General features: G+C 32.5%; 6 protein-coding genes across 7 annotated transcripts in view; 2 read left to right on the top strand and 4 right to left on the bottom strand.

Annotated features, from left to right (window-relative positions):
* Positions 1-23934: 23934 nt before the first annotated feature.
* On the bottom strand, positions 23935-35951 carry LOC139500911 (leucine-rich repeat and fibronectin type III domain-containing protein 1-like protein). The gene is made up of 2 exons (XM_071289812.1): positions 35784-35951; positions 23935-26368 (listed from the first exon to the last, which is right to left on the bottom strand). Exon 2 carries the CDS (start codon positions 26341-26343, stop codon positions 24421-24423), a length of 1923 nt encoding a protein of 640 aa, XP_071145913.1. The 5' UTR covers positions 26344-26368; positions 35784-35951; the 3' UTR covers positions 23935-24420.
* Positions 35697-54737, top strand: LOC139500266 (uncharacterized). The gene is made up of 11 exons (XM_071289008.1): positions 35697-35738; positions 41800-41869; positions 42671-42756; positions 45412-45483; positions 46713-46824; positions 47642-47736; positions 48677-48745; positions 50477-50591; positions 51837-52004; positions 52589-52606; positions 53524-54737. Exons 1-11 carry the CDS (start codon positions 35697-35699, stop codon positions 54735-54737), a joined length of 2061 nt encoding a protein of 686 aa, XP_071145109.1.
* Positions 54738-56592: 1855 nt separating this feature from the next.
* On the bottom strand, positions 56593-71734 carry LOC139500913 (type-1 angiotensin II receptor-associated protein-like). The gene is made up of 8 exons (XM_071289814.1): positions 71584-71734; positions 69935-69969; positions 69237-69348; positions 67951-68050; positions 67318-67351; positions 66279-66391; positions 64642-64709; positions 56593-56843 (listed from the first exon to the last, which is right to left on the bottom strand). Exons 1-8 carry the CDS (start codon positions 71635-71637, stop codon positions 56760-56762), a joined length of 600 nt encoding a protein of 199 aa, XP_071145915.1. The 5' UTR covers positions 71638-71734; the 3' UTR covers positions 56593-56759.
* Positions 71735-89045: 17311 nt separating this feature from the next.
* On the bottom strand, positions 89046-96594 carry LOC139500914 (type-1 angiotensin II receptor-associated protein-like). Its single transcript, XM_071289816.1, has 7 exons — positions 96179-96594; positions 94037-94071; positions 93388-93499; positions 92367-92466; positions 91376-91409; positions 90430-90542; positions 89046-89399 (listed from the first exon to the last, which is right to left on the bottom strand). The coding sequence occupies exons 1-7, from the start codon at positions 96203-96205 to the stop codon at positions 89287-89289; spliced, it is 534 nt and encodes a 177-aa protein (XP_071145917.1). The 5' UTR covers positions 96206-96594; the 3' UTR covers positions 89046-89286.
* A 2788-nt stretch (positions 96595-99382) lies between these two features.
* Positions 99383-116386, bottom strand: LOC139500909 (type-1 angiotensin II receptor-associated protein-like). Of its 2 annotated transcripts, XR_011658403.1 has the most exons (8): positions 116264-116386; positions 110112-110146; positions 108557-108671; positions 104634-104727; positions 104061-104100; positions 102959-103080; positions 99908-102017; positions 99383-99774 (listed from the first exon to the last, which is right to left on the bottom strand). XR_011658403.1 is itself a non-coding variant. In XM_071289811.1 (7 exons), exons 1-7 carry the CDS (start codon positions 116288-116290, stop codon positions 101905-101907), a joined length of 546 nt encoding a protein of 181 aa, XP_071145912.1. In that variant the 5' UTR covers positions 116291-116386; the 3' UTR covers positions 99383-101904. The 2 variants fall into 2 exon arrangements, 1 of the variants encoding a protein (XP_071145912.1); XM_071289811.1 differs by having other exon boundaries at positions 99383-102017.
* Positions 116387-120772: 4386 nt separating this feature from the next.
* LOC139501768 (vitellogenin-1-like) overlaps positions 120773-124252 on the top strand; it is a 28708-nt gene continuing 25228 nt past the window's right edge. Inside the window, exons 1-2 of the mRNA XM_071290911.1 lie at positions 120773-121504; positions 121970-122581. Of these exons, the coding sequence (XP_071147012.1) occupies positions 120994-121504; positions 121970-122581 (1123 nt within the window). The 5' untranslated portion in view covers positions 120773-120993. The remainder of the gene's footprint in view (positions 121505-121969; positions 122582-124252) is intronic.

Raw genomic sequence — 124252 nt, 5'->3', positions numbered from 1 at the left:
TACATACTTGAAAATAGTTATCAAAGGTACCAGAATTATAATTTAGTACGCCAGACGCGCGTATCGTCTACATAAGACTCATCAGTGACAAAATATCCCCAAGTAGGTTTGACTACATGGATACGGGCATGGTTGATTTAAGGTAGAAATACACTCAATATAAGCAGCAAACACACTACATGCACTATGACCTGTATTCACAGCTTCAGACACGAGTTTATCCATTTAATCATTAAAAAACCTAAACTGTCCGACTTTCAACCTTAACATTATAATAAAAATTATAGTTTTGATCGATGAGAGTAATATTTTCTTTGTTGATAGGCCAGATGATAAAGTGTTCATTTGATCGCCTTATGATTCTCATACGAATAAAAAATATATTGAGCTAGCTTTTTTAATTTTAAAAGAATTAATTAACTATTACAATTTAAAGTACATTTGTATTACTTCTATATGTAACCGTTTTCGTTAAGTGACATGTTTATGTGCACCAATTAACATCTTTGGATGATCGCTTATCTGGGTTTTTTTAATGATGATTAGTGTCATTTCTGCTGATTTAACTTTTAAAATATTTACTTTTCAATATCCTTCAATCGTAACAATTTGTAAGCTTGGCTTTTATCCGAAAGCAATTATTCTATTTGATATTTAGCTAATGTTGTCACTATAATGAAAGACGAACAAGTAAGTGAAAATTAACACCTTATTTTGCAATGTCCAACAAATTGATATCAAACCACAGTTATTTATTTTCAAGAACATCGCTTCTGATGGCTTTAAATTCTTCTTTTAGTACCAAAAGATAAAAGTCTTTTCACAGTAATCAAACGACAAATGTTGTAGCTCAAGTGTTTTGTTGTACTTTACAAGGCCGTACCTCATCACATTAAAGCTTAATTGGTATCTGACTACAATGAAGCATTATTGGACTAACACAATAACTAAAAATTGTCAAATGGGGAGAACAAAAAACATCTGTCTTATCAGAATGTAGTATGTTCCTCATATAAAACAATACCTTTTCTACAGAAAAACATGCAAAGGATACCAAAGGCACATTCAAACTCATATTTCGAAAATAAACTGACAACGTTAGACTAAAAAATAAAAAAATAAACGGACAAACAACAGAACACAAAATCAAACATATGCCACACAACACGAACTCCATCAAAATCTGGAGTGATCTAAGGTACTCCAGAAAGAAAACATTTCCTGCACCACATGTGGCACCTGTTGTGTTGCTCATAATTGTACAAGCTCGCTGATAAAAGAGGGACGAAAGATACCAAAGGGACAGTCAAACTCATAATTGTACCGAAACAAGGATTGAAATCATGATAATTTTAATCTGACACGTTTGATACTTTACAACAAGAAGTAGAATCATAGAACAGCTGCTCGGAGATTTTATTTATTTTTATTAATTTGTACACGCTTTGTTTTTATTTTCATTTTCATTGAGTGCCGTTGTTTCGCCGTTTATATAATGATTTGATTTTTTTTATACAGTATTTATACCAATTACCTCATAAAAAAACGAGAATAAATATTTTACTATTTTATAGGTGGTTGAGAATCATTTATGCATTTCACTTGACAAAGATAAAACGAAGTCGCCTTTAAAGCTAGTGTAGCAACTGGTATATTATTTTCACTTTATTTTAAGACAAGAAAGATGAACAAAAAATATATTCCAAGGTTAACAGTTGTATTTTTAAATAATCTTGTATTAAAAACATCGTTTATGACAATCTTAGAGCAAATTTAACTTCCGTAAAATTACTTATACATCGTTTTCATAATTACGGCTACATTGACGCGGGAAAAAATATTGACGGCGGGAAAGCGCAGTTCCACAGAGAGGCACAAGTTTTGCAACGTCACAGATGAGAAACGTCAAGATGCTTGTGGCGCGACAAAGCAGGAAAAAAACTCGGCAGCAAGAGGGTTAACATTTCCGCCATGTTTTCTTGCTGAATTCAGTAAATGATAGAATATTGCAATTAGAATTTACTAAAGTCAACATCTTCATTAGGAAACCAGAGGTAACCAAAGTCAACATATGTATACAAAAAGGTGACAAGAGTTAACCAATTCAACTTCTTAATTCGGAAACTACATGTGACCGAAATCAATGTCTTTCTGAGTAAGATGACCAGAGGTTACCAAAGTCAATAAATGTGCAAGTATTGCGACCAAAGGTCAACAAACTCAATAGCTGTGTACGATGACAAGAGATTACCAAAGTCAACATCTGTGAAAGTAAGGTGACCAGATGTCAACAAACTCAATAGTTGTGTATGAAAATCAGAGGTTACCAAAGTCAGAATCTGTGTAATTAAGATAACCAGAGGTAACAAAAGTCAATATCTGTGTAAAGATGAGCAGAGATTACCATAGTCAATATCAATGTAAGGTGTCAGTCATCTGTTTAAACAGAACAGATGGAACCTTAAGTTAATTGTTCTTTATTTTTTTGTATATTTACCTTTTGATACTGCCATGACAGTGGCCTTTGACCTTGTTTAATCGTGAACCTTAAAGAAAACTCATATTTATATATCATATTCTAGAAATAATCAACTGTTTATCCCGAAAGAAATTGTCGTAGCTAACTTTCACTTTCAACCCGAAATTATGTAATGTATTTTATCGTTGCGTTTAGCATTTTAGACATATTTTAACCTCTTCTGTTAGGGTAACACTGGGTCATTTTTCAAATTAACTATTATCCTTGTATCGGATACCTGTATGTTTCGGATACCTATATGTTTCGGATTAACATGTTTTATACACATAATTTGTGTCTATAATCTGATCTAAATTTCGAAATGCAGTTAATTTCTATGAAACTGCAGTTCTAGCCCAATCTTACTGGAGATGTAGATAATGTATATGAGCTTCATCGATCTACTATGACGTTTTTTAACAACATTAACGAAAGAGGTAAATTGTTTATAAGACAAAAATATTTTGTACATCTGTAATCTGAAGTTTGAAGGAATGTCCGAAAGTGCAATTTACAGATTTATTTCATGAACTGTATTCAACTTTTCCATTTTTGTTTTGGTATGGCATGTTTGTACTGTAGGAAATGGCAAACAGTAATAAAAGGGCAAGAAAGGTCACTCCATTTTTCGTTTTTTTTTATACGATGAATATTCTTTGTTATATAGCTACATTTTTTACTTTGCATGAAAAAAAAAAATAAGAACTACGTCATTAGAAACATTCAAGATTATGAATATAATAGCTTATGTAGTTTTACAGGATCCAGGACATACGTGTATTATGCATTCTGAATATTCTTTCGGGTATTCGATTATAACGGAAGTGGTTCTATGAAATATTTAAACAGGAATATTAATACAGATATTATCTGATGGAGTATAGAGAAAAAAACACATATATACTGAGTGCCAATGAAAACGCAACACTTTTGTTTTTCCAAAAAATCTTATAATTTTTATTTTATTTATATTAGAACTTTGTATAGTTGGTTGAAAATGACTTTTAAGACAATTTTCGACAACTTTACGGTTGAGTGATTTTTGGAACAAATGCGAAGTAAGGGTTATTTTGAACGAACAAAAACCGAGTTCAACGCTTTTCAAGATACGCACCATTTTCACGATTTTGTCATTTAAAGCTTGGCTAATGTCATGAATTTTCCCGCCGTGTTAGGAAACTGCAATAAACATCTGAGTAAATGCCAGTACTTTCCGACAACCAGCGACATGCAGTTTTGGGCATGATCCAACGAAGCCTTTCACAGTATACAATTACGAGAAGACTGAAGTTGTAGCCTCTACAATAACCCAAATCATCTACAAATTCAACCAAAATGGATCATTTAATGATAAGCCACATCCCGGGGTACAAAAAGCAAGAAACGCTCAGCAAGACCGATACATTTGGCCTTTCACACATCCGATATCGACTATGATGGCTGTCCAAAGGTCAAAGAGTTCAATGGTGGTCACGGTAGAACCTTTGGAGCAATTCAGTTGAAAGCACCATTTGCGCAGAAATTGTTTAAGAGCACCACAGTCTTTCCTTAGTGACATTTAAACGGCCGTCTGGCGTAAATATCGATTTCTGTAGACCAAAAACCATTCATTATGTACAAAAAACGTCAATGGTGGTTACATAGACATTTGGCACCCGCCATGGCTAAAGGTCATGCTTTTCGCCGGATTTTGGTCCCAACGACCAAATTTTGCATCAGATTGGACATGTTTTAGACGATGAAAACCACCTCCAATATCATAAAGTCAGCTTGAGTTTGCTTTGCGGGACAAGTGGAATAACATTCCTCGGGATCACATTAAACGTCCGGGATGATCAATTCTACGGCGCTGTCAAGATTGCGCTGCATCACGGGGTTGTAACATTTTTTGTTAGGACTGTTAGTTGATGATTCGACCTTGGATGTTTTGTTTACCTATTGCGCCCGAAAGATGACAATAAAACATTTTTGTTTGATATCGATCTATTGTTAAAATAGTTAATTTTCAAGAACAATTTATTTTGAGAGATTATCATTTCTTATATAAATTTCATTTTTGAAAAACCAAGTGTTGCGTTTTCATTGGCACTCAGTATATTAAGGGAAAAGTTGTAGATAATACAACGTAAATAACAATGATAGAATAACAAGTTTTTTGTTTAATGACGTAAACAGCGAATACAAATCCGGTTCGACTCTAAATCCCTCCCAACAGGCGAAAACACTTGGAATCAGAACTTTTTATAAGTTTTAAGTAATTCTTGAATTATTTTAAACGTGGAACTAAATAGATTATGCGTTGATTTAGACATATTACCACAAGGCCATAGATTATACCTCTTCAGTCTATTTTTTGTAAATCTAGGCTTAGTTGAGATAAGGTATCGAATTTGTATACATTCTGAGTAATGAAAATATTAGGTTCCTATTTTAAATGTATCCAGCTGGACTGATTGAAGGGATTTAGTGTCCAACAGTTTTTTTTCTTTCACTGTGACGTTGCTAAACAAAAACTTGTCTATTATGATTGTTATTTACTTTCTATTACTATCCAGCATGTTTTGTCTGAACCATTTATGTTAAGGATATCTGGTAGTCATGAGGCCTTCCGTGCTAGAAGATGTCATTTTGTACAGAGATACTTGTGGTAAGGTAAGATGACCAAACGCTACCGCAATTTTTTTCAAAAGTATTTATGTTATCGACAAAAGATGAGTATGACTGCGTTGATAGTGTTTTCCTTTTATATAATATAAAAAGGAAAACACTATCATTTCTGCTTTAGAATGATATAAAAAAATATTCTTTATCTATAAATCTGTATGCTTTTTATATAAAAGATTCCCCTTTAAAAAAAAATTCGACGAAAATAGGTAGCAGTAAAATCTACTTACTTGACCTGCCTACATCTTTATATTGGTTTATAAATTCGGAAAGTGATAACGACGCAATTTTTAATAAATGCTATTTGAAATAAGCACATACGTTTGATATTATTTCAATGCATCAAACACAGCGAGAAGATTGGGGAATATTTTGGAACATAACATGCTTATGGTATTCCATTTTTTTACAAAAAAAAAGTATAAGAAAAATCCGGTTGGATAACTGTGGACTTTCACACAATGAACATCCACAGAATGGGAACATTGCATATTCAAAAGTTAAAATTATACAAGGTTCGATACCTGACAATAATTACACGAGGACAACTATTGCAACATTTAATTCGAAAAATATTCATGTCCTCACATTTATTCACTGCTGTAATTTGTTAAAATCAACACATTCAATAATTACGTCAACGCATATCATATTTCGTTTAACATTTAAATCCACTCCTTAATTACTGATTGAACAACTGATAGTACGATGATCGCCATAAATAAAAGCAGGCTTATACTTAGATACCAAACTCTTAATCTGTTATTGTTGATTGACAACACTAACCAACATTATCAGATTTTACATTAGGTTAATTTCTAGACCGCTATAATAAATAACGTGTCGTGTCGATAAGCTTTAGACATTCATCGTGTTGCCTTAAAAATAGGCAAAAACCAAAACCAAAACTGGACAGCAATGCAAGCTATGAAATATTCCGATATGAAATATTAAACAATTTGAACGAGAAAACAACTGTAACATATCCCTTTCTGCCTATATATTTTAATGGTAAATTCCAAGGACATCTTTTTGTTCCCACCACATTATTGATATATCAAATAAGATAAGAAAACTTTAATTCCATTCATGATCAGAGTGTATATTTAGCTGTTATTGGAATACTACAAAACATATAACTTACGGCTCATCCGAACTATATTTTGAACTTAAACCAAAATCACAATTAGGATTGAGCAGCTAATATTAAGCATTAATATATAGTACTAGAATTAAAACATCCGAGGAAGGTAAACAAATATTCAATAAAATAAATTAATAAGTACATAACACTGATTGTGCAAATGCATTTAATTGTAAGGCAAAACAAATTTAGAAAATGAAATGTCAAGCATGAAAACCATCGCAGAACAACGACATCAAAAACTATCCCTTGACTGTAATCCTGGAAACGTTTGAAAAACATTCCACTGTGTAGTTTTTGTAACTTTTTTTGTTGAAAGTAAATCACTTTTATTGCACATTTTTTAAATTAACTCGGATTACAGCGTTAGCCTGAGTATCCCTGTTAACAGTTACTGAATTCTAGGGAAAAGTCTTAGTAAAAGGTAATCAATTATGATAAGTAATAACATCTATATTCTTTTTGATACATTATACACATATAAAAAATATAATTCAAGATATAAATCACGTGTTTACGTAACATCAAATTGCTTTCGATAATTGTGCTCATTATTCCATATGTATCTCAATCATTGACACAGTTATTATGTACTTGACTTTTTTTTATTATGAACCTGTTTACTAGTTCATTGTCCGAAAAATAGAGCAAAAACGCATATTTTTGTAGTCTACAAACTGTTGGATAAAATTAAACTAGTTTGGTAAGTAATATGATGTCACAGAAATAAATGTTTATAGAATTCAAGTTTTTAAATAAGATAAGCCTGTATTGTATCCATTTGAACTATTTAATGAGTATACATGTATTTCAACAAATAGACGACTCAATCTTCATTACTTGGAAACCTGACTTCGCTGCTAATCGAACTCTATCTCAAAGTTCAACTTGATCTGGTTCTCGATTTCAAAATTTTATATGATCTAAATAAACATCTTTAATTGGAATGATTACTCGAACTTATATTTGATTTATGACTCATAGCCATATATATATTTGTTTAAGGTCGGATTGTTTTTGTTTGTTCGTCTGAAGGTGTTTGAGAAGAAGGGGTGCGGTTTATGTTAATATTCAGGTAGCAAATTGGTTTTGAATTGTAAATTATGTATCGTTACTCGTACAATAGTGATAAAATCTGCCTAAATATTTCTTCCAGTACAAATTATTCACCGTGGACTGCAGATATTTAGAACATGTTTTTGTTTAAAATATATGTGTTATTCACTTAAAAAGCATTTTCGACCTTAACACGCCTAACATTGTTGTCCTATAAGGTGTTTACCTTTTATAGGCACTGTTTGTATGTAAATATTTGTTTTCTGTATTTTGAAATATTGATTAAAACAATTAAGAAGTTTTCCAATTACCTGAGGCATGCTATAAATTGCAGTGAAAATAATTTCTTCATTATTCAGTGATTTATAATAGTAATTTCAGTCATTTTGTTTTGATATTTAATGTGTAAATATCATTATTTTCTATTAAAACATACCATTTAAGTATAGTCATCATATTTTCACCCTTTGTGAGCGTATGGCAATCGTTGATTGTATGTAGAAAAAGACAACGTGGCATAGCGACGTTCTTTAAAATTTGGGTTTCAATTTGGTTTCGTTGTCTTGACCTCTAGAAGTAATTTTAGATTTTAAGGAACTTCATTGACTTGTTACAACAAAAAGATACTAAATCAGCTTAAAAGGCTCAAAATAATTAAAAAAAAAGAAGAGGACGTTATTTTAGTGACTTTTATTTTGGTTAACTAACCGCTGTCCCCTCGGCTTTTGCTTTGGTTAACAATCGATGTCTAATCTAAGTCTATTTGTGGTAACATTTGGATTTTTATTATCATAAATACTGTATTGATAAATTGTAAGTTACTTAACGTCCAGAGGCCAATATTACACGCATGTTTATGATGAATAAACACTGTAAGCATGTAACGAAGGATTAAAACATGATTAGTTTCAAATGTGTACTAATATGAACAGAAAATAAGGTTATTATCTAAAATTGACTGAAAACCACAGATGCCAATTTCAAAAAGTTCAGACGATTTTTTTGTCTTTTTTTTTTGTCGCGGTATTAAAGTGATATATATGTATATTTTAAGACGTAAAGTCCGCCGCATATGAGAGAAATAAATCGGGTTGTACTGATAATAAAAGAGGAAAAAACTATAAAAAAAAACAAACATGTATCTTATATAATCTCTTGCAATTATCTTTTTTTAAATTGAATTATGAGAATAAATAAGCAGAATTTTCTTCAGTATCATCAAATAAATAACTCCTTTTCATTTTCGTTAACCGTTTTTAAATATCAAAGATTTACCTTTTTTACCGTTTTAAAGTCTCGTTTATAATCAAAAGCATGTAGGCGCGTAAATGAGACATGTGGCTAACTGATCTCGTGCAATCGTCTTTTCGAACTCGAATAATTAGATAAAACCAACAGCTATGTATTCTGTATCTTAAAATAAATAATTCCTTTTAATCCTCGAAAATCGTTTTAAAATGACAAAGATTGCATGTGATTTCATATTCATTGATATTCATGAAATAATTTAATAAAAAACAGTGATTTTTTTCTTTTCATGTATGAAACAATACTACTTATAATGAACGATTTCTATATCTTTCTATTATACTATTGTTGCAAGTAGATGATATTGTAAATTATTAATGAGCACGTAATTGGACTAATATGTATACTGAGAAGATAAACAATGCCAAAAAAAAGTACAAAAAAAAAAAGAAAAACAATACCCGATTTTTATAAGGACTTTTTTATTTTAAATTAACCGGAAAAAAATACATTTTTTACAGCATCGGCTAGAAGTATAGGGGTATGATTGATATTTCAAAACATGTGTAACCCCGCCGCATTTGTGCGCCGTCCCACGTCAGGAGCATCTGGTCTTTGTAAGTCTTGTATTTTGTTTTTTAAATTTTGGTTCATATATCATTTTGGAGTTTAGTGTAACGTCCATTTTCGCTGAGCTAGTACACATTTTTTTTTCGGGGCCAGCTGAAGCCCACCTCTGGGTGAGGTATTTTCTAGCTGTGTTGAAGACCCATTAGTGGCTTAGACTGTCTACTGTTCTTTGGTCGGGTTGTGGTCTCTTTGACACATTTTCCGTTTCTATTCTCAATTTTATGTGTATTATGTTCAATATTTGAGTGTGTGTCACGGTACTTTTCTATCCCAAATTCATGTATTTGGTTTTGATGTTGTATTGGTTATTCTCATCGGATTTTGTCTAATGCTTAGTCCGTTGCTGTGTTTGTTACATTTTAATGTTGTGTCGTTGTTTTCCTCTAATATTTAATGCGTTTCCCTCAGTTTTAGTTTGTTACCCCGATTTTTTTTTTCCATAGATTTATGAGTTTTGAACAGCGGTATACTACTGTTGCCTTTATTTAAAAGTGATGCCCTCGGGGACGAAACGTCCATCAGCAGTGGCATCGACCCAGTGGGTTGAAACTTTGGAAAAAATGATACGACAGTACAGGAATCTCGTTAAACATTTTTAAATACTGCAATCAAGATCACAACAATTTTAAAAAATAAATGGTGAAATGCAATTTCATATTTTTCTGAGCCTGTTTAGACGTCTCTATATTACATCCACTGATTATGTTATGATGATACTTTAGTCTTGTATATGTGTTGGTTAGTAAATGTGGAGTGTTTCTCTTTCTCGTTTTTTATATAGACTAGACCGTTGGTTTTTCTGTTTGGATTGTTTTACACTAGTCATTTTGGGGCTCTTCATAGCTTGCTGGTCGGTGTGAGCCAGGCTCCGTGTTGAAGGCCGTACATTAACCTATAATTAATTATTGTTCACACATTGTGACTTGGATTGACAATTGGCACTCATACCACTACTTCTTATTTCTTTGTTCTGTTGCAGGTGTTATACCATAATTGTTTCCCCTATTAGTCTTTGTTAAATTTGCACTGTTAAAAAAATGTACAGAATTTATCTTGGTTTCAAATTAAAATAAATACTTGCCATGAGTAAATTTTATCTTGTCCAGTACAACAGACAAAATTTCATATAACATGTCATTGCATATAAGATAACAACCATCACTTGAAGTGAACCAATCAAATTGTCACACCTTTTTTTACCTGTCTTCAATCTTCAGTAACCATGTAACCTCAAATTTCCAAAATATTTTATAGAAATAACAAAAAATGGTGCTTTGGAACACCCAAGATCTATATTTGTGACTCCGATTTTTTTTACTGCAATGAAGTGTAGGATTTATTTCCTTCAACTGTCAGATTCAAATGAATATATGTTTTCGACCTTTTTGTGTGCAACCGGTTGTAACGTACTATGATTTGGTGGTACTACACCTTCATATTTTGTCATGTCGGGGCTCTTTCTAGCTGACTATACAGTATGGGTTATGGGCGTGGTTGGAGACCGTATATTGACCTACATATATAATTGCTTAAATTTAATGTCATTTAGACTATCTTGTATACATTTTTGTAGTTGTTTCATATCACATTTCCTTATGAAATCATCAGGACAAGTGTTTCAATCATTTTTATGTGCATTTTTGTCTCAATGCACGTACATCGTTTTCTTGAGTTATTGAAAGTGTTACGACCAGAAATTATCTTTAAATTGTAGCCAACAAAAGACACAAATCAATAATAAAATTTAACAAAATTTATTATACAAAAGTTTACAAGAAGTATTACACAAATATTACTGTCAACTTAACTGTCAAAATATGAGTCCAATCTTTTATCTTTATCTGTATCCGGATATCTTTCGGAATCCAATCTGAATATTACGGTCACAATCCAGTATGATGTTGTTTGTAGAATAAAAGTGTCAATCCAAATGCTATGAATATAAATGTCTATCGATGTCTAAGTCTAAATCCAAGAGTCAGTGTTTAACTTTAGTGTCTGTATATATATAGTTGTCATGGAAAATTCTAGAACACTCTATAATGGAACGTCCTAGAAAGTTACAACGGAAGTTTCTAATAAAATGTAGAAGTTTATATATCGCATCTTTTATTAGGATCATTCTGGAAAGTTCCAATCATTCTGTAATTGTTCCCGTGATTTCTTAACTGCATAATTCTAAGGTTATTCTGATTCTGTTAACAACTATCAGGCCACACAACACAAATCAGGCCAATATAAATAAATACAATAATTACAATACCATAACACCTCCCCCTTAAAAGATGTTTTTGTGTAACAAAAACTTATCATGAATAATATGAACAAATATACATAGTATATACAAAGTGTTTTAATAAGCTCTAGATAAAGCATCTGCTATTACATTATCTTTACCCTTGATATGTTTTACAATTACATTATATTCCTGTAACAATAAACTCCACCTAGTCAACCTCTGATTCTTGTTTTTCATTTTATGTATGAAGGTGAGAGGATTATGATCAGTACAAACAAGAATATGATATACAGTGGGATTCAAATATACATCAAAATGTCGAAGTGCTGACAACATTGCAAAACACTCTTTTTCAATAGTTGAATAATTTTTCTGATGTTTATCTAAATTTCTTGGAAAAATATAATATAGGTTTCTCAACATTATCATCTGTCTCTTGGTATAAAACAGCTCCAATTCCTACATCGCTTGCATCAACGGCAAGTTTAAATTGTTTTTCAAAGTCTGGAGTAATTAGAACTGGACAATTAATTAAAAGTGATTTGCTTTTTTCAAAAGCGTTTTGACAATTTTCACTCCAGATAAATTTTGAATCTTTTCGTAAAAGATGAGTCAATGGTTGAACCACAGTAGCAAAATTTGAACAAATTTTCTGTAAAATCCAATCATGCCTAAATATCTCATAAGTTGTTTTCTATTTGTAGGAGGAGGAAATTTGGAAATGGCTTCCACTTTAGCCATAATAGGTTTCACTTGACCTTGGCCAACTGTATGCCCTAAATAATCAACAGTGGCCTGACAAAATTCACTTTTACCAAGATTAATAGTCAAATTGATTGTGACAATCTATCAAAAGTATCATACAAATGTGTTAAATGCTGTTCCCAGCTATCACTACATACAATGAGATCATCAATATAAGCATAACAACAGTTTAAATCTTTTATAACATTATTGATCATTCTTTGAAGTGTAGCTGGTGCACTTTCCATGCCAAATGGCATTACAGTATATTTAAAATAAGCCATCTGGTGTACCACAAGCTGATATTTCACGAGCTCTCTGTGTCAATGGAACTTGCCAATAACCTTTCAACAAATCAAATTTGCTCACAAATTTTGCTTGACCAATGTTGTCAATACAATCGTCTATCCTTGGAATCGGATAGGAATCAGATTTTGAGACTGAATTTACTTTTCTAAAATCTGATTTTATTGCGCTTACTCCATGGGAAACTCAGGACAATTTTGTTATTGTCAATCACGGTGATATCAAATGGCTTTTTGGTCAAGTCTATATTCCGATCGTGAGTTCCATCTTCATTCAGAATTATCAATCGTTTATTACGAACATATGAGTCTACAAAAATCATCTGTTTGTTCGGAAAAATGACACAACTTAGTATGGTACTTCTAAAAAAAGATTCCTGTGGTATATTGATGTCTAACGCTTTGAATAGTTTTAATTGATGGTCAATGGGGCACTGTCCTCTATTTTTCTTACTATTAGAATATCCAGTATCTAGTGTGTTTACTCGAATATCTCCGAATGACTTTGTATCTGTGCACGTAACCAATATATCTTGATTAATGTCAATATTAATGTCGATGTTTCGGATTAACTCTAAAAACGATGTAAGTTTAACCTCTTTGTGGTGCAACGTTTCTTCGATAGCTTTTAAACCAATAAAAGTCTGGGTATCTGACGCATATTCCTTTAATACATCCATCTTTCTTCGCATTTCATCAAACTCATTCAGGTGATCGTTAAGTAACTTAATATTGTTGTCAATATCCAGGTTAGATTTTTTCGCATTTTTCTTTCAACTCTTCTGTTATTATGTTTTCTAACTGATCTATCTTATCGTTAATACTTTTTCTGTAATTTTTAACTGCATCTAAGATTTCATTTTTTTGTTTTTCAATTTTTACTCTATTGTTTTCTCTATCTCTTATAATGTGTCTCAATTTTTCTAAGGTGTCATCTGTATTTGCTTCTAATATTGAGACGAATGTCGAAGTTTTAGCGTTCTTAGTGACATCACTCAAATGGACAAGTGGTGGACATTTTTCATGAGAAGTATGTGTGCATGTCAGGCATATAATCTCGTCATGCAAGGTACAGAACAATTCCTTTTCCTGGTCATGAACTTCACAGTATTCATTGAGAGGTATTTGTAGTGATGCCAGCAATTGGTTTCCTTCTACTGATATCACATGATGGTTCCTTAAAAATCTGTGTGCATTGTGGTTTTCATAACAGGTAACACAAAGACGCTCTTTACATTCAATGCACCATTTTGTAGCTATCTCTATCTTGCTTTTGAATTCACATGGACTACAAACATGTCTTTTGTCAATAACATCCATATTTTAACTCTATAATAAAAATACAGAGGAAAAAAGAATTACTAGTAGATTTTTACTGTCAATATTAGATCTTCAGTTACTTATCGTTTGTGTATTTTTGGCAGATAAAGAAAAAAAACTGCGAAGCTTAAAAATTTATCTTACCTTAAACCTAGCTACAGACGAGCAAACAATATCATTACAATACACCCAATCCCATCCCACCCACCTTCCCTCCCCACTCCGAATTTCTATAATTAGTATGGCGATCAATACAATAACCATAGGTAAGATCGGATATCAATTCATTTCGGTGAATTTTTTTTATTAGAACTGATTTTGAAAATTACTTTTGCTTCAATGCACATGTAAACATATAATTTTCTATTTATCTGCTCATGTTTATCTATATATGAAAAACTTACAATTACTTATTAAAGACACATATTTTACTTTCTCGATAGTATCAATCCATGCTGGTAGACCGTTATCCGTAGTTTGTTCAGGTATCTTAAAAACATAAAACTTAAATACGTTTTGCGTAAATATCATATTGCGTGTCTTTTATCTACATGTTTTGTGTGTTAAATCTAAATTGAATTTAATTTAATTAGATGATAGGTTAAATCTAGTACGTAAGCCCTCGCATAATAAATTAAAAGATTTACATGCAAGATAGTTTTAGAATCTGTAAGGCTTCCTCGGAACACAGTGTCTCACCTAGTTTATGAATATAATACATGTTTTAAGAACTTGAACTGCAGACTGTGTGTAATGTTAACTGGACGAAAACTAAGTCCATACATAAGTAATATACGGAAAATCAGGAAATATATTTTTTACAAAATACCCTTCTAGATACTAGCTTTTGATCATAAACAAGCTTCTATCCAAGGTTGGTACATACCAAGGATAGTTTAAGAAAGTTATTAAAACTTCAAAAACTTTAACCATAGAGTGTTGGTAATGTTAACTGACTAAAAACGTCCATTTATAAGTAAAATACGGATAAACATATTTTTTTAGTTTACTTCTAAATACTAACTTATGATCATAAAGAAGGTTCTGTACAAGTTTGGTAGAAATCAAGGATAGTTTAAGAAAGTAATTAAGATTTCAAAAAGTTTACCACAGAGTGAATATTTGTAGACGCCGCCGCCGACGACGACGGAATATGAGATCGCTATGTCTCGCTTTTGCTACAACAATAAGATTAAATCCAAACAATAAAATTGTTACCAAATACACATCTGACAAACAGAAATTTTTAAATTTTTTTTAATGATGATGGTTCCTTAAAAGTCTATGTGCATTGTGGTTCTCATAACAGGTAACACAGAGACGCTCTTTAAATTCAATGCACCATTTTGTAGCTCTTTATATCTTGCTTTTGAATTCACATTGACTATAAAGATGTTTTTGTCAATAACATCCATATTTTAACTCTATAATAAAAAAAAAACAGAAGAAAAAAAGAATTACTAGTAGATTTACTGTCAATATTAGATCTTCAGTTACTTATCGTTTGTGTATTTTTGGCTGATGAAGAAAAAAAACACTGCGAAGCTTAAAAATATACATGTATCTTACCTTAAACCTAGTTACAGACGAGCAAACAATACCATTACAATACACCCAGCCCCGCCCCACCCACCTTCCCTCCCCATTTCGAATTTCTATAATTAGTATGGCGATCGATACAATAACCATAGGTAAGATCGGATATCAATTCATTTCGGTGAAATTTTTTACTAGAACTGAAATTTTACTTTTGCTTTAATGCACATGTAAACATATAATTTTCTATATATCTGCTCATATTTATCTATATATGAAATACTTACAATTACTTAAAGACATAAATATTTTACTTTCTCGATAATATCAATCCATGCTCAGCCTGGTAGACCGTTATCTGTAGTTTGTTCCGGTATTTTAAAAACATAAAACTTAAATACGATATGCGTAAATATCATATTGCGTGTCTTTTATCTACATGTTTTGTGTGTTAAATCCAATTTAATTAGATGACAAGTTAAATCTAGTACGTAAGCCCTCGCAAAATGAATTAAAAGATATACATGTAAGATAGTTTTAAAATTTGTAAGGGTTCCTCGGAACAAAGTGTCTCACCTAGTTTATGAATATAATACATGTTTTAGGGGCTTTAACTGCAGACTGTATGTAATGTTAACTGGACGAAAAACTAAATCCATATTTAAGTAATATCAGGAAATATATTTTTACAAAATACCCTTCTAGCTTTTGATCATAAACAAGCTTCTATCCAAGGTTGGTACATACCAAGGATAGTTTAAGAAAGTTATTAAAACTTCAAAAACTTTAACCACAGTGTGTTTGTAATGTTAATTGACAGAAAACGTCCATTTATAATTAAAATACGGATAAACAGGATTGTTATTTTCAAAATTTACTTTTGGATACTAACTTATGATCATGAACAAGGTTCTGTCCAAGTTTGGTAGAAATCGAGGATAGTTTAAGAAAGCAATTAAAATTTCAAAAAGTTTACCACAGAGGGAATATGTGTGGACGCCGCCGCAGACGACGACGGAATATGGGATCGCTATGTCTCGCTTTTGCCACAAAAATAGGATTAAATCCAAACAATAGAATTGTAACCAAATACACATCCAACATTAAAAAAAAACAGTTAAAAAAATTAATGTTAAGTGTTTGTGTTTTCTTCGTTTGAATACTAAATGTAGACAAAAGTGTCTCTTTACATTAGCAAATATTTTTTGCAAATATATGACAGGAATAACTAAATAAGTAATGCTGTGTTCCTCTCCAAAATTATCCTTTTCATAAATTAGATTTTTCAAAGAAAAACAGTATGCATATGAAACTACTCATATAATTTACACAGTTCATGCACATTTGTACATTTTGGTTCTGTCATAGTAAACTTAACTTATTGGTAAGCTCTCTACAATTATCATCAGTATGTCATATTCTTTACAAGAATGATTGAAATAATGTTTTCATTACTGTTTGAAATAAAGCTAGGAACAATATCAGAAAATGCATTCGACATTTTCATTCTATAGTTTGAAATTATAAAAAAATTATAAAGGCAAAGTTTACCTTCGATGGATTTGTCCGTAGTTAACCTATATTTTTCATAAAGCTCTTCAACTGTTTTGGTTCTTATATATCCTTGGCTTTCATATATTCGGCTTTGAGTGTTCCTGATGATGGTAAATCTTAAAAAGCACTCATGAAATTATTTTTATTAAGCGTTGCATACATAATTACAAAATGGAATGCACAACGGGTATTTTAGAGGAGTTGTGTTACATCTTCGGTGTTAGATACCTACATTGTAGTTTGTCATTACTAATACTTTTGTGACATAGTTTTTAATATAAAAAGTAAAAACACAAAAATACTGAACTCCGAGGAAAATTCAAAAAGGAAAATCAAAAATCAAAAGGCAAAATCAAAAGTCCAAGCACATCAAACGAATGGATAACAACTGTCATATTCCTGACTTGGTACAGGCATTTTCTAATGTAGAAAATGGTGGATTGAACCTGGTTTTATAGCTAGCTAAACCTCTCACTTGTATGACAGTCGCATATATGTTATCTCAATGTAATAACATGTTTGTAACCTTATTTTGCAATGTTAATCAAATTAATATAAAACAACAAAAAATTATTTTAAAAAAAAATCGTTACTAAAGGCTTTAAATTCTTCTTTTGGTACCCAAAAATAAAAGTCTTTTCTAGTTATCAATCGAAAAAAGTTGTGACTCAAGTATTTTAATCATTGTACTTTACAAGAGGTCGTACCTCACCAAATTAAAGCATAATTGGTATATCACTACAATAAAGCATAATTGGACTAACACAAGAACACATAATGCACTATTGGACATTCTTTCATGATTCAATTTACAGATAATGAAGATAGTTATGTCTTCCGAACAAGAGATTTCTTGTGTAAATATCGCTTACTACACAGTCATAACAGATTTGAAACTCACTGCAGTTCTTAAACACTACTTACTTAGATATGTTTAGTAATTGGCTTTGTCTATATGCATTTTCGTTTGTCTTTGTTCACATAATTTTATGTTTTGATAGTGATTAAGATTATAACTCAATGTTGACCTCTGTACCCCTATTGTTGACATGTAAACCTATTATTTCTCTGTCTTGTTAACACATATATTTCTATATCATGGTAATGTATGCGACCGTCATAAAATTTGAGTGGTTTAGCTAGCTATAAAACCAAGTTTAATAATATTTTTACATCAGATATTGCCTGTTCAAAATCAGGAATATGACAGTTGTTTTCCATTCGTTTGATGTGTTTGAGCTTTCGATTTTGCCATTTGTTTAGGGAATTTCCGTTTTGAATTTTCCTCGGAGTTCAGTATTTTTGTTATTTTACTTTTTAATGTTTACAACTCCGGTAAGACTGGGAAAATCATCAATTTAGTGGCAGCAAACCATTGATGGTTTGTAAGATTCATCTATAAAGTTCGGGCTGATAGAACTTGGCCTAATGAACGATTTTACCAGTCAGATTTGCTCTAAATGCATTTTACCCCTATTTCCTATTTCTGTCAGGTTGCAATTTTTTAATATAGATAAAACAGAAAATAAAACACAAACTTTATATTTATTCTAGATACCCGAAGGTTCATTCAGCTTGAGTGTGGTTGGAAATGGTTAATGTGGTTATGCAGTTTGAGGAGATGTTTGAAATAGTTTACTCCGGACGGACGACGACGACGGACGTCAAGTGATGGCAAAAGATCACATGTCCTTTGGAAAGATGAGCTACAAATAGGTCGAGAACTGGTCAAGTTAAGGGGGAGAATAGGTGCAAGACTGTTTCAGAATTAAAAAAATAATAGTTAAGAATTATGGCAATGGCAAAGATACGATACAAGTACAAAGCAAAACAGTCGAGTAAACTTAAGATAGAGGTCGACTAATATCAATTAAAATTCAGATCAGTATAGACTGGATTAGTAAAAATCAGAACAGTCAATTACAGATAAATACCGTTTCAGTATTTTACTGGTTTATAGAGACAAGATACCGAATGACACAAAATAATTAACAACTATAGGTAAGTGTAAGGTCATCAACAATGAGCATAGTCAGCGATAAAAGTCCCCAAAATGACAATGTAAAACAATGCAAACGACAAAACTAACAGCCTTAGGTATATACAAAATAATGAACGAAAACAAATATTTTACACAACAACAAACGACAACAACTGAATTACAGGTTCCTAGTACCTTTGATAACTATCCAGACTTACGACTGGCACATAAAGGATGTGACAGGGTTACACTTTGTTGGCGCCGAGCCCTTCCTCAACCATTAGACAGTAGTCCCAAGTACACGGATGCCCCATCCCCACTATCATTTTCTATGTTCAGTGTACCGTGAAAATGGGATAAAATCTCTAATTTGGCGTTAAATTTAGAAAGATCATATCATAGGGAACATGTTTACTAAGTTTCAAGTTGATTGGACTTCAGCTTCATCAAAAACTACCTCGACCAAAAACTTTAACCTGAAGCGGGACGAACGGACGGAAAAACCAACGAACGGACGAACGTATAGACGAACGAATGGAGTGGCTTAAAAATGACATTTAAATGTTCATTGTATCTGTCATATTTTCTTCAAACGCAAATAAATAAAATTAAAAGCATTTTACCCATATGTTCCATTTTAGCCGAAGTGTTTATGTTTCTTGACGTACAAGGAAATATAAATACAAAATGTATACTAGATTCATTTGAGAAGATTTGTGAAGTTTAAAAACATAAACAAATTGTGTAAAATTGTCCTTAAAGGGCAATAACTCCTTAAGGAGTCAATTGACAGTTTTTGTCATATATAACTTTTTGTAGATCTTACTTTGCCTAAAATATTTGCTGTTTACACTGTTTATCCTTACCATGTTTACCCTTAATAATATTCAAAATAAAACCAAAAACCGCAAAATTTTCTTAAAATAACAAATTAAGTGGCAGCAACCCAACAATGGGTAGTTCGATTCGTCTGAAAATTTCAGAGCTGATAGATCTTGACCAATTGAACATCTCTACCTCATGTCAGATTTTTTTCTAAAGCTTTAGATTTTGAGATATAAACCAAAAACTGCATTTGACCCCTTTGTTCTATTTTTAGCCATTGTAGCCATGTTTGTAAATGGATCAAAACTTCGGATACAATTTATAAACTAGATACCCTAAGGAACATTTAGTCAAAGTAAGAAGGTGTTTGGCCCAGTAGTTTCAGAGTAGAAGAATTTTGAAATAGTTAACGACGAAGACAGACATCGGACCCCAAATAATGGCATAAGCTCACAAGGGCCCCGGTGAACTAAACAAGTGAAACTGTGAGCTACTGCTCACTGATGATACCCCCACCGCAAGTGGATAATTGTAATAGTGTAAAAATATGCAAGTGTTCGGTAAACAGGAAGTTGTTGAGTGATGAATCTGAAAACGCATCACACGGTATAGCTGACTTGTATAAATCCTGAAACCAAATTTCAGAAATCCTTGTATTGTAGTTCCTGAGAAAAATGTGACGGAAATTTTCAACTTGGTTATCATGTGTAAAATAGTACAAGTGTTCGGTAAACAGGAAGTTGTTGAGTGATGAATCTGAAAACGCATCACACGGTATAGCATACTTATATAAACCTTGAAACAAAATTTCAGAAATCCTTGTATTGTAGTTCCTGAGAAAAATGTGACGGAAATTTTAAACTTGGTTATCATGTGTAAAATACAGGATGTTGTCGAGTGATGAATCTGAAAACGCATCACACCGTGTAGCAGACTTAAACCTGAAACCAAATTTCAGAAATCCTTATATTGTAGTTCCTGAGAAAAATGCGACGAAAAAATATTCATGGGACGGACAGACGGACAGACTGACGGACTGACAGAAGGACAGACAGAGGTAAAACAGTATACAACCCTTTTTTCAAAGCGGGGGTATAAAAAGAATGGCTTTATACGGATTGAAAAGGGTAGAATTAACCCTGAATTAAAAATGTCTTTCAGAGATAAAGTTAAAAATAAAATTTGAAGGTCAACCATTCAGTCAGTCAACCACACATGATATTGTTTTTGTAAAACGTACATGTACATAAAATAAAATCAAAGACATTTTGCATGAAAACTCTTTTTTTTTATTAAAGTATAATTTTAAACATATTAACAGCAAAAATACACTATTATTTTAATAAACAACTGATATGAATGCAATATATCCTATTTACATAACACAAAGTTCTGTTTAAACTAGATTCAAAGCTAACTGGAATTGAACAGAGCCAACATACTCTAAACTGTATACTAAGTAGTACATATAATCATTGTACAACCAGTGAACATACATAAGAAATGAAGGGAAATCTAGAACATAAAAGAGGTCAAAAGATACAAAAGGGACATTCAATATTAAGTCACAAAAACACTGACAACCATTTAGTAAAAAATAAAGACATACAACACTATTAAATTTCATGCAATGATGAATATTAATCATATCTCATCAGATCTAGAAAATATTTGAAGTAAAAGTCACTTTGTATTGGACTGGTTTAAAGTGAAATCTGGTATTGTTTTAAATTGAACATGTTGAAGAAGTAAATATTTGCAAACAAATATTGGTTAAATGATAATACTTCATACATTTGTAAATTGTAAACACAATAACACACAGCGTTAATAAAAATCCCCACAGATAGGACAAGATACTCTCTTCGACACAGAAACTAAGTGTTTACACTAAATAATAAAGTGTAAAAAGTTTAAAAAAAAAAAAAAGGGAATATAAAGAAAGGGGGACACAACAAAAAATCAACAGGTCATTCTGAAAATAGATGAGCTATTTTTCATTGGATGCTTAATGAATTATCATCAACATCATTGCTAATCATACAAATCATAAAAGCTGACGCTTTACATATGTCCAATTGAATGGTAGACCACAAAATAAAATTCCATTTTTCAGTTTATGACAATAATTTAATTTATCTAATATTGTTTTGGATAATTGATAACCCATCATGTATTTTTTTAAGTAATTTTGGAAGCTTTTAGTAATTGATAGTCTGTCTATATTGTCTGTTTGTGTGTTCAAAAATATATCCAGATACCATCTAGACTTTCTCTGGCTTGATTTGAATGAAACGTAGACAGATGGTAAGACAATGAAGAGGGGAAAGCCAACTGAAATAAGGTTCAATTTCTGTTTTCTTTTTGAGGGGTAAGCTTCCTGATGGTAACCTGAGTTTCCCTTGCTGAGTGTTGTATCAAATTCTTTACAGACGCCAGATACTGTGAATAAGAGGACCCCTGTTACCTACATGTTAATTTTATATTTGTGCAACCAAGCTAAAAATGAACAGCTGATATACTGATTCGGCAGCAAAGATAAATTGGGGTGTAAACAGTCCCTGTTCATAATATCTTAACTAGTTACTCAAACTAAATATAAGTACACTTTCCATCAACAGCAAGTATGTAAGTTCAGTATAAAGACTAACAGAATTTCCAAATATTCAGTATTCTATCTAAAAATCTAGCATCACTATTTTAGGTATGAGATGAAAAATAGTTTTGAATATTGTAGTATTGTTTTGTGATTGGTTAACATGTAAATTGTAACTTCTAATGATTGGTTTAAACTACTCAAGTGAAAGCACTCTTAATATGCCAGAAAATGATGTCTTTTCTATTCCATTTTAAATCAGTCTTTGAAATAATATCAGCAATGAAGACACTTTGTGAGTCATTCTTTTGTTATAATGTGTAGCAAACACTAAAACTGGTTAATACGTAATAGTTATGATATATATCCTTTACAAATGATGTATATGGCACATGTATGGTTTAAGCATATTTTTGCAATATTTGCATAACTTATTATAAATAGAATTCTGTTTTCCTCCTTTAACAGTAGTATCTATACATGTATAACATAATTTTCAACAATAGAAAACACAGGCTTTATATAAATGTACCCTTATATGTACATGATATATGTACATTCCTAGTATATACTAGTTTTCTTAGCCAACTTTTTAATGACAGGTTTTAGATAGTGACCATGTTGACTTGATAAAAGCTATCAAATAAAATGTCCCCTATGCTAAATGATGACTTTCTATGAAACTTTAATTGAAAGTGTTTAGAAAAAGCAATATTACATCAAGTTGTACAAGATTTAGTCATAAAACACAAAATGATATATGTCTTTCAAATACCTGGAATGGTTTTTTTTCTAATTTCACTGCAAGATTAAAATCCTCAAGTCACACATTCTGCAAGTTAAACATGTTAAAAGTGGTACTATATTACCCCAAAAAATGAAAAAAATCAGTAAAACTGAAATTGTAAAAATTTTATTTTGATGCTGGAGGGACAGGAATCTCCAAAATATATTTTTAGCTTTTTTCCACATGTTCCATACAAAAATTTTCTGACCCAAAACAAAACCTTAGACGGAAATATTAATGTCCTTATCAATCATGTGTCAATTAAATGACAATGTTAATAACAACGCAAGGGTATATCCATACCATCATACAACCAAAACGTCTAGTAGTACTTAATTTATAAATGAGATAAAAAAAAAAACACAGCAATGATTTTTTTAGGAATGTTGAAAGCACACAACACATCAGATCTTTTCAATAAAGTTGAGAATGGAAATGAGGAATGTGACAAAGAGACAACAACCTGACCATAGAACAGACAACAGCAGAAGGTCATCAATAGGTCTTCAATGCAGCGAGAAACTCCCAGACTCTGAGGCATCCTTCAGCTGGCTCCTAAACAAATATCTATACTAGTTCAGTGATAATACATCATACTAAATTCTGAATTATACAAAAGAAAAGCTTAGAAATGAAAATATCTATAACATGTATAAAAAAAATATATAATAATAATAATATTCTTGACTCTATCTTATTTACACAAGAGGTCCAACAAGAGACCTAACATCACATAACAGTTACAGAAACTAAAGGAAAATAAAAATGGCCACACACCTTAAACAGATTTTTTGTTTTAAAAAATTGAAGATTAATGTTATGCCATAATATGAGAATTGATCACTTAGTTGATGCTGCTAAACTAAAAATGAATTAAAATGTAATCAAGACATTTCTTGTCAATGTATATGTTTATACATATATAATGGCTGTACATTCATGACATTGTAATTTATTTACTTTTTTCATTTTTTTTTCAAATATATATTATATCATTTTTTTTATAATTTCATTGACAAAATTTCTAAATTGATTATATTAAAACTTTAAAAATATGAAAAAGGAGCAATACAGATATTTGCACCCTCTACAAGCTCTTTCAGCTACATGAAATTATATATAACTGTTATAAAATATTTTCACAATGTTACCATATATTTCACCTATTTCATATACATATTCTAATAGGAAATAAAACCTTTGCAAAAAAACAGGTACAAAAAAATATACATGTACCATGTGTTATCACATTGTTAAAAGAGGAATATATATTTTACAAAGTTGTGGATTCAATTTTAACATCTTCTGTCTGTGTTGCCATGTGGTTATCAGTCCCGAAAGAGAGAGCTGATATAGTTTGTGTTCCCATGTCACCAGTGCCACAGAACTCTTTAATAGACCGTACACCAAACTTAACACTCTCCACACCACTCGCTACTTTGATAGCAGCCGATCCTTTTATGTTGGATAAATATCCAGATCCGGTTTCTTTAAGTGTATTGTAGTGACCTCTGACCTTTTCCATCTTTTTCTCCAGCCTCACTTTAACTTCGTCAAGAGTGTCTTTGATGTTAGGCGACTTGTTCTTGTCACTTGAATCAACACTTGGCGTTGGACACTTACGAGGGGATTCCCTTGGTGTTTGTTCAGTAGGTGAATTAAATGGCGTGTCTGGTGGTTCTGGGCAAAAGTCAAATTCATTGGAAGCACACGAATCTAGAGTAGATCGTTTGCCATCTTCCAATACATCAATTTCTTCAATGGTATATTTAATATCTTTTTCCTCCGGTATAGATTCAGCACAATTGCAACATTTGCAGCATGCGCAGCAACAACTGCATTTCTGTACGCATAAAGATATTGACCCAATGATGATTCCAGTGACCAATATTACAAAAACACCGCCAGCGCCAATGAAATAACTTATGCCTTTAGTTTCAGCAATAGCATCATGAATACCAACTTCCATCGAGAAATTAGTAGACCCAATCCCATTCAAAGTGACGCATGTGAATTGGCCTGCAAAATAACCTCTCATCACATCAATATAAAGTGAGTCGCCATCTTTCATTTGTACAATGGATTCAAGTCCTAAACTGTATCCTATATAAGACGCAGAAGAGACAGTTGAGATATTGTAGGACTGCAGAATATTTCCAACATTTTCCTGGGCAAAATTGATACCCCATGGGGATTTCCAATAGTTGACTGGTTGAGGAACTCCGTAACTTTTGCATTGCAGTAAAACACTTTGACGGGCAAGTATACTGCTTGAATTTGTGATGAAATAAACCTCAGGTGGAGCACAAGGCATAGTTATATTTTCTAATTCAAGTAAATGGTATTTTCCATTACAAATCAAATCATCTGGATTTCCATATTTAGATGGATTGGCTTTAATTTTCTGGATCAATGGTTGCAGTTCACATGAACAATCAAAATTATTTTTGGAGATAATAAATTCGACAACATTGTCAGAAAATTGAGCAACTGCATTAGGAATGGTGGCCAAATCGTTATGAGAAATATTCAGTGTGTGGACTGTTTCCATGCCAACCAACATTGGCATTGTTAAATGGACCAAGTCGTTGGAAGTCAGATCTAAAATTCTCAGATTTTTTAATTCCTTAAAAGCGCCAAGTGGAAGATCAGTGATTGCATTCATGCTAAGGTTCAAATACTTCAGATTTTTTAAATCATCAAATAATCTTGAATCAAAAGTGTGCAAATTATTATGACTTAAATCCAAAGTCACTAATTCAGAAAGACTTGAAAAAGTTTCAAAATTCAAAATATCAATGTAGTTATTCATAAGCTTTAAAGTTTTCAGCTTCTTATTTCCTTTGAACGCATTCTTTGGCACTTCAGAAATAACATTGCTACTCAGATCCAAATTCTCTAGCTCTGTAAATTTTTCAAAGTTTATTTTCATCAACACTTCTTCAACTCTCTTAATAGAAAGTGTCTTCAATTGATACATGTGCTTTGTATCTTTCAGTATTGAAAGACTAAAACCATTCTGACAAACAGCTTGACTTAACTGAAAATTGCATGTGCATTCATACGGACATTTAATGTTGACTTCCATCATATCTGGATGCTTCGTTGACGGGATTGGAATGTAAGCACCGGAGCTTAGATGTACAAGTATAAGTAGTATAACATTTATACTCAGCAAGCTCTTCATACCAGCCATCTTTAGCACTAAAATCGGCTTCAACCTGCAATAAGAAAACAAATTATTCCAGTTTAGTTTTATCCTTGTATAATTTATTTTTAAACAAATTGAATTTTATACAGCATATTCATCCTACATGTCCTAAGAGATTGATATTCAGCACACAAAAAGTCATCTACTTTTACCTAAATAATACAATGGCAAAATGTTTGACCTAAAATTTATCCTGCAGAGATATAGAATAAAACAATAACTCTCTTTTCATCACTTAATATATGTTCAGGTATGTAGTTTATTGACCTTTAAAAAACGGATATTATGAATATCTCTGAGGCAAAAACAAGAGAACTGAAGAAAAAAACTTGTAAAATTTTCAATTGAAACATAAAATACATCAGAATTTATTTATGCAAGTATTGTGACTGCCAATGCCTTGTCCTAAATCTTTACCAGTTGCGCAGGGTGTCTTCCATTTGGGTTTAACGGATAATTTTGTACTGAAGACATGGCCATAGCCATTTTAAGGCAGTCAGGTAAAAAATTGTAAGGGTTCTCCAGAACCCAGTGTCTCACCTACTTTTGCTGTTAATCACAGGCTCAACAAAAATGAGGGGAAAAAAATATTCCTCTTGATACTATCTTTTGATTGTAGTTGTAAGAAGCTTCTGTCCAAGTTTGATAAAAATCCAGCATAGTTTATAAATCTCATAAATGTTTTAAAAACTGCAGACTGTGTGTTATGATAACTGGAAGAAAAACTAAGTCCATTTATAAGTAAAATCCAGAAAACAGGTGAAAAAAAATAACAAAATTTCCTTCATGATACCAGCTTATCATCATAAACAAGCTTCTGTGCAAGTTTGGTACAAATCCAGGATAGTCTAAGAAAGTTATTAAAAATTTTAAAAATTTAACCACAGAGCATTTTGCAGAGTGAATGCAATGTTTCTTGGAGGAAAAACTAAGTCCATTTATAAGTAAAATTCAGAAAAAAATGATTTTATTTTACTAAATTTACTTCTGGATACTATCTTATGATCATAAACAAGCTTCTGTCCAAGTTTGTTAGAAATCCAGAATAGTTTAAGAAAGATATTAAAACTTTAAAAACTTAAACCACAGAGTGAATATTTATGGACACCAACAAAGACAGAATGTAGGATCGCTATGTCTCGCTTTTTCAACAAAAGTCGAAGGCTAGACAAAAATAAAGCTTGACTTTGGACAACTTGTGAATTGCTATGGTTTCAACCTATCATTTATCTGTATTACAGAAATGGGTTCAATTTTTGAAAGCAATTAATTACATTCAATTACAATTACAAAATCTTTAATTAAATTACACATAAGTCATGATTACATTTGACGTTTTTTACCAATGTCAATGAATGTAACTAATTACTTTCCAATTACCATGATTACTTGACAAATGTAATTAATTACTTCAATTACTTTTGAAAGGATAATTTAGATAAAATATTGAAGACATGCATTTCTCCTATGAAACATGTATGTACATTATTATCATTCATTGCTTTATTAGTTATAACAAATAATATCTCAAGTGACTATTTTCAAATTCAGTCAGTATCAAAGATGAGCAAAACTTAGGTATCTTGTTTGGTTAAATGCTCAAAATGACAAAAAGCATCATTCAATATTTAGAAAACATTAATATTTTGTTGTTATAATTACCTGTTGAAATTTTATATTTTAATTTATTTAATTGAAAATGATACAAAAAGAGAGCCTTTATTTTTACATTTTGAAAAGATTTTTTATTTTGATCACAACTTATTACAATATTTTTTTCTAAAGAAATATTTGATTTACATATCATGATTGAGAAAGCCTGACCTTTTTAAATATACCTACATTAACATGCTTAAGTTTTAATCACAATTCATTATTGATTTTAAAAAAATCATGTACCTAGGGAATATTTATATCTCTCTAATTGTCTTTAACACCTGCTTAAAATGCAAACATAACTGTTGTAAAACAATAATTTTATAGTTTATAATAAAACAAATAGCCAGTCGTTATATCTAATGATTATCTATCTAAATATACATGTAGGTAACAAGCTAATTAAGGTATATATATATATATATATATATAAGGCAGTGACTTACTAATCATCTAATGGTTTATTTTATACCCAAATTATGGCATGTTTTTATAATATTTATTTTTTCTTTGTCTTTATTTTTTTGTAAATTCAAAACAAACTAAAGAATCCTCCATGCTTGCGTAATTACATCATGTACATAGAGACTAAATAAGCAGGTTTCGTCAGCTAAGAACATTTACTAAAGTCATGGCTTTTCATAATTTTTTGAGAACATTCACATTTCAATCTTTCTGATCCAAAATTTGAATATAATTAACACAATGATTAAGATGTAATTGAAATGTAATTGTCAATTACCCAAAATTTTGACTGTGTACATTTGTAATTAATTACTTTCAATTACTTGTCATTGAAAAAATGCCAAATTACACATTACATTCAATTACTTGAGAAATTGTAATTAATTACTGTCAACATGGTCAATTACAATTACATATATTTCAATTACCCCATGTCTGCTGCATTAAGTCATAAAATATTTAACTCTGTAAAATTTAATGGACCTGTGAATTTCCGGAACGTTTGATTTACATTATCAGGAAATTGGGTCTGTCAAATTTTACCGAGTTAAATACTTTATACTCTTTGGAACTGATGTATTTTTGTGAATCTGAGATATCATTTTGAAAGCAAAATAAGTATTTGTCCACCTAAAATGGAATTGTATCTTATTTTATCATTACTTTTGGATATTTCTGGAAATATTTTGCATCAATAAGCGCAAAAAAGGTAGGACTTTGTAACTACATAAACATTTCTATCCGGCAATAAAAATTTCACGTCAAAATTAGGTCGCAAAGTTCCCACCGAAATTTGCTCTCAAAGTCCAGACGTAAACCAGATGTTCCTCAGAGCAGCTTTATATGACCGCAGAGGTTGAACCCTTAACGGTTGGGGCAAGTATGGACACAACATTCAAGCTGGATTCAGCTCTAAATTTGGATTGTGATTAAATAATTGACACAGCATAGGTGTCTGACACAGAATGAATGTGGTCTAATGAACTTTAAAAAAAAAAAATTGCCTTTGAGCAATTCACTATGCTGTTGAATATTAATCCTCTCAAAAAAATGTTTGAAGAAATTTTCTTTTTATTTATGAAATCTGAAATGAGAAAAATTTAACTCACCCCTCCCCCAATTTTTTTTCACATCCCCCTTTCCCTTATTCCAAAACTGATCTCAATTCAAATTTCTAATGGAGCAACAATAATATAACTACTCATCATAAAATATTAAAATGTAAAAAAGTGCTTGTTATCACTGAATGGTAAAGATTGTTTTAATTTATCAGTTGGTAGTAAAAGTGAATATACATTGTATATTGTATAAAACAATGATTTAAGTTGATCCAACTACTATTCTGGACAAAGAAAGATAACTCCAATTGAAAATTTCTTGCTATTGCACAATATTGTGCAATTAGATATTTCTTGCTATTGCGCAATACTGTGCAATTGAAAATACTTGCTATTGCACAATACTGTGCAATTGAAGATTTCTTGCTATTGCTGAATACTGTGCAATTGAAAATTTCTTGCTATAGCACAATATATACTTAATATAATAATTTTGGATCCTTATTTGAACCAACTTGAAAACTGGGCCAATAATAAAAAATCTAAGTACATGTTAAGATTAAGCATATCAAGCATATATCAAAAAAGCCCAAGAATTAAATTTTTGTTAAAATCAAACTTAGTTTAATTTTGGACCCTTTGGACTTTAATGTAGACCAATTTGAAAACGGGACCAAAATATAAGAATCTACATACACAGTTAGATTTGGCATATCAAAGAACCCAAATTATTCAAACCTTGTGTTTAAATTTCATAGATTTCTATTTACTTATACTAAAGTTACAATGTATGATGTGAAAACCAAGAAAAATGCTTATTTGGGCCCCTTTTTGGACCCTAATTCCTTAACTGTTGGGACCTCAACTCCCAAATTCAATCCCAACCTTCCTTTTGTGGTCATAAACCTTGTGTCAAAATTTCATAGATTTCTATTTACTTAAACTTAAGTTATAGTGCGAAAACCAAAAGTATTCGGACAATGACAACGCAGACGACAATGTGATACCAATATAAGACCAAAAAATTTTCAATTTTTGCGGTCGTATAAAAATAGCTTCAGGGTTATGACATCTTAGGAAGGCGTCCCAGAAAAAAAATAAAATAGCCTTGCCAAACATCCCAAGTTGTTAATGTCTACAGGTGTCATTTTGGTCTCTTGTGGACAGTTGTCTCATTGGCAATCATACCACATCTTCTTTTTTTATATCATAATTATTTGGACTAGTAAAACTGTAGTCCAAATAATAATGATGTCTTGGGTGGCTATCTTAAAATTGAGAAAGGAAATGGTGAATATGTCAAAGCGACAACCACCCGACCATAGAGCAAACAACAGCCTTAATTTGTTTTCTATGAAACCTTCCTTGGAATGGCCTTTAGAGACATATAAAATAATTAATAAATCAAGTCCAGAATTCCTACATAATTTAGTAAATATTAAAGAAAATTCATACCACTTCAGGTATAAAGGCATAGCAGATATACCACAGCCTAAAACAACAAGGTATGGTAAGAAAAGCTTTAGTTATGAGGCAGCAAAACTCTGGAACTCCTTGCCAAATGAGGCAAGGAGTTTATCAACTTTTGGCCATTTCAAAAATTTTATCTCAAAATGGTGTTTTTCAGAAAAATGTACATGCAGTTCTTGTAAATAATGTACTTACTTGCTGCCTCATACATTCATAACTTGATCTCGAAGCCTGCTGTTTGTTTTTTTTATGTTTTATCTTTTTGCAGTTATTTTTATTTTTTATTTAGCTTTTTATTTCTTTTGCTTATGCATTACCTTTGCTATAGCTGCATGCAGTCTTCTGTTTGTGCTTTTAGTGTTTAATTTTGCATGTGCTACTCCGATATAAATACTATGTGCTACTATGTGCTGATATTTGACATTTGTTTTAATATATATCTAGCTTAGCTTTTATTCTGCATGTGCCATCTATGTATGTGCTGTCTGTCTGTATGTTTGTGGTGTATGTGTATCTGATGTTATAACATGTATGTTTTGTTTATCAATATCAGTCGATTTACAGTCAGGGGTACTACTGGTACAAGTAATTTTTATTCACTTGGAGAAGTAAAAAAAAAATTATACTCATATAAGTAAATTTGTAGGGTACTTATACCATGTATACAAGAAAATGTTATTTATAGGTAAAAAAAATGACTTATAGTTATGTCCCTTAGACATTCAGATTTTTTTACTTATATGCATGTAAGTGAAAAGGTCATCTTATCTTTATTTCTTAAATTCTTAGGATTTCTTTGCTCTACTAGAATTTTAATTTGTCTGTCCATTGCAGATGTCTTTACTAATCATTTAAGTGTAATTTCATGGACAATGAAAATCCCATTTGTCTGTTATCTTCAGAACACTGGTCATTACAAGCCCCAAAGGAGCAATTTTTGAAGGCTTTGCTCAAATACTTAAGATCTTTGTGCAATCAGTTTCTTTGAAATTTTTTATTAGAGATCAATGTTTCATCTCATTAATTCAACAAATTACCTGGGAAAAATCATTACAGGCATGAATTTTTATCTCAAACTTGAGAATTGTGGTGGGATTGCATTTTTTTTTTACTTGTATACATGGTATAAGCATGATACATGTAAGTAAATTTTTAAGAAAATTAAGGGGAGATTATTTAAACATTATAATTTACTTATATATATAAGTATATTTTTTTTTACTTATTCAAGTAAATAAAAATAACTTGTACAAGTAGTACCCCTGACTGGTTTTAAGAGCTCTTAAGAGCTCATGTCCATTGTTATTATGTATATATGTAGGACTCTAAAGTGCGATGGGGACGCTAAAGTACGATGGTCTCGCTAAAGTGCGATGGTATACGCTCAAGTACGATGATCTCGCTAAAGTGCGATGGTATACGCTAAAGTGCAATGGTCCGCAAAAGTATAGACGTTAGAAACGTAGTTGGATTATGATGTTAACAGTCGTTTATACAAACTAAATATGAATATGCCGGAAGATAGATGAGCAATATTTTGAGTAACAATTTTTACATCAAATGTCCATTACTTACTAGTAATTGATTTAATTTAACCGTGTTCTTTGTCGGCTGAATCACAATGTATACTAGAACACACCCGTGATATCACGGGTCCGTGACTGAATTAAAGTATATAACTATGCGCAAGCCTTATTTTAGTATTAGTATTGTCATCTGATAAAGTCATGCCGATTATAAGATACACAGTTTTTCTCTGCTTTCAAGTCTTTCTGTTTGAACCCGTCGAACTGAAACAATAATATTAATTATTTGGAAAACAAAAGGTCCTGGAATGGAGTATTTTTTAATCAACAGCATTGTCCTATATAAGTTATAAATAAAGTTGAATTATTTGCTTCGCTGTTTTACGTCATGCCCACTAACAAATTGAAAACTGTACCTATACGCCTTATTTTTAGTCCAGATTTTTAGTATTCGTATTGTTATCTTAGAAAGTCTTATTGATTAAAATACTACAATAGGTAACAATTTGACAATTTAGTAGTGTCAACCCTGTGGTTATGACCCGTGTATATACATGTAGCATATTAATCCTGAATACAACGTTTGGTGGTGCGCCTGTCAGATGCGGAACGTACAGATAAGGTAATAGGTAACAGGTGAATATACTATTGGTATCGGTAGCGGACTTGACCCGGAACTTCTTAATTATTGGCAATATTAATTACGTGGAAAACAAAAGGGCCTGGAGTGGTGTAATTTTTAATCTACACCTTTGTACTATATTAGTTATATATAAAGTTGAATTCTGTGATTCGTCGTTTTTACGTGATGACGGCTGACAAATTGGACCTCGTAATTTTAGTATTATAGATTTTTTTCGAGTGTTTTTTTAATTTTCAATGACAAATGTAAAATAGGTTGTAACATTATATATATTACATGTAGTGTGAACAGCAATCTACACCAATTATCCAAATATTCAATATACTTCAAATTGTTAAAAATTCATTTTACATGAAAAATAATATTTTGCAAAACATAAATTACCTTAATAGCAATTAGAACATGGTCGGACTTGTTAATTTAGAAACAATCACTTCAGCCTACCGGTAAATTGTAAAGCCTATCACATATGTTAAACCTTAGCATATTAGCTTTTACAAAAAGACTTTTTGAACCTCGATGTTTTAATCTTCGAATTTTACCATTTGGATCATCGCACTTTAGCGTGATACATCATCGTACTTTACCGAACAAACAACCATCGCAGTCTGCACCAAAAACTTTTTCCACTACTAGTCCGAAGACCAATATTCTGAAATTTTTCTTATCAGTCAGAGCTCAGACATAAACAAGTCTATTTTTGTTTTTGACTTAAATAAGTCGAAACATGTATTTATTATAAAAATGTAGTTTCAGTTTTAGACTTATCTAAGTCAAAAAATGACAGACTTGTTTAGGTCTATTTATGTTGGTGAAAAAACTTAATGTTACTTTGTGGCCAAACTACACCACCTATGACAGCAAAAACCTGTATGAGAGTTCACAAGGACTTGAGCTATCTATATCTAATTATCTAATTGAACATCCTTACTAAACACAGATGTTTTACCTCATTAAGTGTGATTCCAGGTGGTTGCATTGTAAGGTTAATTAACATTATCTCCGATTTTTTAGACTTTCATTCATATTTTTCTTCAGAAGACAAAGCATTGGCTTTCAATGTTGTCATTATTTGATTTAGATGCATGACCTCCTTATAAGTATGCGTGGGTCTTGAAGTCAACCAATTTTGATCACTCATCGACTTGTAGGAGTCGATATTTGCAACTTTTTGATTCTGGTCAATTATTTCTTGTTTAACAATATTGGACTTATACAAGTCGTATTTTGTCTTACATTAAAGGGAGACAAATCCTAAAACTTACAAATTTAGACCTCTAGGAGTCAAAAGCAGATTCAGACTTATTTATGTCTGAGCTCTGACTGCTTATTGGTCAAATCAAAGTTTTGCAAAATCTTACTAGTCCGAATGAATTTTTACTAGTCTGGGGCATCGGACTAGTGGCTAACCGTGCAGACTGCCATCGTACTTTAGCGTGAGACACCATCGTACTTTAGCGAACAAACGACCATCGCACTTTAGCGTGAGACACCGTCGTACTTTAGCATAGACCATCGCACTTTAGCGTGACCATCGCACTTTAGAGTCCTACATAAATATGCAACCCGACTTTAAATAAAGATTACTTTACTTTACTTTACTTTCAAAAAGTCATAATTATTTGGACTACAGAAACTCCAGTGTGTGCATATTTTGCTCTCTAGGCTCTATCATCTACAATGTATGCTGATTAAAAAGAACACACATCCAAATGCAGGTTACGTATTCAGTCAGAGCTCAGACATAAACAAGTCTATTTTTGTTTTTGACTTAAAGAAGTCAAAACATGTATTTATCATAAAATGAGTATTCAATTTTAGACTTATCTAAGTCATAAAATGACAGACTTATTAAGGTCTATTTATGTTGATGAAAAAACTTAATTTCACTTGGTGGCCAAACTACACAACCTATGACAGCAAAAACCTGTCTGAGAGTTCACAAGGACTTGAGCTATCTATATGTAATTGTCTAATTGAACATCCTTGCTAAACACAGATGTTTTTCCTCATTAAGTGTAGTTCCAGGTGGTTGCATTGTAAGGTTAATTAACATTATCTCCGATTTTTTAGACTCTCATTCATATTTTTCTTTAGAAGACAAAGTATTGTCTTTCAATGTTGTCATTATTTGATTTAGATGCATGACCTCCTTATAAATATGCGTGGGTCTTGAAGTTAACCAATTTTGATCACTTATCGACTTGTAGGAGTCGATATTTGCAACTTTTTGATTCTGGTCAATTATTTCTTGCTTAACAACATTTGACTTATGTAAGTCGTATTTTGTCTTGCATTAAAGGGAGACTAATCCTAAAACTTACAAATTTAGACCTCTATGAGTCAAAAGCAGATTCAGACTTATTTATGTCTGAGCTCTGACTGGTATTTTTTTTGTCTGAAACATAAATGCATAACTTTTATTTATCTAGCTCTAGTCATGCCTAAATAACTTCACCAGTTTGTCTATATTCAGTGGAGATTGTGTAATGTAAAAACACGGCCATAAATCTACTCGTCATGTCAGCTGTTTGTTCTTTTGAAAAAAATTGTGAACCTAAGGTGAGTTCTTTATGGAGTCTAAACTTGTGACAATAAGTTCTGTACCTGTAGCAAGCTTTTATCTAATGCTTCATTTAATTAGTTTGATACTCCAATTCCTTCATTCAGGTGTAATATGGTCTATATTTTACTTCTTGTAAGGAAATCTTCAGGAATTTTCGTCTTTGTTTTGCGTGTAAGAAAACATCACTTCCGTATGAACAAATCTGGTCTAGAAATGAGCAGATTCCGGAAATATAGTCTCTTCGCTTTTATTTTATGTTCGAAATAGCTTTTGTCAAATTTAGAAACATTTAGTATGACATTATGGTTATGCATACATGATTATTTCTATGATGACTCACGGAGAACCTGTATATAATGTATACTTTAATTCTGTTACAAGATATGTCTTGGTGCTCCTTAACGGCAGGATATACATATAGGAGAAAATGATTAGCTATGGTTTTATAACATACATATTTGGACTATTGCCCATTTAAATATAAATAAAACAATTCCAAGTATTCGTTTCTCGTGTATTTAAAGTAAATTAGTTTGTTTCTGGATAGTAAATGAAATTTATACTATATAAATTTGATGCGCCAAACTTGAATGCTTTTTTCTTATTAAGGGACTTATCATTATTTATCTGGTAGGGGGGGCTGGTCAAAATCAGGGGGGATCAAGTTTTTTTTATGTTATACTATGTGGAAAAGGGGGGTTCATATTTTATAAATTCAAAGTGTGGAGATCAATCTTTTTTGCACATGAAACTGAGTAGTTAAAATACCTCAACAGACCGTGGCCAAAAAGAACATTACAACAGTTCAAATTCGGAATGGAAATATATTTGTACCACCATTCATACAATTAAGTAAGACATCACAAGACTTGGTGGTGATATAGTAAGCTGTCATTTTGTGTCATTTTGTCCCATTTAGAATGCATAGGTGCTTCTCCATGTTCATAACCCGATTAATCCAGTCGTTATATTACACCCACTTCGATCACTACGTACATTAACAAGCATTACGGTGTCAACTTATGTTATAATAAGCTAAAAGTTTGAGAGAAATTAAGTATAAATTAAAATGAAATCTACAGCGATTTGTGCAAAACTTTGTCAAATAAATAAAATCACGCTGCATCATGAAAGAATATATAGTGTAGAGCAATAAGTTCTCCAATAAATGGTCAAATATTCTGCATAAAACCAGTTGAATATTGATACAAAAGATGATTCTGAGATGACAACACCACTAATGCACCTTTTTGCTTTCATTATCAGACCCCTTTGGGTCCATATATACCTCTCATTGCAAAGTTTGTACTTTTAAGGCTAATGAGTCAAAATTTTGGGGTTACTATATCACACATTTATATGAAATATGACAACAAATTAGTAATTGAATTGTTCTGAAAGCTGAAAGCATAAACTATCCATACAGGTATCAAAATTCACGTAAAACTTAAGTTTAGGCAGCATATAAGAGAGGGACAATGTAATAGCACCTGAGATCACCCCTAGTTTTTGGTGGGATTCGTGTTGCTTATTCTTTAGTTTTCTATGTTGTGTCATGTGCACTATTGTGTGTCTGTTTGTCTTCGTTTTTATTTTTAGCCATGGCGTTGTCAGTTTATTTTCGATTTATGAGTTTGATTGTCCCTTTGGTATCTTTCGTCCCTCTTTTTTAAAAGATCCTTCTTAGTAAATAATGTGCATTTACTGTCTCAACAAGTTTCTTTAATAGCCCAATGAAGGAAATTAGAAAAAAAATAGCTCCCCAAAGCACTGGCTTGCTCTACCCATTAATATTCATGAAAGAGTCCTATGTCAAGGCAATTTTCCTTCAAATATGGTTTTGGACTCATTCACTGAAAATATTTCATGTTTGCAATATTTCTGTGAAATAACATGATAAGTGTTTTGCATGTTAAAATTTTGGCATGTTTAATAGAGGGGGGTCACATTTTATACTTTTGATTTCAAAATGACCAGCCCCCCCCCCCCCCCCTCCCAGGTAAATAATGATAAGTCCCTAATCATAAGAAGGACAGTCAAGTTCACCGGCGGCTATGAACTCAGGCTCAAAAATTAAAAAAAAAATGAAAGCCACAAGTGTATCATACTTCAATATTTGAAGATATACATATAAAATTCGACATAGGCATGGTCGCCTTTCATAACGTCACAATAGGAAAATTCAGAAAAAATAAGAAAATAATAGAATTTCGACAAATGATTTGCCGAGAGCACATTTTTCACTAGTGGGGAGAAATATTTTCTTCACACCAATCAAAAGCGTGAAAAAAGCACAAAAGTTCCACAAATTGTTATCCCTTGAAAAAAATAACATTGTTTTCTCTGTATTCCAGGCTGTTCTATTAGATCTTATTACCCTCTTAGATTTGTGTTAATATGTTCTATATAATACAAGAAAGTATAACATATTAACGTAGACACAGAACCATGACGAATTAAGGAAAATAATCATACATGTCCAGAAAATTGTATACTTTATAACCAAAAAAATAAGTCCTTTATTTTTCTAGATATATAAAAAAAAATGTAATTGGAAAACCCTAAAATAAATAATGGTCTCCGAAGAAAAATATATATGAACAGAAAAAAAAACATCGGTCTAAAAACTAGACTTTCAAGCATTATATAATCTGTTTTAGAAGTTTTGAAATTATTCTGCTGCAAAAGTGACGGTATTCTTTTTGTCTTAACCTATTGTCTTCCGTACCTGAATCATAACGAAATAAATGTATGACATGTACAGTGTATAATATTTTCGTTATTTCTTTGGCGGTGTCATACCATGTAATATATTGTATTCGAGATAAGATAAGGACTTTATTTCGAAATACAATACGGCATTATTGGATATGAAAGGTTTGTGTATGTTTGAAGTATTTCTAAAACGTATATTCAAGTGTAATATTTGGTTTGCATTGCAATTTTGAGCACTGTTTTTAACATATTAACATAAGGAGAAAATGTCTTGGACTGAATTTTCGGCGCTCTCTTGACACCATTTGCGAGTATGGACATGAGATACGATGATAGTCCGTCGGAATTGGACGATAAATGGCTGACCCGTGTTGATAGTTTATTCTCATAAAACTATGAAAGTGCAAAGGTAACAGAGAAGTTAAAAAATAATATACATAAAAATAAAAAAATGCATTAAAAATGCATAAAATTCAAAATTTCGGATGAGATAACATATAAAAGAATATATATATATATAGACTTATATAGTCAAATGTAAAAGTTAAAATTGTATAAAGAAATACATTTCTAAATTTCTATAAGTATAAGTATGGTAAATAAAGTATGGTTGTTAAGAAGGAGTGAGCTGACTATTAATACATCTTATAAAATTGCAGAGGTTTCTTAGTGTCTTTTTTTTTTTTTTTAATTAAACAGTTTGTTGAATGTAATAATGTTATGTCTTGGAATTAGTTCATTTGGAATAAATCTTCTTCTTTCATCTTGTAAAGCCGGGCAAACAAAAATATAGTGGTATTCGTCTCCGATATCTCTTTTCGTACATATTGAACATTTTCTATCACTTCTGTCAATGTTATGCCATCTCCCCTTTTCTATTGGCAGTGAATGATTCGATGTTCGGAATTTACAAAGTGTATATGTATCTCGGTCATTTATGATGTTGAAATAATTCTCAAATTCAACATTTTCCTTAAAGAGCCTATAAGTAGTGCATTTTGATGTGTTCTGAATAGCTGAATTCCAATCTAAGTTTGATATTTTTTTGGTAACCATTTGGTGAGGTCGGTATTTTGCATATAAAATAAGTTTGAAAATCCAATATATTTTTAATGTTTTTTATCAATAAAATATCATCATTATTTGTGTGATATCGGGAATATACAAATTTATATAAGATTGATGATGACTTATTTTCATCTATAAGCAGCCTGCACCAATATGATATCACTCGACATTTAATGCTTATTTCCAATGGGTATCGTCCAGTTTCACCGTACACAATCATGCTTGGGGTAGATCTCTTGAGGTGAAGTAAATGCTTTAAAAACTTGAGATGAACTTGTTCAATAATGTCATTTTTTCCAAATCCCCATACTTCACATCCGTATAAAAGAATTGGTTTCACCAGTTTGTCAAATAACTCTAATCGGCATTCAATTGATAAATTAAACTGCCTCCCTTTTTTGATACCTGAATCATAACGAAATAAATGTATGACAGTGTATAACATTTTCGTTATTTCTTTGGCGGTGTCATAATAAAATCAAATCAAAAATTTCATTGTCATATAAACTTTACAGTTTGTGACCAACATATATTAACACAATAAACACAATAAACATACATATTAAACATACACAATAACAACAGCATCAATTTTTTTTTTTAACAACAAACAAGTTGTTAAGAGTCCCCTGCCCTCAGTTCTAATGACTTTTTCCAGAAGGATCCTAACTTATTTGTTTGTAAAGGCGATGATGGATTTAGTAAATATTGAATTTTTTCTTCTTCATTTAAATTATTAAAGTTATTATTTTCAGTACATATGTGATGAAAAAAATCATTTCTTAGAGTTTATTATACTCACAATAGAGTAAAAAATGTTTCTCATTCTCTAGTATTTTACATTTATGGCAAAGTCGTTCCTCTCTTGGGATTTTAAAATGTCATACAATGTAATATAATGTATTCGAGATAAGATAAGGACTTTATTTCGAAATACTATACGGCATTATCAGACATGAAAGGTTTGTGTATGTTTGAAGTATTTTTAAAACGAATATTCAAGTGTAATATTTGTTTGCATTGCAATTTTGAGCACTGTTTTTAACATATTAACATAAGGAGAAATTAAATGTCATGGACTGAATTTTCGGCGCTCTCTTGACACCATTTGCGAGTATGGACATGAGATACGATGATATAGTCCGTCGGAATTGGACGATAAATGGCTGACCCGTGCATGTTAACATGGTTAAGAGAGAGCGGCTGGCCTATCTCTTGCATGTAAAAGACACCCCTTTCGATAAGACTGCAGGATAATATTATGCCACTACAAGGCAGCACTCGCACCCACACAGTGGAAAGGGATTAATATAAGTTGCAATAATTTTTTTCCAAATCCGCTATAAATAAATATGTTTGAATTCATTTCTCTATAAATATTCTATTCAAATAACCGATACAGTAAATCCGACCTGAAATTACATACTTCTTTTTTCATTACAATCTACCAGGCTGCAGAAAGACCTGTCACAAAAACCGGACCCATGATTATGATACCTAGCGTAGTGGCATTTACCCTTATGCAAAATTCTTAAGACATAGAACAAAGGTTCCAAAGTCGTTCTTCAACAAGATGGGTTATCGAGTCCGTTCCTGCGAGTGCACTGCTATACCCCATATACGTCAATGTTGATGCGGCTAAAATGATGACGACAAACAAAAAAATTTCAGAAGCCAATAAGGGGATAATTCGAACTGTGATCTGAATTAATCTGTAGCTAGAGAGAGAAAAAAGGTTTATGACAAGACAAGACAAGACATGTCTTGTCTTGTCTTGTCTTGAATAAATTAAAAATTTTACTTTGTGCCGGTGTTAAATTAGTGTCAAATCATCACTAACATTTTTGATATTAGAACACAAACATTGATGAGAAAAAGAAAAAATAACTACAGTAACTTATTTATCGTACATTTAAATTGATATTTGATAATTATAACAGATAACTATTGGAATTTTAGAAGTACAGTGCATCGTAAGCCTATAAAGGCTGGCTGACATAAAATATGTATTATTTGTATTATTATGTTATATCAGGCTGCACTTTAATAAAACAATATATATATATTATACTACTATCTGATAATTTTTAATCAATTGACATTTTAATGGTCTTCGACTTCGTACTTTATTTTTCTATTAAAATTTTTGTATTAAGAGTGCATGTATCTAATGAGTGTTTCGTAGACAAAACGTCCGTCCGGTGGACAAAACTAAAGACTGCATGTTAGCAATGATGAGTTTTGTTTATCACATAATCTATATTAAACACTGAGACAAAAAAAAACGTCTTTTTTACAGGAATTCATCTTCTCCTTGGTGTTCTTCTACAGGAGGCAACATTCAGTGAGTATAGTCCTTCAGAAAACATATTATGATAACCAATTGAAATGATCGTCTTTAAAATTCATTTCGAAAAATATCCGCTTTGAGGAGTAACTTGTGTGTGCAAGTTTTACTTTTATTGTGAAAATCTTTGATTTTTTTTTCTGTGAAATACTTGGTTAATAATATTTTGCATGGTAATATTCTTCTTTCAAACTGAAAAAAAATCATTATGTTATATCCTTATTTATATATTTACAGTTTAAACTAATTTATCACAGAATTCCTTATATTTTTGGAACTGGTCATTCCAATTTAAAAGTCATTTGATCAAAACGCCCAATAAGTTCTGAAATCAATTTCCCAAAGAAATGAGATTGGAGGTTCGTCTTGAATTCAATTTATTTCAGATGAACAATTTAAGTTTCGAAATATTTCTAACTTTATTAGATTTTTGCAATTGTTGAATATCGACAAGAAGAACTACAAACATTATTCAGAAATGATAAATTAATCTTACGACGGTACACGTGTATTTTCAATCACATTGTAAATAATGAGGTTCTTGATTTACAAAATAGAGAATAATTGGCAACAAAAATAGAATAAAGGGGGGAATTATAAATAGCGGTAAATAAGGAAAAAATATATAATGAACCGAGAATAGAAGGAGTTTAGATATAACGAATAACGAATAGAGAATGGGCATTATAATTCTAGAATACAGAAAAATGATATAACAATATAGATAAAGGAGTTAAAGACACCTCTCCATCTTACATCCAGATCTTCAATAATGTTTTTATTGAATGTATTTGACAGACGCTGACGCCTTACAGTGTTTACGTTGTGATCGAGTTATCTCACCACGACATTGTCATGGAAAAACAACATGTGACTCACATGAGGTATGTATATTTTGTGTTTTTGTTTGTTTGTTTGTTTGTTACATTTTTCTGCCTTATTTACTCAATATTGATATATCATGGCTCCCATTATTGTTGAGGTTGCGCAAAAACTTGAAAGGCACCAAACGATCCATCATAGAAAATCTTGCAATCTTCGACAGTTCATATCGAACTAATATCAGAGTCGAACACTACTCTTCAAGTGGCGTTCACCAGTTCACTACAGATGATTTTCAGGGTTATATTGGTAGGGGGTCATGGGAATTTATGACGTACTTCATGAAGCATTTATTTTCATCTGGCTAGTACGGCTTATTTCCACCTCCGATTGCATAATTATTTCCTGCACATTGTGTAGCTGATAATACATTTTCGTTATATATGTGGCTCGCGGGTCAAATGAACTTTATCTCATACTTAATTGAAAAACGCAATAAAAAATGGGGTCACCGTTCATTTATGCTCACAATCTGCCTTCGAAAGAAGCATACATTTTTGTTAATGTCCTTTTTTTCTGTTGAACTAATAGGAGAAATAGAGGTAAAATCGAAATAATAAACAGCTGCGCCATGAGCGCATGATACGCCCGACGTCTTGTGTGGAAGTTTTAAGCAATAACCATTTATTGTTTTTGAGACACGGCGGGACAGGTGAACCCCACCTCCCCCCCCCCCCCCACCACCCTGTTTTTTTTTACAACTATCACTAAAATAAAATTTTGAATCTAACCAAAAAGTATACAGATCTTCAAATTAGTATAACAAAGAAGTGTGTACAGTTTCAAGCAATAATCATAAATTGTTTTTGAGATACGGCGCGACATGTAAAAAAAAACCCTCCCCTTTTTTACAAAATACTCAATAACTCAAAAATAAAATTTTGAGTCATTACCAAAAAGTATACAGATCTTTAGATTAATATGACAAAGAAGTGTGTAAAGTTTAAAGCAATAATCATAAATCGTTTTTGAGATACGGCACGACATGTAAAAAAAAACCTCCCCCTTTTTTACAAAATACTCAATAACTCAAAAATGAAATTTTTAATCATCACCAAAAAGTATACAGATCTTTAAATTAATATAACAAAGAAGTGTGTAAAGTTTTAAGCAATAATCATAAATCGTTTTTGAGATACAGCGCGACATGTAAAAAAAACCTCCCCCTTTTTTACAAAATACTCAAAAACTCAAAAATGAAATTTTGAATCATCACAAAAAAGTATACAGATATTAAGATTAATATAACTAAGAAGTGTGTAAAGTTTTAAGCAATAATCAAGAAACGTTTTTGAGATACAGTGCGACATGTGAAAAAAAAAAACACCCCTGTTTTAGTTACAAAGTGCCGTAACTCAAAAAGTTTAAATCTTATTTTCACCAAAAAGTATACAGATCATTTGACCATCATAAGAAACAACTACATAAAGTTTCATGAAATTTGGATAAGTCGTTCTCAAGTTACGGTGCGACATGTTTACGCCGGACAGACGGACAGACGGACAGACGGACGGACAGACGGACGGACAGACGGACGGACACCGGACATTTGTATACCATAAAACGTCCCGTCAAAATTTTGACGGGCGTATAAAAAAAGAACATATAAATAGAGAAATCGCTTACATTTTACAATTATTTAGTTTTTGTACAGCTTATTCGAAAACAACAATAAAAAATTTATATAGGTCACTGATGAGTTGATAAAGATATTTCAATTGTAATGCCCAAAAAATGACATTTTTGCACCAAAGGGAGCTAATTTGGAGCTTTTTCAATGATATCTGCATTTTAAGTCACCTGGGGCCAACACGAATTCATTTTTTGGAATGATTTTTGTACCATATAATAAAGTAACAACTATTTCAGGTAATAAATAAAATTTGTAATGAAAAAATTAATGTTTATTGTTTTTCTGAAAATCTTACACCCACGAGCCTCCTTAAGGCTAGTGCTTTTTAGCTATGAATCAAATGAGGCCGATAGAAGGAATGCAAGTAACTTTAAGAAAAAGGTTATGCCATGCTACATTAAGCTCCTGGAGTAACTTCATGTTTTACACGCTGTGGTTGTGTTCTTATACTGTAAGACCTCGTTGGCCTGTATGGTTTGCTTTCAGCGGGTTTTTTTTTTAATGTCAATACCTCTAAATTAATTCCTATACAAAACATACATTTTGACCCCGTCGCAATTTTGCGCCTGTCCCAAATCAGAAACCTCTGGTCTTTGTTAGTATTATATGATTTTTAATTTATGTTTCTTGTGTATAATTCGGAGTTTAGTATGACGTCCATTATCATTGAACTAGTATACAGATTTGTTCGGGGGCCAGCTGAACTTGGACGACTCCAGGTGCGGGAGTTTCTCTCTACATTGGAGACCCGTTGGTGGCCTTCGGCTGACGCTGTTCTATGGTGGGGGTGTTGACACATTCCCCATTTCCATTCTCAATTTTATTAATATACATTTGTAACATAAATGACCGATAAAATAACCAACGAAATAGGCCATCGATAATTTTATGAAAATATAATTTACAAATATTCTTTAATACAGAAATACCATAGTTTTCACACATTTCACTTTCATGTTTAAGGTGACCATATGAAAACACCTTCTCTTTTAAATCAGCTATTTTTTATTTGTTTTCTTTTCAGACTTGCTATTTGGATCAATACACAGGACTAGATGGAGAGCTTTTGTATGATGTTGGATGTAGGTCAAAAGAGGTCGGTTTTCTATTATTTAATAAAATTCAGTTCAAAGTCGTCTACAATAACTTGAATCGTGCTATTTCAACAAGGTGAAAACGATGAAACAAAGTATTTAGTCATCAAGAAATTCAGAACTCTATTTCGCAATATATGATTAATTGATTTGTATAGATTTGATAAGTGTCTAGATGGGGTTAACAGAATAGAGAATAATGAACAAAAACGATGAATAAATTATTAAAAATAATATATAGAAAAGAGAAAAAAGAGTAAAACATCAAAGAATAAGGAATAGTATGGTGCTGAAATATAAAGAATAGAGGGAGATTTTAAGTAAAGGGACATGTAAATACAGAATTGAAAAAATGTTCTAAAACAGTTAAGAATTTAGAAATAATTAAGGCACCAAAAAACAGGACCTGCTTGTATTTGTCTTAACTGTGGCAAGCATTTGTTGTAAATTAACTTTTTTTTTCGTGTTTAATTTATAAGATATTGGAAATTGATTTTAATGTGCTAAATGTAGAATGGCAAATATCGGTGCATTATTATTGCGCGCATTACTATAAAACGTGCGCACAAGAATTCATTGAGTTTGCGCGAAGGTTTTTGGTTACGTTTGCGAGCAGGTTTTGCTTACATTAGCGCGCACCACTTCATAGATAAGCTCAGATGAATACAGATAGATTATACTTATTTATCTATTTCTAACTTTTATTTCCGAGCAGGATCGTTCCTTTTTATTATATATACACAGACACTAAGTGTGAAAATATACTGTGACAGATAAAATGTAAAAACAAAGCAAGATTTTATGTAAAGATGTCTAGCATTGCCGTTCATTCGACGTGTTGATTTGTAATTACGTTATCAAAATAAATTGGGTGCAAATCGCTGCTCATAATTACAACATACCGTATTAAAATGTTCTGTTTAGAATATTTAGAAGCTTTGAAGAAATTAAGGTTAAATCTCCCGCGAGGCAAAGATGACCTTACACGATTGTTTTTAGTTTATGCCCCCTTTAATCATCGAATGTAGCTTCAGTATTTCTGGGACTTCTACACACATGGTCTATATGTTTTTACTTAAAGAGCGTTGTTGAAGAAGTTCGCTCGATAGCCCACCATTTATGAAGTGGTGCTTAATTTTCATACGTCATAAAAAAAGTAAAAACAATTTCAAACGGAGTTATTATGTATATTGTTACATTTTCGTGAACCCTAAATTCCATATATTTGAAGCTTTGCACCAATGCAACACCTGGACTTCGATCGACAGCTCAGACAGGGACAAAGACATGTTCTAGATGTTGTTCTGGTGATTTGTGTAATGCAGAAGGCTGTGGAGAACAAGGTATACTTTTTTTTTTAATTTACAGCAAATGTTTTGATTGTTTAAGTAAAAGTAATATGCTTGGTTAGCTTGTTTGCTAGCTAAACTGTGAAGTTAATAATAAGTTAGGCATGATACCCAGGCCTTCATTTATTAGAATTGACTAGAACAATCTCAATTAATTTAAAATATAGATATCTGATTTTGCTATATTACATATGTAGTGTAGTATAAGGAAATTCGATATCTATATTCTAATTTGACTGGACCAATCTATCGTTCTGTAGGACTAGACTACTCCGAAAGGATGGTAGTATACCTGACCTTATAATGATTTCACGGCTCAGCTAACAAGAAAGCTTACCAAAGATATTACGATTCAATTCAATTCAATAATTTATTTAAGTCTCATCTCTCAATAAATAGTATACAATACAACATTACATGACATCAAATAACATATAGATATAAAAAGAGGGCCATTCTGTACAAAATTATAAGAGACTATAACATTAAAAACATTATAAAGAATTCATCTTATAAAACATATTGATAAGAACATTAATATTATTTACGTCTATTGAAAGCGAAACACTTGGTAACTTGAAAGTTATATGACAAACGGGACCAAAAGAGAAAAAAAGATATTGCACCTAAGGTCAACTTGGGGGAACAGGATCGTTATCAAAGTCCGTTACAGTACATTTGAAGATGGGGACAATATGTATATCAACTAATTGAAAGTTCAATCAATCTTCCTGATACTCATAATATAGCATTGTCAACTATTCAACTGTAGTATTCTAATAAAATTATGTACATATGTTTTTTTATTCAGGTTTCCCTACGTATAGAGGTCCTATTTGTTATAACTGTCAACAGTCACGGAATCCTGAAAAGTGTGACTCGATTACTGTATGTGGGAGAGATGATGTAGGTACCTTTGGCTAACAACATTACTAATAATAATGGGATCAGCGTTTTCAATAAACTTCAATGTACAAATTAAGGCACTCAAAAGGGAAAGGATAATGGCAATATAATTTAAAACACAATATAAAAGTTAAAAGAAATAGGTCAAACAAAGTATATCAACACATGTGAGAGTCGACCGTGCATGGTTATGCAGGATCTATAATTCGAAATTTCAGAAGCTTATACATTATGGTTATTATATTTTCAAAAGTGTAACGTAAAATGTTATGATTGGCCTACATGGAAGTTCCACCAACGGTAAGACGTAAATTTCCATTTAAGAGTAATAACAATAAATTTAAGTTACCAATTGTCCTCAAGATAGTCATATAGATTCTGAAAAGGCGAATTACACACTTAATTTGTCAGTTACATTCAGTTAGGGTTATATACAATGTAGACTTAGCTTGATCAATATGTTTTTAAGCGGTCGGCATTTCATTCTCCTGTCCATACTACCGTTTTGTTAGTGTGTCCGTGTGCATGATATATTTAAAACCTGACAGTATAGGAACCTTTTTAAATTTTGGATTTATTGAATAGGATTTATGGTAACCCTTGTCATAGTTACCACAAGAACAAAGCATCATGTTTTCGAGATACTCACTAAATCATTGTCCAGATTTGAATAAAACTTTCACAAAATCTTTAGCACCTTTATTATACATATGAGCTTTTAATCCAAACGACCAATACAATCACATTGATTTTGATAATACACATACTGGTAAGAGTACTTTATCCACAATGCACTGCTAACTGCATGAAGGTGATAGTCATTTTTTTTTTGTATTTAGCTATCTATTTTTTCAGATAATGGTTTGAAATGGAATTATACAACTAAAAATTCGTTTCTCCAAAATTATATTAAATATATTTCTTTTATATTCATTTCCAGGCATGTCATATTGAACAGCAAGAAGAGTTTGGTGATATCTTTTACACAACCAAATGTATTTCAAAGCACGTGAGGATAATACTTACAGTTTATCAATACATACTCTCATTATTCTACCGATTAATAGTTCTTAGAAACAAAACGACATTATGAGGGAAATCAATTTGATATATTTGGCTGCTACTAAAACTATGTTCATTGTCGTTGAATAACAGGAATTTCGTCACTATAACCTGCTATGAAAAATAATAAAATGTCCGAAAAATGCTTGCAAATTCTTTGCAACAGATGTACCGTATCAAATTTCCATTATATAATAGGTAGTCTCAATAGTAGAAGGCCATTCTGACACGCTAACCTGATGGGACTAATTATCAGATGTCCATAGCTTTGAACTCAATAGTAGAAGGCAATTCTAACACGCTAACCTGACGGGACTAATTATCAGATGTCCATTCTAACACGCTAACCTGATGGGACTAATTATCAGATGTCCATAGCTTTGCATTCAATAGTAGAAGGCCATTCTAACACGCTAACCTGATGGGACTAATTATCAGATGTCCATTCCAACACGCTAACCTGATGGAACTAATTATCAGATGTCCATTCTAACACGCTAACCTGATGGGACTAATTATCAGATGTCCATTCTAACACGCTAACCTGATGGGACGAATTATCAGATGTCCATTCTAACACGCTAACCTGATGGGACTAATTATCAGATGTCCATTCTAACACGCTAACCTGATGGGACTAATTATCAGATGTCCATTCTAACACGCTAACCTGATGGGACTAATTATCAGATGTCCATAGCTTTGAATTCAATAGTAGAGGGCCATTCTAACACGCTAACCTGATGGGACTAATTATCAGATGTCCATAGCTTTGAATTCAATAGAAGAGGGCCATTCTAACACGCTAACCTAATGGGACTAATTATCAGATGTCCATTCTAACACGCTAACCTGATGGGACTAATTATCAAATGTCCATAGCTTTGAATTCAATCGTTGCTGAACATATACGGTATCTGTTTACTATCAGATATAAATGTTTTTCTTATGTGGCACTATTATTCCAATATTCCAGGTTAAGGGTAGGGTTGGGGTCCCGCCAACATGTTTAACCCCACCATGTGCCTTTCCCAAGTCATGAGCCTGTAATTAAGTAGTTGTTGTTTGTTTATGTGTTACATATTTGTTTTTCGTTCATTTTTTATACATGAAATAGGCCGTTAGTTTTCTCGTTTGCATTGTTTTACATTGTCTTATCAGGGCCTTTTATAGCTGACTATGCGTTATGGGCTTTGCTCATTGTTGAAGGCCGTACGGTGACTTATAGTTGTTAACTTCTTTGTAATTTTGGTCTCATGTGGAGGGTTGTCTCATAAGCAATCATACCACAGCTTCTTTTTTTTATATATAAGATTTGTTGATTGTTAAGTCAAAAAAGTAAAAATTATATAGAACTGATAAGAAACTTATAAAACTTTGATTTGGATAATTTATTAATTTGTTTGATGATGTCAGTTTAATGTGACCCGCTTATGATAAGGTGATGGTATTTGGTATGCAGTTGCAGTTGCAGTAGCGTTTCTTTTAATATTGTTTTCAATTTGGCATAGTAGGATATTAAGCTCTGAATCTTCAATTAGCGTTAATTCACTTTAAATGGTTTGCATAGTCTAAATATTGAAATATTGCCATTTTGATTGCAATATTTGCTTTATGCTATTAAATTGCATATATGCGAGATATATATTTTTGTGCCTACAGATTATTACAATTGTAGCTGTGTTCTATAAATGGTGGCAGCATATTTGGTAAACGCAGCGGAAATAGACGTAATGGTAAAAGAAACACGTTATGTTCAGCGTGTTGCACGAGCGACTTGTGTAATAAGAATTGTAAGCTCATTATGACATATATACTATTATCACTATTTTACAAAATTTTCTAGCGGAGTCTAGTGATATGAAAAAATCGCTACAAACTAAAGGGGCACGTGGCGTCATACATGTAGGTAAAATAGTGATAAACAGGTTATCATTGGTCATCTCAACTCGGTTGCTTTTCTCACTTTCGTCGTATCGGCTTAAGCGAGAAAATGAATCTCGACGAGATGATCAACGATAATCTATAATTATTCTGTGATTATCCGATTAACAGTACTTGTATTACTGATAAGTACATATACATTAATGTTAATCTTATTTAATAAAAAAATCTTTTTGATTTGGTTATTTTTACATGAATTTTTTTATTTTGGTTCCATAACGATTATAAGCAGAACATTGAAATACTGCCGTGTTATTCACATATTTCTTTAAGCGGGCAAATCTAAATTATATCAATTTCTATAGGTATTTTTTTATTCAAATGCACAAAAAAAGTAGGACAGCGCGGACCATGCATGGGTAGTCAATTAATGTAGTTTTAAAAAACTCATTGGTGCCAAATCCATACCTATCGAAATTACACATTTGCTAAAATTTTATTTATAAGATTTTTGTCATTTCTATACTGAAAAGAATATAAAATCAGAAAAAAAAATATTTATAGGAAACTATAAACAATGGATGCACACGTTGTAAATAAAGGCAACAGTAGTATACCGCTGTTCGAAACTCATAAATCGATCTGTAAAGCGCTTTTTATTTCATTAACTATCGACATGGCCACCGGAAACTGCAGATGGGTATGTGTCTCTGATATAGCTATAAATATGCATGAATATAAAATCGCAGGTAAACTGGTCAAAGATACCAGGTTTATAATTTGTTACGAAAGAAGCGCTTTTCGTCTTCATAGGACACCCTTAGTGACACTCGACTCATCAATACTGAAGGGTAAATCAAGACGAAAAGCTTTACATCCAACAATTTCAAAAAATACAGATGCAGTATTATGGTGATGATTGCACAGTTTGATTTTAGAGCACAGATTAATAACCGTTTTACATTTTTGTTCTTTTCGAATATGTCAACAAAAAAGCTTCCCTTTCTTGTTAGTTTACTAGGAGAACGTTAGTAAGGGCCATTAATTTCAAGATGCAATCACATCGTAATATTAGCATGTGTACATATTAATCGAATCAGTTATTGGTCCTTTGTCGTCTTAAACTTATGAATGTTGAATACACTTCAATATAGGTCACAAAAACAGTATCTCATACACCACAAGTAATCATTATAACAGTACACGACCATGGCACTATGAAACCACTGAATCTCATCATCACTGGACCACTTTACCAATGTACAATACTACTTCTTATACAACAAAGGGTTGGAGAAATTACAGCACCACGACACAATCAGGTAATTTCCATTTATATTCTGTTCTGCATTAGTGTTATTTATAGGCGAATTCACTTTGACCAATGTCAAAGTAATCGTCAATCTATGTTATGCGGAAAATGTTGGATTAAACCTGGTTTTATAGGTAGCCTAACTAAGGGTGAAATATAGTTGAAAACAGTTTACATTAAATCTAATCTTTAATATATTTTACGCTGCTCTTGTTATGTATGAGGATTTGTTTCCGAACTTTTTTCTTTAGTAATTTTTGGTGATGATATTATTACGAAGAATTTAAAATATTCCAAATTTGAACTCGGCAGCCATTGCTGAGTTAGTTGAATACAAAATCTCTGTAAAAAAATAAGAACCACAACACACAAACGAAGTTGGAATTTGAACAGTATATACCGTTCTGACGTTATGTTCATATTTAACTTAGAAAATATCAATGTTTGAGCTTGGGCATTCCACAGGCACATTGATCTTTTATTATTTATTTTAATATTCACAAGGATAGATATGGGATATCCATACTGTTTGAAACCTATATTTTGCTTTTGTGACATAATATTTGTTATCTTGAGTATTTATCGTTCTTTTAGAATTTGTTGCTGCGAGTGGTAAGTAGTGTTTTCTTATAAATGTCATGCAGGTCAAAAACACACTTTTCAGATAGCAGCATTTTGTTAAGACATATAGTACTTTGTTTATTATTTTGTTGTTTGTGTCTTGAATGATGTAATTTGCAACACGCATTTATAATTCTTCTACTCCATCAAAGCACAATTAATGTTAGATTATTTTGGCTGTCTTGATTAGGACCCTTGGTTCTGCAAATAATGTTTAATGTGAATGGCCTTCCAGTCTGTTGGTCTTAAAATAAACTAATCATTAAATTTTGTGTTTACGCCAGATGCGCGTTTCGTCTACAAAAGACTAATCAGTGACGCTCGAATCCAAAAAAGTTGAAAAGGCCAAATAAAGTACGAAGTTGAAGAGCAATGTGGACAAAAATTCCTAATGGTTTTGCCAAATACAACTAAGGTAATCTATTCCTGTAGTAGAACAGCCTTAGTATTTATAAACTCTCTGCAAACGACACGATTGGCATTTAAAATATCTTCTATGCTATAAACGTCAAATGATAGGTCGAAGGCCACATGTTAAAAACAGAGATTCTCAAATTAAATAAAAAGAAACGGAATTGCTTTTAATACAATAGATTGACAAGCTTCTGAAGTTTATACATTACCTTGATTTAAAAGACCGGCTCTCTCCTCAAGTGTTCAAAAAGTAGTTAAGTAGAGATTATAATTTTGCATAACCATAAGCTCTTCACTTAACTGCATGGGGTTTCTTCCATTAACACATGGTCATTTATGTTTGCCATTTTAAAAATGAAAACAGCACTTCATTCGTTGATAAATTTTACAACAATACTTATGTCCCCAGATCTCCGACTCTCTTTTTTTCTAAGTATAAAACAAGATGCATAAAAAGTTATAATATTGTCTATACAGTTTAATCCATTTTACAGGTCACTATGGGAATTTATTTGCTATTTTCTTCATGCCGAATACCAACATAAGCCTTGAGATTCTTATAACGTCACCATATACTAACTATAATGTTAAAATTAGCTCAAAGCACAATGGACTTCAACTTACTGGACAGGCTAATGGACATGTCATTCGAACACACGTACCAAACAAACTTCACAGTTTTAGTAAACGGTCTGACAACGCTAAATATAATATTTATGACACCGGAATTACCATCTCTTCGAATAAGCCTATATTTGTCGCTGCAATAAATGAATACTCATGTTGTTCCGGAGAGGCTTTCAGTGCTATTCCGGTTAAGGACATTGGGAGAAACTACATTATTGCAACATACCCGAAGGAAATCAAATCGGTGGGCGTTGTAGCGATAGAAGACAACACTTCCATTAGGGCAAAGTTACAACCTGGAAACAACACTATGGACATTCTGATAAAGAATGCTTTTGAAGGATTATTATTTACATCAGATGATATTAATATTTCGACTGGAGGAACAATCGAGAGTGACAAACCAATTGCGGTACTTTCTGGAAACATGGACTCTCCCATTAATTTAGGTGAAAGAAATTTCCAAACAGAAATGCTTATACCGACAGATCAATTTGCCGAGACATATATGGTTCCTAAAATAGTAAATGCCAAACATATCATTCTTCGAATAGTTGCAAGAGATCCGTTTACGACTGTTTATATCACGGGAAAGAATGGATTCTATAAGAACACCTACAAGCAATATGTAAATCAGCTAGAATTACCAAATGATGGATACTTTATCAACGCCCAGAGACCAGTCATGGTTACTTTGTACACAATGTATGAAAGATCAAATGTTACTGTCAACCCGTTCATGACCTTACTGCCCGCCATCGACCATTTTTCTAGCAACTACGTCATTACTACACCAACCACTTCTGACTTTACCAATTACGTCACTGTGATTATAAATTCAAATGATAATGTAGATGGTCTCCGTCTTAATGGCGGTAATTTATTATTCCATGCGGTTGATGTAACACCAGTTAAGAAGTTCAATACTGTTTATAAGAGTATATCTGCCAGCTTGGATGAAAGGTATACTTCATTCACAATTTCCCACATTGACAAAAATGTTAAGTTTGGTCTCCTGGTATATGGTTATAAATATCGTGCGGCTTACGGATATCCAGGTGGATTTGTTTTAAATAAATAAATATGTACTAGTATCTATTTTTTCTTTATTTTGGTTGAATGTACAAAAATTAGAAATTACCAATGAGACGCCTATACACCATAAACCGACGGACGACCTTTAAATACCCCAAAATATACGGCTTCCGGCAAAGAGCACAATCAATTTTGTAAAGTAAGCTATGAAGTTCACGGCATGACAAAATGTGGAATCATTCAAAGTAGGAAAATAACATTTGTCACAGTAAACAGTTATTGATTTCCGTGTATTTCATGGGACCACACTTGTATATATACTAGTACTCACAATGTCAGTGCTTTCGAATAGTACGCAAGACTGATTCAGTAAATTAAGTATTTATCATATCAACGTGCTAGCGTAAAAAGTAATTCATAAAAATGCTGTACTCCGAAGAAATTTCAAAAAGGAAAGTCTCTAATTAAATGTCAAAATTAAAAGCTCAATCACATGAATAAATGAATAACAACTGTCATATTACTGACTTGGTACAGGCATTTCTTATGTAGAAAATGGGTGATTGAACGTGGTTTTATAGCTAGATAAAACTCTCACTTGTATGACAGTCGCATTAAATTCCATTATACTGACAACGATGCGTAAAACAGACACAACAGGTAAAAATGACCCAAAAGGGGTACAGCAGTCAACATTGCGTTATCATCTATTAACATCACTATAAAACAGGTTAACTAAAGAAACGTGTGTATGCCTTAAGAACCCATCATTATTCAGCAGCAGACAAAAAATTACGATTCTCCTGCATAGCAAATATTTTTTGTTCCATCGCATGGTGTACTAGTGCAAGTCGAACCTTTTGCAACGGACTCACCCACCCTTATTCACTTTTTTTTTTAAACCTGTAGGAACCACTGACACTGTTTATCTTTAAGACGATAAAGTCGGATCAAAACAAATCGTGAATGCGTAGGAAAAGATATACTTAAAACTTTGAATTTTCGAAATACTAAGATTACCTTAGCCGTATTTGGCACAACTTTTTGGAATTTTGAATCCTCAATGCTCTTCAACTTTGTACTTGTTTGGCTTTATAAATATTTTGATATGAGCGTCACTGATGAGTCTTATGTAGACGAAACGCACTTCTGGCGTACTAAATTATAATCCTGATACCTTTGATATCTTTTTAAAACACTGGGTCGATGCCACTGCTGGTGGACGTTTCGTCCCCGAGGGTATCACCAGCCCAGTAGTCACTTTGGTGTTGACATGAGTATCAATAATGTGGTCATTTTATAAATTTCCTCTGTACAAACCTTTGAATTTTCGAAAAACTAAGGATTTTCTTATCCCATGCTTAGATTACCTTAGCCGTATTTGGCACAACTTTTTGGAATTTTGAATCCTCAATGCTCTTCAACTTTGTACTTGTTTGGCTTTATAAATATTTTGATATGAGCGTCACTGATGAGTCTCATGTAGACGAAACGCACGTCTGGCGTACTAAATTATAATCCTGGTACCTATGATAACTATACTTCCTTACATTTTCTACTTTTATTTAAAACGAAAAGACATTTCCCAATGTAATAAAAAGAATAACAAATATCGAAAGATATTCAACTCGTGACCAATTAACACTGATAATTAACTCATGCGCTACACGCTTTTGTGAATTAGTGTGCTGTTCGGTCACTCGTTGAATACTTTTCTCTTTTTAAATTCTTCGGTTAGTTATTCTATAATTATCCGTATCATAATCATGAGGATGAACTACATGCAGGATAATTAAAATATTTGTATAATCGTAAATTGAATGACAGGACTTTATCATTTACATTTTTCACGAACGCGAATATTAACATTATACAATGTTATACAAAAGAACAATCATAAGTAAAGTGGTGTAAGCCGTTACGGAAAGCTAGTACTTTTTTTATTATTATTATTGCAAGGAGAACATTATTTTCAATAGACTTAATATTGTCAGATGGACAGATTCGTTAGAAAAATTAATACACTATGGTATCATCATTAATCTCGATGACAAGCGACTGTTTTCCTTTACCAATCGCGTAGTTGTTCTATCAAAACACCTTTCAGCTGATCTGTCAAGACCGTGATAATGCCTGCAACTAGATCCGTCTCCTACAAATTAAGTAAACTATATCAAATAAAGGCAACAGTAGCATACCGCTGATCGAAAGTCATTAATCGATTGAGAGAAAACAAACCCGGATTACAAAATAAAACCGATGAAAACACATCATATATAAAAAATACACTCATAAAAAAAACTCCGAAGAAAATTCAAAAAGGAAACTCCCTAATCAAATAGCAAAACCAAAAGCCCAAAAACATCAAACGAATGGAAAACAACTGTCATATTCCTGACTTGGTACAGGCTATTTCTTATGTAGAAAAAGGTGGATTTAATATGGTTATAGCTAGCTAAACCTCTCTGTTGTGAATTAGTTATAGTTTCAGTTTAGTATTTTATACTCTTTTATTTCCTCAACGTTTTACCGCCATTTTACGTAACAATAGGCTCGCAACGTCGTCACTTGACGACGTCTCTTTGTATATCTTAGACTCTAGTAAAGCATACGAAACATTGAAGACGCTTTTGTGTTTACTCGCCTTTATTATCGATACGTCCAAAACATTGCTGCCGTGACAAAAACAGAAGAATACGAAAGATGAGTACCGCGACAACGAAGATGAAGACCAGACGAGCTGGACATCGGGGAGTTCTTACAAAGCTGCTAAAGAAAGTGGAACCGAGTTCCGAAGAACTTTTGCAGGAATATGACGTTAGCGAACTTTCTACCATTCGAGGACTTATTGCTAAGAAGCAGGAAACGATCGACCAACTGAACGAGAAAATTGTGGAGGAATTATCAGAAGAGGAAGTGAGCGAAGAAATAGAGGAAGCCGACAGATACACGTATGACATAGAAATGGCTGTAACCAAACTTTCAAAAATCGTTAAGGAATCAGAAATCACAGACAAACAGTCAAGTAAGTCATTGCTAAACCCAAATGCACACGAGTTTATTAATTTCACGAATCATCAAGAAAGTCAGCCACAGCCCAGTTTCATGCACGCAAATACATCAGCGTCCGTTTTTTCAAACTCCAGCATGTACCACAAACTTCCCAAGTTAAATTTACCAACGTTCGGCGGGAATATGTTAGAATGGCAACCCTTTTGGGATTCGTTTAGTGCTGCCGTACACGATAACCTGTCTTTAAACGATGTACAGAAATTTAATTATTTGAAATCTCAACTGTTCGGAGAAGCCACCCAATGCATAGCAGGTCTACAAATAACTAACACAAATTACGGACAAGCATTACATGTACTGAAACAAAGATTCGGTCAACCACACAAGATAATACAAACATACATGCAGAGTTTAATCAGCCTTCCTAGTCCAACGTCAAATATTACACATTTGAAAAAATTCTACGACAGCATGGAAAACTACATCCGTGGCCTTGAAAGTATAGGGGAGTCTCACGAGTCGTTCGGAAGCCTTTTAGTGCCCATAATATTAAATAAACTACCTGGGAATATACGAGAAAACATGGTACGTGCCCACGGAGGCGACCACTGGAACTTGCCGTCGTTACGGCAAGCTATTCAACATGAGATTACGATTAAGGAAGCGGGTCAGTCGGTAAACGGGGATGATATAGAGCCAAATTACACACCCACATCAGCATTCTTTACGGGTACAAATCGCAACTACGCAAATCAGAAAGGGAAAAGAGACATAACCAAGAAGCCGTGCATCTTTTGTCAAGGAGTTCACGCCCCATTAGCTTGTAAAAATGTCATGGAAATTGAAGATCGAAAACGAATTGTTAAGGAAAAACAGGCATGTTTCAATTGCTTAGGAAATCACAGAGTTGCCGATTGCAAATCCGATAAAACATGTAAAAACTGCAATAAACGACACCATACTAGCATTTGTTCAAAGAATGAAACACACTTGTATACCAAGTCTAAAGATAGCAGTACATCAAAACCAGATACCGATACCGCAATCGCAAGCATGCATTCATCCACATCATCGGTTAGATCGCAGGTATTGTTGAAAACCGCGATAGCACCTATCACGTATGACAAGACACATTTTAACACCGCCAATATACTATTCGACGAAGGAGCCCAGCGAAGCTTTATCACTCAAGAGATGGCCGATTTATTGAACCTGAGACCACATAGGAAAGAAGCGATAACGATATCCGGTTTCGGTGAATCCAACAAGAAGGTTAGAAATTTACCAATTGCTACTATCTATATAAAAGGTCTAACGAATACGCTTATCCCTATTGAAGTTCTTATAGTACCACAGATTGCTTATCCGATACATACATACGCAAGGAACCAGTCGAGTTTTACGCATTTAAATGGATTGAAGTTAGCCCACCCAGCTTTACAGGACAAGGATTTTGAGATATCAGTCTTAGTTGGCGCCGATTATTATTGGGATATAGTTGGGGACAGAGTAATTAGAGGTTCCGGACCAACCGCTGTACAGTCCAAAGTTGGATACTTGCTATCAGGACCTATAAAATTGAACACTAACAGTAATAATCAATCAACGTCATCGATTATGAATATTTTGACCCCGCACAGACTAGAAGAATGTGAAATACATAAATTTTGGGAAATCGAATCCATAGGAACAGAAAATGACAGTGAAGTAAAAGCGAAAACGGACTTACAAGAAATGACCACTTACCAAGAGAATAACATTCATTTGAAAGACAATAGGTACATTGCCAAGTTCCAATGGAAACAGGAACATCCGGAGTTGCCTAGCAACGCGATGATCGCCAAAAAGAGAACATACAACGTGATAAACAGACTAGCTAAAGAACCAGAGATGCTAAAGATATACGGTAACATTATCAACGACCAAGAAAATCGAGGTTTCATAGAGAAGGTTGAAACCCCGTATGAGACTACTAATCGAGTGCATTATATTCCGCACCACCCAGTGAAAAAAGATTCATCGACTACACCGATACGTATAGTATATGATTGCAGTTGTCGTCAAGATTCAGAATCACCCAGCTTAAATGATTGCCTTTCTTCTACACCGCCACAGCTTAATAAGTTAACAGATATACTTACAAGATTCCGCTACGGGAAATACGCATTAACAACTGATATTGAGAAAGCATTCCTACAGATTGGACTAGACGAAGAAGACCGCGATTCCATCCGATTTTTCTGGCTTAGAGATCCAAGCAACCCCAAGAGCGGACTCGAGACTTACAGATTCAAGGTAATTTTATTCGGAGCGACATGTTCGCCATTTATTCTGAACGCTACATTATTGAAACATTTATCAACGGTTAAAAGTGCTACTGCTGAAATACTCAAGCGTGATTTGTATGTAGACAACGTACTTACAAGTGTCAATACGGAAGAAGCCGCCTTAAATTTCTTTGAAGAATCTAGAGAACTCATGACAAATGCAGGATTCAATTTGAGAACATGGAAGTCAAATAGCAATCAACTTAGCAACGAAGCTACAAAGGCAAACGTACTTGATAAGGATAGCGAGACGAAAATTCTTGGAATGCGTTGGGATGCGAAGTCAGACATATTGACATTTGCGAAACTAAATGAAGATCGCATAGGTATTGATAATTCACAAGCGACAAAGAGAGAAGTATTGCGTAAATCATCGTCAATTTACGACCCACTTGGAATTCTTGGACCAGTGACTGTAAGAGCTAAGCTACTGATACAAACATTATGGAAAGAGGGATACGATTGGGACCAGGTGTTACCTAGCAACATAGTCAAATCATGGTATGAAATTTTAGATGACATCCGAGATGTAACTGTTAAAACGAAAATCGCACGACATTATTTTAACGATCAAAATGAGAACGAAAGCAACGAGAAAATAACATTACATGTCTTTGTTGATGCCAGCCAACGCGCTTATGGAGCTAGTGCCTACTTATGTAAAGGAAACACTTCTTCTCTAGTAATTGCAAAAAACCGGATCGTTCCGCTCGCAAAAATGACATTATCAAAGCTAGAATTGATGGCTGCAGTAATAGGAGCTCGAATGGCTAAAAACCTCACGAAAACCCTAAAACCACAACGCACAGTACTATGGAGTGACAGTCAGATCGTTCTGCACTGGATTTCGTCTTTAAAATCATTTGGAAGATTTGTTCAGAATCGTGTGATAGAAATTAAAGAAACGACACAGCACTACGACTGGAAATACGTACCAACAGACTCAAATCCAGCCGACCTTCAAACTCGAGGAATATCATCAACGCAATTCAAAGAATCGACTTTGTGGATGCAAGGACCGTCATGGATATCGGATGAGACCAGTTGGCCTACATGGACCCCACAAGTTAAACAAGAGACTCGTTTGTTAACGACAACAGATGACAGATGACAGCGAAAAGATAAAACCGTCTGTATTAAATGGAATTTCGAAAATAATCGATCTATCAAGATTCTCGTCATTGAAGAAGTTCCTACGAGTTACATGCTATGTGTTTAAATTTGTGAATATATGTAAAAGTAAGCGACCGTATAACTTGAGGAAATATGCTAGACACGGAAAAGTTATTACGAAAGATGAAATCGACCGCGCAACTTATACATGGATTACAGATATTCAAAATGAAAAATTCAGTAGTGAAAAGATGCAACTCGCAAACCCGTCACATGACAAGAATCTACCGTTAGTAAGACAATTGCGCTTGTTCATAGATACAGAAGGTGTTATTCGATGCGCCGGGCGCATACACAATTCACAGCTAGACGACTCCGCGAAATATCCAGTGTTACTTCCGAAGAAAAATCAATTTACGGACTTAATTATATTGAACGCGCACCTGCAGATGTTGCATTCTGGTGCTGGACAGACAATTACGCAAATCCGTCAATCATATTCGATACCTTCCATTAGACAATGCGTTAACCACATCGTTCAGAAATGTGTAAAGTGCCGAAAAGTGACCGGAAAAGCATTTCCACAGCAAATTTCGTCTCCGCTACCAAAGGATAGAGTCACCGATATGATTCCGTTTACGACAACTGGTGTTGATTTCGCTGGACCACTATTCGTTAAAGATAATGGACTTGTTACAAAATCGTATATTTGCCTATTCACATGTGCTTGTATTCGTGCCGTTCACCTAGAACTTGTTACAGATATAACAATCGAATCATTCAAATTAGCGTTTAGACGATTCGTTAGTAGGAGAGGAATTCCCAGTACTGTGTATTCCGACAATGCACCAACCTTTGTTTCCGCTTCACATGATATTCCGAAGGAAATGAACATTCAGATTAATTGGAAATTTATTCCGAAAGCAGCACCGTGGTACGGTGGATGGTGGGAGAGACTAGTTGGAATTACGAAAACGACATTGAAAAAAGTGCTCCGGAAATCTCAAGTAAATTCTGACGTATTACGAACAACTTTGATAGAAATTGAACGTGTAATCAACGATCGTCCGATTACATATGTGTCAGCCGACATCCGAGATCCAGAGCCGCTAACGCCGTCACATCTACTGCAGGGAAGAAGATTATCACAAGAGAACAATTATGATTCAGAGGACAATAATTTAAATTTAGATTTCACAGAAGCAAACAAACGTTTTAATCATAAAGTAACTTTGATTGAACACTTTGCAAAACGATGGAGAATGGAATACCTCACCGGATTAAGAGAATTTCATCGCGTCGCCGGAGACCAAAGCGCACATGTGAAAATCGGTTCCGTCGTACAAATCATGGACAATTCACCGAGAATGATGTGGAAACTAGCAGTAATAGAAGATTTGATCACCGGGAAAGATGGAGTAGTGAGAGCAGTCAAACTTCGTACATCAAATGGACTGATTACAACAAGACCAATTGTGAAACTGGTGCCATTGGAAATATGAACTTTAATTGTTAAAAGGGTTTTTTTCAATACCCTTTTTATGAACAATACATGAACAATAATTGCATTTTGCGGCCCCCAGAATGTTGTGAATTAGTTATAGTTTCAGTTTAGTATTTTATACTCTTTTATTTGCTTAACGTTTTACCGCCATTTTACGTAACAATAGGCCCGCAACGTCGTCACTTGATGACGTCTCTGTGTATATCTTAGACTCTAGTAAAGCATACGAAACATTGAAGACGCTTTTGTGTTTACTCGCCTTTATTATCGATACGTCCAAAACACTCTCACTTGTATGACAGTTGCATAAAACTCCACTTTATTGACAAAGATGTGCAAACACAACAAACAGACACAATAGGCAAACATGTCATCAATAGGCGTACAGCAGTCAACATTGTGTTATCATCTTAATCACTCCAGAAATAAACAACATATTGACAAACATTGACCATTGCAAAATAAAATAGTGGCGGGATGTTTAAGTCCATAACTACGTCATATCGTCGCTGGGATTTCAAAATGTTGTAGTTTACAAATTTTTTAAGAAAAAAATATCTCACAAACAGGCATTGAAAATTTTGACAAAATGCATGCTTCCAAAATGTCGTATGTGAACTTGAACATTTTTGTAAATAGCATTTCTGGATTATCCGGGAACTTGAATTATTTTCACAGAAATAAAGAAATGTACAATTATTGTATTCCCAAAGCCATTATACAACGATTTTCAAGTTTTAATACAACATATTGGAAGCAACCTTTACAAACAACTGACATCGGCAATTTTGTAATATGTCTTATTTCAAACGTTTTGATTAGTCTAGCTGTATGCTATTTTGTAATACCAAAGATTTCCTCCCGCCCAGGCTATAGGTGTCAAAAAGTATTTTAGCCAAAAAAGTCATATACGACATTTTGGAAGCCCAGCGACGATATATAAGAAAGAAACACAAAAAGGCATATAGACAAAGCGTATTAGCCAAAATGAAAGACAAGAAAACAAAAATTATAAAACGAAATAAAACAAAGTACAGAGCCATATTGAATGTAACAAAGAATACCACAAATGCATATAGACAAAGCGTATAACAAAAAATTAGATACAAGAATACAGAAATTATAATAGAACAATAACACAATGACGGGATGTATAAGTACATAACCACTTCAAATGAATACCATCAAAAGCAGACCAAACAGCATCAGTTATATTCATAAAGACAAATAAAAGGACACGTTATTAAGATAATAAATAACGTCAGTACCCAGAATCTATACTGGAACGAATACTGCTTTCTCAAAAGTTGCTAAGACAGGGCTATGAATCAATCAAATTAAGGTCATCACTCAAGAAATTGTACGGTCGCCATCATGAGCTGATTGGCCATTATTACAAAAGTGTGTCAGAAATAATAACTGATATTCTTCCTCAGTCATAATAACCTTCCATCATTACCGAACTGAACAAAGAAATAACACGACGGGTGCCGTATACGGTGCAGGAAATGCTTCCCCTTCCAGAGTACCTGATTTCACTCCCGGTTTTCAGTGGAGTTCGTGTTGTTTCTTATTTATTATTTATAACTGTCGATGTAAATGTCCTTTGGTTTTTTTAGTCTTTGTTTACTCCTTGGTTTTGATTGTTATTGTTTTCAAGACCATTGTTTATTATTTGTGAACAAGGTCCTGGATTCTTTCGATGAAACTTTTTAGAAAAAGGACGAGACATTCTTTGACATACTCCTAGTTCATCAACTTTCTGCTCAGACACTGGTAACGTTTTACAGAGTCTATTTAGTTACTGCATGCTCTTGAATGATTATTTCAAAATTAAAATCTTTTCGTTTGAAATAGATTCTGGTACTTAGATGACTATGTATTTCAAATTAGAGGTATAGGTCTAAAATAAGGCGAAAGAAGCTGGGTCTGTTATTTCTTTAATCTCTAATTCTAAAAGTTTAATTGAAATGTAAGAAAGATGGAATACATACCATTTCCGAATCTGCTTCAGAAGAATTCGAAGATCTTTTCTTCCGCTTTATTGTTGGAGCAGATGCCGCTGGAATGATACATTCTCAACCTTTATATATGTTACGTTTTACCATCAATTACAACTTACATTTAAGTATTAGGTATGAACACAAATGCGGTCACTTCCATTTAAGACGAAAACCGTCTAAGATTTAACTCAAATGCTAAAATTGTGAAGATTTTAGTAATTTAGCATAACTTAATGATGCTAGTACCCGATATATGTGCATTATATTGATCAAAACAGCTCATATTATGTATGTAGCAGAAGTATTCTACTTTCCAATAAATAGGTAAAAGTTTTCATTTTCACAATTTTGTAAAACTGATATATTTTGGGGCCAAAAAGGGGTCTTACTGAACCTACTCCTTTATATCAATATAAAAAAGAAGAGGTGGTATGATTGCCAATGAGACAACTCCTATATAGAGACCAAATGACACATACATTTAAACTATAGGTCACCGTATGGCCTTCAACAATGCACAAAGCCCATACCGCATAGTCAGTTATAAAAGGCCTCGAAATGACCTGAATGTAAAACATTTCAAATGAGAAAACTAACGGCCTAATTTAGGGAAAAAATAATGATAAACGAAAAACAAATATGTAGCACATCAACAAACGACAACCACTTAATTACAGGCTCCTGATTTGGGACAGGCACAAACAAACATAATGTGGAGGGATTAAACATGTCAGTCTACTTATATTGAAATAAGTCCGGTTAACTGGTTAACGTATTCGATATTCGGTCATTCCGATGGTTAACCGGTTAAACATTGACAACACCAAAACATACCTATCCATGGAATGTTACATGGAAGCTGAACCGGTTTTCCTCGTCTTTCTTGCCACACTTTGTACATCAGGAAAGCAGTGACTGGTTTGATTATCAAGTTCAAAATGCGGTCACTTCCATTTAAGACGAAAACCGTCTAAGATTTAACTCAAATGCTAAAATTGTGAAGATTTTAGTAATTTAGCATAACTTAATGATGCTAGTACCCGATATATGTGCATTATATTGATCAAAACAGCTCATATTATGTATGTAGCAGAAGTATTCTACTTTCCAATAAATAGGTAAAAGTTTTCATTTTCACAATTTTGTAAAACTGATATATTTTGGGGCCAAAAAGGGGTCTTACTGAACCTACTCCTTTATATCAATATAAAAAAGAAGAGGTGGTATGATTGCCAATGAGACAACTCCTATATAGAGACCAAATGACACATACATTTAAACTATAGGTCACCGTATGGCCTTCAACAATGCACAAAGCCCATACCGCATAGTCAGTTATAAAAGGCCTCGAAATGACCTGAATGTAAAACATTTCAAATGAGAAAACTAACGGCCTAATTTAGGGAAAAAATAATGATAAACGAAAAACAAATATGTAGCACATCAACAAACGACAACCACTTAATTACAGGCTCCTGATTTGGGACAGGCACAAACAAACATAATGTGGAGGGATTAAACATGTCAGTCTACTTATATTGAAATAAGTCCGGTTAACTGGTTAACGTATTCGATATTCGGTCATTCCGATGGTTAACCGGTTAAACATTGACAACACCAAAACATACCTATCCATGGAATGTTACATGGAAGCTGAACCGGTTTTCCTCGTCTTTCTTGCCACACTTTGTACATCAGGAAAGCAGTGACTGGTTTGATTATCAAGTTCAAAATGCATATACTAATGTACAGTTCAAGAAGAATATTCAATATGTGATGTTACGTAATTCAAAGTTTAGATATTCATTCATTCATATCTTTCAATGTATAGTTCTGCTAGTTTTGTTAACTTAAAACCAATATCCAAGCAAGTAGAGTGATATTCCGTATTAAAATCTGAGTTAATATTGAAAATTATTGACTGGCGCGGACAATGCATCCATTTGAACGTTCTTACCTTTTAATTCTTCATATTTCATTGACACTACAGGGTTGTCAAATAAAATCTTACCCCGGCTCCCTGCTTAGGTTTGTTCTCAAATTACTTTTTATAATGGTTGTATTTTTTTGTGTCTTTTAACCTTTTTTATTGTTGGGCAATCGATTCATGAAGGAGAAGACACTATTTAAAACGATGTAAATCGAAGAAGTATTGCGATTGAGACAAAATCACATGTAAACATTACGGACGCCATCATGCTTTGGTTGATTATTATGGAATATCCGTTTCACAGATGATATCGAATATGTTTATGTCGTAAAATATACAATCCCATCCCTCTTCACGTATGTGACCTACCGAATACGACTTATTCCCTGATTTGTATTAACATGAGCCACACGACGGGTGCCACATGTGGAGCAGGATCTGCTTACCCTTGCGGAGCACAGGAGATGACCCCCAGTTTTTAGTGGGGTTCGTGTTGCTTAGTCTTTATCTTGTGTCTTGTGAACTTTAATTTGTCTGTTTGTCATTTTTCCTTTTTAAGCAATGGCGTTGTAAGTTTATTTTCGATATATTATCTTTTTCCTCTCTTTCAATGCGTTTTGTTTTTTGTATTGAATTGGTGGCGGTCAGTTTGATGTAAGATTGTTTATTCCCGGAATGCTTTTTTTCATAGGTTGTGCTGTTTACAAATGATTGGAATCATTACGGCAAAAGGATACCCAAGACTAAATCTGTACACATTCTTTACAGTGTCTAAAATATAAAGCAACATAATAATCTTTATGTATACAAACAAGTATGTTTTACATTTCATTTTTAAACATGTTAAAGAACAGGTGCACAAAATTGAGAACTTTTACATTTATTATTTTGAAATTAGGAGTGCATAGTAGCATCTTCTACCAAGATCTAAGTATTTACAAAACAATGGAACAGTTCCAGCACATGTATGAATGAATACAGTATATTTAGGGGCATTTGTTTTAAATTTTGACATATTGCCCAAACTTGAAACTTAAAAACGTAATATAGATGAAAAAGTCGTACTAAATTCTTTACTGTGTTTTGAGGCAAATCGTGTTTATTCTCTCAAAAAAACCTCAAAGTTCGATGTATGATTTGATAATCCCGAAAATATTGAAAACAACAAAATATAAAGTTGATGTGTCAAAGCGCTTTTCAATATTTAACAGGAAGGTATAAGGACCAAAAACGTTAAGGGATAAAACAAAAATGACATAACAAAATAGCTAACTTTGCTCAACTAGAGCCTAATATTTCTGATATTGACTAACCTAAAATCTGTGTTTGTGGAAAAGAAAGAACAAGCACTCTAGTAAAAATATACTTACTAGGTTGCTTGGGTACCTCATATGTTGCATCTCCTATAGGTTGGTATATACCAATGAATAACATGTCTTGTCCAATGGTTATGCAATGGAGGACAAAAAACTGAAACCATAAGCAAGAGAACTTTAACCACTGAATTGTAATTATATTTTTTTATTTATTTAGAACAATTTTGTTTTACTCAATCATTTAAAAGATTAGGCAACAGGAACCTCACCAAAATACCGACTATAACGTGTAAGTTTATTGAAAATAATATATTAAATGTGTATGATCAGCATTCACTTTGTTTAATTAATGTCCACTTGCTTTAATATGTTAGCCCGAAATAATTTTGTACTGATGGGTTCCTAGAAGGTTTTTTTTTCTTCAAAATAGCGGTTTAATACTTTACAAATATAGCTTTTGTATGAGGTCGATACAAGGATATATTGGCCCGAAAGAAGTATATTAACTGAGGACGAGGTCGATATACTTCCTTGGTCGATATATCCTGTATTGACCTCATAAAAAGGCTATATTTGTTATATATTATTAATCTCCGATCATATGTGTATCAAAATCGTCATTTGATTTTGTTGGAATGATATCATATTGTCTCTTAGACAATAACAACATATTATTTTTTATTTCATTTACTTTTTTTTTCTTTTTTTTTACATCTTATGTATTTGAATATTTTTTTGCGTCAAATAGCCGATTACAGATATCATTTGTTTCAAAACGTTTAACAATATCAAAGTATATCGTTTTTCAGATATTCTAAAAATAACCGTGTAATAGGTTTTTTGCTGTGCAGTATGCTTTTTTGCTATCCGACGTTTTCTCTCTACCCTCTTCAGATTTACTACGTACATTGGCAAACACACTAATCAGCAACTCAAAAAAAAATCATATAAATATAAGATTCCGGTAGAAAGCTGCGTGTACTTGCCCTGCATCAATAAAAATAAAAATGTAGTATAACAACAACGTGTATACGAATCAAATTTGTTAAAATATACGAATTAATAATACACGACAATATTAGTTTATTTGTTTTTATTACTTTATGTGTGTTTTACATCTAGAACAGCTTATGGTTTTGAAAATTTGCTTGCACTCACAAAAGCATTTGAAAAAAAGACATGTATGACGTAAAGATGTTGCAATTTCGCGTTTTGGTCATTGCCGCATCAGATATGCATAAAATATTAAAATGCAAAAATGCGTAAACACAATGACGAAAACTCTTAATGACAGCATCCGGTTAATTAATAAACATATCACATGATGAAAGATAACAAACCAAGAAAACTGCCTCTTCAGATTTACTATGTACATTGGCCAATACACCAATCAGCAAAACAAACAAATTCATATAAATGTAAGATTCCGGTAAAAAGCTGCTTGTACTTGCCCTGCATCAATAAAAATAAATATGTAGTATAAAAACAATGTGCGTAACTGTTTTTTTAAGGTTTTTTTATAAATAAGCTAAATTCATAACAGATATTGCATATATCCAGTAGTTATTATTCTTAAAGACTTTGTGCCAGTCAGTCTTGATATCTGATCTACTTGGTATATTGTACAGAAATTTAAAATATTGTTAAGGTTAAAGATACTGACAATGACACTTTAAAAGCATGCGTAGAACCAGACAAATACAAAGGAAACGTACAATACACATAATATGAAGATGCGGTATGATTGTCAATTGGACAGCGCCCCACGAAATATCAAATGGCGTAGTAGCAGTTAGCAACTGTCATCTTAAATAAAGATCATGATATCTATGCATACAAAGCCTTTCAAAGGCTTTACATGTAAAATACTCCCCACACCGCTAATAAAAGAATTTAGTAAATATTCCGAGTTCGTCAAAATGTAGTGTGAAAAGGTTTAAGTGTATTAGTCTTTTATCCAAATTTATCATTTAGTATTTTAAAACGCTGATATAACTTAGTATAAGAATTAAATGCAAAGATCAGATATATTACTTACCACACAATTAAAATGAAGTGTATAATCACAGTAACCTAAAATAATGTAAAATTATCATCATCATCATCATCATCATCATCATCATCATCATCATCATCATCATCATCATCATCATCATCATCATCATCATCATCATCATCATCATCATCATCATCATCATCATCATCATCATCATCATCATCATCATCATCATCATCATCATCATCATCATCATCATCATCATCATATTCATTATCACCATCATCATCATCGTTGTCGTCGTCGTGATTATTGTCGTCATCATAGTCTTCGTCGCTATTATTATTATCATCATCAGTGCATATCAACAATATCTAGTTTGATTTTGATATATTATTAACAAAATCAATATTCACACCGATAAAATCATATCGAAAAGATCCCGTTACAAAGTCGTCTTGGTAACCTATTAGAATAAGTTAACTTTAAAAAACGATAAGTTTACCCTAACGTATATATTTAAATCAACGGGCTCGGGAAACAACATCACCGTAAAAATGAGTATACCGTCTGCATACGTTTTCTATGGATACAGCAAAACTTAGAAAAAAAAGGTAATTTAGATTAAGATTTAGTGGATTGAAACTCAAAATAATTGTCATTTTTTCGTATGTATTTGTGCTGAAATTCTTGTGTAAAACTAATTTATCTAAATCTAGGAATCAACAGTTATTTTTTTCGCTGTTGATATTCGCTTTATTTAAAGTAAGTTCTTTGATAAAATTTCGGCAGTATATCTATACTTATTTCACGAAAACAAGATAACAAACGGTAGGTGTTGTTGAATTCATCAATATCGACGGGTCGTTTATTGACCTTGATTTGTCACAGTAAATCAGCATGACTGCTTCTAAACGGGCACAATAGGTGCCTTTAGGAATTCCTTCAACCTAACTATCGATAAACTTTATTGCCGAAACGTACATAAATGATGATCAAGTATAAAATTTAACAGCTTTAATCATCTTATTTATCTTTCTCATAAGAGAAGACGACCTTATATGACTTCAAATTTTTACTTTTTACTTTTTAATATAAAAATTTGTAAAGATAAGTTATTCAATGCTTTTGAAGATTATTGGCCATACTCAATTGGCGACGATAGATTGTGGTTTAATTCGTGACCATTTGCTCCTTTTTTAAATTTTCGAGGGCATGCAATATGCTGTGTCAGTATTGAGTGTAACAGATTTTTTTCTGTCGTAGCTAAGAAGGTTAATATTTGATTTGAATGAGAGACATCCTTCCTTGTTTTAAATTTCCAGCTTTAAAAGAGGAATGAAAGATACCAGATGGACATTTCAACTTCTTTATAAAAAATCAAACATGGCTACAAAAGAAAAAAAACAAACAGACAAACAATAGTACACAACAAAGAGAAATAAACACTTATCATCAAGCCGATCCTGTCGGGTTGCTCATTTAATTTAACATACGGTAAATAGTATAGTTCGGTAGGTCAAATTCGCGAAAAAGGAATAGGGATTGTTCTTACGGTATTAGGAACATAAAGGCAGTGTTTTCAATTTAAACTGTAATTTATACACTGTCAATAATACTATTGAATTTTTATTGCCATATCTATAAACAAAAACAAACTAAATACATAATTATTCATATATAAATATTACCTTCAACACAATTTTAGACGACTCCATTGTTCTGTTGTCATTTACATTAAACATATAAAGTATTCTCAGAATCCTTTATACATGTAAGTATTCCAAGAACCCTTCAATAAAATAAATAATGAAGTAATCCTGGTTATTTGGTGAGGAAATCAACAATTATCTAAAAATACAGAAATAAGTATGATATCCTGTCTCTCCTCAATGCTCTTGAACTTTGTACTTGTTTGGCTTTATAAATATTTTGATATGAGCGTCAATGATGAGTTTTATGTAGACGAAACGCGCGTCTGGTGTACTAATTTATAATCCTGGAACCTTTGATAACTTCTTCAAGTACAAGTGCATATTTTACTCTATTATAGACGAAAGTAATCAATAAGCTGGAACGTGTGTGGCAATGTAATTATTTTACAATGATATAGATTTAGAGAAAAATGTCAAAAGAGAGAAAAATTAGTGATTTAGGAAACATTTGTTTATGCTAATCAAGTATTCGTTTGTCTATTCTTTACTTGGGAGCATAACATAGTATACAAAAAAGTAACATAACTTAAACGACAGCTACTCATTTTGATAGGTTGTTTATCTATTCTTCAAATTCTTCCCCTCGATCGCTTATGGGGGATTAAATCTTTTGTTATAACATAGATCAAGCTATGCGACTGATGTTTATCAATATATTATTTTTACTTCAATAAAAGATCAGTGTGAGAAGAGTATTCAAAGGACGGTAGGGTAAAGTATTCGTCAATTTAAAAGCGGAAAGTCCATAAAAAATAACAAACGCTGTCAATTAACGGAACAAGTGAAAACAACTGCTATACTACCGACTTTGTACAGGAATTTAGGGAAGAAAATGTCAGGCCAAACCTGGTTTACGCATCTGACGCAAATACAAATTTCCATCCTGGTGTCTATGATGAGTTTATTTATAGAAAACTTAACAGCTTACTTGTATGCTAGTTTTTCATAGTTCTGTTATGTTTACAGCTTTGGTAAGCAACCCAAGCTGATATTAAAAGTTAATGTAACAATGATTCGGATTTACAAGTCAAAACTGTGTAAATATACATTACAGACAAACAACACAATTGAATTCAAGCAAACATAAACAGTAAGCTTACAAAAACGACATAACGGTATCGTATGTATAGAGCTTTCACGGTTGACAATATTCACGTATTGTTATACGGGAGTCCACACATTTCATGGCAGACGAAGATAATTTATTTATCTTTGGTGGTCTCTTTTTAGGAAATCATTGCATTTACATTGCCTTATGTACCTCACCAATTTGTAGTTGTTTGTGTTTTGCTGTCAGTGGATTCGGTTGTTATTCTTATTGTTATATAATTTTTTGTGTTTTTTTTTTTATCATTTATGCCTACTTTTATTTAACAGGTTATTATATTTACTTTGTTAAGTAAGTTGAATACAAAAATGCAATGAAAGAGTTTCAAAATTCACGTTTCATTTTTATATTAACTATGCCGTTTGGTATTCGTAATCTTATTGATGATTTATTTACATTGCGATGTTCTATATGAATCACTTCACTTTAAAACTAAATTCATATTTAAAGATATTCACTCCTCTTTTTTCCATATGTCCGTGATGTTTTGCAACCCTTTGTATTATTTATGAGTCAATGTTTATAGATAGTTTTTCCTGCAGCAAGTACATGCATGCTAAATATGGACATCGTGATTATATAAATGCAAATTAAAAATACAATTTCGTTTAAAACAAACTTCAATTATTTCCAATAGTGACGTAAAGAATTATATCTATTTATTTCGGCAGAATTACTTTGACGAATTCAAGGGCAACTTCTAATGCATATATGCTTGTTTCTCAAAATTAAGCATGCAGCACTATTCACTTCTAATATAAATTTGATACTAACTGTGCTTACTGAACCGTTTTTTCTATCATTCGAACACACCTACCAAACACTCCAATTTTCTGTTAAGGACATCGGGAGAAACTACATTATTGCACTATAATCGAACGGCACCCAATCGGTGGGTTTTATAACAATAAAAGGCAACACTTCCGTAAGGAAAAAGTTAAAACCTGGAAACAATACTACGGACGTTCTTATAAAGAATGCTTTTTGAGGAGTATTATTTACATCGGAAGATGTCGAAAACTGATGGAACAAAAAAAGGTGACAAACCAATCGCAGTACTGTCTGTAAATATGGATTCTCCCATTAATTTAGGTGAAAGAAATTTCCAAATAGAAATGCTCAGACAGTTCAAGTTCCTCAGATATATATTGTTCCGAAAATAGCCAAACATATTGTTCTTTGAATAGTTGCAAGAAATCAGTTTACGATTTTATATATCTAGGGGAAGAATGGGTTCTATAAGAACACATTCAAGCAATATGTAAATCAGTTAGAATTATCAAATGATGGATACGCCCAGTGACCAGTCATGGTTACTTTGCAACAATGTAAGAATGGTCAAATGTTACTGTCAATCCGTTCATGACTTTACCGCCCGCCGTCGACCATTTTTCTAGCAACTACATCATTACCACACAAACCACGTCGTCCGACTTTACCAATTACACCATTGTGATACTGTAAACCAACTTATTTTCGCGTATACTTTATTTCGCGTTTAGCCCTTTCTAATCCACTTCACGGCGATTAAATTTCGCGATTATCTAATTGACTTGAGGTAGTTAGATAAGAAAAGGTTCAAGTTATACATATTCGCGACTATTTAAATTTGCGTTATTAGTCTCCTCGCGAAAGTCGCGAAATTAAATCGCTCGCGAAAATTAGTTGGTTTACAGTAATACGTTTAAATGATAATGTAGATGGTCTTCGTCTTAATGGCGGTAATTTGTTATTTCATGCGGTTAATGTACCACCAGTTGAGATGTTCAATACTGTTTATAAGAGTATATCTGCCAGCTTGGATGTAATATAGAGGATACTTCATTCACAATTTCACATATTGACAAATTTTGTCTCCTGGTATATGGTTATAAATATCGTGCGGCCTACGGATATCCAGGTGGATTTGTTTTAATTAAATAAATGTGTATCATTTTTGCTTTAAAAAGTTTTTAAAAAAATAGAAGATTACCAATGGGACACCTATACACCATACACCGTCGGGCGAGGATTAAAAAAAACATGAATATAGTGTACGGTTTCCTGCAAAGAGACAATAAATGTTGGAAAGTAAGTTATCAAGATCACGGCATGACAAAAAGTGATGTTTTTAAACAAGGAAATTAACATTTGTCACAGTTAACATGTATTGGTTTCCGTGTATTTCATGGGATCACTCTTGTCAACCAATGTATATACTAGTACTTACAATGTCAGTGCTTTCGAATGGTAGGCAATACCTATATAGCAAATCAATTATTCAACATGTTTAATGTATAACGTAAAAAGTATAAGCACAAAAATACGGAACTCCGAAGAAATTTCGAAAAGGAAAGTCCCTAATTAAATGGCACAATCAAAGGTCAAACACATCAAACGAATGGATAACAATTGTAATATATCTGACATAATACAGGCATTTTATTATGTAGAATATGGTGGATTGAACCTGATTTTATAGCTAGCTAAACCTTTTGCTTGTATGACAGTCACATAAAATTCCATTATATTGACAATTATGCGAGAACAATACAAACAGACACAATTGGTAAAAATTTCAAAATAAGGGTACAGAAGTCAACATTGTGTTATCATCTTAATCACTATAAGACACGTTTAAATAAAGAAACTTGTTTACACTTAATTACAAGAAACCATCATTATTCAGCTGACAAAACATGACGAGACCCTGCATGGTAAATATTTTGTTATCCATCGCATGGTGTACTAGTGCAAGTCAAAACTTTTGCATCGGACTCACTCACACTTATTCACCATTTTTTTAAATCCTGAAAGAACTACTGGCACGGTTTATCTAACGCTTTATACATGTCGATTAACCTACCTTAAATGAGGAAATAACAAATCAGTAGACAAATCAGCAGGCAAAGCACGTATTCACAATTAAAACAAGAAGTTAACGGACCAACAAATAGGCGTAAACCATTAATTTGGCATTGCACAAGGTCATGTTTTTCTCTGACTGTTTATGAGGTCTTTACACTAAATCCATTGGATGTTGGATGTGTACGGATTGATAGTTTAGTCTTAGATGTATGATTTTTTTATCAGTTGTTAGTGGCTTTGAACTAGCTGTCAGATAACTGCGAGTACTCTCAGATCTGTCCCAACTGTCTTTTTGTTGGCGGGATGTATAAGTAACCGGCCACGTCTTCTTTTATATTGATGAGTTAAGCCTATTTCAACTGATTGTTGAAGTTCGTTCTTATGTTGTACTGGTTTACCACTGCCCCAGGGTAGGGGGGTTGGGATCCCGCTAATATGTTTAACCCCGCCACATCATTTATGAATATGCCTGTCCCAAGTCAGGAGCCTGTAATTCAGTGGTTGTCGTTTGTTTATGTGTGACATATTTGTTTTTCGTTCATTCTTTTATATAAATAACACCGTTAATTTTCTCGTTTGAATTGTTTTACATTGTCATATCGGAGCCTTTTATAGCTGACTATGCGGTATGGGATTTGCTCATTAATAAAACCGTGCGCTGAACTACACTTGTTAATGTCTGTGTCATTTTTGTCTCTCGTGGACAGTTGTCTCATTGGCAATCATACCACATCTTCTTTTTTTTTTATATGAATAGATATTGATAGCGACCTTAACGGTTGTCTCGGATATAGAAGTAAAGCAATCCCTTGACTCCTCAAACGCGACAGTAAAACGCATGAAAAAGAAAAGTTTTGGTTGAATGAATGAATTCACGAAATAGCTCTGTTGGAAACTAGACGATAAGTCAGATTCATCGTGTATGGAGTGTCAAGTTCTTCGTTCTTTGAATGATAAAAATCCTTACATCTTTTAAAGTGGCATCTCGCCCGACAATTTTTTTTTCTTTTATCCAACATGCCTTCATTTTCTGCCGGAACTAAAATTATCACCCTTCTTCCCAATGGATACACCTTACAGAAGCTACCTATTTTGTTTATTGCCAAATTCTTTTCGTCCTCAAAATCAAGAAAATGTTTCCTACTGGTCGTTATACAAAAAACAAACAAAACGAAGAATTAAACCAGCTGTTCAATAAGAAGTTTTCCTTATCACATGCATGTGATAACAATGGTATTGCTTGGTTGTCTGGTAATTAATCATATTTCAAGTATATAATAACAAGAACTTAAATATCTTAACATCATAGATGTCACTTATGACATGAATAGTCAGCATAAGCAATTAAAATTGAGAATGGAAACGGGGAATATGTCAAGGAGACAACATACCACAAAGAGCAGATAACAGGGGAAGACCACCAATGGGTCTTCAACGCAGCGAGAAAACAGTTTAAAAAGAGGAACCATCTGTAATAAGCTTACATCATACATTGATAGTATTTTGGTACTTGAAAAAGAAGTGTTCATTATTTGTAACCAAATCATTGCATTTGTCATAATTTTTTCTCTTTTAAAACCATTGACGGCCATATTGTTGTACCGTATCTGGCAGGATAGACAAGGCCATGTTGAAGAATCTTAATAAATCTTGCGTTGTGTTTTTCTATACGTTTAATCGTCGTGATAGCTAAAGCATATAATATAACGTCACAGAGTAAAGCGCTATGGTAACAACGTTACCATAGCGTAATGTTTGTACTTCGCGTATTTTCCGACATTTTGGGGGCCGACAAAAGTAAAATATGTAATGAAAATTAAACAAAATGTAAATTCACAATATAGATAAATAAATGTAAAATTAATGTCTATCTCAAATAAAATAATCTAGTTCCTTAACCTTAAATAAACACAATTAAAGTTTATTTCTTAGTCCATTCGTACCTGTTTCTTCTGGTACACACGGCGGCTTCACGAAACGGTAATCGTCTTTGTATGTTACTAGTTCCTGGTTGTTGAGTTTCACGTGTTTCCTTTGGGTGAATATTGTCACATATCTCTAAGGGATATAACTTGACGATCGGTCGAGAAAAGCATCCGGATTTTGGTCTCACTTCGGTTGCTCTTGTAAGTCCATCGTTTCCAGTTATTAAAGAATCAACGACTCCGATTGTCCATTTGTTTCTTGAATACTTGTCTTCATGAATTTGAACCACATCTCCCACTTGAATTGTCTGGTCGTTATCTCCTGTTCCGGTGTGGTATTCACGTAGCGATGTTAGATATTCTGATTTCCATTGCGACCAAAATTGGTCAATTACGAAAGTTTGTCAGCACGTTTAGAAATGTCGCTTCTGTCTATGAAACTTTGTGTTTTCGTCGATGTCTTGTCGTGGATGCGGTGTAGTTGTAATCCTTATCCCATAAAGTAGGTGCGATGGTGTCAAAGGTTCCTGATCCTCGATGTCGGTGGACACATACGTTAAAGACCGATCGTTCAACACAGCTTCAATTTCGGTGACTATTGTTTGTAAATCCTCCAATGTAATGTACGATCTTGCAAGAATTTTCGTAAGCACATTTTTTGTTAGTCCTATTAAGCGCTCCCACCAACCACCATACCAGGGAGCTCGTGTTATTATGAATTTCCAACTCGTTCCACAGACGGATAACGCAGCGTTTAAGGTTTCAGATTTGGTTAGTCTCTCTAAAGTCTCGGATGCGGCCATGTATGTTGACGCATTGTCAGATATCATCACTCTCGGCAACGACTTGTTGCTCGTAAATCTCCTAAACGCTTGTAAAAAAGATCTTTCTGTGAGATCTGTGACGACCTTTAAATGCACTGCGCGCGTTGACGCACATGTAAATAAGCATATGAATACTTTGCTCCCTTGTCCGTTATTGTCTTTACCGAATACTTTGCTCCCTTGTCGGTTATTGTCTTTAACATATAACGCGCCAGTAAAATCAACACCTGTGACGGTAAACGGTGGTGCTTCCATTAATCTTGTCTTTGGTAGAGGTGGAGGATCTGGCGGTTTTCCGGTTGCTTTACGGCAAGTAACGCATTTACGAAGAACTTTTTTCACTTTTTTCACGTATTTTAGGTATCCAATAATTTTGGTGAATCTCGGTGACTGTGGCTAATACTCCTGAATGTTTTATATTCTTATGAACTTCCGATATAAGCAATTCAGTAAAATGATAATTATTTGGTAATAAACACGGAAATCTTGAATTTTTACTAATTGGAGCATTATGAATTCTCCCGCGGCAACGAATAATTTCTTTTTCATCTATATATAGTCGTAATTGTCGAATTAAAGTATTGGGTGTGTTCGATTACGACTTCAAAGTCGTGATTTCTTTATCAAATGAAATACTCTGAGCACTTATTATCCATTTTTCTGTTGCATCTTGTAGTTCCTCGCATGTGATTAATTTGCTCTGTATTATATGTAAGCGTGATTTGCGGCAATTCGCTATGAATCGGTGAATCCACGAACTGACACGTAGTATCTTTGTTAATGTACTGTATCTCATAATATCCAGTATGCAATGAATGCCATGTGTATCATTCACTTCAATTGTATTTGTAACGTTCTCCTCTTGATCTATATTCGTTAAAAGAATGCATGTGTTAGGTGTCCACTGCGGCCAAGATTTTGAACAATTGATCCATTCCGGTTCATTATACCACAGTTTAGCATCTGCTAGTTGTGAAACGCTGATCCCTCTTGTCTGCAGGGTTGTCATTCGACGGACAATATTTCCACTCTGAATCCTGTGTTAAAGATTTAATTTCTGTAATTCTGTTGTGGAGGAAGTTTTTCAAATGTTTAGTCGTTGTTAACCAGTGTAAAACTTTTTGACTGTCCGACCAATATGTGATTTTGTTTATTGATAAAGTTGATTTTACGTGTGCTGTAATTCTAGCTCCTATCACAGCGGCCATTAGTTCTAATTGTGGTAATGTCAATGTCTTTATAGGTGCAACACGGCTCTTAGCAAATACTAATGTTGACTGCTGTCCATTTGTAATATAAACAGCTGATCCGTTTGTCTTTCCAGAGGTCTTGCATTAAGATTTTGGCCTGGTCACGGCACCATTAAATGTTGAAGAATCTGAATAAATCATGCTTTGTGTTTTTCTATACGTTTAATCGTCGTTATATATAACTGGTGCAGTTGCTGTTTTTAGAAGAATGTCGGGACTTATTTGTGATGCATGCAATACGCTAGTTGTGTCTGTTGTATTTTCGGCTCCTGCTTCGTACCTGTATTGACCTCTTTCCCTTTACATATGCTTGTATGATGCATTCCGTTAACATTTTTACACCGTTTTGTAGACTTACATGCGGTCATCCGGTGTGACCCTAAACAGTTAAAGCATAACTGTTTCTGTTTTACAATTTGATTCCTAGCGTTTGCGTCTGTTATTTCAGAGCACTCCGTCGGATAGTGCTCACCTGAACAAAAAATACATGTATGCGTATTTACCTTCTTCCGTGTGTCAGTTAATTTACCTTTATTGTTTGATCCTGGTTGTGTACCTGTGAAAAATGCTGTGGTGTGCAATCTGTCCGGTTCCATGACTCCCTGTCCTGCCTCAAGTATTTCAATCTCTTTAGTTATTGATTTTCGTAGATTTTGCAATATCAAATTATCTCTCCCGTGTTCTCTTGCAATAGATTTTCTTATGTCAATCGGTAACTTGTCCAAAACTACAGGTACCAAAAGCGAACCATACATCTCTGATGTTTGACCAAGTGACTCTAATCCTCGTACGTATGATTCTAATCTGTCTCCGTAAGACCTCAAACAAAAAGCATCATTTGGTGGTGCGGGTAAATTCATGAGTGCTTTTATGTAAGCATGAATAAGTTTGCTAGGTTGTCCGAACCGATCTCTTAGAAGGTTGACTGCGGTTTTGTAGTTACTATTAGTCAAAGCGAATCCGTCTACTGTTTGCGCGGCGCTTCCCTCTAAGATAGTTAAACTTTTGGATTGGCGTCAATGTGTCGTTGTAGTGTATAGATGACTCGAAACAATCCCAAAATGTCTGCCACTTGAGAATATCTCCATTAAAATTAACTTTGGAAGCCTATGGTAATTTGTTTTTGAAGATCTCGGTTCTGACGGGACTTTCTCTAACGGACGGGTATGCAATGCAGGGGCGTTAATTGAATACTGCTGGTTCATAGAATCTATTGCACATCTGTTCATATCAACTCTAGCTTCGGGTGTGAAATGATATGCGTCTGGGTTAAGTCTGCTCGTTGAAGGACCAACAGTATCATGCGAAGTTATAGTATTTGTTTCAAAGGACTTAATAAATTTCCGAATTTGTCTAATTTTACAATCAAGTTCGTACATAAACTCATCTGAGTCGGTGATTTCCTCCGATGTCTGTTCCAAAAGTCTGTTATTCAGTTCAATCAATGTTTTCTGTTTTTGCGTGACGGCATCATCAAGGGCTTTCACTTCGTCAACTTCTGTGGGTTTGTTTTACTTTAACTCGTCGAATTTCACCAGTAGCTTCGTGACGGCTCCTTTGTGTTCGGCACGAACTGACTTCAGCTTTGAATCCATATATATCCAAAGGTTACGGCACCATTAAATGTTGAAGAATCTTAATAAATCATGCGTTGTGTTTTTCTATACGTTTAATCGTCGTGATAGCTAAAGCATATAGTATAACTTCACAGAGTAAAGCGTTATGGTAACAATGTTACCATAGCGTAATGTTTGTACTTCGCGTATTTTCCGACAGGCCATGCGTTTGATAGTCCATTTAACATTCTGGGAATTCCTGGAATGGGTAAGTACTTATATATATAAGAAGACTCCACACAATTTGTAAAAGTAACCATTATAGGTCAAAGTACGATCTTCAACACGGAGACTTGGCTCACAACGACAGCTGTATAGACAACAAGTCAAACTACAGCTGTCAAGTTCGCGTAGCTAACAAAAGATAATATAGATCTTGCAGAATAATGATTGATATCTTATAATAGGATATATATTACAAAGTGCAAAATATTTTTATCAAAGGTACAAGGATTATAATTTAATACGCCAGACGAGCGTTTCGTCTACATAAGACTCATCAGTGACGCTCAGATTAAAATAGTTATAAAGCCAAACAAGTACAAAGTTGAAGATCATTGAGGACCCAAAATTGCAAAAAGTTGAGCCAAATACGGCTAAGGTAATAAACTCATCATAGGTATCAGGACTAAATTTTCTATATACGCCAAACGCGCGTTTTGTCTACAAAAGACTCACCAGTGACGCTCGAATCCAAAAAAGTTAAAAAGGCCAAATAAAGTACGAAGTTGAAGAGTATTGAGGAGCAAAACTCTTAAAAGTGTTGCCAAATACAGCTACGGTAATCTATGCCTGAGGTAGAAATGGTAATCTATTCCTGGGATCTGAAAATCTTTTTTTTTGAAAAATTTAATGTTTTGTAACAGGAAATAAAAATGACCATATAATTGATATTCATGTCAACACCGAAGTGCTGATTATACATTGACGTAGCTTAATGTTAGAATAACTTGCCAATGTCTACAATGAATTTCTTCTATATTCTTTTGCAAAAAAAAAATTTTTTTCTTCACGACGCTGTTAAATCTACAGTGTCAACAAAGAAATTATTTTTTGTCAAAAACACTGATACACTTTAGTGGACCTAAATAACTCATTTTTTTTCAATGTTTAAATCAGGTAGTATAATATATTTGTATATAGAATGATTTTAAATATGTAGAAATAAATTATACACCTGTATCGACTGTAATACTTTATTTCTTCACTCAAACAGTTCAATTTTATAATTTTGGAGAAGAGGTGTATTGTGTTGTGCACAATTTGGACATGTATATGTCAATTTTACGAGATTTGTTGGTAAAATAGATTTCACTTTATACTTAATAAATTATGTTTTCAAAGTCACAGGTTTTTTATTACACTTCTGGTTTCTGTATTAAATGAAAAAAAGAATAGTGTTACAACAAGCGACTGTTTGCAAAACAAAAATCATTATAATTGTGTAATCGTTTTTTTAAATTACTTTATGTTAAGATTTTAGCATCAACATTTTCTCAAACACGAGTAAAAACCTCATAAAAATGAGCAACTATTTGTGAAGTCGTACAAGCTTTTTGTGAAAGATTTGTTGCCTGCGTAGTGTGGATGCATATGTTTCATACCAAAAAGAAACAAAATACTTCGGAGATTTATTTCATATTTTTTTTTCAGGTTTTGTTGCGTGCGCAGTGTGGAAGCATATGATACCTCTTAGAAACAACAAATTCATTTGACTTAATTTTTGAATTGATTACAGGGTGTGTTGCGTGCTTTTTGTGAATGCATTGCGATATATAAAGAACCAACAAATTAAATTGTCTTAATTTTCACATTGATATTAGAGTAAGTTGACTGCGCTGTGAAGATGCACGTGTTTGATACCTAAATGGAAAGCAAATTCGTTTGACTTAAATTCTTTATTTATTGCAGGGCTTGTTGCCTGTCCGGTTAGATATTTATTTATGATACATAAAGAAACAACAAATGCATTTGACTTACATATGATATTGATTGCGGAGTGTGTATCCTGCGCTGCGTGGATGCAATATAACGTGTCTTTGTACTCTGCTTTATGTGCCCCTGTATTTAACAGTCATATTTTTCCAACGTAGTCGGTATAGTTTCGGTTTGTGCCCTTTGAAATTAAGGACGCTTAACTAAGGCAACAAAATACGCATGCTCGAAAATCCTTTCTGTAATTGGACAAAATGCTGTCATGGTGGGTGATTTGGTTGTGTTTGAAGAAACGTCTCGTTAATTATATCGTGATGGAAAGCAAGTGTAAAACTATAAGTATTTGAACTAGATCTTACAAAGATTTATATTTTTATAAAAATAATTGTTTCTCCAATAGCTCTTTGCATCCGTGACAGCTGTTTATTCGGGACAATTATATAATTTTAATGTAAACTTTATTGTACGAACGTATATGACTTTTAGAACGCACCTACGCATGTGAGATTTCCGCGGGGTTTTGGTGAATGTAAACAGAAAGATACGATGACCGAGAATACTGAACACAAACAGAGAAAATGTTATTTAAATGGTATCTTTGTGCTTCTGAAGGTTATCGAAATGACATATACTCAAATTTAAATACGTCGGATATCTTTTTTAAAGATAGTTCTTGTTTTGTTTATGTTAGAGATGACTATATTTTCCATTATACCGCTAACACGTCTAACCCTGTCACAATCTGTATATGTGTAACAAGTTACATGTAGAAGACCCTAAACCAGTGGTTGTCATTCTTTTCTGTACAACATTTTTTTTATCGTTTTGTACATACATCTGGCCAGTAGTTTTGTAGTGTTGTAAATTGTTTTACATTTTTCATGTAAGCCTTGTATAGATTACTAAATGTTGAAGGACGTACGTACATCTATAGATGCTAACTTTTACGCTATTTGGTCTGTGTTGCAGAGCCATTTTATTGATAATTTTACATCTTTTTACTTTTAAATTTTGTCAATAAAATTAACGAAGCAAACAAAGGTTTTAAAGCATGTAACTGTAAAAGTTCGAAATACACATATGTGCATATGGTGTGACGGAGGCATATGCAAAAAGGATTATAAATTCCATCATGAAATCAAAGGAAGAAATTTGATTTCCATCAAACAAGAATCTATTTTAATTGGTTGCATCTCATATTGATAAATTATTACAAAGTTGAAATTTAATGTTTACACTTTGTTTCGTATTTCTTTCGGTTGTAAAATAATTTATTTACTTTTGTCATTTTCTTTCCAAGCAAATATAGATATATTGATCATTTAAACACCTTCTGTAAATGATAATTTTTTAAGAAGTATTGGATTGCAAACATGGCAAAATTGGGGGCTAGCATTTGCCGTTATATCATATAAGTCTTTGCCAATTCCTACAAAACTTGGCAGAAATGATGTCATTATAAGTTTTTATTGATATGATTACCATTTGGTTCTGACCAGTTGAAGAACACGATAATCAGGAACAATCTTTTGTATGAACAGATTTAGAACGCAACCAACAGAGGTATACTTGAATAATGAATAACAAAGAGCAATACCAACTGAGAAACCTTTATTTCCGTTTCGTCATTGGCATATTTGAAATATAATTATTAAAAAAACGACAACTAGAGACAATCTATTGTAAGAGATGAAGATTTCGACCACCAGAGGCGTTTATTAATACTCATAGGTGATATATGTAACCACCAGAGTCACTTTTTTAATATTAAATGATGAAGAACCCGACTACTAAACACAATCTTAAACTTTAAAAGATGATGATAATGACCACCTGCTACAATTTTTGATACTTATTAATGAAGAATCAGAACTCTTAGGGCAATCTTTAATTCTAAACGATGATAATTGTGACCACTAGAGGCAATCTTTATTTGTCATAGATGAAGACTGCGACGAATATCGGCAATCTTTAATTCTAATATATAGAGAATTCGACCGTCAGAGCCAATCTTTAATTCTTAACAATTAAGAACTCGGCCTCTAGATCCACATTTGAATAATAATTAATACAAAAAATACGATAACTACGGCAATATTTTATTCTGATAGATTAAGATCGTGACCACTATAGTCATTCATCAACTCTCATATGTTATATATGCAACCACCTGACCCCCTTTTTGATTATAATTGATGAAGAATTTGACTATTAGAAACAATCTTTATACAAGTATCACATAGATGATAACTAAACCCGACTACTAAACAAAATATTAAATTCTAATAGATGATTAATGACAATATTTAATACTTATTGATGAAGAATCAGAACGCTTAGGAGATTTATTTCCCCGAGGGTATCACCAGCCCAGTAGTCAGCATATTTTTTTTGGTGCTGACATGAATTATCATTAATATGGTTATAGTTATAAATTAACTGTTTACAAAATTTTGAATTTTTAAAGTATTAAGGCTTTGCTACCTTAGGCAAATATTACCTTAGCTGTGTTTGGCAAAACTTTTAGGAATTTTGGTCCTCAATGCTGTTTTACTTTGTACTTAATTTGGCTTCTTACTTTTTTGGATTAGAGCGTCACTGATGAGTCTTTTGTAGACGAAACGCGCGTCTGGCGTATAATAAAATTTTTAATCCTGGTATCTGTGATGAGTTTATTTAGGGCAATTTTTTATTCTTATAGATAAAGGTTTTTACCACCTTCACATGCAATCTTTACTTGATGAAAACACGACCAATGGAAGTTATAAAAATTCATCATTCATGAAGAACAGGACCATTAGAGGCAATCATTGTTTCTAATTTTTGGGGAGTTCAAATCACAGATCGTAATATTTGATATACATGTTCTTCTATTCTTTTCTTTTATTGGAACATTGATGGGTACTTTATTTATATACCACCATAAATGAACTATGCAAGCTCTTTTGGATGTCTTTTTATTTAAATTTTTGATACGAGTGCAAATCCATTCCATAATAACTATAGATAACTACAATCTGCAGAACATATATAAATATAAAGACGCCCAATGATTTGAAAGCTTGTATTTTTACTGTGTCTTTTAAAATTGAGGGTATAAATTGGCTGTTTCTCAGATTCAAAATACCTGTTTTTGTGTTTCCAAAGTTCCGGTAACCAGTACATCCTCCATCCGAAATGTTTTTAAAGTTACAAAATTTTAACGAAGAAAGCATAGCAGATGTGGCTCGTCTTATTAAACACCTGTATTATTTTAAGATAACTTGGCAGACATTAAACATTGTTAAAGTATGTAAAGAACAAACAGCTAGTCAGACTTAACACATGATACGTTTAGACTTTAGATGCAGTCTGAATTTCAATTTGTTAGACATCAACATTTATGTCATATTCACAGAATTTGATAAAGCTTTATTAAGGTTAGGAGTGAAATTATTGTTTTCTTTTACATTCATTATATGCCTGGAATTAAATTTAATATGTCAAAATTTTGTTTAAACCTTCATGGAATGTTATTACACATAGATATACTAATCCTCAGGGTCAAGAAATGGCATCAGATGAACAAGTTTGATTTGTTTATAATTTTCTGTAGTTAACTGATATATGAACTTGTTCTTATGTTGTGCTGTTTGGCCGCTGACTATATATATAAGGTAAGAAGGGTTGAGTGTTCACACAAATATTATAATCCCAAGCTAGTATATTTTTTCAGTGGTTGTAATTTGTTGAAATCTGTCTTATTAGATTTTTTTATCATTCTTTTGTAGTTTAGCAGGTAGTTTGTAATCTCAGTTAGAATTGTTTCTCTCATATGTCTGCTTAAATTTGTTAGCTGAAGCTATAGCTGCTTTAATACATTTGGAAATTTGGAAGCTCTCACTTGTTAGTAATGTGGTATTTGGTAAATGGGATCCTTGCTAGGTCTACTTGTATCTCTGACTGTGGTCACCTGACCTCGACCTCATTCTTCGATCATTGCTTCAGTTAGGTCTTTGTGTCATTTCTTGGATACTAAAACATGTTCTATTGTCCCGAGGTATTTTAGATATCTAGTAAATTATGGTCACTTATTCTAATTTTTGTTAATAAACGTCTAGTGTCAAAATTTGGAAATCTTAGATAAAATTCTTGGTCTTGTTTGACTTTAGGCTAATATTTTTGTAAGTTAAAACTTGAAGAAAAAGTTTGTTATTTTCGTTTAAAATGTGTATTTTTCCTAAGTAATTCTGAATAAAAGTTGCTTGTAAAATTCTTAATCCATGTCTTTAGGTTTTTTTTTCTTGTTCCATATTTTGACAGGAAACTATTTTGTGTATATAAATATTCATTTCTTGTGTAGAATCTTTGATAAAAGTGTATAACTTCCTTATGAATCAAGGTGTTTACTTAAGGTATAACTATCTTTGAGTAATGGGTTTATGTTTTCAGCATTTCATCTAGAACAATAAAGATAATGTCAACTATGTAAACTTAGTGTTTACAAAGTCAATACATCAATAAAGACTAGGTCAAGAATGTGTATTTAAAATATCCGAAAATATATATTCAACCTCTAAATAATAGGGTTTCCTAACTATATATTAAAGTTATAATTATTTGGTCTGATACTCCATAAAAGTTGTATCCTCGTATCTATTCGACAATGAGCAGAACTCATACAGAATAGCAAGCTATAAATGCCCTTAAGGTGGCTCGGGACTATTCGACTGCGCATAATTTCACGCATGAATTACAAAAGTATTTGTCGTAAATTCGATATAATTTTTTAAAATATTTTGATTGATTAGAAATGTTAAATCATTGTAGTTATGTGAATAATAGAATATTTTCGTTATAATCCGTATTTGTTAAAAGGGTCAAAATGACATTTCACCCATTTTCACCATTTTCCCGCCAAAATTTGGGTTTTAAGGCAAGATATTTTTTTTTCCTTATCGGTGACCTATTTTTTTTATTTGCTCATTCTTTGAAGCTATATTTCAGCTTTTTATATTACAGTTTTTGACCAAATGTCATAGAACGTTTTTTCGATAATCCGATAAAAATATGTCAACACCTCTATTTTCCCTATCATTTCATTGAAAAATGGTCCCTTTTACATACCTGTTTAAAATTAAAATTCTGAGCTTAAATGGTCCGTGACCCCCTATTTTTTTCGACCAATTTGATTCAATTTTTGTAAAGAATAAAATAACAAAAATTACGGCACTTCTGATGGAAACTTTGAATAGGCCCCGAGCCACCTTAAATGACAAATGCAAACAATCTTGTTGCCTGATTTATTTATTTTCAAAACAATAAACGAAAACAAATGTTATAACCAGAAACAAACGCCATGCAATCAATCAATTACAGGCTCTTGAATTTTGACAGACACAAAGAATGAAAACAGACATGTTTGTGAGTGCATCCCCCCTCCTCCACATAGAACAATGGTGTACCGGCACACAAATTATAAAAAATATTAATTATTGAAAATTATAACAATGCAGTGTTACAATTTAACAGAACATTCAAATATTGATTCGGAAACAAGTTTTGAAAAACCAGAACATTCAAATATGGAATTCGGAAACAAGTTTGGAAAAACTTTTACAAATCTGGGTCCCTAATCACTCCGATGTCATATCGAAACCAAAACATTTAACAATCAACAAAAGACACAAAAGACACAAAGTGTAGATCAGACAGTATTTGCAAAAACCACACAACATAGACCTTTCATGTCATTACTGAAATCCCAAAAAAAATTATATAAAAAAAAGATTTATATTTTTAAAGGAGAGGTGTATTGTGTCGTGCACAATTTAGAAATGTATGTGTCAATTTACAAGATTTGTAATGTCAATTTACAAGATTTGTAAATTTTGGATTAAATCAAAAAGAATAGTGTTACAACAAGCGGACTGTTTGCAAGAAAATCATTATAATTGTGTGATATCGTTTATTCAATTACTTTATATTAAGACTTTATCATCATCATTTTCTCAAACACGAGTTTAAACTTCATAAAAATGAGCAATTATTGGAAGTCGTACAATCTTTTTGTGAAAGATAGTACTTAGAATACTAAAATTATACTGCTGCAACGTCACAATTTCGCAAAATAAATGCTGTTTATTGTCAGATGAAGAATAGGTATGCGCTGTGATATAATTATCAATTCTGACTTTATGACGTCAAGCGACTGTCTTCCATTACTCTTGGAGTTGATGCTGTTTCTACATGACCTTCGGACGACCTGTCAATGTCATGATAAGGTCTGTAAGGGTTTCCATCTCCTCCTACAAATTAAATAAACTATATCAATACAATTGTCAATTAAAGCGAAACAGTGCTTTCGATTTAAAATAAGCGTTAATTGTCTTAATTTCTGTAATAAACAATTCTATTGGTGAAAATATTTTTTATTGAAGGAATAATTTTTATCCCATTTCCTCTCGTTTTGCATTGCTAACCTAACTGTATCAGCCCAACCTGAATATTTCCGTTTTGAGTCTATAGAATTCCCATATGTATTTTCTTTTGGTCTTTGGGTTCAACATGACTGCAATGTTTGGATATTTTAAAACTATTGATGCTTCTTATCCATTACACTAGTATGAGGGTCTGAATGGGGTTCATTTGTTTCTGTTTTCTGCAGGTGTTTAAAATTGAGAAAGGAAAGGCGGAGTGTGTCAAAGTGACAACGATCCGACCAAAGAGGCCATTTTTCTAATTTTTCTTTTTTAAACCTCCATCCGCACCCTCTATAATTGTTCCGAATGGCAATTAGTCTTACTTAATTTTAAAGATTTGTTAAACAAATATCCTCGGTGATCAAAAATCATAACCTCAAATATGCATTATAGTAACATGTGATTAAGTTTAGTTACACTGATTTTTTCCTGTGATAAGTTGGAACTTTCAAAACGAAGACGCAGTATTCGAATGATATATGTGTCTGTAAATTTAATTTATAAGCCTGGTAACTTTGATAACTATTTACAGTTATCAAAACTCTGTGCAAACGTGGTCACGCAAAATGGGCCTTATACTGTTTGGTCTTTTTCGGTTTTTAGCTCTAAAATTTTTACCGTTTTCTTAAGTTTTTAGAAAAACAACCTAATGAAGTTCAATCTACAAACACGTGTTGAACGTGTCATACATTTAACATTTGTGTTATTTATACAGTTACTCGAACATACTGATTCTCATATTAAATCTATCATGGCTAAATTCAAATAATAAACAAAAATGCCTTCGAGATCCATGTTCTAAATCAACGACTTGCGGGGTTGTTTAACAACTTTGAATCATATAAAATATGCATACCAAATCCAGGAATGTTAAATGGAAGGTTAACTGTATTCCCCTGTCTTTCTTGCCACACTTTATACAGAAAGAAAGCTGTCACTGGTTTTATTATCAGGTTTGTAATGCACATACTATTACACAGGTGAGGAAAAATATTTCATAGTGGTTAATTCGTCTTTTCAAAATTTAAAGGACCATTGGTATTTGATTGTTCATGTCGCGAGAGGAAAATAATGTCATTAGTTGCATTTTCAATTAACTGTTTACCAAACGTTTGAAGTTTTGAAATACTAAGGCATTTCTACCTAAGGAATAGATGACCATAGTCGTATTTTGCATAACTTTTAGGAATTTTTGTCCTCGATGCTCTTTAACTACGTACTTTATTATCTTTTTTGGATTCAAGCGTCACAGGTGAGTCTTTTGTAGACGAAACGCGCGTCTGGCGTTAATACAAAATTTAATCCTGTTATCTATGATGAGATTATTCATATTCAATTGTTTGTGGTGTTGTTAACAAATCGCAACATATTCTTCAAATTTGTATTTGATTTTAAAACGGTGAGTTGATTCAGATCTAAAGTAACAATATCATTAAATTGACAGTTTAATTGATAGCAATATATTTTGAATTAACGAGCCTGGTTGAAAAAAATATATAAAACATATATATATACAACAACTCGATCCAAATGTCAATCATGGTTCTGGTTGTTTTTGTATGGGGTCTAGACTTTATAATGACGATCTATATAAGAAAATACCTGTACCAAGTCAGGTGTACGATAGTTTTTATCCAGTCGTCTGATGTGTTTGAGCTTTTGATTTTGCGATTTGATAAGGGACTTTCCTTTTTAATTTTTCATTAATATTATGGAATACAGGTAATATAATTGATGTGAATTGAAAGAAAATGATATGTTAATGATCAAATACTGATAAATAATTGATGTCCAAAGGATACCCAAGACTGAATCTGTACCTATTCTTCACACTATCTGAAAGATAAAGCAACATTTTAAATATCAAATCAACTCATTTCAAAGGAGGCAAGTGATGCACTTGTTAACACTGATACAAACCATAACCTTTTCCTTATACACGAACCTGTGCACAAAATTCGCATTTTCTTTTTAATAATTCTTCATTTTTCAAAACGAGATTCGTATTATGGTATTTCTTCTACCAATATATCGATATTTACTAGACAATTGAACAACGCATACGCAAATATTGATATACACAGGGTTTATCAACATCAACCTGTCAGATAGGCGAAACAACAAATAAAAAGGGCATAAATGCATGTATAATGTAAAAATGTATTTGTTTGCATAAACCTGCACTAACTCATGAACCTGATATTCAGTGGTTGTCGTTTGTTGGTGTGGTTCATGAATGTTCTCGTTACTTATATACAGTAGACCGTTGGTTTAAGCGTTTGAATGGTTATACACTAGTCATGTTTGGTCCATGTTTAGCCAAGGCTCCGTGTTGAAGACCGTACTTTGACCAATATGGTTTGCTTTTACAAATAATGACTTGGATGGAGAGTTGTCTCAATAATTGGCACTCATATCACATCTTGAAAATCATGCATATTGAAAACCTTGAAATTTTCATAAAAAAATAATTTCTCTGGTAATTAAGTCGTTAAAATGTTAATATGGGTAATATAAATGACTGAAATTATACTAGTTTCTGTATAATGTTGCTAAAATATAAAACGAAGATGTGTTTATCTTTTTTAAAAATAATGTTGCCGTGTTTTAATTCACTAATTCGCTAATTCACTCAACTGTAGTGTTTAATAAGTAAACTTTGTGGCATGTGTGTTTTGTTGTTGTTTTTTGGAACATTTGATTTTACTGGTTTTTTTTTATATCCCAGGTTTCTAAATTTGCAGTAAATCAGGAAACTATCTCTTCCATTAGTCTATATTAGTATATACTTACCACGTTGATGAGGTACCTCGACAGTTTCGTCTGCTATAGGTTGATATATACCTAGAAATATCATGTCCTGTACAATGGTAAAGCAGTGGAGAACTAAAAACTAAGAAATAATCAAGATTGCTATTAGTGCTTTAAATTTTACATCTGTTTTGTCAATTTTGTAAATATATCTTTTTTTAATCCTTACTTGTACATATCTTCAGTCGTATATAAATTATTCCTTTGGTGAGACAGATTGCATGCATTATTCTTAAGAGCGTTTTTTAATACTATTAGTTTTTAATATGAACAAATTTGTTTATTGAGAAGAGAGGATGCAGACGATTCTAAACAGACATTCATATCCATGTTGGAACAATTTGACATTTGGAATAATTGGACAGTTAATTGGACAATTGGAATAATTGGACAGTTGGAACAATTTAACATTAAGAACATGTTAAACTTGTGAACCATGTAAAACATGTAAAACATATACAATGTATAATCAAATAAAGGTCTACCAACTCATGTCCGTAAAAAAGCGTATGTTAATCATCCCCCTATTCTGCTATGTTTTAATGGTATAATGTCTTAAGTCAAACACTAACACTACCACACCTTTCAAAAATAAGGAGTTAAATAAGTCATATGAATGTTCGTAAGTCTGTTTGGTTCAAAATAGAACAAAATATATACTAATTTGTATTTCTCTTCAAGACATATTAAACTATTGATTCAACTGCTTGACTTTCCGAAAAAAAATTGTACAAAGTTTAATTAGATTAAACAAGTGTTTTTCATTTTTCTTATGTGCTTTTCATCATGACCTGGCTCATCGTTAATATAGTTATAAAAAGCTTAACCTGACAAATATAAAATGAAAAAAGAAAGGCAAGTATGGTGACCAGATATTTGAAAATAAAAAATCGCGAACACGAGAAAACGCTTAAACACAAATTCGAAAACGAAAAACATGTCAAATTTGGAAAACGATAAAGAACCGCATCAGGCCACCATGACCTAAATTTAATAAACAAACCATGAAAACTGCTTCCGAAGATTCATTATGTACAATGGAAAATATACCAATCAGCAAAACAAACAAATTCATATAAATGTAAGAATCCGGTAAGAAGCTGGATGTTGTGGCCCTGTATCAATAGATAAAACATTGCTTTATTTAATTTTTTTTACAGAATTTGCCCGATATTTAACGGCACAGTAAGTAACTTAGATAAATACTTTTCTTTTAGTTAGCTAAATTGATACTACAATATCTGTAGAAATGATTCACAAGTTATTTTTTTTCTAAATGCAAGAAAATTGCGTCTACAACTTTGATCGTATTATACATATTATAATAGTATTTGTATGGTAAATTGTACAGAAACTTGTCCTTATATCGTTAACGTTCAAGATCGTAATGGTGGCATCTTCGAAGCATAACAGGATCCAAATATGCTCCATAAAAAAAGTTTGTAAGGGTTCCGCGGAACCCGATGTCTTGCCTACTCTTGCTGTCAATCGCTGGCTTAACAAAAGTGAGAGAAAAAAATTAATAAAAATATTCCAGTCGATACTATCTTCGATTGTAAGAAGCTTCTGTCCAAGTTTGGTAAAAATCTAGGATAAAACTGAGTCCATTCACAAGTAAAATACGCATACAAGAATTAAAATACAATACTTACCACACCGTTAAAATAAAGTGTATAATCACTGTTATCTGTAATGATAAACACACAAATTACAATAAACGTTATAACCTTCGGCGTCGCATTCATAAATAATATAAATGACGATAAAATTTTCTCAGATGATGAAGAAAAAACATGGTTTTTGTATGTATTATATACTTTATTAAAAAAAATATACCTATACACTGCAGGTAACTTTTTTTATACCGATATAATTTACTTTAATGCATATAGAATTTCTGAATCAGTTTTTATAAACTGGAACAAACAAAACACAAATAATAACAAAAATACCAAACTGCAAGGTAAATTAGAAAAAAAGTCCATTTATAATATTAAACTCAAATGTTAGACTACATCAACCAACGGGACGCATGGAAGATAACTGTCATATATCTGACAAAAAGGTGGATTAAAGCCGAGTTTTACAGCTAGCTAAACCTTTAATTTGTATGACAGTTGTTTATTGTTCCGTTATATTGACAGAAGTAGGTAAGCAATTGGTTAATTTGACAATAAATTGGGATCCATCACAGATATACAACAGAACTGAATAAAAAAAAAAAAAATTGTGCATTCTCATCTCAGGATTAACTTACGATTTCAAACTTAAAATTTTCAATTGTAATGTGAAAAAAATCCTGTCTTCATGATACTTTTGTAGATTTTCGGTGATACTCAACTATTCAAGACGGATTTCAACAAATGGAAGTTTTAATGACCTTAGCTGGATATACAGCCCTTGTACGGTCGGCCCTGGCTTGCGCCTTTTTGGGCATTAAATAATTTATTTTTTACCATATGGTAATTGACATAATAAAGAATGTGAAAAAAAAACGGATTTGAACATGTTTCATGAGCATATATGATTATTTGTTACGAACGTTGCAGTTGTAACAGTCATGTTTGTGTGACAAGCTAGGTGCAAGGCATTTATTGTTATTTGGATGAGATAAAACTTTTTTGCGCAGACATTACTGTACATAACTTTGCTAAACATTGTAAATAAACTCAGCAGAGATACCCGGATAGACATTTTGTATTTGCGCTAGTGACGTTCGAATAAAAAAAAGTTAAAAAGGCCAAACAGAGTATGAAGTTGAAGGGCATTGAGGACCCAAAAGTCCAATAAGTTTTGCCAAATACATGCAAGGTTAACTATTCCTGAGGTAGAAAAGCCTTTAGTTAGTATTTCAAAAAAAAAGTTTTGTAAACAGTTAATTTATGATTATCTCTATATCAATGATAATTCACATCAACACTCAAGTGTTGACTACTGGGCTGGTAATACCCTCGGGGGGAAACTCCACCAGCATTGGCATTCGCAGACATCACTAAACACTATTTTGTCTTTAAAGTCATGTGTACTTTGAATTTGGTAATACCCGATAAATATTTAGTTGTGATAGCTTACCCATAGACAAGTAGCATGACAAAATTAGGTCGTCAAAATTCACAGGAAGGGATCAGAAGAAACAGCGACCAGCTCGAACGAAAATAATATTGATACATCTATGCATAACTAATGCATTCGTGTAGCCACTGTGTATTGTCCATGTTGTCATCATATATTTGTACAGGGCTTATGTATTGTTTTGATGTATTTTGTGCAGAGCCTGTGTATTGTTTGAATGTATTTACCTGCAGATCTAGAGCCTGCATGTGTATTACATTTATTGTGTATTTAGCGGTTGAATGTGTATTATATGCATGAAGATGTACAGGGCTAGTGTATTGCAAGCATGTATTCCCCTTTAGGTCAGTTAACTTCTTATGTTTCCATTTATTTATATACATCCATCGCTTTCAAAAGTTTGAGTTTAAACGTTCCTGATGTTGAAAATCCAGAAACTGATTCCTCGTTATTTTTATATTGATTTGCCAACTTATATTGAAAATAAACAGAAAGGTATATTTACATGTTTATTTTGTGTTAGTCATGACAATATAAATTACCATGCTTGACTGGTAATGAAATTCAACAATAACAACAAATATATAAATTACCCTTCCTTGTTTTAATTTCCGCATTTAACATGTTTAAGACAGCTATTTCAGTTTCAACTTAATCAATTATTGTATTTTACATTAAGATACATATTTAAGGAATTATACAAACAAAACTATATGAATTACCTTCAATAAAAGTTTAGATGACTCCATTGTCCTTTAGTCATATGTTGATATAAGTATCCTTAATCCCTTCAAAATGATGTTATCATTGTCATAAGATGAAATTTTTTTCGACGCAATTGTCAATTTTCCGGTTTTTCCCGAAGTACATATACACAAAATTATGTCCGATTTATTATTAGGTGGTCTCTTCAAAGGGAAGTACATATTACACACAATTATAAACGGAGGTAAACAGTTATCTTGTACATGTGTGGAATAAAATTATTTCACGATTTAGATTAAGCCAAAAATGTTTGATGAAATCAGAGACATATATTCAAATATGTACGTTTCTGAGGAAGGAATTAAAAAAGTTAAGGAGATAAAAAAAAAAAGTAAAATCACTGTGAAAAAATACAGAATTCCGAGGAAAATTCAATCGCAAAGTCCCTAATCATATGGCAAAATCAAATTACAAAACACGTATTCCTTCATCATTTGCTATTATTTCAATAATAGATCCTCGAGAATAGTTGAAGAAGATCATTCAAAATACGTTAGGCAAGCATCAATCTATCAATCAATGCATTTTAAAATACTTAAAACTGTTTTTAAAAATGAAAAAATAGTAAAGTTGAAAAAATTCATGCACTTCAGATAATATGTTAATACCTCAATCGAAAATCAAAACCGTTCGTTTAAAATAAAAAAAAAAAACTTTGTGAAATATTGGACACTATACATTTATTTCCCGTGCCTGAGGGAAATATGAAGATTTGTTCACCCAAGAAAAATCAGATTTCACGAGGGCATCGCCCGAGGGACATATGACTTTTCGAGGGTGAACAAATCTTCATATCTCACGAAGCAAAGGGAAATGAATGTTTTATTCCGCTGTCTATATTTTTCACTTTTTTTTACTTCTGAATATAAAATTTACATAATTGTTTTCTTATCTGTTTTGTTTTAAAACTAAACACAACATCCACAATGATAACCAGTACCGATTTAAAGTTAATCATTTATTTATCCATTCTTTTCTTATTCTTTTTAGACTTGAAATAATTTTTAAAGAAAACCCTATCAAAATGTTTTATTTAAACATTAATCGCAGGTAACGTCGCACATGGCAATCCTGGCGTTCAGAGGGGAATATGATACTCAGAGGGGAATAAGAAGTTTTGTTCGACGTCAGGTGTGATAGTTTAAACCAATTAAATGTTGATTTCGCTATCCAAATCAACATGCAGTGGAATAAAATGTGTTATTAACAACTCAGCATTAAAAATGCACAGAGAAACACATTGGAGGGGGGGGGAAGGGGTGAAAAACAAAAAGGTTAAGAAAAACATAAATATGTAACACCACGGACAAAATCGAAAAAGATGAAAAGAAAAGCAACGGTCAACAAAACACTACATAGAAAACGTAACATTTAATATAGGCAACAGTAGTGTACCGCTGATTAATAGTCATAAATTGATTAAATAAGGGAAAACAAATCCGTGTTAAAAAATAAAACCGAGAGAAACGCATTACATATAAGAGGAAAACAACGGAACAATAGAAGCACTGCCCTGCTTAATAAACAAACGACAACATATATAAAAACAAACTATTTGACCTGCCTTTATTCCTGACTTGATACAGGATATTTTAACATGGTTAAGAAAAAAAATTAGCAAGCTTAACCTGCCTCTTATAAATTAATATGGCAATGTAAAGAAATACTGCACAAAATGACAACATTATTATGTAGGTTAATTCATATTTATTTGAATAAAACACATACGTTACTATGTTGAATAATACACGTACACAGAAAACTAAACCTTCAACACAAACCCCGCATAAAACGAGATTGATGATCAACTAAGGTGCTCTGAACAGGTCAATATTTCCTTGTGGGGGTTTTGGCGTGTTTGTTTGGTGTGTTATTTGGGTTGGTTTATTTATTTATTTATTTTTTTATTTTTTATTTTTTTTGGGGGGGGGGCGTTTTTAAATAAGTTTTGAAGACTTTTACGTTCAAATGTTAACGTTAAAATAGATAAGTCATTTGTGTCTTTTATCTTTTCTTGTATGTCGATTATTTCTATGTGTGTCGATTTGGTAGATCAAGCCCTTTTACTTGTATTTGGATAAAACCCATACATTACTATGCCGATAATAGACATACACAGAAAGCTAAACCTTCAACAGAAACCCCACATAAAACGAGTATGTTGATCAACTAATGTGCTATGAAAAAGTCAATATTTCCTTGTGATTTTGGTGTTTGTTTGGTATTTTTTGGGGGAGTGGCGTTGTTAAATAAATTTTGAAGTCTTTACTTTCAAATATTAACGTTAAAACAGAAAGATGATTTCTTTTGGATCAGACATTTTTGTCTTTTCTTGCTAGTCCATTTTTGTGATGCGAGTCGATTTGGTAAATAAAGCCCTTTCACTATTATTTGGATAAAACCCATATATTAATACATATACACAGAAAACTAAACCTTCAACACAAACCCTGCATATTGATGATCAACTAATGTGCTATGGAAAGGTCAATATTTCATTGTGGTTTGGAAAACAATGTTTGAGTTTTTTGGTGGGAGGGGTGTTTTTTAATAATTTATGAAGCCTTTAAGTGCAAACTGTAACGTTAAACAGAAAGATGATTATTTTTAGATCAGTAATTTTTGTCTTCGTTTTTTCTTTTTAGTGGATTTTTGTAATTTGTGTCGATTTGGTAAAAAAATAGCCCTTTCGAACTGAGTTGAAAGTGTCTGCCTTGTGAAAAGGACACGAATTTCAATAATCAAAGAGACACAGACCGGAGGAAAGGCCACATACTTGAGTATCATGCCATCACAGGACTCAGATCTAAGGAATGGACGCAGATTCGTGGATGGAGATTTGATATCTTCATAATATACAACTATATATATCAGACAAAGTTCACCAATGATTGATTTATCTTTTTTTCAATCCCTTTTAGTGATATAACTTCTGGCATATCCAAGTGTTTATAAAATTTCAGTTAGAGTGTATGCCTTCGAGATCAAGGTTAATCAATAAAAAGCACTTTAGATGCACTATTTTTCATAAAGTTTTATTTCTCATTTTTCTATTATAGTTGTCAAGACAAACTCCAAAAACACTAAATTTGGGGAAATCAACATTTAAGGGCCACAACACTACAACAGTCAATTGACAATAAAACAGCACAAAAGGAAAATTTAGAATTAATTTTTAATTCACATAAACAATCATAAATATAAATATTCTAATGAATGTGTCCTACTAACTAAATAAATACATAAAAATGTTTATAATCAAATATGATTGGAATGTAAGAGCAAAATATATAGTGTAAAAGCTATCATTTCACATGTACATAATATAGTAAATTGTGTAAATATAACTTCAAATGATTTCCCAATATGAATCATAAATTATTTTAATTTGACCAAACCATGATCCAGTCAAGTCAGCATTAAGAAACAATCAATCAATCAAGCATGCACTATTAAACTTATGATATATAGTATGATATATATATAATGTATTGGTAGATATTTTTGTAAACAAAATGTCAAATTTTCCCATAATTTTACTGGTCGTTTTGCACTGCTTTTTAAATATCAAAACATAAAATTGAGAATGGAAATGGGGAATGTGTCAAAGAAACAACAACCCCGCCAAAAAAGCAGACAACAGCTGAAGGCCACCAATTGGTCTTCAATGTAGCGATTGCAATTGCATTCTATACTTTCTTCGGGGATTCAATATGATATACTGCTTAGGTCAATAAGAGTGCAATACTATTCAGAACATGAATTTCTTTGCTAATGTAATAATTATTCCTCTATTATACATAAATATCCTGTTTAACTGCACATCATTGGTGATAAATTACTAAAAGACTGAGAAAGATTTTGGCAAAATCATTTTTCTTTATTTCTACTGTTCCTAAAGGGAATAAATTGTTATGGTTTAATGAAGATTTATAATTTTTCAGTCATGAAACTTGAACTTTAAGTTAATGCCATTGGAATAATTAATTTAACATTGTGAACATGAATTGTTTTATAATAGAAATTTAGAAACTGAAGTGAAGAATATAAATGAGTTGGAGTTCCAAAACTTTCCAATTATTAAAATCTAATTTCCCTTGATAAAGTTGAATTCTCACCCTCTTAAGAGATAAATAGAACTCGTATTTGACTCTATGATTTTTACAATCAATACCTGTAAATCATTTCTTCTATCATAATTAAACTAGCTACCAAATAATAATAAATGAATTTGATGAAGAAAAAAGAGTATGAAAAAACACCACTAAAATTATGTCTTTCAAAATTACCTACATAAATATATATAGATAAAGCCAGATCTACTGACCAAATTAAATAAAAATTTAAATATTCACAACCAGATTTAATAGTAGTTCCAGTCTGTTTAATGTAACACAATATAAAATAATGGAATGTTTGAATAAACCATATCTAAATACATGATTTAAAATATTCAAATATGTTACAATAAATTCAGATTTTTTGCAATGCTATTATTACTATCATATTGTGACTGAACAGTTTTAAACAAAAATCAAAACTCACAATGATTTATTTATTATAGCACTATCAATAAGTAACATTTCCAGAAACTGCAAAAACTAATATAATATTTTTTGGTCCCTTGATCATGTTGATCAACAATTGCAAAGAAAGCACATTAAACTTTCGGAATTTACAGTTCCAGCCTGCTCAACAGAAAACAACCTAGAATGATGGAATGTTCCAAAACTTGTGTTATGCTATATACCTACTGGTATTTAAATGGTTTAAAGTTGAACACAACAGAAACTGAATACAACCAAGGATAATTTTTTTGATGTAAGCTGCTTTATATAGAAAACAACCTTGTGCAGCATATATAATTTTATATGTATTTGCATAAAAATTTGGCTGATTTTTGAACATTTAAATAAGGAATACAAGATGCATTTCGGTCTGTTTTGTATGATTCTTATGTGTTTACCCTCAATTTTTAATCAGTTACAGACTTTGCAAAGAATTCGATTTTAGCCGAAAATAATTTAACAGATGTATTGAAATTTATTTGCAAATGGTTGTTATCTGTCTGAACTTGCTCGTGTTATTAAATTTTAACTAATGAAAAAAAAATTCAGTGTTCCGCTTTATCTTTGTCAATCAAAACAAAGAAGTGTAAAAAAACAATTTCTGGTTTTATAAATGTCTTAAAATTAATCTTATATTGTAAACCAAATACAAAACAGCATAATCATTTGAATAATTCTCAGCTTAAATCATGCACAACCAGGTTCACACTATGGACAAAGGAATTGAATGAATTGTAATAAGTATTACTCCCCACCCAATATGGAATGTGACTATAACATTCAAATATAACAATCATTGATTTTTAAATGAATCAAGAAATTGTTTGGTCTATACTATAGCTAAATACATGCCTATGGTATTATATCTTCCCTTTCCCTCTTATTCACCAAAATCTTGTTAAGTCACAACTGTTTTGAGGATATTTTTTCCCATATTTTTGAGAATATTTTTCCTTATATTTTTTACATGCACAATAAACAACCGTATCTCATACTTTTTTCAAAATAACAAATATTTCTATGCAGTATTTCTACACTGTAGAGCAAAAATATTAGTGATGAATGTTCATTATTTATTGCACAAAAAGCCATCAAATGTATGGAGATCAGCTGAATCAAGGGGTAACATGGGGGTCATCTATTCCTCTAGGTGCTGACGCAGTCTCCACGTAATTACTAGACGGCACTGATTGGTCGATGTTTTCATATTTACTATCATGTTGGTTACCTATTAAAGAAGAAAAAAATATTTTGATGATTTTACTGATTACATGAGAAAGAACACAAATACATGTACCATAATAGGGCTATGGACAATTTTCAATCAACACTATTTGAGGAAGAGTTATACTTAAGGTGGTACCCAACACTTTAACTAAAATTAATTTGGCTCGTTTAATTTTCTTAAAATTTTGACAAAGTATTTACTTTGACCCTTTTACAAAAATATAAAAATTTCAAAAAATTTGAACCAACCGTTTTATCAGAAAAATTACACTGGTTATATAGCAGTTTGACAAACACTTATTTTGATCATTGAGAAGCTTAATATTCCCTTAACAACACAATGTAATTAAAACGTTTAGCTGATTTTACAGAGTTATCTCCCTGTAGTGTTAGGTACCACCTTAACATTAACCTTTGACATTTTATTAAACTAGATTGGCATGGTTTTATACTAGTCATGTTTGGGGCTCTTTATAGCTTGCTGTTCAAGGCTCCTTAATGAAGACTTTTACCTATAATGGTTTACATTTTACAAATTGTGACTTTGATAAAGAGTTTTCTCATTGGCACATATACCAAATCTTCCTATATCTATTTAGAATTTTTACTGTCAGATTTGAATCAGCTCATTTTGCCAATTTAATCATATAACACAAATGTGTCCTTTGTACACGGATGCCCCACTCGCACCATCATTTTCTATGTTCAAAGGACCGTGAAATTGGGATAAAAACTCTTTTTTCGGCAATACATTTGAAAAAAATCATATCATAGGGAACATGTGTACCAAGTTTCAAGTTGTTGGAACAGACCAGAAAACATAATAAAATCGTAGGTGGGGCATAAAAAGGCAAATTGCAAAATAAAATTTCTAAATGTTATAGATAAACTTCTGCTGTTGATTTAACTAATGTAGAAATACATATATATATAAGTACTTACCCATTCCAGGAATTCCAGGAATGTTAAATGGCAAATCAAATGCATGGCCTTGTCTATCCTGCCAGATACGGTACAACAATATGGCTGTCACTGGTTTTAAAATCAAATTTACTATGCACATTCTGATTATGGTTAAGAAAGAGTATTAATTGATTGATTTTGTGTGGTAAACACCACTTTCAGCATGATTAGCCCTGTTGGCAATTCTTTTTTGTGTCAAGTTTTTATTGATGCAGGTAGATGAAGTGAAGTCCCTGGGTAAAAAACCACAAACATTTAGCAGGAAAACTGGCAATCATAGTCAACGATTCAGACACACTTGCTTCATACATGTGTGAGGTCTGTACTGAACACCTTAGTGTTACAGTGTTACAGTCGATGAACTACTGTCACCATCAAGGCCCCACTTCAGTAGGATGAAGAAATCAATGCAATTAAAGAGACATGAGGCAGAGTTGGCTAAAATTACTTGGCTTTTTAAATAGGTATACCCTCTTTAAATTCAATACCAGTACTGTCAATTCAGAAATAATGGTATGCATTTATTATTGATATTTTACAGAATAGACAAAATGTAATTTCAACCATAGCAATTTTGAAAAAAAAATATGCATAGATATCTATATTTCAGCTATCAGAATGAAAGGTCTTATTATTTTGATACTGACCTAGTCTCATTAATCGCCTTTATAAAACCTCGCAATAATTTCTGAATTTACAGTATTTCACTTGCCACTTATTTCAACTTTTCAAGGTCTGCTCATGATAATAAGAGATAAATTATATAGTTCATGTACATAAGGGTCTAGATTGGCTTGACAGAATAGAGAATACCGTGGACTCGTATGTTTTCATAGATACAAATTTTCGCGCATTGATAAAGTTTGTAATTCAATTTTTTTATTGCACAGCTTTGCCAAAGTCTGTATACAAACTAATAAAAAATTTGTATTGCTTGAGTATTTAAGTTTGTGGTTCACTTGTTCTCAGGAAACCTGAGAAGTTGGTATATCATGAATAATACTATAGCGAAACCACAGTAATGGACTAAAAGAAAGAAAATTTCCTCACAAAATAAAACTTGAAAATTTCAAAAGGATACCCAAGGCTAAATCTGTACAGATTCTTTGATCTCCCAACCACTGAAATATAAAAAAAAAGTTAGTTAGAACAAAGCTGAATACAATATATGCATGATATTTAGCAGGAAGTTACACCTTCTAAAGAGAACTTATTTATAATTAGCCTGATTGTAAAAAATACCTTTAATCACAAATTTAATCAGGTGAGAAAAAAAATTAAGAGGGAACGACCATTCAACTTCAAGGGGGATGTTATGTTTTTTCCCCAATTTGAGGAAAAAATAATCTGGTCATGCAGAGGACAAATAAAAAATTCTGAATCTAGATTTTGGCCATAAATTATAGTGATAAATTGTGAGAAAAAAAGTTTGATTGGTAGCATTGAAATTTTTTTTTAAATCCTGCTTTGCGCGATTAAATATTTCTAACTAACACAAAAAAACATAAACCCCTCCCTTGAAATTAAATGATTGCTCCCTTTATAACAAGAGATACAAAACATGTCCGTCTGAAAACAAAATCTAAACAATGGCAGTCTCATTCTGTTATAAAAAGTCATGAAAACAATGTGTTTGAATAAGGTAAAAACTTACCGTCAGGTCTCTCAAAAAAATCATGTCCTATTGGTTCAAATATTCCAAGAAATATGATGTCTTGTATCATTGTAAAACAGTGGAAAAATAAAAACTGCAAAAGAAAAGAGCATCATTTAATATCAGTTTCACTGGCTCAGATCTTAATCTATTAGCAGTGATTTTGGTAATTGCTAGAAATTCTAGAATTTTTAAAATAGCACCCAAGTGTATCCCTAATCTTGACTCTATCATATTATGATAATTGTCATTCAATTTTGATTAGTACAAAAACTATCATACATGTATGTCATCAGAAAGAAATCTGTAAAATTCTAATCTTAAATCACAAATATATATATATTGGTCCGAGACCACAATTATTTCGTAGTGCATTTCTTTTAGAACATAAATGAAAATAAAAAAAATCCCACATGCACTTTCTCAAAGAAACTTTTACAGTGTGTTGTACTACTTTTGGGACAAATTATATCAAAATTATAGAAAACTTCATCAGCTCTAACTCAAAATATGGACAATTTTATGTTAAGGGCGTCTTGAACACTTTTGACAGCTTCCGAGTGCTAATTTTCACCTTTTTCAGCTGGACCAAATCACTACAATGTACTTTCCTTTAAAATTCTGGACCCAAATTTTTTTACAGTGTAATTTCACCACCCTACTTGCAATTCGAGGCATTAAACATGGAGAAATAAATTTGGAAGGGGTATACAAATTAAAGGCAAGTAACCCACTGTCAACACCAGGGACTATATTCATGAACGAAAATCAAGGGACGACAATTGTGGTCTGGGACCTATTATCGTGGAAATATAATTCAACTTGCAGAACTAGAAATGATATTTCATACCAATCTTTTTATTGTTTTATCATTTTAAAATTATAAAAAAGGCAGGAAGATATGTACAACATTTTTTTTCATCTTTTCTTTTGGCTTATTACGTACATGAACTTATTGATAAAGATCATAATGATATTGCAGTGTGAAATGGTTGAATTTTTTTTTCTGGAGAAATACCAACTATCTTTTTTACAGTTTGAAACACATTTAAACCATGTTTCGACAACAAAGTTTATCGACAGGTTGTAGGTATCCCCACGGGCACTAATTGTGCCCCTTTAATAGCAGACTTATTTTTGTACTGTTACCAATCACAGTGTATGACTAAACTCAGTAAAGACCCGTTGAAATTGCATTTAATTGATAAATTCAACAACACTTACCGTTATCTTGATGATATTTTTTGTTAAATAATCAAGAATTTTCTCAATATACTGCTGAAATTTACCCCAAGGAACTTACTTTAAATAAATCAAATTTATTCGGTAATAACTGTCCTTTCCTGGATTTAGATATTTCGGTTTTAAAGGGGAAACTCCACACTAAATTTACGACAAAAGAGACAATTTTTCGTTCCCTATTGTTAATTTTCCATTTTTAGATGGTGATGTTCCTTTGGCACCATCTTACGTTGTTTATATTTCACAACTTGTTCCCTATGCCTGTGTCTGTTGTGACGTTTTCGATTTTAACGAACGCAACCTATGTATTACTGGTAAATTATTAAACCAGGGATATCGTTACCATATATTACTTAAAACCTTTACTAAATTTTTCCATAGATATAAAGATCTGGTTTTGAAGTTTGGTTGTACCTGTAGAAAACTTATTTCAAACGGGATAGCACATCCTCATTTTTACGGAAATGTTGTTAACCGTGCCCGGAAATTTAGAAATGATCCATGTAAACTTGTCGCTCCTTTCAATAAACTTATTCTAAAAGGTTACCTATTCAACACTGTAATAAGATCATTGAATATTGTTTTTATTGGTATAAATATTGATTTTGTTATCAGTAAATTAAAAGCTAACTAAATATTACTAGTATGTTAAATACATATATACATATTCATGGATCTAATCTGTTGATACCTGTAACTTGGCATTGCACAAGGTCATGTTTTTCTCTGGCTGTTTATGACGTCTTTACACTAAATTCATTGGATGTTGGATGTGTACTGATTGATAGTTTAGTCTTAGATGCATGATTTTTTTATTAGTTGTTAGTGGCTTTGAACTAGCTGTCAGATTACTGCGAGTACTCTCAGATCTGTTCATTGTGTCTTTATGTGTCGGGATGTATAAGTACCCGGCCACATCCACTTGTATTTTTGTCCATCTGATGAGTTCAGCCTTTTTCAACTGATTTTTCATAGTTCGTTCTTATGTTGTACTGTTATACCACTATCCCAGGTTAGGGGGAGGGTTGGGATCCTGCTAACATGTTTAACCCGGCCACATTATTTATGTATGTGCCTGTCCCAAGTCAGGAACCTGTAATTCAGTGGTTGTCATTTGTTTATATGTTACATATTTGTTTTTCGTTCATTTTTTTACATAAATAAGGCCGTTAGTTTTCTCGTTTAAATTGTTTTACATTGTCTTATCGGGGCCTATTATAGCTGACTATATGCGATATGGGCTTTGTTCATTGTTAAAGGCCGTAAGGTGACCTATAGTTGTTAATTTCTGTGTCATTTTGGTCTTTTGTGGATAGTTGTCTCATTGGCAATCATACCACATCTTCTTTTTTATAAACTGTTTATTTTCTTTTCTGTATTGAAATTTGCAACCAAACTTTATTTGAGCATTGCACAAAATCATGTTTTTCCAAAATGTTCTTCAACCTGCATTTTGAGACCTCTTCAACGTATTCAATACCTAAGTTGTCTTTGTTTTATATAATTTCTTTTCTAAATTTCAATAATAAACTAGAGGCTCTTAAGAGCCTGTGTCGCTCACCTTGGTCTATGTGCATATTAAACAAAAGACACAGATGGATTAATGACAAAATTGTGTTTTGGTGATGGTGATGTGTTTGTAGATCTTACTTTACTGAACATGCTTGCTACTTACAATCATCTCTATCTATAATGAACTTGGCCCATTAGTTACAGAGGAAAATATTTTGTTAAAATTTACAGATATTTAAAAAATTATGAAAATTGTTAAAAATTGACTGAACAGGGCAATAACTCCTAAAGGGTTCAACTGACTATTTTGCTCAAGTTGACTTATTTGTAGATCTTACTTTGCTGAACATTATTGCTGTTTACAGTTTATCTCTATCTATAATAATATTTAAGATAATAACCAAAAACAGCAAAAATTACCAATTCAGGGGCAACAACCTAACAAACAGTTGTCTGATTCATCCGAAAATTTCAGGGCAGATAGTTCTTGACTTGATTAACAATTTACCCTCTAATTAGAGATTTGCTCTAAATGCTTTGGTTTCAGAGTTATAAGCCAAAATCTACATTTTACCTCTATGTTCTATTTTTAGCCATGGCAGCCATCTTGGTTGGTTGGCCAGGTCACCGGACACATTTTTTAAACAAGATATCCCAATGATGATTGTGGCTAAGTGTGGTTAAATTTGGCCCAGTAGTTTCAGAAGAAAAGATTTTTGTAAAAGTTAACGACGACGGACGACAGACGACGACGGATGCCAAGTGATGAGAAAATCTTACTTGGCCAAAAGGCCAGATGAGCTAAAAACGTAATTAAGAATTAAATGCTTCTTTTTGTAACTTCATTGGAGTGTAAAAGCATTGACCAAAGTAAATTTTGTATAAAGCGCTTCATTCTAAAAATGTGCATGCGGTGAACGCTTTTACAACGCTATGAAGTTACAAAAAGAAGCATTCAATACTTATAATTACATTTTTTAGCTAGGATCATATAACACGATTTTTATCAAGTATTATTTAGTTCATCATTTTCATGGACCTCATGTCATCATGAATGATAAATTTTATTGTGTAATGCAGGAATAACACGAGATTGCAGTCAGCCAATCAGAATAACGTATTATAATGAAAAATACAACTTATGTAATTATTTATAATTATTATAATACCATAAAAACTGCATCTACAGACTCATTCATCACAATGGCAAACACACCAATCAACAGTACAAACATGTTCATGTAAATATAGGACTCAGGTAAAAATCCACCACTCATTGATGCCCTAGAATACAAATAATAAAACTTAGATATATATTTCATATGTACATGTATGTGTATATACTGTAAATTTAAAAATTATGAAGATGTTTTTATTATTGCGCAAAAAAAATGTGACAGAGTCGTATTTGCAATTGTTGAAACTAATATTTTAGATTTTGTTGTATTCATGAATGAGCCCTAGTGGTTTTTTTCTCAGTATTGCAAACATATAATGGCATTTGGTTCAATCTAAAAAACAAAATTGCAATAATAAATGCACGCAAAAATTTCTGAATTTACAGTACAACAACATGTACAATAAATTTAACAAATGCAAAACTCACCGTTGAAATGGTCAATCTAAATGTGGCTTATATTTTTTTTACCAAAAGAGACACGCAAATGTATTTTCATTTAAAAGTAAAGTGGGATTGAATTGAAAACTTCTAGTTATCCTGCAAGTTTACATAATATAATGTATCTCAGATTTGGTCAAACAATTTATTCTACTTTTTACAAGCTAGACTGTATAAATACATTTGTACATACTAGAAATTAGTAAAAAAAAGCTAAATATAATATTTTAAAATATTTGAATCTAAGCCATTTATGTTCAAAACATCTTTTACAGTATACATACTGGGCCACTCGATCTAGCTCTTAACAATTTTGTTGGGATAAAAAAGGAAGTGAACATAAATCTTATAAAATGTGCTGCTGTAATTTATGTACATGTAATGGGAGACAACTCCTTTTTTTTTTTTAAATACACAAATGAAGATTATAATGATATTCATGATATTGATGTTTTCTTAAACAAATTGACAGCAAACTGACAGGAAGCACTGTCATGAAGAATAATAATATACACTTATCATGATATTTATACAATTTGATGACAAAATAAACTTTTGTATTCTTCTTTTTTTCATGAACATTTTTGTTTTCAAAACTGCAGGTCTAATTCCTGTATCAGAGACATGTAACTATCATTGACACAATTGATGACAGCGCTGGAACCTATTTTGCAATATTTATAAAGTTACTGTCTCCATGATATTTAACCTAGATTTCCTTTTATTCAATCTCTATTGGATGGTCTGTGTGTATTTGGAGCTTTTAAACATGGTTAAAGCATGTAAAGTGACCTCAAATAATTTTAGCTGTTTTAGTTGAGCCTGTTTTGTTTCAGTATTTTCATTTTCAATGTCACAATTTTATGCAAGCTAAAATTTTCGGAGTTATTTAGGTTTTCCTAGGCTGATGTGGCAAAGCATAAATACTGTGTCAGCTGGTGGGACTGTCTGGGACTGGGTATTTTACTTTTGGGGTTTTTGCCGTGGTATTCTTTTGTGACCCATTACAAAGAATGTACAAATCCTATTTTTTACCATATATATACATGTACATGTATGTTTTTAGTTGTTACAAATGTTTAAGATAACAATACATATTTACTCACCATATTGTTAAAATGAAATGTACTATGACAGCTCCCTGCAAAACAAAAACAGATATTATTTTAATAAAATGTTCTGCACAGTGCAGCTTGATACAATTGCAGGGGTGAACCTTGTACAGTTTTGAAAATATGGACACTTTATTCAAGCTTATCATGACTCTGAATTTGGATTGTTATTAAAGGAATATTAATGTAGGATAAACATGTGGGATAAAATTACTGCATGAATTTGGGCATGAATTGGTAAAGATGTGGGGATTGTAATTCTAAGTTCAGTTAGGAATTAATTCATTTTAATTAGATTTGTGAATTAATGGTTAGAATTTTTCTCAAAAGCCATATAAGGAAAAGGTGACATTACGGTAATCATGTTAATGTTGCGTGTTCATTCAAATGTGGTTTGAGTTATTTCCCTTTAGGTAGAAATGTCAGTATGGAGATATTTTTTTTAAAATATATATGAAGGAAATTGTTTTAAATTATACATGTATCATATATGAAGGAAATTGTTTTAAATCAAACATGTATGGAGGAAATTATTTTTAAGAATGTTAAGTATATGTGGGAAATGTTGAAATAATTATTTGAATGGTTTGATATATATTTTAACAATACTGATACTAGTAATTATATTATGGTGATTTATCCTCTTTTTAAAGTGTGATGTTACATGTATATGGAGGAAAATCTAAAATCTAAATACAATAAAAATTGTCCGTTTATAAATTTTGAAATTATTATGAAACTAAGGTTTCAACTCTTTGAGCGTTCCTGATGAAGGTAAATCCGGAAAAGCGCTTCTGACGCAATAAATTATTAAACGTGTTTTTTTCCATTTTTTACATCACTGGGACGATACCTCTGCTGGTGGACTTTCAGTCCCAAGGGTATCATCAGCTCAGTAGTCAGTGCTTCCATACTGACATGATTTAACAAACTTTACAAAAATTGTCCGTTTATAAATTTTTAAATTATTATACAAACTAAGGTTTCAACTGAGTCCCTAGAGGCAAAGTTGGGTTTAGATGAATTTAGCTATTTATTTTAGGTATTTTTTACATATATAGCTCTTCAACGATTTTCTATACTTATACATGTTCGGATTTCAAATGTTTGCCTTTGAGCGTTCCTGATGAAGGTAAATCCAGAGAAGCGCTTCGGATGCAATAAATTATTAAATGTGTTGTTTTCCATTTTTCTATAGATCCAATGATCATACAATAAAATACTAAAGTTATTTTCTGGAAACCAAATGTCTTCCAATGACTACAACGACACATCCCCATATCATTATATACAGCCGCCAATTTTTGGGCTCTTATAAAACTTATCACAACTAACAGTATAAAAAGCACCAGTTTACAGTTCATATGGGGACGAAGTCCCCTATTACAGTAGAAAATTCAATAAAAAAAAAAAAAAATCGGGAAAATTTCCCGAATTTTTCATTGTGCTAATGAACTCCAAATCGTTCAATTTTTTTTGTCATGTTTTTTAATTTCCAGATCGGCGCAGAACACACAACTCTACTTCCTTCTTCCGGTCTTGTTGTCATGAGACTTTGATTAGTCTAGTAAAATATAGGAACTCAAGGAACACAATACCAATATTTCATTTTTAATGACTTGGTCTTTGGTATGAATAAACGTTACCTGATGCATTGCGTTTCTTTGTTTACATTGAACATGACGTCATAACTTAAATAACGTCACAAGTAAAATCCCTAACAACAGAACAAAATCGGAAACGTTACGGTATTTCCGTTTCTTTTTTTAACATGTTTGATTTTAAAAAAAAAATCGTCCCCAGTTACAGGTAATACCTGCCTCATATTAAGTTGTTAAAATATTTCCTAGTTGAGCTAACAGGGCTTGAAATTAGAAAAGAGATTATGTGGGTGGGCTCTAAATCAGAAAATTGCTCAGAATTCAAAATCTACTAGGCATTTCTTATGTCACACTGGTAACATTATTACATATCACAGCAAAAAGAACAGCCATATTAATTTAAACAGTTAGACCTTGTCAGAGCCTAATTTGTGTAACGCATTCATTAAACTTGAAATTGGTTTATACACTAACTTGACCAATTGATGTCTAGTTGTTTTTTATTCATGAGTAACACCAATCATCATTGATCATGCCAAAGCAGCGTCAAAAAGGTTTTAACTGTGATGTACATATTGTAATAAAAGAACCTTTGTTAGCCCCCTCATATTCCCAACGCCCCAACATTGTCACTAGTACTGGACAAACAAAATCTCTACTGCTTCCTACATGTACATATGTAAGTAATAAATTCAAAGATTCATAACTCACAAAAGTCAATTGTTAAAAATTTCTTGTGGATATGCACATTAACATAATATGTCCTCATCAACTACAAAGCTCATGAAATTATGTTGTGTGGTTTCAGAGAAGATACGATAACAAAACTATTGCAGTAGTCATGGTAGTACTAGTATACATTGTATTTAGGCCAAAATTCTAAGTTCAAAAGCAATGAAAGGGGCATATCACTGCATATATAACTCCCAGAAAATCAAAGCGCTGTAAGCGCTGAAGGCAGTTAACCAAAAACCAAGGCAACCATAATTATGAAAACTGTGGCAATGTTGCCTCACCATTAAACATTCATATATAGTACATTCATGTTTATCTAATGATTTATTTATTAAGGCAAATAATTTATATGTTATCAAGGTTTCAAAAGCAATGCATATATCAATGTATATTTTTTATGGTAAGTCTGCAGTGGTACAAGTTCCCAATGATTGCAGTTGTTCTACTTGGTAGTTAACCTTGGTTTTATTTGACTGCTAGAAGTTCAATTTGACTTAGTATGAACATGTAATAGTATGAATGGACTGGTTTCCCTGGAAAGAAAACTGAGTTTGTGTTCTATAGTACAAAATTTATGAGACACGAATCAGACAAATGTTCACTACAACAGGGATCAAAGCTGAGGTCTGACTGACTTGCCCATAGTAAATGTAAATGATTTGTTCATTTGTCCCATAAATATGAATATATATAATTTAGGGGTGGGGATATCAACGGTTTTCAAGTTCTCAAACAGGTAGGGGTAGGCAGAGGATTTAGGGGGGTAGGGGGACCGCCCCCCCCCCTTTTTTGGGAAAAAATTTGGTTGCTTATATAGGGAATCACTGAAGCGTGACTGGAGCGGGCCCCTCTTAGGTCAGTCAGTGGGCCCCACTTATGAAAATTTCTGGATCCGCCACTGGGGATAGGGTGACCCTAGGGACTTCCCCTACATTTCATTTTATTTGTTATATTGTCCCATACATGAATATATGGTTTAGGGTTGGGGATCTCTTTGGTTTCCAAGTTCTCAAGCAGGAGGGGTAGGGTGACCCAAGGGACTCCCCCTATATTTTATTTAATTAGTTATATTGATCCATACATGAATATATATTGTTTTGGTGTGGGGATCTCGACCGTTTCCAAGTTCTCAAACAGGAGGGTTGGGATGAGCACAGGGACTTCCATAGGGACTTTTCATATTGTCACAAACATGAATATATATGGTTAAGGGGTGATCAGGGGTGTGAATCTCGACCGTTTCCAAGTTCTCAAACAGGAGGGGGTGGGGTAACTCCAGGGACTCCCCCTATATTTCATTTTTTATTTATTATATTGTCCTATACTTGAATATATGCAGGGGCGGATTCAGACGGGGGAGGGTTGTGGGCTTGCACCCCCCTTAAATTTGCAAAGCATGGGTTGTTCTCAGCTTAATAAAGCATATTCCGATAATTTTACATCAATTTATTTTTAGCCTCGCTCTGCTCGGCGAAAATTTAAGTTTGCGCCCCTCCTAACCTAAAATCCTGGATCTGTCCCTCATATGGTTTAGGGGTGGGGAGCTCGACCGTTTCCAAGTTATCAAACAGGAGGGGGTGGGGTAACTCCAGGGACTCCCCTTATATTTCATTTTTTATTTATTATATTGTCCTATACTTGAATATATGCAGGGGCGGATTCAGACGGGGGAGGGTTGCGGGCTTGCAACCCCCTTAAATTTGCAAAGCATGGGTTGTTCTCAGCTTAATAAAGAATATTCCGATAATTTTACATCAATTTTTTTTTAGCCTCGCTCTGCTCGGCGAAAATTTAAGTTTGCCCCCCTCCTAAGCTAAAATACTGGATCTGTCCCTCATATGGTTTAGGGGTGGTGAGCTCGACCGTTTCCAAGTTATCAAACAGGCGGCCTAGGGGGTAGAGTGGCCCAAAGAATGCCACCTATATATCATATGATTTACTTACATTAAGGTATATATATAATATAGTTGCATTATTTGTGAAAATTAAGAATGAAACTTTCAGCTACTTTAATTGACCCTTCAAAATTGAGAAAAAACAAATAACCCCTCGAAATTGCAGTAATATGTTTACACTTTAAAAGCATCTCACATGCATTATCATCATTTATCATTTATAAAGAAAATTTAGACTGCGACCATGAACATGTATATTGTTAGATATACTGTTCCCAGCTGTCACGTTGTATTGGATTTTTAAATTAAAATTTGTCAAAAAGTAATTTTGAGTTTCTGAATAAAATATTTTTCTGCTTTTTCTTTCTTTTACATATATCTTTTGGTTTACAATACTAGTGTTTATATTCATTTACCATGCATATAGATGTATTTTTTCACCTGCTTGGATGATCGCCAAACCCGGAATTACCCTTATCCGCTTCCGGAATCGGATCCGATTTTGTAAAATTTTGTCTTCACGGCCACCATTGTTATGTTTTTACAATGTTGTTTTTGTCAATCAGATACGATTTTACTCGAATTTATACAATATTTGTCGGCGATTTTCTGTATAAAGCTAGCGGTTGAACAAAATGAACATCGCCGTCATGAGTAATAATGATAAAAATAAGTTTTTAGCTCGTTTAAATGGAGACTTTGGTGAACATGGTGAAAAGGTTTGCAAAGTAATTTCTTATTTTCTTTCAAATGTAAGGTCACTACGTCGGGCGTAGCTAGAAACGAACTATCTTAGTCGAAATTCCGCTTGCAAAAGTGAAAGGTCGCGGACCTCGGACCACCGCTAATTTGCACACCTGCCTCCAAACTGAAACGCTACGAAAATTACATTTTCTAATTTGAAATTGCCGCCAACAGCATGAACAGTTGAACTTATTATATAATAGACTACTGACGTAGTTGTACTACGTATTGATGACGAACAATATTCCTACGACTTTTGTCATTTGGGAAATCTAAACTACTTGTCTTCAGAGATTTTCGGCGATTAAATATTTCATACAATTGTTCTTTGACATCTTAGCTAAAAGCACAAGTCATAATGAACTACACAAGGATTCTTAATAAGCACTACTTCCTATGTGTAACTTTAAAACTTTTGGATAAATCGACGATCATTTAAGGTTTTTCTGGTCATTTTTTTTGTAATCCAGAATAAAAAGTATTAAAAAAGTGTTCAATTAGTTATATATAACATAGTAGCAAGCTAGATAATAACAATGGCAAGTATTTCAGGATTTATTGGGTAGAACACAAATCTAGGGTGCTCGCATAATGCAGCTTAACTGCATAAAAATGAATCATAGTTTCCTGTCATTATGCATATCTACATAGTATGTACTTATTATCTACAAAGTTTCATGAAATTCTGTTTTGTGATTTTAGAGGAGTTGCAATGACAAGACAAGGACTGACAGACAGACAGACAGATGGGTCATAAATATTATACCCAATGCAATAAATTGTGTGGGTATTAATACAAAAGCATTGCGACATAGGAAATTTATGGGAAAATGTACAAATTTGAAAGTCGTCTACTGAAAAGTTCAAACCATTTATAATTTATTTACTTTTTATTTAGAATAAACTTCATGAACATGGTCAAGTAGCAGAACTATTGACAGGATTGCTCATTCCAGTATTACTTCTCTCACTTCTTTTACGAAGTCATTTTTTTTTGTTTGTTTGTAAATGTGTTTAAATAATTAACAGGAAGCAACAGCTTGGTTTATGAACAAGCTGTTGCAGTCTCATGTATATTTTCATTGTTTCAGTTTCCTGTATTTTTCTTTTTCAACAACAAATCTAATAACGTGTCTGAAAGGATAAAAATATCCTAATTAATTATTAAAACCTTTAGTGAGACGCTCGATGGGTTCATTTTACAACTTTTTTCTTTTTCTCTCTCAGCTTCAGCATCCAATAATCACAGTCACGAGATCCTGATGTAAAGTCTAGTTATGTTCCGAATAATGCAATGATAAGTTCTGTTGGGTTTTGCCCATCAGCAAATCTCCAAAAAGACCACTAAAACACCAAAAATTATTCAAAACTATAACGCACAACATGCAAAAGAAGTGGAACATTAATTGTATCGAAAATGGTAGTATAAGGGCCTTTAGATTGCTTATCTTAAAAATAAGTACCAACCGATGAAAAAACTACACGTGAGGATGCATGTCTTAGTCTGGTGTTGATTTAAAAGTCCTATGCATATTAACGTAGAGTCTGGCAATTTTATTTTTGGCCGATGGGATTTTCGGGGTTTTACCTCAAACTGTGTGGGAATAAACATTTTTTTAAAGGCACTGGCTACGTTTACCACGGGGGGGGGGGGGGGGGGGGGAGGGGGTAACTTCGATATTTTTTGGTAGGGATGTGCCAATTTTGCCTCAAAAAACGTACCCATTTTAATATAACATTCACTGAAATTCAGTACCTATATATATAGTTATATAAATATTTAAGAAAGAATGACCTATACTTATATTCAATATTTAAAATATGACCCATGCTTAAAGCACTAACTCATCATCACTCACAATTCATATATATACCAGCTACCCTTAAGTTTTTATATATGAATTGACATCGTTTGGTGCACATTTAGGAATTTATTTGAAAGGTAAACTTTCAAATGAATTGATTTAATTTAATATAATAATTGACCATTAATAATGTAAGATTCTCAATAGCATATTTATATATATGATATGTAGATCATACCCCAAATCAATATACAGTTATCAAACGTAAATGCATTTTAATATAGGATGACATTAAAAAGGAGGCCCATTTTTATATAAAATCTCGCAAAAGTAGGACCCATATTTTTGGCACATCCCCGTATACCAAATAATAGGAAGTTACCCCCCCCCCCCCCTCCCCCCCCCCGTGACGTTTACATGGAAATGTAACAACAAGTTGCTTTTTTAGAAGAAAAAAAAGGTCAATACGTGAACATTACTAGAACTTTTTTTATGCAAATCTTATTTCACTGACTAAATTATACCTCAGTGTTTTAATCATTATCATCTGTGTGGTGGATAACATTTTCTTTTTATTGTAAATCAGGACAATTCGGGTGTTATAAATGTAAAGTGAGGAGATAACTAATGTTTTTATTTCGATATTAATTTTTACCAACGTGAAAAGTCAAAATACTACCAATGGATGACACATCTAGGGTTCTTATTGGTAGAGGCAATATTTCACCTATGTCCAACAGCCATTTTATTTACTTTTCTGTGAAAAAAAACCCATATTAGATAGATATAGGAAGATGTGGTATAGTTTGTCCGGGAAAAAAATCCATATCCCCCCCCCCCCCCCCCCCCGAAAATCAAATGGTTGCTGCCTTATTTGTCTATAATGTGAGTAAATTCCGGTGTAGAAACAACTGTTTTATTAATATGTTTCATTTGATGAACCTTAAATGTTGGTCCAAGTGACAGCAATTCCATAGTTATCAACACATGGTTTATTTGTCTAAAATTAATGTATTACAGAGGCTTGTATAGGGTATATTGGGATATGGGATATTTGCCAATTTAAATTTAGGGATATGGGATATTTGTCCTAAAAGTAAATGGGATATGGGATATTGATGCATTTATAAGGATATTGAATTTTTAACATGAAAAAAAATAATTGAATTTAACAGAAATATTTACATTTCACTTGATAAAATGATAAAATTGCCCAAAATAGTTTAATATTAAGGTCATTTTAGTGCTTTGTTGATTTTAATTGAGTTTATGGTCGTTTTATTTAAAAGTTATCCAAACCCAAGCGAAAAGTATTGATCTATTTTCAATATTTATATGCTCATATGTATTAATAATTTTAAAAGTATTTGTTTTACTTTCCATACTTCATTCCTTATTGTTAATTTTCCTTTTTTGGATGGTGATGTTCCTTTGGCACCATCTTACGGTGTTTGTATATCACAACTCCTCCGCTATGCCCGTGTCTGTTGTAACGTTTTGGATTTTAATGAACGAAATCTATGTATTACTGGTAAATTATTAAATCAGGGATTTCGTTACCACAAATCACTTAAAATCTTTACTAAATTCTTCCGTAGATGTAAACATTTGGTTTTGAAGTTTGGTTCTACCTGTAGAAAACTTAATATTTCAAACGGGATAAGACATCCTCATTTTTACGGAGATGTTGTTTACCGTGCCATTGGATGCTGGATGTGTAATGATTGATAATTTAGTCTCAGATGCATTACTTTTTTCTTAGTTGTAATTGGCTTTGAACTAGCTGTCAGTAACTGCGAGTACTCTCAGATCTGTACTTAGTGTCGTTTTGTTGTTGGGATGTACAAGTACTCGGTCACGTCCACTCTGTGTTTTTGTTAGATGTATTTCTATTTGTATCCATCAGATGAGTTAAGCCTTTTTCAACTGATTTGTATAGTTCGTTCTTTTGTTGTACTGTTATACCACTGTCCCAGGCTAAGGGGAGGGTTGGGATCCCGCTAACATGTTTAACCTCGCCACATTCTGTATGTATGTGCCTGTCCAAAGACAGGAGTCTTTAATTCAGTGGTTGTCGTTTGTTGCTGTGTTACATATTTGTTTTTTTTTCTTCATTTTTTTATGCATAAATTAGGCCGTTGGTTTTCTCGTTTGAATAGTTCTACATTTGTCATTTCAGGACCTTATATAGCTAACTATGCGGTATCAGCTTTGCTCATCGTTGAAGGTCGTACGGTGACCTATAGTTGTTAATTCCTGTGTCACATGGTCTCTTGTGAAGAGTTGTCTCATTGGCAATTATACCACATCTTTTTTTTTTTATATTATATGCTCATATGCATTGATTATTTTTTCTTGAAATTATCATAGATTTTTGTTAGATGTATACATCTGATGTGTTAAGCCTTATTGTTGTCAATGTTTGTATTTGTTTTGATGCTTTATATGATTACAGGATATTTTCTAGTGTTTTACCTCTTATTTTTTACGTGGCGAGGATCTGCAGAGGTCTCCACGTTTCACAGATTGCTCTGATGTGCAACGGTTGTTTTGCCAGACAAGCTGGGGCCGAGGGACGTCAGAGCATGTCCCATATCAAAAAGTAGATATTTCGCCGTATAAACTACATGTATGTTAATAACGAATAATTACTAAATAATCAATGTATACTACTATATTTTTTTTCTATTACTGGTGTTTTGAGGAAGGAAATTAAAAAAAAAAGTAACAAAAATATTGGGATCTATGTAATTCATAAAGTTCAAGATCACAAAGTCAAATGTTGTGTTATTTCTTTGCAAAACAAGGGCTGTGCAAATTTGCCTGCTGTAAAAATATTGTAACAGTTAAGTGTAATGTAGGTACAGTAGCAGAAAGCTTTCTTGTGTTAAATTTTGAGTTTGAACTTGCATGCTAAATATCCACTTTTTGATATGGACCGTGCTCTGACGTCCCACAGTCTCAGCTTGTCGGGCAAAACAGTCGTTGGATGTCAGAGCAATCTCGGACAAGAGACAGGGTTGAGTCCTTCTGTTCTTTCCAACATAGGTTAACGTGAAGGATGAAGTTTCTTATCAATGAAAGAAGAATGCTATCAAAATGAAATTTTACAGTCATATGCATCACGGTTTGAACAATTAAAAAAAAAGTCAGAAATTAGACCCCTAACACTAAATTTATCGTTTAAGATCACACAAAAAGAGATTGTTATACAAGGCTCTAAGATGGAACATTTCATCTTTTGGACACATATTCTTATTTAACACTGGAAGTATGCACTGTAAATTTCCTTTAACACAGTTTGTTTTCCCAGTCAAAACTGTTGAAGTTGTGCTGATGAGGAAAAAATGGGCTTGGGAATGAATTTATAATGATTTTTTGGGATATTTCAAACTGATAGTTTTAGGGATATGGGATATTTGTAAAAAATATTTATTGGGATATTAGGGGTAAACATTATAGGGATACGGGATATTGGGATAAAAACTTAATGGGATATGGTATATTGATACCCCCCCCCCTAAACAAGCCTCATTACACCTATAATCCTCTATATAGTTGAGTTGTAGACTTATATTGTTTATAACTTGTACTTCGGTCTTTAGATAAATTTTAAAAGTTTCTCCCTAAGAACATCCCTACTAAAGATTTTGTATATTTATCAGATACCAAAAACCAAAAATAAATTTTAATTTAAAGAACAAACGGACGTGAAAGATTTGATTTTAGAAAATTCAAACATTTTTGTTGGGAGGGAAGTTATGCAATGTTTTGAAAAATATTTAATTAACATAACAAAAACATATTTCTAATTATATAATATAATTTTATCTCTTTAAAAAAATAAAGAAATATTTTAGTTAATCGGTCATTAGATAAATTTTGATGTTGCTATGGCGGTAAAGGAAGCGTAATGGCTGCTGTAGAAAGGACAATACTACTTTACACGCTTGAAGAACTTCTGAAATCATTTTAACGAGGGACCTCTATATCCATCAATGCTAGAAAACCACCCCAAAATTAAGAATTAACATTATTTTTATTTCGTATGAAGCTAGGAGCATGTTGTTGGCAAAAAGAAATGCTTTAAGCAATAATGTCTGCTTTGTCATCAGTTCCTGCAGTGTTAAAGCTCAACCATGCACCAAGGGACTCAATGGGTACTTTCAATCACGATGATGGAAATACAAAATCTTATGATATTCCATTAAAACAATACAAAGCAAATTATAACACACCAACACTTGGTGATATTCTTCGAGGTGCTGATTCAATAACAAGCATTACATTTAATTCCTCAGTTCTTCATAAAATCACTGATTCAGGTCAAGATGATGTACATATAGGAAAATCTCCATCAACTGCTTCAAGATTGTCCCCTTATAGAAATATTGCCTCGCCATCATACAATACCCTATTGACGTCAGCCGCTAATGCAAGACCTGCAGTATATAACAGATCAGCTGGGAGTTCAAAGAATGAAAATCAGATCATTGAAGATTCAGAAAGTTTACCAGATAGTATGAAGCTTAAAGGCAGTAAATATAAAGTGAAAGATAATAACTCCTCCAGTTCCAAGGAGTCGAAAAATCATTTAAGCAAAAAAGGTAATTTAATTGTCATGATTGTTAGGTAAAAAAATACATGTTTGTTTGTTTGTATGACACCAATGAACACTTATTATTAGGCTTTGTGAAAATCATAAACCAATCTCAAGTTGTTTTTTATGAGTGAGCTGTTCGGGTCCGAGACAAATCAACTGTATAAAAGTTAGATTGTCTATTTTAAAATTTAAGTATTTTAAACATTGTCATGATAGTTAAACTGATCATAAAAAAAAAAAAAAATGGGATCGCAAATCCACAGACCAACTAATTAAAAAAACTACTCATTAATGCTTTTGCACAAATTTTATGCTGGAAAAAACACTACTGAAATTAACATAGCAAGATTTTATTATTGTGAACATCATCATACTGACAACTGTCACATTTTTTGTATATATTTTATAAAATCATCCCAATATTTTCTAAACATACAAATATAAAAATTATTTCTTCATATTTCTACAGGTAGAAGAAGCAGAAAAAGGTCGAGATCAGCGATTGGAAGAAGTAAAGGTCAAAATGTTGTAGACCGACTTTATCAACCCCCACAAAGTAACGGTGCAAAGACACCATCTGGTAAACCAGATATTAAATTAAAACCACAACAAAATGATATAAGAGATCCCTCTATTGGTAATGGATTAAGTCTTGGTGCTATGCAAATATCTTTATGTAAACCTATAACTATTCATAATAATAAGCCAGATAGGAGAGATACGAAATCTGAAGTGCCGAGAAGGTATAGCGAAAGAGTTTATACTGCCTCAACATCAAAATCTCTTGTACAAAAAGAACTTGTTGATGTTCCGAAAGAAGCTGTTGTTTTACCTCTTGTGACAAATAGTTCACTTGTGAAATCCATTACACAGACTGAAATTGCTAGAAGGACAAACAACTTCTTCTCACCGTCAACAAATAAACTCCCAATGCATATGGGAGGATCAGCGATTAAAAATCAAAACCAGTCTGATAGTGCTAACAAAGTGACTAAAATTTATCTTTCTGATAAACACTCAGGGACAGTGAAGGACTGTGGGGTTGAAATTCCATGTGCACCGCCTGCCACCCCTACTCCAGGTAAGGTTAAAGTGGAACATGCTCTTCTGCTCTTTGAATGATTTGAACTTACCTCTCAAACCATGTACATGTATATACATTCAGGCCAAATAAAATAATATGTGTGTTTCCTATTACATGTTTGAAAAAAATAGGGTACATGTATAGGTACCAGAAGATAGGAAATTGTTTTAATTTTACAATTTTTTTTTACATCGAGTCTATAGGGAGAGAAATTCTGACTTAAACAGTGTTTATCGAAAAATGACAAAAAAACTTTAAGGTTGGCTATTTCTAAGCTTAAAACGTTGGCTAGGAAACACACTAAGTCTTATTTTTTTATGTGGCCTCATACATAATTACACAATGAACTACATGTATACACTGTAAACCCAGTAATACACAATAACATCTTGCACTTACATTTTTACACCATACACTTTTCCTGATACACTTCTCCCAATACACCATTCTTGATTACAACATTAAAGCCATTACAGCATTAACCCTTCATCATACACCATAAACTTTTACACCATTTCCAACACACTACTGTAATTTATGCACTATTAAATTGTGACTTTTCCTATTGACCCTCTCCCATTTTCCCATAGAAAAATAGCAACATTCAAAACTACCATTAATGAAATGTTTAATGGAATTTCAAAATATATTTAAAAAATCTTTAAAGAAACTTAAATTCAAAAACCATACAAAAAATATTATAATATAATTATATCATGTCCAATTTAGTTTTGTCACAACCATCATTGTTGCACTTGATACATGTACATTTAACTTTGCACAAGTTTATCAAATGTGTGTCGTGTGGCCTATTTTATTTTTTGGAACACCTTTTTTATTTTGAACCAGATTTTCGAAGTAAAAATTGGTTATTGAATTTATTGTTAGCAGACAGACCAGGTTGCAGGCGGGTGGGTTGGCAAAATTGTTAACATAAACTATAGTGTACATGTCCTCCTAATCATTAGATGTGGGTATATATACATGTAGTACATAGTTTAATTTGCAAAAGCAGGTGGCACTTTTTTGTAGAGCCTTGGACTTTTGTTGAAAAAAGCGAGACATATACATGTAATGATCCTACATTCCGTCAGCGTCATTGTGGCGGGCGGCGTCCACAGATATTGAATCTGTGGTTAAAGTTTTTGAAATTTTAATAACTTTCTTAAACTATCCTAGATTTCTACTAAACTTGGACAGAAGCTTGTTTATAATCTAGATCTTATAATAGTGTCCAGAAGTTAATTTTGAAAAAAAAATCTGACTTTCCGTATTTTACCTATAACATGTATAAATGGACTTAGTTTTTCTGTCTGACAGGAAACCTTACATTCAATTCACTCTGTGGTTAAAGTTTTTAAAACTTCATACATAATTACACAATGAACTACATGTATACACTGTAAACCCAGTAATACACAATAACATCTTGCACTTACATTTTTACACCATACACTTTTCCTGATACACTTCTCCCAATACACCATTCTTGATTACAACATTAAAGCCATTACAGCATTAACCCTTCATCATACACCATAAACTTTTACACCATTTCCAACACACTACTGTAATTTATGCACTATTAAATTGTGACTTTTCCTATTGACCCTCTCCCATTTTCCCATAGAAAAATAGCAACATTCAAAACTACCATTAATGAAATGT

This window comes from Mytilus edulis, chromosome 13 (assembly GCF_963676685.1).
Source record: "Mytilus edulis chromosome 13, xbMytEdul2.2, whole genome shotgun sequence".
NCBI classification, from domain to species: domain Eukaryota; kingdom Metazoa; phylum Mollusca; class Bivalvia; order Mytilida; family Mytilidae; genus Mytilus; species Mytilus edulis.
Note: the sequence above shows the minus strand (reverse complement) of the source record. Positions and strands in the feature narration are given on the sequence as shown.

What these genes read in the sequence shown, in the direction of transcription:
- LOC139500911 (XM_071289812.1), bottom strand. Translation starts at nt 26,343, where the DNA reads ATGGCTGGTATGAAGAGCTTGCTGAGTATAAATGTTATACTACTTATA.
- LOC139500266 (XM_071289008.1), top strand. Translation starts at nt 35,697, where the DNA reads ATGTCAGCTGTTTGTTCTTTTGAAAAAAATTGTGAACCTAAG. An exon ending in TCTACAGGAGGCAACATTCA is followed by an intron (nt 41,870 to 42,670) that starts GTGAGTATAGTC and finishes TGTATTTGACAG; the next exon opens with ACGCTGACGCCTTACAGTGT. An exon ending in CCAAATGTATTTCAAAGCAC is followed by an intron (nt 48,746 to 50,476) that starts GTGAGGATAATA and finishes TTACAATTGTAG; the next exon opens with CTGTGTTCTATAAATGGTGG.
- LOC139500913 (XM_071289814.1), bottom strand. Translation starts at nt 71,637, where the DNA reads ATGTTTAATGTAAATGACAACAGAACAATGGAGTCGTCTAAAATTGTG. An exon ending in CTGAAGAGGCAGTTTTCTTG is followed by an intron (nt 68,051 to 69,236) that starts GTTTGTTATCTT and finishes TTATGGTTTCAG; the next exon opens with TTTTTTGTCCTCCATTGCAT. An exon ending in CTGAAGCAGATTCGGAAATG is followed by an intron (nt 56,844 to 64,641) that starts GTATGTATTCCA and finishes CTTAATTTGTAG; the next exon opens with GAGACGGATCTAGTTGCAGG.
- LOC139500914 (XM_071289816.1), bottom strand. Translation starts at nt 96,205, where the DNA reads ATGGAGTCATCTAAACTTTTATTGAAG. An exon ending in CGAGGTACCTCATCAACGTG is followed by an intron (nt 91,410 to 92,366) that starts GTAAGTATATAC and finishes TTTATCTTTCAG; the next exon opens with ATAGTGTGAAGAATAGGTAC. An exon ending in AGGTACAGATTCAGTCTTGG is followed by an intron (nt 90,543 to 91,375) that starts GTATCCTTTGGA and finishes CCTGTGTAATAG; the next exon opens with TATGTGCATTACAAACCTGA.
- LOC139500909 (XM_071289811.1), bottom strand. Translation starts at nt 116,290, where the DNA reads ATGAACCCATCGAGCGTCTCACTAAAG. An exon ending in CATTTCATTTTAACAATATG is followed by an intron (nt 108,672 to 110,111) that starts GTGAGTAAATAT and finishes TTTGTATTCTAG; the next exon opens with GGCATCAATGAGTGGTGGAT. An exon ending in TTTTTTTGAGAGACCTGACG is followed by an intron (nt 104,101 to 104,633) that starts GTAAGTTTTTAC and finishes TTTATATTTCAG; the next exon opens with TGGTTGGGAGATCAAAGAAT.